The sequence below is a fragment of the Amblyomma maculatum genome, unplaced genomic scaffold, assembly GCF_055883805.1.
Source record: "Amblyomma maculatum isolate TAMU_Amacu unplaced genomic scaffold, ASM5588380v1 scaffold_43, whole genome shotgun sequence".
Lineage (NCBI taxonomy): Eukaryota > Metazoa > Arthropoda > Arachnida > Ixodida > Ixodidae > Amblyomma > Amblyomma maculatum.
In genome coordinates, this window is record NW_028146768.1 from 444,712 (window position 1) to 588,890 (window position 144,179).

Genomic DNA, 144,179 nt, shown 5'->3' on the forward strand with positions numbered 1-144,179 from the left:
ACGTCCCATCCATCCTTTCGTCCTTTCCCGTATTTCTTTCGCTTTTTCATTCCAGTAATTCGTATTTTCCCCGTATTTGTCCAATGGGACTCCCAAATAAACTCCGGGCTTTGTAGCCCATCTTACTCCACAGAAAATTTCCGGTTCCTCTTCCCATTCCCCGTGCCAGACTCCAAGACTTTTCTTTAAATTAACAGCACTACCAGTCTGCCTGCAATACCTTTGTGTTACTTTCAAAGCTTCCGAAACGCTTTCGCGGTTTTCACAAAAAAGCGCCACATCATCAGCGTATGCCAATATTTTCACTTCACATACTCCCAACTTAAAACCACGTTTAAAAGTGCATAAAAATAGGTCAATACGTGAAACAATTGAAGCCCAGTGGATTGTCCCTTTTGAAAGAAAATTATGCAAGCATTCCTTCGGTCGCACTGTTGTCAAGGAAACTTGCGTATCTCTCAGATACGCTTTGCTAGTGCATGCCTGATGGTCCACTGTGATATGAAGGTATAAAAACCTTTCTTTACTACCATAAACCTTTGTTGTACTGCGTGTCTCTCCTCTTTGTGTTCATGTCATTTTGCGCTATATATGTTGCCTTTGAGCTCACTGAACGGACACATTTTGTAGGACAGTTCCGTGCATAGTCTTGTAGTCCATGTGGAAAACCACTTTCAACGGCAGTTATAGCTGTGAAAAGGCACTACGGCTACGGCGTTGCACTGCATAAAGGTTTGCGAAGGCACTCAAATTTTTGGATCAATTCTTGAACATTTTCAAGAATGTGTGCAAAAGCAGAACACTAGATGAAACGGAAAAAAATGGTCCTTAGCTCATGGTTTTGAATAATATTCAGAGCATTCATTAGACAAAAGTACTGTGATGTATGTTCTTGGCAGCTCTTGCCAGTTACAGAGGATCATTCAAATATTCTACACATTTACCTTGTCTCTTTAATGATGAATTAACCAGGACTGTTGTATTCGCAAAGAAAGCAAGGCCATCTCAGCTCTGCGAACTTTACGCAGTGCAAGTTTTGGCAGTGGACGATATCTCAGAACAGTAAGAGCTTGCAGCCATTCGTATGCACTGAATTAACCAACTGATGGTTTTAGACTTGCTTTTATTAGGCTCCTGCCTTGTCTCATCACATTTTCGGTCCCCTTAAATAATAAATTATTGACTTTCCACTGCGTATATTATATAGTGGTTCGGCTATTTGCAGCAGCACCGCGGCGAATATGGAAGATTTGAAAAAGTGAGAACGTTGGTTCTATGACTACTGCTGTGGTTCCATGAAAATGTCCAAATAATTGATAGCCGGAAAACTCACAGGACAGATATTTCGCCTTTGACTGCTACATATTTGGTCGTTTTGCACATTGCCTGCTTCAAGTTTCGGCAACTACAGATAGTGAAATGTTTGGAGCTTCAAGAAATAATAATAGTAAAGGGTTCTTTGCAATTTACTTTAGCTACCACAGCAACTACCAGCTGCCACCAAATATTTTTTGCCTTATTCTCAGACGAATTTATAAGAAAAATAATTCTTTCTTAATTAACTACACAATTTGAAACTTAGCCTTTTATGTCTAATGTTGCATCAATCAAGGCACACTGAACATCACTTTCTTTAAAAAAGCTTTTATGTAGCAATGATGTTCCTTCATTTAAGAGGAGTGGAGGAAATCCAAATGCATTGTGTAGATGTACATTAACTCTAGCCACAGCAATAAGCTATCAGAGTAGCACAAGCCACATAACGGTGACAGTGATCATTTCAAAGGTGAACTCACTAGTGTAAAAACACCCGTAGCTGGCTCAACAACCTCTGTGAAATACCGCTGGCTGGCCCTTTTCCTCGGCCCTTGCAAGGATTTATTTGCCCAAAGTACCTGTAAAATATGAATAGTAAAATAAATTCGTATGATTTGGTGGGCGATGCTGCTAACAATGGTGCATTAGAAAGCAGGGGGAGGGGGGGAAGCAGAAAGTAAAGATATGCATGGAGTAGTTCCAGTATACACTCAATATATTATCCAAAAATGGCAAGGCTAGTAATGAAGATGTTTGAGGTAACAGGCTCTATTCTAATCAAACCTAATGCATGGTATAAATAAATCAAAATATTTTTGTTGATCAGCATAGTGTGTAATGTTTGGTTTCATCACAGATACAGGCTTCTAAAATGTCACCGTAAAGGTGAAAAAAAATATGGGAATTTGGCCCAGATTATAACAATATATGGAAGATGTGCCCATGAGATAACTGCAAAATAAGGGCAAGCTAGGTTTAACAAATATTGTAACGTAGTGGTGACAAGGACATTGACAGCAAAAGAAGACACAGGCTTGGTGGTACTGAAATGAACTCTTCATTGGGGTGACTTGCGCCCGCGAAAGAAATAAGCAACTCGGCGGCGGCGATAGCAACAAACGTGGTCGTCGATCATCGAACAAAGAATGCCCGTCGCACTCGTCAACGCTCAATTTAAAGGCTGCTCAGAACAATCTGGATAACGTCGCAAACTGCTAGTAGCACGAGCTGGAACATTGTAGAAAGACACACGAGTGGCCGGAATCTTCGAGACAGATCTCGGTGCATCTTGCGCTACAAGGAAACTGACAAAGGTGCGTCTCGCGACATCGAGCATTAACAAACAAAGAATACAGAACTGATACGCGATCCAGAATCAAAGTGATAAGGCCGCATGCTGCCGGCTGTTAAAAAACAACAAATACAGTTTTGAAGGTTTCGCCGCATTACTAATTCTACCATGGCATTACTCCCCCTTAAAAAAACATCGCCTCGATGTTCCAAAACAAAGCAACTTAAACATAAACACTACAAAATTTAAACACCACAGATTCCTTAACGCGCGTAATATGGCTTCAGTCGTACAACATGTACAATTTCTGAGCGTGCGCGTCGCCGTTGTGATGCTGACGTTCCGTCGGGAATGACTTCATAGTCGAGTGGTCCGACGCGGCGAATGATTTTGTACGGCCCAAAGTATACCGCAACAACTTTGCAATTATCCGCGACGGCGAATTAATTGGTGTCCAAACCCACATTTGGTCTCCTGGGTTGTACTCTGCGTGGCGTCATTGTAAGTTGTATCGTCGGCTTTCGGTGCGCTGTTGGTCTTTAATACGCAGCTCTGCGAGTCGTCGGGCTTCCTCTGCACGCTGCAAGTAGGCGGCGACGTCAAGGTTTTCCTCGTTGGTTACGTGCGGCAGCTTTGCGTCGAGCGTCGTCGTGGGCACCCTGCCGTACACAAGCTTGAACGGGGTCGCTCTGGTCGTCTCCTGGACTGCCGTGTTATACGCGAAGATCACGTACGGCAAGATGGCGTCCCAGGTCTTGTGTTCAGCGTTGACGTACATGGCGATCATGTCCGCGATCGTTTTGTTCAGGCGCTCCGTAAGGCCATTGGTGTGGGGATGGTACGCAGTTGTTCGTCGATGGCTTGTATGACTGTATTCCAGGATGGCTTGCGTCACCTCTGCCGTAAACGCTGTTACCCTCTCCGTGATGAGTACTTCTGCGGCGCAAGAGAATTTGTTCGACAAAAAATTTGACAACTTCTGCCGCAGTACCATGGGGAAGTGCTTTTGCTTCGGCGTAACGGGTAAGGTAGTCAGTGGCACGATGATCCAACTTTTACCCATAGACGAAGCTGAAAAGGGGCCCAGAAGATCCACCCCAATTTGTTGAAAAGGCAGGTCTGGGAGCGGACTACTAAACCCGATTCCGCCCCCAGACCTGCCGATAGGCGGCGTCTTGCGTCGTTGGCACTCACGACATGTCTTCACGTAGTGGGCAACTTCGGCAGGCAGTCGCGGCCTGTAGTACTTCTCCTGAATTCGACGCAACGGGCGCGTAAATCCGAGATGGCCTGCTGTGGGCTCATCGTGCAAAGCCTGCAGAATTTCCTGCCGGAGGTTTTTAGGCACTACAAGGAGTTGCGCAGTCCTGTTGGGTGCGAAGTTTTTCTTCACGAGGAGGGCATTGCTTAACGCGAATGAAGATAAATGTGGCCTGAACACACCAGGAGGGGAAGCAGTCTTTCCTTCCAAGTAATCGGCTAGCGCTTTCAGCTGAGCAGAACAACAGCTGATCGCTGTTGTTCTGCAAAACTGCGGGCGCTTACCGGCCCCAAAAAGGCGTCGTCGTCATCGTCCTTCGGGGAAGCGTCGACGGGAGCGCGTGATAAGCAGTTTTCGTCAGAATGCTTCCGGCCCGACTTATAGACTACAGTCAAGTCAAAATCTTGAAGTCGTAGGCTCCATCTGGCAAGGCGGCCGGAGGGATCTTTCAAACTACCCAGCCAGCAGAGCGCGTGATGGTCACTTACCACCTTGCATGGTCGACCGTATAGGTATGGACGAAACTTAGAAGTGGCCCAGATGATCACGAGGCAGCACTCCTTGTCGGTCGTCGAGTAATTGACTTCGGCTTTTGTGAGGGACCTCCTAGCGTAGGCGATTACTTTCTCCTGTCCGGCACTCTTCTGGACGAGAACAGCTCCTAGGCCCACACTGCTTGCGTCGGTGTGAATTTCGGTCACGGCGTTTTCATCAAAGTGGCCAAGTACACGCGGGAATTGCAGGCGGCGCTTAAGTTAGTCGAAGGCTTCTCCTTGCGGCGCTTCCCATTTAAAAGGTACGTCAGCCTTTCTAAGCTGCGTCAACGGTTCGGCGATCCGCGAAAAGTTTCTGACAAATCGTCGATAATAAGCGCACAGCCCAAGGAATCGGCGCACAGCTTTCTTGTCGGCAGGCGGTGGGAATGTGCGATTGCAGCTGTTTTCTCCCGGTCTGGGCGAATACCGTCCTTGCTAACGATGTGACCTAGGAACCGGAGTTCTTCGTAGGCGAAGTGACACTTCTCTGCATTTAGCGTTAGTCACGATGACTTGATGGCTTCCAGCACTGTCTGTAATCGTTTTAGGTGGTCTTCAAAGTTTGACGAGAAGACAACAAAGTCGTCCAAATATACCAAACAATTTCGCCACTTCAAGCCTACCAGACAACAACGTCGTCCAAATATACCAAACAATTTTGCCACTTCAAGCCTACCAGGACTGTGTCCATTACTCGTTGAAATGTGGCTGGTTCGGAGCAGAGGCCAAATGGCATCACCTTGAACAAGACCGTCCGATGTGATGAATGCGGTCTTCTCGCGATCTCTTTCGTCGACCTCAATTTGCCAATATCTGCTCTTCAGGTCCATCGATGAGAAGTACCTTGCATTGCAGAGCCGACCGAGAGTGTCGTCGATGCGGGGAAGCGGGTAGAGATCCTTCTTCGTTATGCTATTCAAGCGGTGGTAGTCAACGCAGAAGCGAAGTGTGCAGTCTTTCTTCTTCACCAAAACGACTGGCGCCGCCCAGGGGCTGTTCGATGGCTGGATTACGTCATCACGCAGCATTTCCTCAACTTGATCGCGAATGGCCTGGCGTTCTCTCGACGATACACGATAAGGGCTTTGGAGCAGAGGTCGGGCGTGTTCGTCCGTTATAATGCGGTGCTTGGCCAGTGGTGTTTGTCGTACCTTCGATGATGACGAGAAGCAGTCCCCGTAGCTTCGAAAAAGACTGAGAATCTGGTCTTTCCTGCTGTGGGTCAATTCCGGGTTGATGTCAAATTTGGGCTGACAGAATTGGTCCGGTGCGTCTTCCAGCGTTTGGTCGTGGAGGGCGAATTCATCTTTGAGGTCGGCTAATTCGTCGAGAAAAGCAATCGTCGTGCCCTTGTTGAGATGCCGGTGTTCTTTGGTGAAGTTTGTTACCAGCATCTGAACTTGACCTCTCCGGAATTTCGCGATGCCTCTAGCGATGCCGACCCCTCGTTCTAAGAGCAATTGGATATTTCCTTCGACGATACCTTCAGCGGTTTCGATGTTTGCGTTGCCTACGCAGACTGTGATGCTTGATGCACGGTCAATTCTTCATCGAGAACGTTTAGAGCGATGTACTGCATCGACGTCGGCGTAGCAGGAATGGCATTGTCTCCAGAGAGCTTCATGAGCTTGGATCGCAGGTAGATGATAGCCCTATGTTCATTTACGAAGTCCATGCCTAAAATCACGTCGCGGGAGCACTGCTGCAAGACCACAAAGCTAGTGGGGTAAGTATGCCCATTTACGGTTATTCTTGCAGTACATAGTCCCGCTGGAGTAATCAGGTTGCCACCTGCGGTGCGAATTAGCGGGCCATACCAAGCTCGCCAGGACGGGGTCGTGGAGCGTCGACAGCGAAACCACGGAGGCCGATCCGTCTGTACGGGCAGTGACGGAGGATGTGTCCTGCTTCACCACAATGGAAGCAGAGCGGTCGGTTGGTAGATGTCCTCCAGGCGTCGCATTTCCTGAGGCTTGGAAATTGTTGGTAGGCTAGACGGGCGGGGGCCAAGGGGCGCTTTCGGAAGCAGGATGGTAGCGACGAGGGCTTGGGAGGTCGCGTGGGTGTGCAGGACGACATATTGCAGCTGCATAGTTCATCACTGCTGATTCATGCTCTGGAGCCGTCGGAATCGTCGCTTTAGGAACGTCCAGCGCCTGCTGAACGTCTTCACGGACGACGTCCGCGAGCGTCGCCACTTGGGGTTGTTGCGATGATGACAGCATTCGGCGGAGCTCCTCTCGCACGATCTCCCGGATGAGGTCCTGAAGGTTCTCCGCTTGCAGATGCGCTGAGGTGGTGGCATTTGTAATCTGGTTGAAGTGGTCGCTCGTAGTGGCGCATCCGGGTGTCCAACGTCTTCTCGATGGTCGATGCTTCACTTTCAAATTCTTCCACAGTTCTCGGCGGGTTCCGGACAAGCCCCACAAGAAGCGACTCTTTAACGACTCGCATTAGGAATTTCACTCTCTCACCTTCGGTCATGTTAGGGTCGGCGCGGCCAAACAGGCGTTTCATCTTCTCTACGTAGGCGAGGACGGGCTCGTTTGGTAGTTGAATTCTTGATTGGAGGAGGGCCTGAGCTCTTTCTGTTCGGACAGAACTTGTAAAGGCCATCAAGAACTGTGCTTTGAATATCTCCCAATCCTTGAAAGAAGTCTCGTGATTTTCAAACCAAACTCGGGCATGTCCTTGAAGAACAAAGTGGACCTGCCTGAGTTTCGCAGCGTCGTTCCAACCGTTGAATTCTGCCACACGGTCGAAAAGGTCCATCCAGTCCCCCGCATCTTCATCCGGTCGTCCATGGAAGCAGGGGGGCTCACGGGGTTGAACGAAAACAACCAGTGCTGTAGGCTAGGCCATTCTCAGCGTCGATGCCTTCCGAGATCGAATGGTGTCAGGCAGCAGACCATGTTCGGGTTTTAGGCCTTGGAGTCGGCGGCTGGCTCAGTGACCTGTAGGCTGGTTTTCCAGGGCGACAGGAATAAGGCCGAGGTCTTCGCTTAAAGGATCAAGGACAGCACCCCTCACCAGATGTCACGTGGTGGTGACCAGGGTCGATGGCACAAATGAAGAGTCGGTGATTGCACTGAAGAAACTCTTTATTGGGCTGACTTGCGCCCGCAAAAGAACTAAGCAAATCGGCGGCGGCGATAGCAACAAACGTGCTCGTCGATCGTCGAACAAAGAATGCCCGTCACACTTGTCAACGCTCAATTTAAAGGCTGCTCAGAACAATCTGGATGACGTTGCAAACAGCTATCAGCACGGGCTGGAACATTGCGGAAAGGCACACGAGTGGCCGAAATCTTCGAGATAGATCTCGGTGCATATTGCGCTACAACGAAACTGATAAAGATGTGACTTTGGCCGCGTGCATTTGCGCTGAAAACTATGTCCTTTAATCTAGAATACCAACTAGCCCAGCAACTAACTCTACTGAAGTTCATACCATATTTGACTGTTTTGCTCAAGAGAACATGCCCCTTTGGCCGAAGAAAGACGAAATGTTGCTATAGAACACCTTTCTCTGCGCATGCGACCATGGTGGCGGGGCTGCCACGCAGACGGCTCTCTGCGGCTCACTGGGCAATACGCAGCAGTGGGCAACTCTAGTGTGATGTTGACTGGAGTCGTGTAACGCTTCCCATGCGGCTTTTTGCGCGTGTACATTCGCCTACTAAAGTACAGAGCAAAGCTGGCTGAGGCTTTCAGCGAACATCGTCCGAGCAAAAAAGCAAGAAAAGACAGAAAGTATTGTGTTACAACACCTTTCTCTGCGGTCTGCAGGCGACCATGGTCATAGGAGGCTATGTCATGGTAGACGAAAGACAAATGGGGCGACGTGGCCGCTCTGTGGCCCGCAGCGGCGGGTTATATGATAGCTCACAAGAGCAGCGCCGAAGGACGGCAGGTGATCAGGCGGGAGCTAGGCCCCGCCGCTTGAGCAATTCAACGCTATGAGCGTCAGCAAGACGCCATCTTCCAACCAAATTTTCCGCGCACGCCACATACCTTGCCCTGGCGCGGCTAGGCGTCAAAGAGAGATCGAACGATCTTCAAGCAGACGGCAGCTCCCCAGCCATCGGATGTTAATCCTTTCAATCTCTGCAGTCACCAACAGTAACAAAACACTCAACAGATGCTGCGGACCTTTTGATAGAAAGAAAACAGCACAGAAAAAAAGAACAGCCAGCGTTGTCCTGTGCTTTTAGTAGACAAATGCACACGTTGAAAATATGAGCCGTGGTACACCACTCCGGTTGTCACCCGTTAACAATTATAGGGGTATTATTAACGATGCGCCCTTAACGGTGCGCACACTCCCAGACACCCTTAGAGTGAGGGGGGGTAGTTGTTCCGGTCGCGAAGGAGATGCCCTCGACCTGCGTGGCAAGCTCAGCCGGAATTCAACTACCTTGTAGTGACAGAAGGGGGTGGTCGTTTGGTGCCCAGATGTCGCCGGTTCAAACCAGAGTAAGGATCGGAGTCAGAAGTAACGAACAAAACACAATTTATGCACAGCAAGAGACGATACAAAGGAATACACAAGATCACTTGAAGTACACAGACGAAAGGTTCACAGAATACAAACGCTAAGCCTGCAACTACAGAATGATCCAATAACATAGAGGCTTTACAACAAATCAAACACGAGGGAGTTACATAAACAAACACCAAATTGTTCACCGAGCACTGTTGCAGTCCGACGCCTCAAGAGTCACGATGTGGCCGCCATACGAGACGAGCGCCGCTCCGTTGCAGGTCCGTGGGCTTGCCAGGTGATCCCCGGGAGTCCAGCCGAAGCACAGGCTTGCACGTCGCAAAACACTTACGAACTGACTGACTGACTGACTCAACAAGCGGCGCGGTCGCTTTAAATAGGGCGCGCCGCGTCTGTTTGTTCATCATCATCATCATCATCATCAGCCTGATTATACCCACTGCAGGGCGAAGGCCTCTCCCATATTTCTCCACTTAACCCGGTTCTGTGCTAGCTGCATCCACTTGACCCCTGCGAACTTCTTAATCTCATCCGCCCACCTAACTTTCTGCCGCCCCCTGCTACGCTTTCCTTCCCTTGGAATCCAGTTTGTTACCCTCAGCGACCATCGGTTATCCTCTCTTCGCACTACATGTCCGGCCCATGTCCATTTCTTCTTCTTAATTTATACTAGAATGTCGGTAACTTGAGTTATTTCTCTGACCCACTCTGCACGCTTTCTATCTCTTAATGTTACCTCTACCATTTTTCGTTCCATAGCCCTCTGGGTTGTTTGTTAGCACGCGTCAAAGCTGGCACGCACACACACTTAGCTTCGCTGGTTATAGCTCTCTCTTCTCCTCCCGTCGAGCCGCGCGTCGTCATTGGCTAGGTCCCATAGAAGATTCTGGAATTTTCTGGCGTATTCCAGTCCGATGAACCACCGACCTCTCCGGGCAATGGGAAAGAGGGTGACGGCAACGCGTACAAAGCTACGCGCTGTCCCGCGCGGGGAAGGAGGCTTTCCTCTCCATGCTTCTGCACGCGACGCCACGCGGGCCTCGCGCCGTACCGGCTTGATGAAAATGTGCGCCGATTTCGTGACACCGGTCAACACAATATTTTAGCCTGCTGCTGGGTTTTGTGCTTTTGAACACGCGAGAGCCCTCTGACTGCTGCTCTTCAATCACAGAGAACAACGTACCATTTACCTTATGCGCCCGTATCGCTCAACGTACGGTCCATGTACGCGCTTCAAATATTACTTGAACAATGCGCCATGAGTACCTTGGCCGTGAGCCACGCCATTCGCACAATTATTGAGCAACCCCATCTCCACAGCAGCTCCTTCCTAATTGGGTCTAGAACCCCAATTTTGTCGAAAACAGCTCAGCAGGACGAAGTAATTATTTTGCAACCGCGAAAAAGAAATAATGACAATGAAATTATAGGGAGCGCAATGCACTCGATGCCAGAGGCGCAACAGCAAAGGCCACACTTCGATGGGGCCAAAGCGTGCAAGGGGCTTGTGTACTGTACAATGCCAGTGACTGCTTTATCAACAGCGGGTGGTCAATATTATTCCGAGAATTCTATACGTACAGCATCATCATCATCATAAGCCTAAATATACCCACTGCAGGGCGAAGGCCTCTTCCATATTTCTCAAATTAACCCGTTTCTGTGCCAGCTGCATCCACTTGCCCCCTGCGAACTTCTTAACCTCATCCGCCCACCTAACTTTCTGCTGCCCCCTGCTACGCTTTCCTTCCCTTGCAGTCCATACGTACGGCATCTCCTCAAGCATCACGACAAGCCACACAAACCAAACCAGAGAAACTTTGTGCAAACAGGCGCGAAAAATGCACGTTCTCTATACAAATACCTCGCGCCTACAACTTTCCCTTACAGAATGTTAGCGGACAGCCTTCTGCCGTCATGTGGAGCTCGATACGAGCGCACGCCGGCTGCCTTCAGATGCATGTTTCGGATAAGCTCGGCGCACGCGCTTGTATCCTGCACCACAAGCTACACAGTCTTCAAGTAAAGTCAGACTTGGTCGGAGACTGCAGCTTCGTGTGCGGGGCCGACTCCGAACCACGCCGTCCTTGTGCAAAGCTGAACACAAAATGGCGCAACACACAGAAAGAAACCCAGGTAGCCGAAGAAAACGGTGCAGGAGACGTCGACTTCGCGCTCAGCGGCAGGCTGGTTATCGCACAACGCCGAGCAAAACACAACTATAATTGCGATAGGCTAAGTGTGGATCACGGGTTGTGTGAGATGACCTAAACGGCGGTGAATGATCACACCATATCGTTGCGCGCATTGTGTTTTATTTTTAGGACTCCTCGTCTGTTCTCCCTCTCCTGCTACTTGACACCGCGGCCCCGTTTATTCTGTTGGCGTCGGCGCTCCATCAAAACTGAGCAGAGGGTGGCCGTTAAAATGACGAATATATTTTACAGTGCTGCTAAGTAACTCAGAAGATGAACTGCAAAGAATGATTGATGATCTAGACTCGAAAAGTAGAAATATAGGCTTGAAAATCAACATGCAGAAGACTACGCTGATGTCCAAGAGCCTCGGAAAGGAACAGCCGTTTACGTTAGGTAGCGAAGCACTGGAAGTAGCAGGCGAATATGTCTATTTAAAGGGGCGATGTCAGGGTCGGTCGATGTATTGCCGTTTCTTACTTCTGTGATTCTACACGCATAGTTTTAGTACCTAGCAAGCGGCCCATATTACAAACAAAAACGCGATAGAAGTCAGAATCCAGAAGCTCCTCCCACCGAGAGCGACCTCCATTTTGATATGCTTGTGTGACGTCGCAGATTATACGCGGCGGAGCGTCTGCAATGAAGGCTGCAATATCAAAGGACACGTCTCTTTTTATTTGACGATTGAAACGGTGGTCGTCCCTCATACAAAAGTGCTTGATGAAGATGTTACCGCACGAAAGCAATATAGAGTAAGATATGTTTTTTTTTTTTCAGCATAAGGCACTGTCAGTCAGTGCGCTGCACGCGATTAGGTTCCTTAGCTACTCATCGACGCACTGATCTGTCATATTACACTGGCAACGACGCCAGCACGACCAACGGTCACCTATCCCCGTATTGCGGGGTTTTCAGCCCCGCGACGCCAATGGAACTGACCAGCGGTAGGTCGCCTGATCTGTTTTGGTCGGATCGCGTTCGGAGGCCGAGTGAGAACTTGATCCCTGATGAGTGAACGACTTGAATGGCTACGCTCGTCTATAGCTTAACTGTGGTATAAAAACGCAAACAAGCGGCTATCCTTCATATGTTCTTCCCTCTAATCAGCAATGACCTTGGCCAGAGATGTTAGTCGGCGCCGAACTACCGGTCCGTTCCGCGACGAGTAGGTCTAGCGCGAGTTCGGGACTAGAGTTTAGGCGATTACGGAGTACGCATTCACAAGCTTTAGGGGTTGAATGTAGCTGACGAGTGTAGTTTTGGCAGTAGTGTTCCCAAATCGACGACTGATTATGTCACAAAGCGCGTGCGCAGTTAGCGGGGAGCGTTGGTATGACCTTGTCTGGCGAGCGCAGCCGGCAGCTGTTAGCGCCGCTTGTGGGTAAAAAAACGCTGGAGGCGCAGTCGCAATCCGCGAATCGGCGCATTCCTGAGGGAGTTTACGGCTCACACATTAAATTGTAAATGGTGTTTGCGTTGAAGCCCTCACGAGACATCATTTAGCTCTGGAGTCGGTCGCAGTTGCGGGCGCGTGGCTGCGGGGGAGGCGAGACGCAGAGACAGCGGCAGATGGGAGGCTCTTTCTCGGTGCGCGCAGTGAAGCGCATTCCAATCGCGATGGATTTTGCTATGGGGGGCTGAAGCGGCGGTGGCGGCGCATGCTTTCATGCGCTGGTCGTGGCCAGACTGAATATAGTCTGCCAAAAAAAAAAAGAACGCTTTACCAGCCGGAAATAATCAAGTTTGACTAACATGCGCATATAACAGCAAGTCTAGAGGTACGCTTCGCTTAAAAGTTTTGTCTGCTTCTCTAATATCGCAAGGTATGCTCGCGCGTGAACGTATGCTTGTATCGGATTTCCTCTTAGTTTAGGACCGAAACAGCGACGGGCAATAGCTCAGCAATCACCGACTCAACGCTAACCCCTCCTCCCTTTCGCCGAGCACACGGTGGAAGGAAACGTCGGACATGCGTCATTTTATATGCGGGAGCGTTTTGTTGGCAAGCTAACTCTCATAATGAAAAAGAATATACTTAGATTGTATGCTTAATAATACAGCATAAGGCCATTGATTTCGTCCTCCTCGACAATCTCTAGACGAAGCCCAAAATAACGCCGAGGATCAGTAAGGTCGCATATTATAGTGAAGGCTTGTCAAAGAAAAAAGAATATGCGAATAAAATATTTGTGCTGAAAAAAAAGCTCTCAGTGACCACCCTCCATGGCCTGCATGCAAGAGCGCAGGTGGCACCGCGAATAGCAGACGACATGGAGATGAGATCTTGTTGTAAAGTCAGCGGCTAATGGTTGCCAGACCAGAAAGCTGCTTTCAATATTATTAATAGAAATTCATTTTAAAACCATCCAATAAACCGAACGAGTTCGCATTTCGGGGATTTATAATTTAACGTGTGTGGAATGAAACACAATAAACAGTTTATGCTCAAATTTAGCTTTCATGGCCCCTTCAAGACAGCGAGTAACCGAAGATCCGGACCATGAAAGGAAAATTCTAAGGAGAATAAGATTGGGATGAAGCGCATTTGGCAAGCACTCGCAGATTATGACTAGAACTTAACCGGTATCGCTCAAGAAAAAAGTATACGACACTTGCATCTTACCTGTACTCACATATATGCCCAAAACGGTGACACTAACGAAAAGGGTTCTACTTAAGTTGAGGACAACGCAGAGGGCTTGACCAAAAAATGGTAGGGGTGACATTGAGAGATAGGAAGCGTGCAGTGGGTTAGAGAAATACCTCAATTGACTTACATTTTAGAGGCAATCAAGAAGAAATGGGCATGGGCAAGAGATGTAGTGCGAAGAGAGGATAACCGATGGTCGCTTAGGGTAACAAACTGGATTCCAAGGGAAGGAAATCGTAGCAGGGGGAGGCAGACAGGTGAACGGATGAGGTTAAGAAGTTCGCAAGGGTCAAGAGGATGCAGTCAGCACAGGACCGCGTTAATTGGAGGAATGTGGGAGAGACCATCGCTCTGCAGTGGATGTAGTCAGGCCGATGATGATCATGGCGACGATGTAAGTAAGACTGCAATCCATCGGCATCAGACTGAACCTACCTACGTATGTAGGTTCAGTCTGGGTCATAGTGGCGGCTTTTCGGTAGAGGTGAAAAGGAGGGTGCCCGTGTACTATGCGATGGCATTTTGCAAGGGAAAGAACCCAATGTGGTCTCAATTATCTGTAGCCCTCCATTAAACTATATACACGGAGCCTTCCAAACCGATGCCCTTGAAAGCTTTCACCAGAACACTAGTTAAGTTATACAACTAACAATAATCCCAATAATTCGGTCATCATCATCATCATCATAAGCTGGAATATACCCACGACAGGGCGGAGGCCTCTCCCATATTCCTCCAGCTACCCCGATCCTGTGCCGGCTGCATCCACTTCACCCCTGTGTGCTTCTTAACCTCATCCACCCACCTGACTTTTAGCCGCCGCTTGATACGCTTTCCTACCCCTGGAATCCAGTTTGTTACCTTAAGCGACCATCGGTTACCCTCTCTTCGTATTCCTTGCCCTGCCCATGCCCATTTCTTCTTGATTTCCACTATAGTAAGTCGGGTTTTCTCGAACCCACTCTGTACGCTTCCTATCTATTAACGTTACACCATCCATACTTCGTTCGATAGCCCCTGCGATTGATCTCAACAGAAGTAAAAGCGTGTGGGATTTCGGCTTCCTGCGGCTGCCCTTTGCGCGGCAGCCTCCCGCTTTCCTGTAGTTCTATTTCCTTTTCTCCCGCCTGAGGTGGCGGAGAGATGTCCGGACGACTTGTCACTGTCGCTCGGCCACAGCTCCGCCCTGGCGTCCCAGTGGCTGTTCTCATTGGCGCCTTTTGGCGGGAACACGGCACCGCTTCGACGGCCGCGCTCGCGCGACCCTTCGAGCGGCGCTCAGGAGAAACCCCTCCGAGACATTGCAAGGTGCGTACGCTACTGTTCTTGTCTGCCGCCCTTTGTCCGCGCAGACCAGTGTGTACTCGAGTTCGTCTGCTCCGGGTCGTACCTGAGAGCGCAGCTCGAGCCTGTCGATCGTGATCCAACGATCCGCGACAGGCGTACCTTGCGGTGGTTGCCCACTCTCTCTCAAAGGAACCCTTTGGTCACCGCGAGAGAGAGATCACAGCACGCCCTTGAGTGCTTGCGGCGCGCACTCCGTGTCACTTCGTGCGCGCAGGGGAGCCTTGCTCCTCGCGCATTCCCGGGACCCGGTGAATGAGTGTGTGTGTGCGCGTTTGTATATATGTGTATGTGTGTGCGTGTGTGTGTGTACCGCTGGAGGATGGCGTTTCAATAAACGTCTCCTTTGTGAACTTGGAGGCTTGTGTCCTTGCAGCGAAGTGTTCTCCTCCCTGTGGACGTTGAGTGCGCGCTGCGGGTTTTCAGTGTGCGCGTGATGACGGCTGATCGGGGCTTCGACTCGCGCGACGCTCGAACCCGCGGTGGTTGGTGGCCTATGCCACGTTGATACCACAAGCCTTTTCGTTAGCCTCCACGTTTTGGCAACATAGGTGAGATTCAACTGTTGTATGTTTTCCTCTGGAGCGATACCGGTAAGCCTGTAGTCGTAATATGTCACCAAATGCGCTTCGTCCTAATCATATTCTCCAAGGTATTTCGCTTTCATGGTCTGAGTCTGCGGTTACTGCCTGTCCTATATTGACATATTCCTCCTCCACTTCTAATGCTTAGCTACCTATAGTGAACTGCTGTTGCTTCCCAAGGATGTTGAGCTTTACCTTTCTCTTTTTCATATTCATTTCCAAGCCTAAAGTTCTGCTATACCTGTCTAAGCCATCAATCAGTCGTTGCAGTTTCTCCCATGAGTTATTCTGCTAGGCAACGCCATCAGCGAATAGCAGATTACTGAGGTATTCTCTATCAACCCTTATCCCTAAGTGTTCCCATTTACGTCTCTAAATACTTCCTCTAAGCATGCTGTGAAAGTACTGGGGAGAATGTGTCTCCTTGCCTAACACGTTTCTTTATGGGAATTTTATCCATTTCCTTATGCAGAACTATTGTTGCTGTACAGCACTATAAATATATCCTAATACTTTCACATACGACTAGTCAACTCCCCGATTTCGCAACGCCTGCACGACTGCCGGAGTTTCTACTGGGTCAAATTCTTTCTCCTAATCAATGAATGCTATTTGTAAGGCTGGTTATATTCCAAGCATTTTTCTCTCACTTGCTTGATGGTATGGATATAATTGATAGTGGAGTACCCTTTCCGAAAACCTGCTTTAGTTTTTGCTTTACTGAAGTCTAAGATTGTGCTCATACTGTTAGCGATGATCTGAGTAAACACCTTATACGTAGCACACAGTAAGCTCATTCGTCTGCAATTTTTCAAGTCCTTAGCGTCCCATTTCTAATGAATGAACATAATGTTAGCATTCTTTCATGATTCCTGTGCCATCGAAATCCTCAGGCATTCCCTCTACGGGGTGGCCAGTTTTCCCAGCTCAATATCTCCCTCGTACTTCAACAAATCTGCACTTACCTGATCCTCTCCAGTTGCCTTCCCCCTTTTCATAGTTTCTAAAGCTTTCTTAACCTCATGCTTCGTCACTGGCGGACCCTGTGACTCCTTTTGACTACTGCCAATCCTATGATTGCCCTGACTACTTCGGCTACTGTATAAATCACTATAGAACTCCTCGGCGACTTTGACTATCCTGTCCATATTCGTGATTACATTGGCCGCCTTGTCCCTTAAAGCATATACATTATTATTTTTTTCTATGCCTAATTTCTTCTTCACCGCTTTAATGCTGCCCCGTTCTTTAAAGCATACTCAATTTTCCCAACGTCATTTACTATGTCAGCTTCTTTATGCTTGTTGGTTAGCTTCGATATCTCTGCCAGTTCTATCCTCCTTAGATTGTTTACCGTTATCCTATCTAACTATCCTACCGCCTACTTCTACAGCACACTCACTAATGATATCTCTGAAATTATTGTTCATCGTTTCTAGCCAAGGGTGGTCACTCTGGGTTAAAGCTGAAAGTCTATTGGGTAGCGAGAGTTTGAATTCTTCTGCCCTCCCCATTATCGCTCATTAGTTGATGGAATTCTTTTTTACTGATCTGTCTCGCTCTCTCTTCAGATCTCAGCAAAGCATTAATTGGTGCTAGTTAGTGGTGCATACTGACATATGGGTGCGCCTAAACGAATACACAAACGATACAAAGCAACGAGCGTATTTTTTTAATGCATCTTAATTTACCCTTGTTATCTGTGCAATGCACGTTCAAAAGAAGTAGAACTGCTCAGAAGAAAGAAAAAAAAAGTGACTAAAACACAGCCGAAGAAAAATATCCCAGACAAAAAAATATATAGGAAAGGAGATTAGCCAGCATGGACGCGGCTAAGGGAGATATTTGAGGCGTTTTGTATTGATAGGCAGGGGATAAGTACGCGAGTACACCCTTTCATTCAAACAGCGCCCCGTTTGAAAGGTTAAGGGAGCATGAACGGTAATGAACACTGGAACGGGGTCCAATCTGCCGCTGCATTGTAAGGACTGTGATCGCCAGTGCAAACCCATTTTAGAAGGAACGGTGGTTTTGGACCAAAGCCGCGAACGTGTTGCCCGCGAACTAAAGGAAGCTTTTTGGATTTGAAAGAAAGGCCAAAATTGTGTTAGCGATGCCTCGGTTTCCCTGTATAAGAGTGAGGAATGTTTCTTGGAAAAATTTGGCTGAACAGAACAAGAATACGAGGTGTGATACTGTGTGTATCCAGAAAACGAAACCTTTGGTGAATGCTTACGCTGGTACATGTGTCCTTTCTGGTTTGTATGTTTTCGCGTGCTTTTTATGTCGTCTTCACTTATCAGCATTTCACTGGGTCCCATCTTCATAGAAGTTTTGTTTGCCTGTTTGTGGTAGCACAAGGTGCTTATACTGCTTAAAACATTGAAGAAGGTTTAGGATGTTACATGATTTCTCGGGGTTGGGTTTTTTAAGTTCGGCTCACTTCTTTTTCATTTCATCATGTTACTTTGGCCCTTTACACCACGTGTCATTTTGTTTTTAAAGTTATCTGTGTTTTTATCGGGTTTAGTCCACCCTATGGTAGACATGGAATTTATTGTTTATTGTTTTTTTTTTGTTCTTTGTCCTTTTACGTACCACGTGTTGATTTGTTGTTTTTAAAGAGTAATGTGTTTTTATCAGGTTTAGATCATCTAGGTTGAACATGGAATTTTATGTTCGATAATATTGCCTCCTGATGCGTAGGGAGCCGATAGGTGGTGTGACGATGTCCCTATATATTGTGTGTCGATCTCAACAAAAGATTCAGTTGCCAGTAGCGCGTTGTCTAGTCTCCTCTCTTGTGTTTGTCTCTTTGCGCTTACTTTCCCCGTACGATCATGAACCAACTAACCCAGCAACAAGTTCTACTTAAGTAAACGTGAGCCCTGGATGAATGCAATATAATGCTCCCAATTTTCTTTCGGCCAATTTGTCAAATACACATTCTGCATTTGCATACACAAGGAAATCATCAGCATACCTGAAGTATGCCTTGATACCAAAAATCCGCAACACCTCATCAAATGCCCTATCACTGTTTGGCAAGAAAATATTGCAAAGTACTGGAGCAATGTACGATCCAATGCATATGCCATCGGTCTGCGCAAACACTGCTTCATTAAGTTGTACATAAAGATACGTTAAATACTACTTCAACAAAGCCACAAAATCAGCAAAAGCAAGCCCGCTCAAGTTCATGAACCGTGTGTTGCCAAAAGTGTCCACCGCCTTTCTATCGCCTGAAGAACTCTTTCGCGTGGAACACAGTAAAACAAGTCCTGAGCGTCAATAGAAAAACAGGAAACTTTAGCTCCCGTTTTCAGGAAGCACAGCACATCTTCAGAGTTCAGTACCATAAAAGGGTCGTCCAGAGGAAGCTGGTTCAAAAGACCATGAAGAAAACTTGCGCTCGTTGCTTTGTGTAGTCGTTTGTATATTCGTTTAGGCGCACCCATTAGCCAGTATTTTCAGACCTAGACTAATTCGGAACCGTACCATTCTGTGGTCACTGCATCGCACCTTTCCGATTACCTCTACCTCATGCACAATGAGAATACACCATGAAACGATTTCATTTTTAGTCTCCCTTGTTAAGGATTTTCAATGTTGTCAAAGCAGAAAGCTAAGCTAGTTGGTGAGTCATCATAAATAAAAAGACTAGCGCAAATAACACAGACACAGACATAGGAGAAGACAGGACGAGCGCTAAACATCAACTGAGGATTTACTTGTAATAAAGGGAACATAAAAGCACTTGGTGGCACACGCGCACTCTAGTCAAAAGCAACAATCAAAAACTAATCAAAAGAGGGCAAACTGTTTCTTAGGTACACCTTTTCTTTTTCTGAAAGCGTGATTGAAGGCCCACTGACACACATGTCGCCTTCCCTGCTAATGTCATATGTTTCACATATCTCACGCCCTAACCTTGTGCCTCCCCTACCAAGCACACACGGGGCATCAAACGCCGGCACGCACCCGCAACGCTTACAATGATTGGCCAAATGGCCGCCCCCCGCCAATGAATCCACCAGCGAACAGTGCTCTCGTAATCGATCATTAAGGCAGTGACCAGACTGCCCCACGTGGCATCTACCGCAAGAGAGAGTTATGCGGTAAACGACGCCGGCAATGCAGGATACAAACTTGCGCTCGTGTTTTTTGGTCCACATCGGCTTCCTGTCCTCATTAACGGCTTTGCACATGAGCACCAGCTTTTCGGGGGCGGTGAACAAAACGTCCACACCGCACTTCTCTCCAACTTTTTTCAGTCGGTGCGATAACTGATGCACGTAAGGAATGGCTGCACGCCTCAGCGTTTTGAGTCCATCGATGAGAAGTACCTGGCATTGCAGAGCCGTTCGAGAGTGTCGTTGATGCGGGGAAGCGGGTAGACACCCTTTTTAGTTATGCTATTCAAGTGGCTGTAATCAACGCAGAAGCGAAGTGTGCCGTCTTTCTTCACCAAAACGACTGGTGCCGCCCATGGGCTGTTCGATGGCTGGATTACGTCATCACGGAGCATTTCCTCAACTTGATCGCGGATGGCGTGGCGTTCTCACGGCGATACACGATAAAGGCTTTGGCGCAGAGGTCGGGCCTGTTCGTACGTTATAATACGGTGCTTGGTCAGTGGTGTTTGTCGTACCTTTGATGCTGACGAAAAGCACTCCCTGTAGCTTCGAAGAAAACTGCGAATCTGGTTTTCCCTGCTGAAGGTCAAAGCCGGGTTGATGTCAAATGTGGGCTGACGGAATTGGTGCGGTGCGTCTTCCAGTGGTTGGTCGTGGAGGGTGAATACGTCTTTGAGGTCCGCTAATTCGTCGAGAAAAGCGATCGTCATGCCCTTGTTTAGATGCCGGTATTCTTCGGCGAAGTTTGTTACCAGCACCTGAGCTTGTCCTCTCCGGAATTTCGAATTTCGCGATGTCTCTTGCGATGCCGATACGTTGTTCCAGGAGCAATTGGATATTTCCTTCGACGATGCCTTCAGCGATTTCGATGTCTGCGCTACCTACGCTGACTGCGACGCTTGATCGGGGCGGCATGGTCAGTTCTCCGTCGAGGACGTTTAGAGCGACGTGTTGCGTCGAAGTCGTCGTAGCAGGTATGGCCTGTCTGCAGAGTCATTGATGAGCTTGGATCGGAGGTCGGTGATGGCCCTATGTTCATTTAGGAAGTCCATGCTTAAAATCCCGTCTCAGGAGCACTGCTGCAAGATTAAAAAGCTGGTGGGGTAAGTACGCCCATTTACGGTTATTCTTGCAGTGCCTCGTCCCGATGGAGTAGTCAGATTGCCACCTGCGGTGCAAATCAGCGGGCCATTCAAAGCAGTTTTAGATTTCCTGAGCTGAGAGGCTGACGGTCCACTGATGACTGAATAGTCAACTCCGGAGTCTACTAGGGCAGTGACTCTGCGACCATCGACATCAACTTCAAGGTCTCTTAATCGTGTCCTCGCAATGCACGTGGGCCTTGGTGTCCAATCTCGACTCCGTCGTTTCTTAAGATCATGACAGGGGCATGCCGTTGTTATTTCGCTGGGCGGCGGTGTCGGCTTGCACTCTGGTCGCGTTGTCTTCGATGTCGTCGTGTGGATCGGCAATGAAATGGCTGCGTCGTCGTTAGTGGTCGTTGGCGGCGGAGGATCTTCGTCTTTTCGCCGTTGAGCAACCTCACCTCCAGAGGTTGCTGCCTTTAGTTTCCCCTACTAGGGGACCGTCCTTGCGCGTAACCGCGGCCCGGCGACGCAAATCGGGTATTGTACGGTGATGGGGAACGTGACAGACGCCTTGGCGACGAGTGCTCTCCGCTACGCAGGAAGTCGTTGATTTCCTGTGGTCGCTCGCCATAGAGGGGGGTCGTGGGGCGTCGACAGCGAAACCACGGAGGCCGATCCGCCTGTACGGACAGTGATGGAGGATGTGTCCTGCCTCACCACAATGGAAGCAGAACGGTCGGTTGTTAGATGTCCTCCAGGCGTCGCATTTCCTGGGGCTTGGAGATCGTTGGTAGACTTGGAGGGCGGGGGCCAAGGGGCGGCTTTCGGGGGCAGGATGGTAGCGACGAGAGCTTGGGAGGTCGCGTCGGGGTGCAGGACGACATAATGGAGCTGCATAGTTCATCGCTGCTTACTCATGCACTGGAGCCGTCGGAGTCGTCGCTTTAGGAACGCCCAGCGCCTGCTGGACTTCTTTTCGGACGACGTTCGCGAGCGTCGCCACCTGGAGTTGTTGCGATGATGGCAGGAATCCGCAGAGCTCCTCTCGCACGATCTCCTGGATGAGGTCCCGAAGGTTCTCTCCGCTTGCAGATGCGCTGAGGTGGTGGCATGAGTAGTCTGGTTGAAGTGGTCGCTCGTAGTGGCGCATCCAGGTGTCCAACGTCTTCTCGATGGTCGATGCTTCACTTTCAAATTCTTCCACAGTTTTCGGCGGGTTCCGGACAAGCCCTGCAAAAAGCGACTCTTTAACGCCTCGCATTAAAAATTTCACTCGCCGACCCTAACATGACCGAAGGTCATGTTAGGGTCGGCGCAGCGAAACAGGCGTTTCATCTCTTCTACGTAGACCAGGACGGGCTCGTTTGGTAGTTGAATTCTTGATTGGAGGAGGGCCTGAGCTCTTTCCTTTCGGACAGAACTTGCAAAGGCAATCAAAAACTGTGCTTTGAATATCTCCCAATTCTTGAAAAAAGTCTCGTGATTTTCGAACCAAACTCGGGCATGTCCTTGAAGAACAAAGTAGACCTGCTTGAGTTTCACAGCGTCGTTCCAGCCCTTGAATTCTGCTACATGGTCGAAAAGGTCCATCCAGTCTTCCGCATCTTCATTCGGTCGTCCATGGAAGCAGCGGGGCTGCTTCCATGGACGACCTCAGGCTGCTCAGAACGGCTGCTCAGAAAAATCTAGATAACCTCGCAATTGCTACCAGCACAAGCTGGAACAATTAGAAAGACACACGAGTGGCCGGAATCTTCGGGACAGATCGCGGTGAATCTTGAGCTACAACGAAACTCATAAAGGTGCGTCTCGCGACATCGAGCATTAACAAACAAAGAATACAGAACTGATACGCGATCCAGAATCCGAGTGATAAGGCCGCATGCCGGCGGCTGTTAAAAAACAACAAATACAGTTTTGAAGGTTTCGTGGCAATATGATTTTGTAGCCGATTCCAACACCAGGGTTGCCAAGTCCTGTTCAGGTCAGGGAGTGCGTTTTCTGGAGGTGCTCACTGGAGAGGTCGCACCGCAAACCTTTTTATGCAATTCCATCGCCACGCAAAATTTCTTTTAATCATGTGGGGACAGGGATTGAAAACACGGTCCTCCTGCACGCGAGGCGGTTGCTCTACCTCTACGCCACCGCGGCCCATTAAGTCGACAGGCTCCTACAAATATGTGGGCATCTATATGAGAAAAGAAAGTTGAGAGGGAAAATAGGAAAGGCCATTTTTAATCGCCCATATCTCTGGTGTTGCAGAAGCTAGATCGAAAAGTTTTGCGGGAGAATGATGGGTGGTTCAATATCTATCAGTGTTATGGCGTTAATTACACTACTTGGTGACCCATTTCTGTGGACCTTTAAGTTATCGTCCCCTTTGCGCATTCTATTTCTTTGTCTAATAATATAGGAGCAATTGTCGAATGTGCTCCATCCCAATATTATTCTCTTTATTTCCCTTTCATCTCTCACTCGATCTATCTCTTTGTCGTAGTTTCTGTCTATCCCTTGTGAATTTTCAGCGCCCGTACCGCCGTCACCCTGTGACCGTTGTATCGCCTTCCGCCGGCGTCATTTGAATAGTCTGTGTTTTGGGACCTCCGCCAGCCCATTTGCCGTTGTTGTCTTCGGTACGCCAGCTTTCCGTCTCTAGTCGGGTTGCCGTGTTGTTCCTTCACGTGCTCGTATTTTCGTCATGTCAGTGCAACGACAGCTACGGAAGCGCTTGGTATTGTGCCCGTGACGTTTTTAACCTATCTCGTTTAACCGCCGCAGTTCGTTTTCACTTGTGCGACTTGAGCCGTGAATGCTTTGTATGCCGGCTCATCACAGTCGCCATGGTGACTACCAACTTTGCTCGCAACCTTTGTATGCGGTGGGGCTCGCTCGACACCGTTACGTTAGACAACGAAAGTGAGCGCCAACGAGCGTCTTTTAAGATTCCTAGGAGCCATTGAAGAGTAGCGTCCAGCCACAATTTTATGCGTCGTCTCTTCTGAAATTTGTTCGCATACAACTCGGATCGACACGCAGAAGTGCCGGTACATCGTGAGAGACAGTGAACGTACATAGCAAGTCTAGTGCACACAGGGATCTTTCGCTCGTGCGTGGCGTTTGTATGCATTTCATGTATGTTGCGTTTGCACGAATGTCGCGCCATTTTTCGAACAGATTCAGTGCACGTGCACTTTTTGAATAAAAGACGTACAAAATGTTGAGTCTTGTAATTTCGCACTCATCGCTTCGGTGAACGCTAGCTGTTCACGAGCGAGGTCACAAGCATTGCACGCGTATGCGTGAGAGCTGTCTCAAGCTCCATTTAGTGCACTTTTTTTGCCTAATTTGCCATTGTTACTGCGAGTAGATCGTGCTGGATGTTACGTTAGGTTGATGTGTGCTCTCCGGAGATCGCACGCCGTGCTCGCCTATGCGCGCGAGCGAGCTACCTGTAATGCACTTCGCCAATTTATCCATTGCTGTTCCGAGCTTATCGCGCTAGACAAGACACTGCAACCGGCTTCCAATAAAGTCGGCAAAAAGGTGCGTTACAGGCAGCTCGTTCAGGCGCATACGCGCGTAAGGCGTGCGATCTCTGGAGAGCACTCATCACATCCCCTTCTAGAACGTTGCTAAATGCCTGGCTGTGCAAACGACCCTTCCACCTCCCTCAAGCCAAAAATGGTTCCGTCAATAGCTGGGCCAGCACGGGCGTAACTGAAGGAGGAATTGGTGCTAGCGCTGTAATTCACGGCCGCTGGGAGCTGTAGGAAATTTCCGCCCCCTGCCAGAGGCCTCAAAGTTTTGAACGTGGCTATTTATTCCTTGCTTTGTAATCTAAAACGTCCATTACATTTCTTTCGAACCTCTTAACACCATAGCACCTCCGGTTTACTCCTGCCTCCGCAGAGTCCCAGCCGGTCCCAGATCAACTCGCGAACACATGGCCACATGTCCAGGACGCTGATGGCGCTCGTAGTGGCGGTCGTGATTATCGGTCTGATGTCTCTGGTGACGACACGGTATTTACGACGTCCCCAGGCACTCAGGAGCCAGCAATGCCGCAGTAAGACTTGTACTCGCTACGAAGAGCTGCTGGCCAACGCCATGGACCCTGACGCACATCCCTGCGACAACTTCTACGCACACGTTTGCGGCACATGGGTCAAGACTGGAAGGAAGGCCATATACGAGGTGACTCGCTTCCTGTGGCGCCCACGAGTCTGACACCTATTAAAGAGAAGTAGGATCGACGAGTTGGTAAAATTGCATATTGGGTGGTAAATTGCCAAGACACGAACCCTAAAGGCTCGCAATGAACTTTTCATTGAGAAGAAAGCGGATTCTTATACATATCATGTGAATACAAAGAATGGAACCCTTGGTTAGGCAAATTCAAGAAATTATTTTTTGCTTCATCAGCCACGTGGAAATTCCTATCAAACATAGACCGAACACAGAAGCCCTCCACTCAGCGGCCCGTTTTACCAAGCATAAATTATCACCAAAGATTATCCAGAAAGGAAACCTCTTTATTGATAAGCACCAAGGAAGGCTGGCTGATACATCGCGACTGCTTCTTGCTGATGTATTGAGGCTCAGTTATTTCTCTGGTCGTTTTGTCCCTGTGGAGAAACAAAATCTTTGTTTCAGAAACCAAGGGCCGGCAACTTTGGTTTTTCTTTTTGCCCTCTTCCCCACAAGCACTGCAATGATCTTTCAGGTGAGAATATTGTGTATCCGAGAACGGATTGAGGTGTTCACGCAGACGAATGTTTATACACCGACTCGTTTAACCTATGTATACCTTATTGCATGACAGGGGAATTTCGTACGCAACAGCGCAGGCGCAATCTACCGATCTCGACATTTGCGAAACCTGGCATTCAAACTGGTTACTGTTCTTTAGCTTTTCCTGGCGGTTTCAATAGCACAGCAGAGCCTGCCCAACTTATGTAGCGTCGAAAAAACAACACGAACTTCAAATCGTCCAACTTACCATCCTTCTTACCATCCGCAATAGCTTTTCACATGTTGCCGAGGTGACAATATCCGGGAATCCTGCAGTTTTTATCCTGCAAACCTGTTGCAATACACTATCATGAATGCAATGATGAAATGAGCTCAGTAAGCTTGAGCCAATGCAACTGCTGGCAATTCCATCTTTTTACAATTCTGGAGTGGCCAGAAGAAAAGCCTAACACCTGCTTCTGGAACCTTGAGGAGTACATGAAACATAGGTGGTCGCATTTGAAAACAGTTTTATGCTCAAAAACTGGAGAATATCGTTCGACAACACCTCAAACGTGAAAGACAAACCTTTTGCACACTCCCGTCGCAGCTGTAAGACGTCCATCAGTCCCCTGTTGAACTTGTCCGTTTCCATTAGCACTGGAAAATCATCTACATCCATCTACAAAAATCATCTACAAAAAGACAACTTCAACAGGATAATTGTGGCCTTAAAGCTGTTTCGGGAGTGTGCAAAAGGTTTGTGTTTCACGTTTGAAGTGCCGTCGAGCGATACTCTCCAGTTTTTGAGCATAAAACTGTTTTTCGAACGCGACCACTTATGTTTTATGTACTCCCCGAAGTCCAAGAAGCAGGTGTTAAACTATTCTTCTGGACACTCGAAAATTGTAAAAAAATTGAATTGCCAGTAGTTACATTTGCTCAAGCTTACTGAGCTCTTGTCATCATTGCATTCATGATAATGAAATTCTACAGGTTCGCAGGCTAAAAACCGCAGGATTCCCGGATTTGGTTATCTCGGCAACATGGGAAAGGCTATTGCGGACGGTAAGGAAGGATTTTCTGATTAGAAGAAGCGACAACGCACAGAAGGAAAAACTACCGGGGATTCCCTACATGCATCCAGATTACACATAATCTAAGAAAAGTAGCTGGGCAATTTGAAGTTACTGTTGTTTTATCGACGCCGCATAAGTTCGGTGGGCTCTGCTGTGTTATTAGGAACCACTAGGAAAAGCTAAAGAACAGTAACCCGTTTAAATGCTAGGTTTTGCACAGGTCGAGATCGGTAGATTGCGCCTGCGCTTTTGTGTACGAAATTCTCCTGTCATGCAATAAGGTGTGGGATGTCGTTTCTGTCAAAGGATGAATCCCAACATAAAAACGTAACGACTGCCTATTCGATTAACAGTGGTAGCGGACGAGCACACTAACGCTACACTCGTCTCTGAAGCGGAATGCAAAAGCCGTGCTTTCCAGCCGGGCAGCCTGTTTTTGTAGTCGTCGTCGGTGACGCATGCCACGAGTGATGCAGCGGTGGCGCTTTGTTTTATTTATTTATTTATTACAAATACCTACAGCACCCATTGGGCATTATCGTAGGGGGGGTAGTTGCAAACATTATGGAAACAGAAAAACTGACGCGAAAGCATAAAATCAGTTCTAGAAAAAAAGCAAAAAAAAAAACGTTTTAACAAAAAGAATGGAAGCACATTCAATGCCAAGTGTAAAAGACACACCCAACAAAAATTTGTGACTCAGTTTCACGATAAAGTACACTGCCTGTAATGTAACACAGATTATATAATGCTCTCGATGTCTAGAGAAAAATTGGGCGCGGATACGATCTCATCTGGGAGTAAATTCCAATCTGAAATTGAGCGCGGAAAGAATGAAAACTTAAACGCATTTATGCAACTTTGATATGGCCTGATTTTTTTGGAATTGTCTCCTCTCTGAGACTGATAATGAGGTTGTTTTGAATATGTGTTCCTATCAATTCCTGGGTTAATATTCTGAATGTTGTTCAAAACTTTTAACCGGAAGATTTTCCAGCGTGCGGAGAGCAGTTTCCAACCTAGACTTTCCCTGATTTGAGAACCTCTAATTCTGTAGTCGTAGATAGCAGTGATGAAGGACGAGGTTAAGAAAGCATTAGAAACTAAGAAAAGGGGGAAATCAGCTGGAGAGGATCAGATAACTACAGATTTGTTAAAAGACGGGGGGGGGGGGGGGATATCGTGCTAGAAAAACTGGCCACCCTGTATACGCAGTGCCTGGTGTCATCGACGGTACTGGAACCATGGAAGAATGCAAACATTATCCTCATTCACAAGAAAGGGGACTCTATGGACCGTAAAAATTACAGACCAAAAAGCTTACTGTCTGTTACGTATACGGTATTTACTAAGGTAATCGCTAATAGAATCAGGACAACCTAAGGTTGTCAAAGGATCAAGCAGGTTTTCGGAAACGGTACTCTACTATCGATTATATCCATACCATCAACCAGGTGATAGAAAAATGTTCGGAATATAACCAGCCCTTATACATAGGATTCATTGATTACGAAAAAGCATTTGACTCAGTTGAAACTTCGGCGGTGATGCAGGCATTGCGAAATCAGGAGGTGCTGGAAGGTATATATAGGGACTGCACAGCAGCCATAGTTCTGCATAAAGAAAGTAACAAATTCCCATAAAGAAAGGTGTTAGGCAAGGAGACACGATCTCCCCAGTACTATTCACAGCTTGCTTAGAGGAAGTATTCAGACTTGGAATGGGAGCAGTTAGGGATAAGGGTAGATGGAGAATACCTCAGTAATCTGCGATTTGCTGATGACATTGCCTTGCTAAGCAACTCGGGGGATGAACTGCAAATAATGATTGATGACCTAGACAGGAAAAGTAGAAAGGTAGGCTTAAAAATCAATATGCAGAAGACTAAGGTAATTTTCTACAGCCTCGGTAAGGAACTGCAGTTTACGTTAGGTAGCGAGGCACTGGAAGTAGTAGGCGAATATGTCTACTTAGGACAGGTAGTAACCGCTGATCCGGACCATGAAAAGGAAATAACAAGAAGAATAAGATTGGGATGGAGCGCATTTGGCAAGCACTCGCAGATTATGACTAGCAGCTTACCGGTATCACTCAAGAGGAAAGTATACAACAGTTGCATCTTGCCTGTACTCACCTATGGGGCTGAAACGTGGAGGCTAACCAAGAGAGTTCTACTTAAGTTGAGGACAACCCAGAGGTCTATGGAACGAAAAATGGTAGGGGTAACATTAAGAGATAGAAAGCGTGAAGAGTGGGTCAGAGAAATAACTCAAGTTACCGACATTCTAGTGGAAATTAAGAAGGCGAAATGGACATGGGCAGGACATGTAGTGCAAAGACAGGATAACCGATGGTCGCTTAGGGTAACAAACTGGATTCCAAGGGAAGGAACGCGTAGCAGGGGGAGGCAGAAAGTAAGGTGTGCGGATGAGGTTAAGAAGTTCGCAGGGGTCAAGTGGATGCAGCTAGCACAGAACAGGGCTAATTGGAGAAATATGGGAGAGCCCTTCGCCATGCAGTGGGCATAGTCAGGCTGATGATGATGATGAGATAGCCGTGACGAATCTTGCAGCCCTTTTTTGAACACGCTCAAACTTATCTTCAAGGGTTTTGGTGAAGGGGTCCTAAGCTACACACGCGTATTCTAACACCGGCCTGATATTAGAGAGGTTTAATGTTTCCTTCAGGGCTTTTGGTGCGCACTTGAAATTTCTTTGAAAAAGATATAAAAGGCGACATGCTTTAGCGCATGTAGTTTGAATGTGATTTGTACAGTCCAATGTCGCCGTTAATGTGACGCCCAGATATGTGACTTCATCAAGACATTGTACTAAATCATTATTTATGTAGTATGAGTTACAGAACTTTTCCTTTTTACTCGTGAACTGCACATGATAGCATTTTGGAACATTCAGGTCCATTTCCCATTTAACACATCAGGAACAGAGTTTTTCAAGATCAGACTGCAACACGCTCATATCTTCTGCACATGACACAGTATTATACACGACACAGTCATCAGCGTATAATCTAACATTCGAAACCACGCCTTCAGTTAAATCATTGATATACACGAACAGGAGCGGCCCCAGGACGGATCCTTGTGGCACGCCTGACGCGCTTCAACCATTTGCGACGTCACACCGTTTAGAGCCACTTTTTGCTGCATTTCGTACATGTAATCTTTCACCCAGCAGTAAAGTGAATCAGGGAGACCAATATAGGAAAGTTTGTGTAGAAGTAAGTTATGCGGGACTACATCAAACTCCTTTCTGAAATCAATAAAAATAGCATTTATCTGTCAATTATTGTTAAAACCATATGCAACGTCATGGATGAATTCTACAAGTTGTGTGCTACAGGATAATACTTAAAAAAGGGAAATTGCGCTAAAAAAAGACACGGACGAGAAGAGGACATGGACGGGCGCAACTGATTCTATTCAGAAAAAACACAAATATATATACCTTGAAGCTTATCCAATCAATGCCTAAGCGCACATGCCAGGAAGGTTGTCTCTTTCTTATACAACTTGATACTCGAATCGCTTACGCATTCATCACCTGACTTATCAATGAAAAAGGCCTCTGCGAGTTCACGTGCTACCTGGTTACGACTGCGCCTTAAGATTTTGGTTCTAGCCAGCAAAGGCTGGCATGCTTTATCAGGCGTAGCCAAAGGGCATGCGCCGCAATGCAAGGGCAAATTTGACCCTTTTCCGTTATTCATAGAGAGCTGATGTTCCCTTAGTCGTTCATTTATACAACGGCCCGTCTGGCCGATGTACAGCCCCGACAGAACACCTGACAAACTGGGTAGCGTGACGCTTTGTGCAGTCTCGCACGCATTCCTCACCGGAGACAATCCGGGGGCACTAAGAGGCCAACTTGCGCGGGGAGAAAATACCACCGGCGCACCGTAGCGATTGGCTACATTCTTCAGGTTGTGGGACACCCTATGGATATAGGGGACAACCGCCGGTCTGGTGTTCGGTTGACCGCCACCTTCTTGAGGTGTCCTAGTATTAAAACTTTGCAGAAGCTTCTCTGCCACAGCAGCCACGACTGAAACAGGGAAACCAGCTTTCTGTAACCTGCCAACCTGATTGGTGAGGCTGTCGTTTACCAGGTGAACACATGATTTCTGCAACGCTTCTTTCAGGCACAGCATAACAATGGCGCGTTTCACCGTCTTAGAATGAGCAGATTCAAACGGCAACAGGTCTTTCCGGGCTCGTGGTGAATACATCTAACACGTGTGATCTGGTGTTAAAGTGATGTTAATATCTAAAAACTGTAATCTATCTACTTCAGGTAATTCGTAGGTGAAGGTTAGACCCCTCCCGTGTCGTTTAAAGACAGATAACGTCTCTTGCACGGTGAACGTGTGTGTAAAACCGGGTTGCTTTTTAAGAAACACCAAATAATCGTCCACGTATCTAAAAACTATCTTGTCGTCCAAATAGCACTCCAGATCACGATCAATGCTGGCCAAGAAAATGTTAGCCAATACAGGTGCCACACAGGACCCTATGCAAATGCCCTGACGCTGAACATGAAAATGATTGTCAAAAGTTACAAAAGTGGACTCAAGATAAAACTCTAGTAGCTTCATGAAATTGTCCAGGGTTAGGCCACTGGTGTTCTGAAAATCTACGACACCATTATCGTCGATGCAAGACCTAACTGCACAAAATACGGCATCATGCGGTATAGAAAAGAACAGGTTCTCTGTCAAAAGAGACAGCGTAACCTAAAGATGAGGAACCCTGTAGGAAAGAGACCACATCACCTGAATTCTTTACAACAAAAGGGTCTTGTATAACTAAACTCTTTAAACACTTCTGGAGGAAAGAGCTAATCTCCCGTTGCCAGGTATCCTTTTCACTCACAATGCACCGGAACGGCTTGTCATATTTGTGCGTTTTCACGGTGAAAAACAGTTCTAGGCTATTGCGCTTACAGTTGTTAACGGCTCTTGACAGTCTATCTAAAGTCAAGTCCTTGCATATTCCTCTTGTCCTATTGTCCTCCTATTGTCCTGTTGTCCTATTCCTGTTGTCCTCTTCTCGTCCGTGTCTTTTTTTAGCGCAATTCCCCTTTTTTAAGTATGTATGACCGACTAGCCCAACAACGTGCTCTGTTAAACTACAGGATAATCCCAAGCGAAATCCATGCTGGGTCGGGATGAAAAAGCTATGGTCATCAAGGTGCTTAATAAGTCCCGAATACACAACATGTTCCAACGTTTTACAAGAAACAGGTGTCAAAGGGACCGGCCTATAATTGGTTACCAAAACACGAGAGCCACACTTGAAAATAGGAGTTACATTTTCGATTTTCCATTCACTAGGTAGTTGTTGAGAATTTAATGACTTGCTAAAAAATCAAACAAAAAGGTGCAATACTTCGGGCGCAGCGCTTCGAGACGTGATTTGGCACGCCATCTGGACCGTGAGCAGAATGCGGGTTTAGATTTTTCGAGAGCGCCAAAACTCCAGCTTCATTCACAACAATATCCTCCATTTGAGGTAATTGCTCATGTGTATGACGGTATGCTGCGAAAACAGAATGGAAATATTCATTGAAGTAATCAGCCTTTTCAGTATCATCTTAATCATTTCCCTTCGTGCCTGAGAGCAGGAACACCAACATTGTCTTTTTTGTTACTTTTGACTTATCGCCATAATTCCTTTGGGTTAGATCTTATTTTATCCGCTAGGGACGAGAAGTATGTTCTTTTCGCAGTTCTTAATTCCTGCTTCAAGTTTTCTGTTAGAGTTCTAAGCCTATCATACAAGTTCTTGTTTGGAGTTTTCTTGAAAGCCTTGTATACCCCTCGTTTCTTTCTTAATTTATAACCGCAGCAACTTGTTAATCCACGGTTTGTCCATTCTATGCCTAGATGACACGACCTTAGAAGGAATATAATTAGCGACCAAAGAGAGCTGTTTGTCTCTGAACATATCCCATAACGTTTCTACATTGCGCTGACTGCTATGTTCCAGAAATACAGGCAGGAATAATTCCAACTCCTCGTTTATGGCCTCATAATTTATCGATAAGGCATCCAGCATGTGGCCGTGTTATGCTGGGACGGATAAAAGAAGCGGAGGCTGCGCGGAAATATACGTAGTGTGTGTCACCACATCACCCCTTCCCCCCCCCCCCCTCCCGCCGCGGAGTGGAGAGCCCTAAGTGCTTGCAAAATTTTTGCGGCGTACCCGATGTCCATACGTAGTGACGACAGCAGGCTGCGATGTCGGGGGTCGTGAATGGACGCCTGGGGGTGCACAGGTATTTTCTGGTTCGGCGCAATCGATGTAGGCTGGCTTCAGCCGGTCGATAGAGACGCGGACGTCGTTACCTTTAGTGCGCAGGCTGAAGGTTTTGTCGTCGCGAGGGAGAATAGGATAGGGTCCGCTTTAAGGTGGTTGGATAGACTTGCGGACGGTGTTGTCATGGAGAAACGTGTGCGTCCACGTTGCCAGGTCCTTGAAGACAAATTGGGCAGTCTTAAAGTGGTGAGCTGCAGGTTACGGGTGGAGGGCCGCCATGGTGTGTCAGAGTCGGGTGACGGAATCGGTGGGATCTGACGTCGCGCTAGTGGACGGTGGTGCAGGAGGAAATTCGCCTAGGAGGCGGAGTGGTTCCCCGTAGACGCGCTCTGCGGGTGTAGCTTGAATGCACGGATTGAAAGTGGCGCGGAGACCCAGGGCGACGGTTGGAATGGCTTTGAGCCAGGTTGAGTCCGGGTTACCCATGATGGCTGCTTGAACTGTCGGTGGAAACGCTCGATCATCCCGTTGGCGCAGGGGGTAGCTGGTTGTCCATGAGCGCTCGAGACCGATGTTCAGCCCGAGCAGCCTGAAAAGGTGCGATTCAAACTGTCGTCTTGGTCGGCGGGGACGCGAGGGGGCCCGAACCGGCGAAGAAGGCCGAGGCGACGTCTTTTGCGGTGATTCTCTCTAGGGGCCATGTCTCAGGCCATCGAGTATACCTATCGATGGCGGTTAGGCAGTACCGATAGGTAGCAATAGGGTACAGCTGGAGAAAAGGGCCTTCAAGGCCCTTTTCAAAGTGGACATGTTGAAACCGACCTTACGGAAGTCCTATATTTGGTCCAGATAGGCTTTATATTGCCACCTGGTGTCCCCATGTTTTTGCTGCGCCTGGAAGAAGAGGACACTGAAGTTGACTCGCGTGATGTGCGCCGAACTTTGCCTGCTGGTACTGCTTCGTCCCGTCGTTTTAGTCACGTCTAGCCCTGTTGTCCGTGACATATTTTGTTGTCGGCGCAGGGTATCGATCCCAGTATATGTCCCGCACTCCTCCGCATACCCAGGATTTAGGTCCTGTGCCAATCGACACTCCTGTTCACCGCGCTAGCCGGAGGAACCTAGGCCTACCACCTGAGCACGGGCCGTTGGAATTCACCACCGCAGCCGTCCCTCGACCTGTCATGCAAACTCCAACATATTACACGCTACAGAACCCACGACTGCCTAAGGCTTTCCACGGCTGTCAGACGGAAGACGTCGAAGACTGGCTCGCCCAGTTTGAACGGGTCGCCGCATTTAATCAGTGGGACGACGCCGCGAAGCTCAGGAACGTCTTATTTAGCCTGGAAGATGGCGCTCGTACTTGGTACGAGAATTGCGAAGGCGCCCTAACATAGTGGCGCGAGTTCTGCCGCTGCACCCTGCACACCTACACCAGCCCGGAGCGCCGAGAACGAGCGGAAAGGGCTTTACGCTCTCGCATAAAGATGCCGAACGAGAGCATAACCATGTACGTGGAGGACATGACTAGGCTGTTCCGACGATCTGACCCGGCCATGCCCGAAGAGAAAAAGGTGCGCTGTCTCATGCACGGCGTTAAGGAACAACTGTTCGCTGGGCTCGTGCGCAATCCGCCGAGCAAAGTTGCCGAGTTTCTTTCGGAGGCAATCACGATGGAAAGAATGCTCCAGCAGCGGTCTACGACCTACGACAGGCCGGCACTCGCCGCTTCGCTCACGGAGCCGGTTTCGGCCTTCAGGGCTAGTCCGGATCTTCTTCGCGACATCATCCGCTCCATTTTGCGTGAAAAGCACCAGACGCTTATCGGTGCTCCCCAGCCGACGGTCGGCTCTATCGCTAGTATTGTCCGAGAAGAGCTCCAACAAGCATTTCGGCCTTCGGTACCATCTGCTAACCCGCCATCCTTTTCCACCGAGTCCTGTCGGCCAACGTATGCGGACATCTTGCGACGTCCCCCAACTGATTCCACACAATTACTGCCACCCGACCAAGGCTCACTGTATTCAGCCCACCCTGAGCCGTACATCGACAACCGCCGACCACCCCAGCGAAAAGCAGACCTGTGGCGTGCCCCAAATCGGCAGCGCCTGTGCTTCCACTGCGGAGAACCTGGTCACCACCTGTATCGACAGTGCCCATTTCGACAACTGGGACTGAAGGGTTTCCCCATCGACATGCGTAGCCCTCCTTAGGCCAACGACCCCGGGATATTGAGGACTAGGTAGCCCAGCAGCGCATGGCGCCAACTTCTAGATGACAGTCACGATTTCCGTCTCCACGCCGACCATCCTCGCCGCCCAGCTCCTCCTGGATGGCGCAGCGACGGCCGTCTAGTCCGAGCCGGGAAAACTAAAGACAGCGACCTCAGGGGGCGAGGCCGCTTCAAATCGACGCGACTAGACCCCCCGACAACGCGACCTGTGAGCGACCGCGACTTGACGGCCCCGACGACAGTTCGTACACGTGAAGATAGACTCTCGCTGGATATAGCCGTAGTCCTCGACTGCTATAAGGTTAGCGCATTGGTAGACACTGGTGTTGATTTTTCGATATTAAGCGGGAAGCTAGCGGCGCTTCTAAAAAAAGTGATGACGCCATGGTCTGGCACGCAGATTCGAACCGCTGGCGGGCATGTCGTAACTCCGAGCGGTCAGTGCACAGCGAGAGTCCAAATTCGCAACTCCACGTTTGTTGTCAGCTGCCTTGTAATACCTGACTGCTCCCGCGACTGTATACCCTTGGTGTCGATTTTCTTCGGGAGTATGGGGCCATTATCGAACTCCGGAAGCGTACCGTGACCTTTTCGACAGAGAAAGCTGATGATACTGACACCGCAGACCACCAAAGCCACGCCCCTCTTCAAATTTCTGCCGAGAGCATTTTTATTCCGCCACGTTCCAGTGTTTTTGTGGCTGTTAACTGCGATGAACTACGTGACGGAACGGCGGTCGCTGAGGGCAACCAATTCCTTTTGCTCACCCACGGCATCACCTCGGCGCTGAGTCTCATCCATCTCCGTAACGGCTGATCTGAGACGGCGCCGCTTCCATCACACGCGTCTCAAGAGCGAGCGCGCAAGGCCCTGCAATACAACACCCGTCGACCTGCCAAGGAGTGTAAGACAATGCGCTACGGCGCAGCAATCACTGATGAGGCACCCTGCGTCGGACTTTGCACTCACGAATCACGCGGTGAGCGCCGAGCAACGCAGCGTTCTGCGCGGCAACGAAACGTGCGTCTGAACAAGCGGAACGAACCAAAGAACTCGGTGTCTCGGAGGGAGAAAGCTGGGCAGCGACGCGCCATGAAGGCGGACGCGATCATGGGGCTGACGCCTTGATGGGATCGTCCTCTATCTCGCTTGGGAGCACCACGCAGAAGCATGATTCCTCGGAAGAAGCTCGGCACACATCGCAGGGAACGCTTTCCCAGCAGAAGCGCTACGGCGCAGCGATCACGTCAGAGGCGTCCGGCATCAGACGCTGCACCTAGCAATCGCGCTGTGAGCGGAAAGAGGAGCCGCGTCGCCTAAACACCACTGTTCGAGTGACGCACGCTGGATGTTGGAAGGGGAGAGAGCGAGAAAACTTATTAAACGCAAGGGTATTGGGGCATCCTCGCACCGGTACCCGCGCGGCCCGAAGGGGAGAAGCGGGTGAGCGAAGATAGTAATCTAAAGAAAGGAAAGACGCTTGATTCTACAACCAAGGGGGAAGTGATGCATATAGGGCTGGTGTTTTGTCGTTACGCTGTTCATCCCAGGCCAGCAGGCGACGCCCCTGGACAGTGTTCTCTAGACGTATTCGATGACGCGTCTGTGACTCGGTAACGATGGTAGTGAGCGGTGGAAGAGCGGCCAAACGCTCAAGTTCGGCTATAGGAGTGTGCTTAGGTAGACCGGTAATAGTGCGCAGTGTAGCGCGATGAAGGCGTTCGACCTTAGCGAAGTCAGTCTTCGACAGTTGGAGGACCGGTGTACCATAGAGGATTTTTCCGACCGCCGCTGCTCTGGCCATCGCACGGCAGGCATGCTGCCGCGCACCGCCATGCCGGTTGGACAGGCGACGAATAGTATGTAGCAGTGCTGGCCAAAGGCGTTGTAACTGACGAACCCATTTCTGGGGGCTGTTGCAGCTTGATATGGGCAGGCCAAGAATGCGGATTTGCCCATTTGAGGAGGTGATGGTGTTGCCTCCGATGTGAAGATGGATCTGCATACTGGGGTTGGTTTTATGTTTTCCGTCGATACTAATCAATTCTGTTTTATGTGGTGCGAGTTCGAGGCCAATTTTGGTTAGTGTATCTTCAAGACAAAGAAGGGCCGCCTGAAGTTCAGTCTCCATAGAATATTTGTCTACGTAATCCGCTGCCTCAGTCCAGACGGTAATATCATCGGCATATATAGCGAATCTTGCGCTTGTGCTGATTTCCAGATTCTCGGCGACGCGTGTCATGGCCAAGTTGAACAATATGGGTCCGATAATGGAGCCCTGAGGTACACCCCTATCCAAGTAATAGGTTTTGGGCACCCATCCCGGAGCTTTGCCATGTAGCTGAATGGGTCTAGATGTCAAAAAATTGCGGATCCAGATTTGGGCACGATTACTAGGAAAGCGTTTGGCGAGTTCCTCCAGGATAACCTCATGGCGAACATTGTCAAAAGCTTTGTGTATATCGACAGCCAGGAGATAGTCAGGTAGCGTTTTACGATGAGCTCTATTCAGAACTCTTCGCAAAAGCCAAAGGCAGTCATGCGTTCCAAGGTTAGGGCGGAAGCCGGCTTGAGCTGGATGAAATCATCACTTCCCCCTTGGGAGATGCCAGTAGTCACACGCGTCCATCGCCGACCTATAAACCGCGATTTTGTCATTCCCCGGGAGCTCCTAGCTGCCCATCACCGACAAGAGCGAATCCCCGATACGACTGACATATACACCGACGCATCCATTACAAGCGAATTCGCATCTATGGCCTGGGTATGCGATGACAACCCTTCCCTTTCAGGCGCTTATGCCTGCCATCTACCTCAGGGTACCCCTCTTCACGCTGAACTCCTCGCGATTTGGGGAGCCTTGTCAGGAGTGCCTTGCACCGGAACTGGGTCACTACGTATTCTTACTGATTCCTTTGAAGCTTACAAGGAAATCGCTACTCCGGGTTCACAAGATGCAACAGCTACGGCTATACAGCGCCTCCTTAAACGCCACCAACTCGCGACCAGAACTGTCGCTATTCACTGGACCCCAGGTCACTCGGACGAATCAGGGGGCAATGCGGCGGCACACGCCGCGGCTGCCTTGGCAGGTGGGATGTCCACATTTACTTCCCCACCCCCCTTGCTTCATCCTTATTCGACCTTGGGCGGGCAACTCACCCCTTCTCTTGCCCTTATGCACTATACTCGGACCAGTCTTCGTAGCCTCAGTCAGCATCGCATGCAGGTGGCCACACCAGACCCACCTTTTACGAGAAGAACCCACCTCACCCGAAGTCAAGAAGTCTTTTTGAATAAGCTCATCGCCCATGCGGCTTACACGCCACATATTATGGCCCACTGGCGTCAGTATAAAGAGAAAATGATTACGTGCCCCCACTGTACGACTCTAACCTGCGGCGGCATATCTCATTTACTTTGGGAATGCCCTGCTTTTTCTACTGGACGCCCCGAGATCGAACCCTACCGCCTGAACTACCGTTCCCTTCTAGAAACTGATGCAAACACACAGATGATATTTGCCAAGTATGGCTCGCTTAGTGGCCTGGTTAGAGCAATGTGATTCGAGTGACGACCTAAATAAACAATGAAGATTATGTCTACTCCCCTTTATCCCCATCCATGGCCATGAGCCTTCCCATTCAATAAAGGACATTCAATCAATCAATTCTACAACCCGTGAGGGTGCACGGCGAAACGTCAGAGGCGAGTGGCGCGCCACGTGTCGGGGCAGCGCCGCACATTGCGAGGAGGGGTTCTGTGTTTGCCGCAAGATGGCTCTTCATGTGCGCAGAGCGCAGAAGAAATGTAGCGGAAACGTACTTCGCTACTCGTGTAACTGCGACTTCTGTAAGTAACATGCTCATAATTACCGATATACACCGCAGTATAACGTTCTACGGCACGTTTCTAAGGCAACGCCGCATTCACTAGAAGCGCTTTTGTACCGCTTTCAAGCATCGAACTCGTGGCTGAGTGGGCACTTCCGGCTTCGCTAGCAAGCTGACGTGTATTCATGGGCTCCCACAGAGCGGTGTCAGCGGCCCAGCAGGGCCGCGGTAACAGGTTTTTGTCCTCTGACAGTGATTACCAGGTTGTTTTGCCCAGTCTTCCCACACGTCGGTTCGTTTTAAATACCGTATTTTTGCACGCTGACATAACTGCTCGGCCGTATAGGGTTGAGGATTTTCGAGGCGCCCTCGCTCAGCTTTCGGTGCTCCCCGACGTTATCGCTTTGGGGTCGTATCGAATGAGCCATGTGTGGGCCGTTACACTCAAGGATGCCGAAGCAGTCAAGAAGGTGGTCAGCATTGGCGAACTGCAAGTGAAGAAGAAGCGATGCCTCGTCATTGACCCGGCCAACAGGGATATACGCATGAAGGTACACTGGCTCCTGCACAGTGTACCAGACGAGGGTGTGCGTCTCGCCTTCGCTCCTTACGGCAAGGTCAGTGACATCTCTCGAGAGCGGTGGCGTGCTCAAGGAGTGACAGACAAAGGCTCTACCACAAGAAACGTGACTTTGAAGCTGAACGTCGGTGTGAAGGTTGACGATCTACCTCATCAGCTGAGCGTGTCCGGTGAGCTAGCTCTTGTTGTGCCGGGCAGGGCTCCACTCTGCCTTCGCTGCCGAGCCACAGGCCATATTCGCCGTGAGTGCCGTATTCCGCGGTGCGGTGTCTGTCGTCGCTTCGGCCACGACGAGAGCCAATGTTCGCGGACCTATGCCAGTGTAACCGGACCCGCGGGCAGTGAGGATGTGTCTGACCTGCTCATGGACGAGGCAGGCGCGGAGGAAGCATCAGCTGCAGCAAGTGCGCGAGCCACTGTGGCGACGTCGAATAAACCTAAACCACAAGTGGGGGACAGCACTGTACAAGAAGCAGTGGTTGAAGAACCGCTACAAATGCCTTCACGAGACATCGTGGAGACGCCGAAGGGCACGGACGAAAAGCCTGCAGACACCGCCGTGGCCGTCAGCCAAGCAGACGCCGACAGCATGGACACTGCGTTCGGAGCGGCTAACCTCCCGGCAGGGAAACGGCCGCACGATGACACCGACAGCAAGCAATTGCATCAGGAAGGAATTGGTGGAGACGAACCACCAGCGAAAACGCCAGGACCAGGTATGCGGCGATAATCCTTCAAGCCGCGTCCGAGCAATCCCGCCGATGCTTGGCAGGCGGGCAAGCCGCCACCGTAGTTTTTTGCTGTCAGGGTCGTAAAAGGGTTGGGGGGGATAGTGGTGACAACAATGGCTGAAACACTGTATAAATTAGTATTTGAACGGATGCCGGAAAAAGACGTTTACGTTCTTTTTAAATCCAAGGCAGAATTTTGGTTGGGAAGCATGCGGTTCCCATGGTATCGAAATGTATCAAACGTGAAGCATGTTTCATTGTGATGGGCACCATTCGTTCGTGTAGCCATGGCAAGCATTCTTGAAACAGCGTTACGGGTAGCCACTCTAAACGTAAGAGGGCTTTGTGCAAGGAAACGGCAGTGCCAACTTAGTCGCGTTCTTCTTGACAATGACCTACATGTAGTTGCGGTCCAGGAGACAAAAATTGAAAATGAAGAACCGACTGATCGAATGGTGTCCAATTTCCGTATGCAGTTTCATGTATGTGTATATGTCATGAAGATGGTAGATCAGGTGGTTGTGCCCTATTCATACGCAATAACATTGGGATTTCTGTGGAATCAGTGCTTTCTTGCAAAGTCGGCGCCTTTTGGTCGTTGATTTCACCTATTCTGGTCTGTCTTTCGTGTCATTTGTGCCTATGCCCCGAATGTTGAAACAGAGCGCCGATACTTCTTTGAGCGTTTTGATGCTTACATACACTGTGACAGAGTGATAGTACTGTTGGGAGATTTCAACTGCGTGTGCTCAGCTTGGGAACGCGCTAAGCGTGCACGTGTCCGAGACAAAAGTGCAGAGGTGCTAAATGCAATGGTACATGAATGCAATCTCGAATACATAAGAAGCGTGCTGACCGGTGAAAATCGTCCGCAGTACACTCATTTCCAACGTGAAAGTCACGCGAGACTCGACAGAATATATGTATCACATGAGTTGGTATCCTTATGTACTGCCTACGAAGTCAAGCCCGTCCAGTGTAGTGATCATTGCTTGGTGATGGCAACGTTTGGGGAAAGACAGAGGAATATTCGATTCAACTGGGACCTATGGAAATTAAATGTGAGGCTGTTGGAGGATGAGGTCTTCGTTAACGCAGTAACGGAAGAATTCGAAAAGTTACTTGAAATGCAGCCCCCCTGTTTTGCAGTCGAATGGGAGGAATTTAAACAGCGAGTTAAAATGAAAGCCATCGAAAGAAGCAGCCTCTAGCATACCAGCAAAGAGAGAACGAAACAAAACTCCAGCAAGAACTGGAGTTCTTGATAAGCATGGAAAACATTCAGCCAGGTAATTACACGAAAGAAATAAGGGAAGTTAAAAGCCAGCTGGAAGGTGTGGATGCAAAAAAATACAAAGCGGCGATTGTACGCGCTAGATCAGAGAAGCTCTGGGCAGGAGAAACGCCGACTAAGCGAGCGCTATCTGACGAAAAAAGATATGCATGTCAGAAAGAAATACGCCAGTTATCAACCGGGAACGCAATCACATCGGATAACACCGTTATCAAGAAAGTGGTTGCCGATCATTTTAAAGATCTGTTTAGTTGCTCACGCGAGGCAAAAGACGGATTCCAGAGATTCCTTTCGCTTATGCCACGTCTCGATGAAACAGTCAAGAAGCAACTGGAGCAGCCAATTACTGAGGGCGAAATAGAATGCGCAATCGACGCCCTCGCCCTAGGTAAAACACCCGGGCCTGACGGTCTAGGAGCGGCTTTTTACAAAGTTTTCAGAACGAAGGCAGCCCGCATGTTGCATAAGGTTCTGGATGAAGCTTACGAAATAGAGTGCCCTTGTCTTTTACAACTTCGCACATTGTGCTCATACCGAAGAGTGATGATGCGGATAAACGTTTGTTGGTAGGGTCCTATCGTCCGATCACTCTTACCAACGTAGACTACAAGATTTTTATGAAAGCTCTGGCCAAACGCTTGCAGTCAGTGATAACAACTTTAGTTGGACCGCACCAGACTTGTGGCATAAAAGGCAGAAGTATAGCAACTAATGTTCATGTTGCTCCGAGTATTCTTGAGTGTTGCGATGCATTTGGTGACCGCGTGGCTATGATGCAGCTCGACCTGGCAAAGGCGTTCGACCGTGTATCGCACGAGGTTCTGCTATGCGTTTTAGAGCATTCGAAGGTCGGTACTGTTATAACCGAGGGAGTGAGAATGGCCTACACGAACTGCTCAATGCGAGTCATAGTAAACAGAGAACTCACTGGCAGGCTGCCAGTTTTGTCATCCGTGAGGCAAGGATGTCCGCTGTCACCCTTGCTGTTCGCTGTTTACCTCGAGCCACTCTGTTTGGCCATTGCAAATAGCGAACTTATAACAGGTTATAGACTGCAGGCGGCCCATGTTAAAATCTTGGCTTGCGCCGATGATATCGCCATTTTTTGCACCGACAGAGACAGTATTCAGCATGCCACAACTGTTGTACAACAATTTTGTGAGTGCACCGGGGCCCAGATAAACTGGGAAAAGAGTCATGGCTTTTGGCATGGAGACTGGGAAGCCACGTCGGACAATTTTTGTCGGCTCAATTGGGCATGTGTCCCAAAACGTTATCTTGGTGTACCGCTTGATGCCTATCGCGACCCAGAGCCATATTGGGCTAACCAAGCGTTGTCTGCAAAAGAAAAGGCTGACGCGTGGCAAGGAAGGTAATTATCGATGTTTTCCCGAGACACAATCTGCAATCTCTTCCTTGTATCTAAGATCTGGTATGTAATGAATGTGTTGGGTGCCATGAGGATCAGTGTACAAAAAATTCATCGTGTTTTTGCTGTGTTTATTTGGGCTTCGACATGAGAGAGAACAAGTCGAACCAATCTTTTCCTTCCTGCCAAGAAGGGAGGACTAGGGCTTTTGCATTTATTTATGCGCCAGGTTGTATCGCGCTTTATTTATCTACGCGACCAAAACAATCAATTTCTCCGGACAGTGATTAAAGTCAGGCACAGCAGACTCCTTCCAGGGTTCGTGGTGTCGTCATGTCAAAATATGTGCGTTGCCGTGACTGGATATCTGCGTGAAGTTATGCTTGCATATAGGTTGTTAAATGTGCGTTTCTCTCATGAATATCTGTGCAATGTCACCAAGAAGAAACTCTATAGAGACCTCACTGACATCATGCTTCCCCAACCATTGTACCGTTTGCCATACCGTGGAGGCCCCGGACAAGACGTCCTTAAAAGAGTTAAAAGAATGCCGGTAATATCTTCAGTCAAAACTTTTTTCTTTAAATTGCACACTAACACGCTACCCGTTAAGACATGGCTTCATAGCAAAGGCATCTTCGTACCCTGGACTACCAATTGTTTTTTATGCAAAAAAACTGAAACAATAAAGCATGATTTTCTTGACTGCTGGGACCCAAGCTTGACAAATTTCAGTGGGTGGATAAAGTCTTTCGTTGTTTGTTATTATTTTCACTACCTAAGTAGCTTCATGTTTGATTTGGGTTTGGGGCGGAGCTGTCGCGGTCATGACAAATGCCATCGGACACTTTCAAAAAACCCGCAATAGCCTTGTATTGTTTTTTCTTCCTTTTCTCTCTTAACTTCAAAAGCAACCCGAGTTAGGCACATTCGCTCATTTTACACTGCAGTCTCTGCTCAAATTTGTAACACCGGTACTTCCTGACGGCCTATATGTACTTTGCTAAGGATTAGGTATTTGTAGCAGTCCGAGAGTGGTGGTTTATCACCCTACGGTTTAGCGGTGCCTTTTCTGGGTGTCTATAAACCTTTGAATTCGATATCAATAGCCGTTCTGTATTTTTTTTTCTTCGCAAGTAAACCAGCTCATACTAAAGCCGTTTACTGGTTAAAGCTCTGTGTGTAAAAGAGTAGGTTAAAATGTAATATCGAATTTATTTGGTTAATGCCTTTCTCTTTAGCTTCTCGTGTAAATAGGTAGGTCCATTATTTTGTTCAGATAACTTATTAGTTTGTTATGGCTACGCGCGTAAATGAGTAGGATATCAATATTTACTAACGGATACGCATGTGTGTGGCCCTCAGTACCCCCGTAATTCAGGCCCGTCCTTGAGCGATAGGCAGGGAAAAGAAAACCTGTGGTTCCAAAGCTTGGAAATCAAACTAGCCCGTTCTTCCACCCTTGCAAGTTCCAAAGCTGTCTTCCTGTAAGGTATGAAATGGGAGAAATTCAGGTTTCCCTTGGCAAACTTGATTGAGCGTACGGCACGTTTAGCTGGAATACTGAAATTTTCCTTGTGTCATCATCATCATCATCAGCCTGATTATACCCATTGCAGGGCGAAGACCTCTCCCATATTTCTCCACTTAACCCGGTTCTGTGCTAGCTGCATCCACTTGACCACCGCGAACTTCTTAATCTCATCCGCCCACCTAACTTTCTGCCGCCCCCTGCTACGCTTTCCTTCGCTTGGAATACAGTTTGTTACCCTCAGCGACCATCGGTTATCCTCTCTTCGCACTACATGTCCTGCCCATGTCCATTTCTTCTTCTTAATTTCTACTAGAATGTCGGTAACTTGAGTTATTTCTCTGACCCACTCTGCATGCTTTCTATCTCTTAATGTTACCCCTACACTTTTCGTTCCATAGCCCTCTGGGTCGTCCCCAACTTAAGTAGAACTCTCTTGGTTAACCTCCACGTTTCAGCCCCATAGGTGAGTACAGTCAAGATGCAACTGTTGTATACTTTCCTCTTGATCGATACCGGTAAGCTGCTAGTCATTATCTGCGAGTGCTTGCCAAATATGCTCCATCCCAATCGTATTCCTCTTGTTATTTCCTTTTCGTGGTCCGGATCTGCGGTTACTACCTGTCCTAAGTAGACATATTCGCCTACTACTTCCAGTATTTCGCTACCTAATGTAAACTGTTGTTCCTTCCCGAGGCTGTTGAACATTACCTTAGTCTTCTGCATATTTATTTTCAAGCCTACCTTTCTACTTTTCCTGTCTAGGTCATCAATCATTATTTGCAGTTCATCCCCCGAGTTGCTTAGCAAGGCAATGTCATCAGCAAATCGCAGATTACTGATGTATTCTCCATCTACCCTTATCCATAACTGCTCCCATTCCAAGTCTCTGAATACTTCCTCTAAACAAGCTGTAAATAGTACTGGGGAGATTGTGTCTCCTTGCCTAACACCTTTCTTTATGGGAATTTTGTTACTTTCTTTATGCAGAACTATGGTTGCTGTGCAGCCACTATATATATCTTCCAGCACTTTCACTTACGGCTCGTCTATCCCCTGATTTCGCAATGCCTGCATCACCGCCGAGGTTTCAACTGAGTCAAATGCTTTTTCGTAATCAATGAATGCTTTTTCTATCACCTGATTGATGGTATGGATATGATCGATAGTAGAGTACCGTTTCCGAAACCCTGCTTGATCCTTTGCTTGATTGCAGTCTAAGGTTGTCCTGATTCTATTAGCGATTACCTTAGTAAATACCTTATACGTAACAGCCAGTAAGCTGATTGGTCTGTAATTTTTAAGGTCCTTAGAGTCCCCTTTCTTGTGAGTGAGGATAATGTTTGCATTCTTCCATGGTTCCGGTACCGTCGATGACACCAGGCACTGCGTATACAGGGTGGCCAGTTTTTCTAGCACGATATCCCCCCCGTCCTTCAGCAAATCTGTAGTTATCTGATCCTCTCCAGCTGATTTCCCCCTTTTCATAGTTTCTAGTGCTTTCTTGACCTCGTCCTTCGTCACTGGTGGAACGTCTGACTGTTTTTCCCTAACGCCAATCTCATTACGGTCCTGACTACTTTGGCTACTGTAGAGATCTGTATAGAACTCCTCGGCTACTTTGACTATCTTTTCCATATTAGTGATGACGTTGCCCGCCTTGTCCCTTATCGCATACATCTGGTTTTTGCCTATGCCCAATTTCTTCTTTACCGCTTTAAGGCTTCCCCCGTTCTTTACAGCATGCTCAATTTTCTCCATGTTATACTTCCTTATACCGGCCACCTTGCGCTAGCTTATTGATTAGCTTTGATATCTCGGCCAATTGGATCTGGTCTGCTGGATTGGAAGCTTTCATACTCTGGCGTTTCTTAATCAAATCTTTCGTCTCCTTAGACAGCTTGCCAGTTTCTTTGTGTGTGTTGTAATAAATTGGTATGTTGATATGCAGATCAGAGGTGATATAGCTTCCCCATGCATGCGCTTCTGTGAATTAAGAAATGTGAAAAGAAGAAAAAATATAGGTGCGATACATGTCACTCAATAATAATGGTTAATGGTCTCTAGACGGTTGTGGTTCAGGGTGATTCCTTCACCCCCCTCCTTTCCTCATTGTTCACCCTAGTGAAAAATCCCGTATCGCGACAAACGGGTTTGAACCGGTCCTGTATTATCCCAAATAAATTTGATACCGGTGTGACCAGTCCTGTATGAAGCTTAAACGGGTTTATATCCGACAGGTCATGTCTGGTATGAATCTCAATCCGGACGGTCCAGTCCGGTATAAAGTTAATACAGGGCAGACCATTTCCAGTATGCATCTTATACAAGACATCCCAGTCCGGTATGGATATGAAACATGCGGACCAATCCTGTATGAAGCTTAAAATGGGTTTATATCGGACAGGTCATGTTCGGTATGAATCTCAATCCAGACGATCCAGTCCGGTGATCGAGTTAATGCAGGGCAGACCATTTCCAGTATGCACCTTATACATGACATCCCAGTCCGGAATGGATATGAAACAGGGCGGACCAGTCCTGTATTGAGCTCATATACAGGACAGGTCATGTTCGGTTTAACAGAAACCGGACAAATCCGATATGAATGAAACTAATACGGGACAGAGTATTTCCGCTTCTCAGTACAATTCGGGCGGATCGGGAAGCTCAGCCAGGATGACCACGTCGGAACATGGGCCGGACCAACAGGTCTCCCGTCGCTCTAACCAGCGACACCGAATTCCCACCCCTCACCCCCTCCCAACCCCTTAACTCACAAGCGAATCCGCAAAAGGACAGTAGCGAAGTGATAGAGCTTAAGAGGATCATAGAGCGCCAAAACGCTCAGATCCAGGAACAGAACGCCCAAATACAGGCGCTTATGAATAAGATCGAAACGCGAGTAACGGCAGCTTGGCAAATTCAGGACCCCAAGACAACACGGCGACAAGCAACGCCGCAGGCTTGCGCAAGGTGCCGCGGAGGGCCCCCCCCTCGCCCCGCCAAGGGCGGCCAGCTGGAGAGGCTGAGGCCATGCAACGTGCAGCAAATAACCTAGAGGCGATGGACGCCGAAGAGAGCCCCGCGAGCGGAGAGGAAACTGCGAACGCAGAGACCGCGACCACGGTAACGACACAGATCCCGCGAGAAGGAGAGCTTATGGCCATTTTGGCCGCAATTTCCCAAATTAACGAAAGGCTCAGCAAAATAGACGACCGACTTAAAGCTGTCGAGAGTCAGCCTCAGACGCCATCGGCGAAGCACAAACGTCAAGCGCTAAAAGTAGCCTCAACATCGGTGAGGAACCACTTCGCGTCCCTGAAAAAGGAGCGGGCCGAAAAAATAAAAAACGCGATCGCGAAAAGGCGCAATCGACTCGAGACAGCCGGAAAGGATGATGCAGAAGCCAAGTAAGAAGCACAAGAAGACCGGGGGGGGGGAAACCACCGTGATTTACCAATGGAACTGCCGTGGGATTCGCAACAAAGAAGCGGAACTAATGTTATACATTAACGGGCAAGACAACAAGCCTGATGTAATTGCTCTACAGGAGACGAACGGGAAACCAAGACTTCCGGGGTACGTCACTTACACGGACCCCACGGAGAACGGAACGGCGGTGCTCGTTCGCAGCAACGTGGCGGCAACTCAACATGTTACGGCGCAGGGCGGGTGCGAGCACACGCTGGTCGAAATTCATGCAAGAGAAATTGGCAGCGCGGGCAATTTATTTGTAATGAGCGCGTACTGTCGGCCGTCACAACGGCAGTACGAATTTGACCGCATCGTGAGTCAGGCGAAAGGGTTGGCGGGGACCAGGCCGCTCCTGATCCTCGGCGACTTTAACGCCCCTCACACAACATGGGGCTATAAGTTCCAGTCAAAAAGAGGAAAAGCATTGGCCAAAGTAATGGAGGATCACGAGATTGCCCTCCTGAACGAGCCTGACGTAACTACCAGAAGAGGCAACAGTGCCGCGAGGGACACTACGCCAGACCTTTCGTGGTTATCGGGAACGCTAGACGTCTCCTGGAGAAGCGAAGAAGTGGACCTGGGTTCTGACAACAGCGTGATCGGCATCACGATCCGAGGTTCCCGATATCGGGCTGTGTTGGGGACAGCGCGGATCACGGATTGGGATAAGATGAGAAAGTTCACACAGGAACAAGAAGAGGCGTCTGAGGAAGAATCGGGACGAGCTGAAACACAACAGACCTACACCGAATGGTCGAGGGACCAGAAGAAGACCCTCCAAAAATTTACCCAAGAAATCGCAACGACTTCGCAGACACCGTACGTGGACGCCAGACTGACCCACATGTGGGCGGCCCGGCACTCGTTAACGCGGCGATGGAAACGTCAGCGGCACAACAGAAAGCTGGCCAAGCGCATAGCAGCCTTGAACAAGCAGATCGCCGAGCACGCGGCCAAACTATGCAGGGAGAATTGGCTGAAGACCTGCGACGGCCTGCAGGGCAAGCTCTCGACGTGGAAGACGTGGTGCCTCTTGAGGCATCTGATCGACCCGCTGAGTAGCAAAACTGCGACCAATCGCAACCTTACCAAAGTATTGAACATGTACAAGGGAGACGGCCGCAGGCTCCTGGAAGACCTGAAGGCGAAGTACCTAAAGACAGAGAAGGGACAGTACCCGGAGCCAGAGAGGTACGAAGGACCCGACAACGAAGACCTGGACCGGCCGTTTTCCATGACGGAATTGTGGACAGCGATAGATCAAAGTAAGTAACAAGAAAAGTGCACCCGGCAGGGATGCCATAACATACAAACTACTCAGTAACATGAGCAGTAAAGCGGCCCGCGGCCTCCTAGGGCACATCAACGAAGCCTGGGAGAGCTCGCGGTTGCCGAAGGAATGGAAGGACGCCGAGGTCTGCTTCATTCCAAAGCCCGGCAAGGCCCTCACGATAGACAACATGCGGCCCATCTCCCTCACGTCCTGCGCGGGGAAGGTGATGGAGCGTATGGTCCTTCGCCGGCTGCAGAAGCACCTCGAAAAAGCAGATCAGATGCCGGAGACGATGTACGGCTTCAGGCAACATCTCAGCACCCAAGACGTGATGATCCAACTTCACGAACTGGTCGTCAAGCCGGCAACGAGGCACACGCCGCGCGGGATACTCGCCCTCGACCTGAAGGGAGCGTTTGATAACGTGTCCCACGCGAGCGTGTTGCGGAATCTGAATATGACCAGGTGTGGCCGAAAGACATTCGACTACATCAAAGAATTTCTGTCAAACCGAACAGCGACCATCAGAATAGGGGAGGAGAAGTCAGACCCTGTCAAGCTGGGTGATAGGGGCACACCACAGGGATCGGTCTTGTCGCCCCTGCTCTTCAATCTGGCCCTCCTGCCCCTGCCCGGTCTACTCAAGCAAATCGAAGGCGTGGACCATGCGTTCTACGCCGACGATATTACGGTGTGGACAGCTCGAGCCGGTTCTGATGCCTGGATGGAGGAAGCCTTGCAGAAGGCGGCAACAACCGTGCACGAGTACGCAAAGTCATGCGGACTGAGCTGCGCTCCCCAGAAATCAGAGTTGCTTATTATCCAACCGGGAAAATCCAAGAAAGAGCTGCCGCCGAACGTGATCGTCACCATCGACGGAACGGCTATCAAGCCAACACAGCAGATTAGGATCCTCGGCCTACTACTTCAGGCCGACGGGAAGGCACACGCCGTCGTCACAAAGATCAAAACTACAGCCGAACAGATACTCAGTATGATCAGAAGGGTATCTAATAGAAACCGAGGCCTCAAAGAGGACGATGTCATGCGCCTGATACGCGCATTCGTCGTGTCACGGGTTACCTACTCCGCCCCCTATCTCCAGCTGACGAAGGCGAATAGGGACACCCTAAACACGATGCTTCGTAAGGCAACGAAGCAAGCACTGGGCATTCCCATATACTCGTCCGCACAAAGACTTCTGGACATGGGCGCCCACAACACGGTGGAGGAGCTCATTGAAGCCCACCTCTCTAATCAGAGAATCCGGCTCAGTCATACGAAACACGGACGAGCCGTCTTACGCAAGATAGGATGGCAGATTTAGCCAGTACCCCTCAAGGAAGCCCTTCCGGAAGACTGGAAGACGGCCATTCAGACCAAACCCCTTCCCCGGAACATGACGCCGGGCAAGGACGACGAGAGGCGCACCGCGCGGGCCAAAGCCATAGCCCGGAAGCTGGAAGAGAACCCCAGGGTCATCTACACGGACGCCTCGCTCCGAAAACACAGTGACCGTGCAGCAGTGGTGGTTACGTCAAAAGACAGGCTGATCGTCAGCGCGTCCATAAAGACAACAGACGCCGCAGTTGCAGAAGAAGCGGCCATGGCCCTCGCACTCGCACAGCCGAGCGTGGACACCGTGGTCACTGACTCAAAGACAGCCTACAGAAGCTTCCGCAGAGGGGTAATATCCTCCGCGGCCCGAGCCATTCTATCCAAGTGCAAGCCTCCGGGAAGAGCTATAGAGCTCGTGTGGGTCCCGGCTCACTCGCAGGTAGCAGGCAACATCATCGCAGACTACCATGCCCGAGAAATGTCAATCCGGGGCGAGAACGAGCCAGAAGAGCTACCGCATCTGGTTACCAGCTTTCGGGAAATTACAAGTATGTACCGAGAGGAAAGGTGCAGACTGCCAGAACCGCACCCCAAGCTCACCAGGCAACAACAGACGACCCTGCGCCGAGCGCAGGCGGGATCGCTTGCGCATCCCGTATTGATGAGCCGCATGTACCCTGCGGAACACGACATGCTCTGTCCTTTTTGTAAAAAAGAAAAGGGCACCCTGCCGCACGTTTTGGCAGAATGCAAACAACTCAAAACCCCCCCTCCTCCCCTTCCCGCCAACACCCCCAATCCCCAACCCCTTGAGCGATGGGAGACCTTGTTGTCCAGCCCCGCCCTATCGATCCAGCTCGCACTGACAGACAGGGGCCAGGAGCTGCTGGAAACATATGGGTCCCGCAACTAGGGAACCACCCCGTCTGGTGCAAGCATGCACCACCGAATTATTTCGGGCTTAATAAATGTTGATTCCTCCTCCTCGGAACATGCCTTCACGCTAAATAAGCATGAAACCATACATAATATACTTTAAAACTTTTCTGTATATGTGGAGTACGCGTTGTTTCGTACATACCTAGAAGATATGAAGTCGTGGATGTGTGCGCTAGCAAGTACATACTTGCATCGCGTTTTGTTTTTGCGTGTGCAACAGTCGCTGCAGCTTGTACGATCTTGCGGTGCATCTTCACAATCTGCGACTGAAGATCTGCCACCTACAACGCGAAAGTGCAAGCAAGAACGTAGCGTTTCGTTAGCGCGGATAAAATACGCTCGAGAATAAATGAAACATCGCTGACCATGGAAATATGCACAGGTCAGCCGGACATCAGGAGTCGCTTCCTCGAGTGTTTACGCATGCAAAACACTTAGTCAGAAGTAAATTCATTGACGTCGCGGCTCCGCTGGCAGCAGGTGAAGCTAAAACAAGCAGTATTACAAGTATTGGTGGACCGCATATATCTATATGTAGGAAAAATTGCATGCGTTCGAAGACTGACAAAACACGTCAGCACTAGTAAGCTAAAACAAGCAGTATTACGAGTGTTGGTGCACCGCATATATCTATATGTAGCAAAAATTGCATGCGTTCGAAGACTACGACAAAACACATCAGCACTAGTAAATTGTGACATTCGGAGGTTTGCCTGCAAGAAAGCGATACATTGTAAAGATGCGGGACACGGATAACCCTTCGTGATAGCCAGGAAAAAGATGCAGCGTGTTTAAAGGGCGATCGTTCAATTACGACCACAGATTCTACACCCTACAAAAATACAAACTACAAAAGAGCAATCTCGATTACATAAGCAGATACATAACCATGATCACCGTGTTCTGCCGAGGTGTAGTGGTTATGTGCGTGCTTGCTAGCTGAAAAGACTGAAGTTCGAATTATATGTAAATATTTTTTCTATTTTATTTTTGTTTCTTTTTCTTTTTTTTCTTTTCTTTTTTTTTCTTTTTCAAATGTAGTGATGTTATGTAGTGTTCAGCCTGTATCAATTAACCAGAAACCGGACGAACGCGTCATTTCTGGAACTGATACCGGGCAGAGTATTCCGCTTCTGAACAGAAGCTGGGCCGATCGCCGAAGCTCAACCAGAATGACCATGCCGGACACGCCAGCGCACTAAATAAGAATGGCACCAAACATATTAAACAACTGTTCTGTATATAAAGGGCACGCTTCGTTTCCCAAATACCTCGAAAATGCGAAGTCGTCGAAGTGCGCGCTAGCAAGCATATACGCGCGGCGCGTCGCTTTTGCGCGTACAACATGCGCTGCAGCTCGTACGATCTTACGGTGCGTCTTCATATCTGCGACTGAAGATCTGCCGCCTGCAACACGAAAGTAGAAGCAGGAACGTATCGTTTCGCTAGCGATGACAAAAAACTGTTCAAGAAAAAATAAACAAACATCGCTGACCATCGAAAGATGCGCAGATAGCCGCACACCGGGCGACGCGTTCTCGAATGTTTACATATTGAAACTGCTCAGTCGGACGTGTATTCATTGACATCCATGCTCCGCTGGTAGCACGTGAAGCTAAAACGGCCATTATTACAAGTATTAGTGCACCGGATATCTCTGTATGTAGGAAAACTTACAAGCGTTCATAGACAATGAAAAACACATCAGCACTAGTAAATTATGATATCTTGAGGTTTGCCTTCAATAAAGCGATGCATTATAAAGATACGGCACGTTTGTGAACCCTCGTGATAGCCTGCAAATATATTTAGCGTGTTTAAAGGGCGATCGGTGAATTACGGCCACAAATTCTACTGCCAAAGAAAATATACAAGTACGAAAGAGCAAAAGTAGCTACATATACTAAATAATAACCACTGTAACCAGAGGCCAACGAAGAGAGGCCGGGAGAATTTTCTGATGACATTCGGAAAGTCAAAGAGGAACTTCGATCAGAACTGGAACGGCTTTATTGGGGCGCACTCATTCGCTGTCGGGAGCAGAGAGTGCAGTACGAGGCGCAGCCATCAAAGCTCTTTTGTGCCTTCGAACGGGAGCAGGCTGCACGGGTTACTATAAGGGAGGTTATTAACAGCGGCACCGCTGCGCGAGGGCATGGCGAGGTGGCGCAGGCCTTCGATGAATACTATCGCAAGCTTTTCCAGGCAGGAAAACCGCTGGATCCCGTGCCATCCGAAGTCCTGAGCGAACTACCCAAAGTTCCTCAGGAGATTAGGGAGGCTGACGAGATAGAGCGCGTAATTGCAAAACTCCCTAAGAATAAATCACCCGGACCGGACGGCAAAACAGCCGAATTTTACCAATGCTTTAGAAGTGAACTCAGCCCAATACTAGCGGAGGTGTTCGAGGATATAAGGAAACGAAAACTTCTCCCGCCTTCTATGCGGCGCAGTAATTTAGTCCTGATTCCTAAGAAACCTTCCCCCGAATCTACCCCCGACATAGCCGATTTCAGGCCAATCAGTCTACTTTCCACGGACTATAAGATTCTGGCTAGAGCTCTCGCTCGTCGACTCGGACCATCCTCACACCGTGGTGGGAGAGCATCAAACATGCGGCTTCAAAGGGCGCTCCATAAATACCAACTTACACCGCATGAGGACGGTCCGCGAGGCGGCGGATGTAGGGCTCCTTCCTTTGGCCATTCTCCAGATCGATTTGAGGAAGGCGTTTGATCAGGTTGACCGGGCTTTCCTCTTTTCTCTCCTTCATCAGTGCGAAGTAGGTGACGACATAATAGATTGGCTCAAAATTTGTTACACTGAAATTAGTACTGCAATCGTCCTTAACGGTATACCAGGCGCGCCGATACAGGTGAATAGATCAGTACGACAAGGGTGTCCGATGTCGCCTGTTCTCTTCACCTTGTATCTGGAACCTCTATGTCGCATGGTACTTGCGTCTAAAGATATTCAGCTTGTTTAAAGGGCGATCGGTGAATTACGGCCACAAATGCTACTGCCAAGGAAAATATAAAAGTACGAAAGAGCAAAAGTAGCGCCATATCCTGAATAATAACCGCGGTAATCATAATCCGCTGTAGAGTAGTGGTTAAGGATATACGGAAAACAAAGCAAAAACTAGAATTGATAGACGAAGATCGTTATCGAGGTGCGTTAGTGAGGGCAAGGGCAGAAGACACAGCTGCAGGGGAGGCGCCATCAAAACGAGCGCTGGGGTTCGAAAAAGCAAACGCTCAACGGAACCACATCGACCAAATAGATTGGGGCGGTATCTTGGCGGCGGACAACGACCACATCAAAGCAGCGTTCAACGCCCATTACCAAACCCTCTTCGCATCCCACACGGTAGACGCTATCACTTTTAAGAATAAGTTTCTGGCGACGATACCGCGTCTGGACGATGAAGTGAAAGAGAGATTAGAACTAAAGATAACTGAAACAGAAGTGGAGCACGCTATTGACAGTTTAAATGCCGGTAAATCGCCGGGACCGGATGGGTTCAGCGCGGGTTTTTACAAAGAATTTAAGTACGAAATCACACCTATTTTGAACGCAATTTATAACGATGCCTACACAGTAAATGCCCTGCCTCCGCCATATGGGTCATCCCACACCGTACTCATTCCTAAAACTGATGAAATAGACAAATTACGCCTGGTAACATCTTACAGACCCATAGCACTTACAAACGTTGAATATAAAATTTTTATGAAGGTTTTGGCCCGAAGGTTGCAAACGGTTATTAAGGATATAGTAGGACCACACCAAACGTGTGGGATAAAAGGGAGGTCAATAGTGACCAACATTCAAAAGGCGCGAAGTGTCCTTGAGTGTTGTGATGACTGGGATGGTCGGGTCGCCATGCTTCAGATCGACCTCGAAAAAGCATTCGACTGCGTCGATCACGAAATTTTGTTTTCCCTTTTAGAACATGTGAATGTTGGTTCAGTTATATGTAAGGGTGTGGCCCTGGCGTACCGTAACTGCACGACGAGAGTGATTATTAATAAGAGTCTGGGAGCCCCCATTCGACTGCAGCGTTCGGTGCGACAGGGCTGTCCCCTCAGCCCTCTTTTGTTTTGCATTTATATTGAAACATTGTGCATGAAACTTATGAATAATGTCAACATTAGTGCGTTTAGGTTACAAGCAGCCGAAGTGAAGCTGCTCGCGTATGCAGACGACATCGTTATTTTTACGGTTGACCAGGAGAGTATCACCGAGGCTGTCAAATGTATCCGTGAGTTCTCTCAAGTTACCGGTAGCGGGGTGAACTGGGCCAAGTGCCTTGGGCTCTGGCATGGACAGTGGCCGTCGAAACCAGATCGCTTTGCCAATGTTACGTGGACAGACACACCGACCAAGTACTTGGGCGTCGAGCTGGATGCCTACCGCGAAAGCGAGCATTATTGGAAAGGGCAAATGACCGAACTACGGGAGAGAGCAGAGAAGTGGAAAGGCGCCAACATGTCGATTTTTGCCAGAGCTACTGTATGCAATCTTTTTTTTTTATCAGCAAACTTTGGTTCGCAATGCAAGTTTTGAGTTGTTCGCGCGTAAACGTACAGAAGTTACACAGGATTTTCGCCGTTTTTGTTTGGTCAGGTAAATGGGAAAGCTGCAGCAGGACGAATTTGTTCCGTCGGGTAAAAGACGGCGGTTTGGGACTCGGCCATCTGTTTTTACGGCAGGTGGCCAACCGGTTTTTGTTTTTTCGGGATGCTTCGGACCCTTTCTTACGCACCGTCTGCCAAGTTAGGCTACGGCGCCTACTGCCGGAGTTTGTTGTCTCCACCGAAGAAGCTACGGGTGGGATTTTTGGTTATTACAGGGAGGTCGTCGCTAGTGTAAGACTTCTTTCAGTGCGTTTTTTTAATGAATATTTGTCCACTGTAAAATGAAAAAAGCTGTATCGCGATTTATGTGACATTGTTTTGCCATAACCCTTGTACAGAACCTTATACAGTGGAGGTCCGGGCAGAGATGTCTTGAAGAGAGTAAAGAAAATGCAGGTGTCGCCAGGAGCTAAGACATTTTTCTTTAAATTACACACCGGAACATTATCAGTAAAGAAGTTTTTGGAGGAAAGGGATTTTTTTTTACCGTGGGGGGCGCACTGTTTAAAGGGCAACTCCGGGGGTTTTTTGACGTTCGAATATTCTAATAAAAATTTTACTGTAGATTCTCCTCTCCGTCCTGACGCATTCTACAAAATTTGGGTGCCGTACGATAATCCGTTCGCGCGCGACACGACTTTAAAATATGCTGTTTTCATGGCTTAAGTTGAGACTATTTCAGCCGGCAACACTGAGTTTCTGACGTCACAATCAGTATACCGGCGTTACTGTCCACTTCCCGCATGATTATGAAATTGTGAGGTTAATATTGAACTACCTCAGACATTTTATGCAATGCTTCATGATTTCCATACTTTATTTTCACCATCCAACGCACGTACGAGTGTTTCTCTAATACTGAGTGTGACGTCACCATTTCGTCACCTGGGACGTCGTTTCTGGTCGTGAAAGCAGTTTCGGTTTCGATTTGCTGTTTTTTCTTTTTAAAAATACTTCTAATTGGAATTTCGAAAAACGGTTTTTTGTGTTCGAGTCAGGACGTGCCGAGGAATGTAATTCAACCAAAAACACAGAATGATGGAAAAACCACCGGAGTTGACCTTTAATCTGCAAGCAGCCGGAAACAATAGACCATGTTTTTTTGCATTGTTGGGAAGGGGTTTATTTCTGGGATGTTTTGCAACGTACGATAAAGAAAGAATTTCCACTAGACTCCCACGGCATCCGGTATTTAAGCATTGATAATGAAGATGGCGCTCCGTATGATTTAATCATGCTCATGGGCCTCCACTCTATATGGCGCTCCAGAATGGCGGGCTATCACTGCGACAGGGATGCTCGACCCGCTAGAATATACTTTCGAGAAAGTGTGGATTGGTTTATTGCCATACAGAAAGTGGCTGCTGAACCTCCCGAATGGCTCTCAAGGGTAGAGCCTTTGCTGTCGTTGCGGGAGTTTTAATGTACTGAGACGAAGCCAGCCTGACATTGGCTGATGATGACCTTCCAATATGTACTTTGTTTTGTGCTATTCGTGTTGTGTTCTTGTGAAATGGTATGAACCAAAGCCAGGAAATAAAGAAAAAAAAAAGTAGTGGTTACGGTGCCCGTCTGAAAACCAAAAGGACCGAGGTTCGATTCCACATTCGGTAGTACATTTTTTATTTTTAAATTTTATCTATTATTTTAAATGTAGTCGTTTTATTTTATATTGTCGCATGCTTTTTCCACCCTGGCGACGCGTTTCGTTCCGGAAACGAGGGCCATCAACCATACAGGCCATTCCGGTATCAGAGCTCCGCGCGGTTTCATTCCGGACTTTCCAGGGTTGTACAGGAATTTGCTGAAGTAGCCCCCAATCCTGTATCCCAGATCCTATACAGTAAACCTGTATACGATTGCCTGTACGAATTTTATACAGGATTTTTCAGTAGGGCATACAGTGAGTATTTGCACCCGCATACGAATTGGTCCAGCTCAGCGCACCAGGCTTGAAATAGCTACATCATGGTAAATGTGGCTTCCATTCACTCTTACGAAATCCTATTATTGTTAATTGTCACAAGCTGTAAATAGCTGGACGGCGTCAGCTGTCTGTTATTCATGCCTGAATTAAAGAATGTTTAAAGTTTGCGGTTTTGCACTCGAGCTTCACGTCCTACAACATAGATGGCGTTAACAGTTATTTATCCCTGTTTCGTGAGTAAATCGCCTCAACTTCCTCGTTATTGTAATTGTTTTCTCCCATCGAGCATCGGTTGTGCTCTCAGCATATTTATGGGCAATATCAGGTGCCATTTCAGGTACTACAAATCAGGAATTGGGCAGATAAAGTATACCTCACCAGATATGTCATATCTGATGCTGCGAATCAGGAATTGGGCAGATATGCCATATCTTGCCTTGATTAGTCTTTATATTCCATATTTGCCCAATTCCTGATATGCTTTTTATATAAGTCAAGATATGGCATTTCCGTAAGGGAGGGCTCCGAGTGGTGAAGTGACATGTCTGGTGACTATAGCGCGCTGGCATTGAATGCTGGAGCGCGCCCAGGTGCAGCAATCCCGCTGCATACAGGGCCAGACATAGGGGTCGGCCACGAGGCGTGTAGAGGCGAGTATGCCGGGATGGCTGAGATTATGCAGCTAGAAAGAGATCAGGGCAATGAGGAAAGGGCACGTAAGGCCTGCTACGTGCTGTTGACATATCGCAGTAGATAGTCGTTGTCGGTCCAGGTATGGCGACTTGTTGCAGCTGTAGTGAGGACCTGCCCTAAGAAGTTCTTGCAGTTCGACTTCTGTAGTCTCAGCCTCGGCGAGGACGTCTGCTGTTATTTGCGAAGAGCTGATAGCTGCTACTATATAAGAGAAATGCGCAACAACTTAGACAGGACACAGGAAGAAACACATACAGCGGTTCACGAGCGCAACTACTAACTGTTTAATGGGGTGAAGCAACAACAGCATATATACAGAAAAGCAGAGCATGCGTAAAGGTAGAGCAGGCACACACATCACAAACACCGCAATTTTACACAAACCAATCAAGATATGAAACTTCAGCATCATAGATCTGCAGCGAAGCATCACTTACGCAGCGATCATAGTTTTTTGACATGGAAGGCCTCTAAGACAAGCCGGGCTTTCACATTGGTACTCCTGCCTAGAATCTTTGTCATCTCAAATCTTGCCCTACACGTGCTAATGCAGGAAGAAATGTGCTTTACAAGGTTTGAATTTTTATCATTATTGTCTACATTTTTTGCATGCTCCCGTAGCCGGTCATTAACGCAATGGCCAGTTTGGCCTACATAGGAAGAGCCACAAGAAAGGGGCAAGCTGTATACCACTTGTTAAGTGGTCATCCGTGTTTTAAGTGTATTCTCGTGTATTTGTTTATTTATCACACTATCCACAGCGCCTTTTGGGCTTGCTTACTGGCAGAAAAACTTGCTGATGATTACGTTACTTCGTAATGCGAAATTTGAGCGCAGCTCATCAGCTTTCTAGAGTGAGGCAAATGTTTCGAGCAAGACATTTACAGGTATGTAAAATTACAGAGAACAATTTTATTTTTCACACATATTCCTTCAAGAAACTCTCCACTAACAGTTCTTCGCTGTCATGAAGGAAGCTTTGTGGTCGGAGAAATGAAGAGAGCAATTAAGTTATCGGGAGGTTGCGGGAGGCAGCGCTGCTTTTTTCTGCGTGTGAATTCTCGGTTACACATGAAGTGCAGTTCGGTGTGGGCGCTCGCAGTTTTCATGAATTATTATTTTTCCAGTATGTACCATGTGTGGTCACGTCTTCCACTTGAGCTCTGAAGCGTGCCTTTCATATTTGGTTCACGGGAATGGAAAGGCGCAGTATCTGTCACGCTTGTTTCTATGGGCACCTGAATCGCGCCGTAAGGGAAGTAAGGAAGGTGGACGTGAAAGTGGAGCGGAGGAGGGGTGGCTGGTTCTGGCGCTGATGGGGTGGGATAGGTAGATCAACGCCGCTTGCGGTGAAGGGCTAGCCTGCCACCGAAGTTTTATCTGTTGTAGGCCGTCATTACACCCACCACCGCCTCGGTGTTGGACGTCGGCTGTTGCGGCGCGCGTCTTTCTCTCCCTCTTCTTTTTCTTTTTTCTCTACTTTCTCTTCTGTCTGCACGAGGCAGCGAAGGTGGCTCAGCTACAGAGCCAGTAGCAGGCCCGTACATTTTTTTCCCTTCTTCCTACAGCCACAACAACAACAACAAGTGGGGCTGCTTTCTGAGGGACAAAGCCGACGGCGGCGACGGCGCGAAACTCAGGAACGGGCGCCAAAGAGCTGCACTCTAAAATGAAACAGAAGGAACGTATAGTCCACAATAACACAAACAACAGTGCCCATAACACAGCAGTGCGACAGTTGTTACTTAACTTTATATTAAAATAACTTCCTGGTGCTCTGTACGTGAGACATATGCAGCACAGTTTTACCATAAAATATTTTCGGTGCACAATAAAACCTTTTTCTGCGCAATGCAAATTGCTTACGAACTGAATCTTCATCACCAAAAAAGAAGCTGCATTCTGTAAGCATCTGTAAAGGCTTCCTACGAGCGATGCCACTGGCGCCTTTGCGCACTCTCGAAAGAAACTTTAGCCATATCGACTTTGCCCGACAACGGATGCAGTGTCATTTGTTGTGCTCTGATTAGAGCTCCAGGACATGCCACATGGAAGGCTGCATTTAATTGAAATAGGAATACTGCGCCAGGTTTCGGCCCGTCGCGTCGTCCCGAGAAGGGCCAAGTTCGACCTTCCACAGCCGTGAAGAAGATGAAGACAAAGGAGAAGAAGAACGCTTATTCACTGGCAGCTAATAATGCTTTCGCTCTACATTCGGTTAGCAGCACTGAACCCTTCTCACTTATATGTGGGCTGGTAGCTTACGCTCTCGCGTCATACTCTTAAAGGATGAGCGTAAGTGTCCCCAATAATGTAGCACCTTACACTGATAGGGCGTGATAGGGGAACAATGTAGTAGGCAAAAGAAGCTTCCGCCGCTGCTATCGCAATTCAACTAGGGCTAACCAGAATTAAACCACAACTAATATTTTAGCTGGACCAGCAGTTTTTGAGGATTTCTACTAATAATGCTGGTTTTCCTCTTCAGTCGACATCATGCCTCAGTAAGTCGTGTGAAAAAGCTATGAAAAGAATCCTGAAAATGTTTATGGTGATACTATAATTCGGAATTACGTGCTCTTTGTGAGTATTGGAGTCGAGTTTATAAGCTCTGCGTGCACCTTGTAAATTATAAAAAAAATTCGAAAATTGTTCCTCTCGACCGCTCGTGCGCGTTCCTAGCCGCGCCTTCTCACCGTTGACATCACATCCAAGTGCATCCCCTCGTTCGACGCGCGAAATTGACACTCGCGGCGGGAGGTGGGGGCGCGCGACCTGTTTATTTTTTTAGTGCTGTGCATTTGCATCGAAAGCTGCCGAAACGCAGCAAAATAAATGTCCCAATGATGGGTGTTTTCGGGTTAGTGTGAAACATTATTATATTCTTTGAGGCACTTCATTGGAAACTACAACCAACTGCTATAATATAATCCTGCCTCTATGACTACGTTGTTAGTTCGGATTGATCAACATGAAACAAAATCCCCTATTCCTTAGTGTATGTGGCTATCGGCTCACTTTGCATCTTTCTCATAACGATCGAGCACCTCATTTTTCTTTTGTTTATTAGCTGATGCCTAGATATCATAGGTATCATAGGAAAGTTATCACCTGCCACCATCCCTGATAGATCACGTTCAATGTGGCATATATCAATTAAAAAAATACAGAACTGTGTCAACAATACAATTCTGTAGTTCTCTCGTAAACATCAGAATTTTCTTCATTTCTGTAGTCTCTTGTGTTGCACTTTTCTATAGTCCTAAGTTCTGCAGCGCATCTCTGTTGTAGCAACACAAATTTCTGACGTTACTACAGAAATGTCTGTTGTCACAACATGTTCAGTGTCAAAACCCGCTCAGTTCTGTTGTGACTAAAGAACATCTTTAGTTTTTTTGCGACTGGGATTCGCGGTAACTTAGGAGCTCCCACGCACTTACATATGGACGAGGGTGGCGCGGGTGATCAGTTTCAAGACAGGCCACGCATAAACCATAGGCCACGCATAAATCATAAGAAAGTAGAACATCGCACAGATTTGCCGCATCTCGGTATGTAGCGAAATTCGGAGGTCAAAGGTTCGGATCGTACCGGCGGCACGTGGTTGCCTCTTTTACTTAATAATAAATGGTCTCTATTATCACGTTATTATGCTGAGTGACTGTTGCTTCCCTTTGCATCTTTGGGCGCGAATGATATCATAAAGGCAGCGCCTATTCCGGTCATTCGCAGGTCAACTGGGATCACTTCCTCGTGGAAATTGCAAAGCGCATGGCGGGATTGAATCCGCGTATCGGTGCTAAGCAGGAGCCCGTGGACAAGGCGCTCGCCTATATCAAGGCCTGCCTGTCGCCGCTGGAACGGGACAATATGGCCGAGGTGCGTGAAGCCCTGGCCGCCGCGGGACTTCACTGGCCCAAGCAGGACCAGAAGCCGGACTTCCTCTCCGCCGTGTTCCACATGTCGCTCCGCGTCTATCAGCCCGTCTTCTTCGACGTCGACGTTGCCGTCATGGAAGGGCCGCTGACACTCATCATACAGTTTGGCGGACAGGTAATCTTTACACAGAGTAAATGCACTATCACGTGGTGCATGATGCCAGTGCATGTTAAACAAACGCTTGTCGTCGAAATCAGTCTGGAGCCCTCTATTACTGTGCATGCCGCATTTCGCATAAATTACAGACTGCGCGCTCTTAGCACCACTTGAGAACAACACTATGGCTATCCGCAGCGTTTTCAGACCCTGTACTTCGAATGAGGGCTTTAAAAAGCCAACGTCACGATAAATAATCCTGTTCCACCTAGGTTCTCTCGATCATCGAATAACTTTTACGTACAAAGAAAATAACAAATAATGAGGTCTTAAAGTGCTTTAAGCCTTTCCGATAAATCGACTTCCCTTCACGCATTTTTCTTGCGCCCTTTTAATCGTGATTAAAATCAGACAAGATTAACTTGCTCGAATTAACGTATAATATCTCTTGAATGAAAACTTTATAACATACTAACTGGCTGACATTTGATTACACCTTTCGTTTTCTCTCGATCGCCTTCCCAATATACATAGTGTCATGGGTCAGTAATCAAGATAGTGTTAACGTTTTTGTTGCTAAGGGCTTCACACCACGCTAATCTCCACGGTTCATTATCGATTTCCGAAAAATTTATACTATCCCGGAAAGAGCCTCAACAGCAAGGGGTTGCGTCAGCCAACTGTTGTTCCAGGACATATTGATTGGGTTGACAGCCTCACTAGACGTCTCTAAATAGTGCTGATGAAAACAAGCGTGCGTTAGCACAACGTATTCAAGACGTCCTGGCGGCTATTGCATACATTTGGAGGATTAGGGAGTACTAGTTTCCTTCGGACTCCATTGCACGCTCAGCCATGCTGACATGTCCCTTTTGCAGTTTGTTTCGACGTATCAAAAGATTTCCCAGCACGTGACCACCATTCACGCCAAGGATCACTTCCGCACCTCTTACGAGAGCCTCGAGCCCATAAACGAGACCCACTGCGACGAGCTCTTCACCCAGTTGATCGAGATGAAGCGCTACCTGGACGTCCGCACACCTGCGGCAGATGACGGAAACAGCAGCTCGGACCCGACGTCCTTCGTGCGCTGGACTCCGTCTGTGCCAAAGGGCCGCTGGGAAGCACTGTCGCAGGGGTTCCTCAATAAGTCTCTACTCGAGCTCACGGGGATGTTCGTCGACCGCGTCGGTACGTTCAAGGCACTGTTCGCACTTCACGCCGCGTTCGGCGAGGACAAGATGGCCAGCTTCGTGGGCTTCTTCGCGGTACAGGCCCTGGTGGGCTTCAGCAGTGTTAGCCTCCTGGAGAGCTTCCACGGCGGCTCGGACCTGGCTGTTGAAGAGCAGCGAAAGGAGTGTGTCACGACGGCTTACCAGAGTTATGCGTACGCAATCGACAGCTTCCTGCTCGAAGGCACCGAGCGGGCCATGAAGGACGTGACAAAGTTGGCGGGCTGGGTTTCCGAGGCGTTCGGGCGTCTGCTGAACGACACGAACGCCGAGTGGTCACCGATAAGAGGGAGCGCCAGACCAGACCCACTGCCCGCGAACCTCAACAGAGCGTTCGCCATCCTCAATGCTTCCAGGCGCCAAGTGGCCGACAGCGTCTACGCCGGATTCCCACACATGTCCACAGACGTGCGTATATACACCTGGATTTCTATTTAGTTTTGGTGCCAGTACCGAGACCATCATTGGCGCCTCATTTTATGATTGCTTTGCCCCACATGCACGTTTGACGACGAAAGTGAACTGCTAAAAGCGTGATCTGGAGAACCAGTTCACTACCTTCCTTGCATGGTCTGGTTCTAATAAAAGCTCCGTAGATTAGTCGTCATCGAGGACTAAGAAAGGTTGAATAACTCTGTTCAGTACCCTCGTTCACTAAATTGACGGCTCCTGCGGGGAATTCCACACAGATCGCAGGACACTTGACCAGAACACCCTTTATGACATGGCACAGTTTAAAGAAAGCCCACTCTTGATCAGCTCAAGCTAAATACTAACTGGCGGGCATATGAATCTGATAATAATCTTTCGTGGCTGCTTTTATTCAGGAGGAAAAGCATACCCATGTCTATCTGGAAATCTATTAAGCTATTAAGTGTGCAACACCAGCTAGCTTATACAGGTGTGCGTGAAGAGGGGGGGGGGGAGGCGGCATTGTCCAAAATTTTAAGATGAACAAAAAAACTGGCTTCATATTTATTGTTTTTTTTTGCCCTGGAGCAGTATTGGGGACTACGGTGGACAACGGACAAAAGGTACAACGCATCAATCAATTAATTCGCTTATTGACTAAATAAATTAATTACTGAAGCGAAAGCTTTACTAGCCTTGTCGAGCCAAAGTCATCGGATGCGTGGTAGATCACTTCAAGTGGAGGAGGGAAGCTCTGTCAGCCGCGTGATATACCACGTGACGCCGCCGCAGCTGCGGCGAGCTGAGCAAGCGGCGCTTGCTCGTATCGCATGTACCCGGAAACACGTGTTTCGACGGTCGCCTAAATACAAGCATGAGACGATTTCTCGACGTTCACAAACAGCCAGAAGGACGCCAAATCCGGGAACCAGGGCTCTGACTGGGTATCGTAGAGGCCGGGCTGAATCTAATGATCCTTAGGATGCACAACGTAATATATGACAGCGTGCACACACATTATCCCTGTCATTCACACACTGGCTGATGTGTGAATAATCGGGCTGCAGTGTACAAGTGTTCTCTGACAAACAGTCCTAATTTGCATCTACCTACCTACGCACTGTCAATCGTAGGTTTTCAAGCCAAAGTGGGATCTATAAAGCTCACATAAATTAGGATTTTAAGCAGGGACACTGTCGCCCATGAGTTGCTCGAAGCCTTTTATATAAAAAGGATGGGATCGGATTGCATCAGTGACACCTCAGTATCACTATTAGTGGCGAAAGTCGTCTTCTGAATTTTATTTAGATAGGGAAGGCCTAACGTTACATACATATCTTGACGGTGTGGGAGCATTTGGCTTTTTACATTTGAAATCTTGTTTAGATAGGGAAGGCAAAACGTGACATACATACCTTGACGGTGTTGAAGCATTTGTTTTTTGTCATTTGAAGAAGAATTTTCATTTTGTAGTTTTGAAGAAGAAGTTTGGGTCAGCGCCTGTCCTATATGTGTCTATTTGCGAGTTTTTTAGCGCTGTGGGTTCGTTCCTTTTCTGTGTACTGTCCCTCGCACTTTCTCGCTATGGATGAAGCGAGTCGGCCGGGTCGGGGCTGTCTGATTGTCCTGCTGACATTACCAATCATGCTAAGTATTTAGCTAGATGTAGACAAGTTAAGAGTACAAAGACTGGTATAGAATTTGTGTAATGCGGCACCGGGTTACTTCTAAATTAAAATTACTTCCACAGGGCAAATTACTTTCCTGACCATCGACTAGTGTTTGCAGCCGTGAAACCAGACCGGCAGCAATTTCCATCTTTTACAAACTGAATTAGTTTTGGTTCTGTAGCAGCACACAGAAAAAAGAATGTCATTGTACTGAACAAATAACATTCGGCGGGAATGACAATAAAGTTCCTGTGTGGAATAGGTATAGACAATCACATATTTTGCATCGTTTATATATATATATATATATATATATATATATATATATATATATATATATATATATATATATATATATATATATATATATATATACGTTCCACGTCCGCCGCTATGGTTGAGGGTGGCGCTGTTGAACACTCTCAAGGTTCGTATACAGACAACATAAATACCCAAGAAAAGTAGTAGGGGGGACAGCGGCCGATGTAGCTCAGCTGGAGAGCACCGGACGCAAAATTCGGAGGTCGTGGGTTCGGTTCCCACCATCGGCATGTTGTTGTTTTTATATTTTGTGTTTAATTGTCTTTCCCCTAAACAGAATACATTACTAATTTCTGTGATTATCCAAGTAAGCATTAAAAAAAGATATAAAGTACCATCCCCAACGCTTTCCTTGGCCTCGCCGACTGTTGGCTTCTTTCCTTCACATATACATATATATATATATATATATATATATATATATATATATAGAAAAATGACAACGAAGTTCCTGTGTGGAATGGGTATAGATGCAAAACATGTGTTTGTCTATACCCATTCGACACAGGAACTTTATTGTCATACCCACCGAATGTCATTTGTTCAGTACAAAGACATTCTTTTTTCTACGCGCTGCTACAGAACCAAAACTAATTCAGTTTGTAAAAGATGGCAATTGCGATGGATACACAACTGTTAATTTGCATTCAATATATGCTGCGAAAATGACTGCGTTATGAGCGAGAGCAGCCATTAAATTCATATTCATGTCTTGCATGCCTCGTAACCGACCTCTTGATTACGACCACACATAAAGAAGTTAGGGGCTACATGGGCGGTGTCTATTTACGAAAAGATACGGAAGATGCGCGCGTCCAAAGCGTGCACTTTGGACCACTAAAGTGCAATGAGGCCTTAGATATAGACAGTTGGAAAACTGTGTTGGAGCGCCGCGCTGCGATGTGGGCCCAAAGAATCACCGCTCCGGTGTGAGTTGATCGCAAAGCGACCGCAGCACCCCTCTCCCCCACGCGGTGGACGGGTGAGGCCATTGAGCATTAGCACAGGCGGAAATTTCAAGACTATTAACCCTCCTCTTTCAGCAACGCTACAAAAATGAAATTGCATTTGCGTTTTTAAGACACAGCTGGAAAACTGCGCGGTGCGAAGTGAGCAAAACGATCGCCGGTTCGGCGTGAGTTGATCGCAAAGCGACCGCAGCGCCCCTCTTCCCTGACGCGGTAGATGGGTGAGGCGGTGAGGCCATTGAGCTAATAATGAGGTGGAAATTTTAAAATACTATCAACCTCTTCTTTCAGCAATGCAACAGAAGATAAAAATGTGTCTGCGTTTTTAAGACACCTCTTTGTACGCATGAAACGCCACCGCGTTTGCAGACGTATCTCAAGCAGGCGTAGCAGACGGCATGCTTGAGCCGCGTCTGCAATCTCCTTGCTTCAGATGCATCGGTAGACGTGGTGGCTTTCATATGCGAGCAAAAGGGTCTTAAAAACGCAAACGCAATTTTATTTTTGTAGCGTTGCTGAAAGAAGAGGGTCAGTAGTTCTGAAATTTCCGCCTGTGCATTAGCTTAATGGCCTCACCCATCACTGCAGTGGGGGAGAGGGGTGCTGCTGTCGCTTTGCAATGAACTCACACCGCTCCACCATATACCTTGGCTCCACTTCGAACCGCGCAGTTTTCCAACCGTTGTTATAGCGTGGTGGGATCTCGCTCCGCAGCAGGGCTTCCCAAGCCTCTCGACAATTTATATTTGTTTTAGCCCCTGGGGAGCTAGCACATTCCCAGATTATATGGTCGAGGGTCCACCTCTCCCCACACCCAGTCGAAAAAGACGACAGAAATTTCTGTTGTACTACAGAAATGTTTGATGCTACTACAGATATATACAACAGAACTTTTGTTGTTACGTCAGAACATTGTGTCGTTACGACAACACATTGCGTTGTAACAACAGAACGTTGTGTTGTTACGTCGGAACATTTTATTGTTGCGACAGAACATTGTGTTGTCTGCGGCGACATCACAAAGTTTTGTTGTCGCAACAGACAGAACGTCGTGTCGTTACGTCAAAATTTCGCGTTGTCTGTTGCGACAACACAAAGTTTTGACTTAACAACACAACGTTCTGTCGCAACAACAAAATGTTCTAACGTAACACAACCTTCTGACGTAATTGTCGCGACAACCCAAGGTATGTAGGTATGTAGCGACGTCAGGTAGCGAGGTCACAAGAAAAAAAAACTATAATGTGTTCTGCAGTGGCAAGAAATTCTTTTTTTCGCGCATGTAGAACCGCCCATATTTTTCTTGTCCCAAATAAAACATTAGGTTTTTCTTTGTTGCGTATAAACATGTTTATTGCAGTTCAAAATACAAACTTCGTAAAAAGACACTGAACAGTGTTAAAGAGTTCCATGTAGAGGCTAATGTTTTACCAGCCGTATTTTGTTTCCTGCGCGACTACCTCTCTGCCCTCACTTGCCTTCGAACAACCTTAAAATCAACTCATTGTGCCACAACAGAGCGCGCCTTGAGTGTCTATCTGCTTCCGTGCATGCATACCGCTAATTGCGCCATTCGCGCGCACATCAAGTAGCATCACGGTCGATTGCCGACGCAGGCGCGACCGCAACACTCATGTTTCGTTCCATGTAGGGATTAGCTTCTCGATGAGTGCGAATGAGTTTCACAGGAACAATCGCAAAGCTACTTCTGTTTTATCTCAATCCTTAAGACAACCGGATGAATAAATCATTCTCACCTGTGAACTCTGCTTCCAAATTTGTGCGATCTCTTCAAATGATCTATCCTTGTTCTCATGTCGATGATACATTCCATCCTTTATTCACTACAAAAGATTTGACTCTGGTGAAGCAACCTGATATCACACGTTCTTGGCCAAAAACGAGGACGGCATATGCTTGCACAAGCAACTTCCCCGCCCGTCTCCAGCACTCGCGCACAGTCCTTGCTGGCTCGCGCCCAGCTCGGCGGGACAGACGCTACAGACATGGCAGATGCACGGGCAATATCAGGGGAAAAAGAGTCTTTCTGTAAATTTTAGTGCGGTAGAAGGACACGCTTATTTGAGTACGATAATGGTGCGGCGTTTGAAGGGAATTGATTTTCCACTGTGACCTGCCCACCTACACGCATTAGCTCGCTACAAGACACTCATTCCTCCGCGGTGGACAACGGGCCTATAGTGCTCTAGAATATTGGGCAGTGTGACGACCGGCGCCGGAGAGCGGGCCGCTTTTGCGATGACAAGAACCGACTCCCGCGAGAGGGCGCGACGTGCAACAGGGGTGCCACGTTCGCCGCTCGGCGCGTAGTGGCCGCGGGATATCGGGGGTACAGAGGAGGGGTGCGGTTCTCTTTGGAGCGATTTTCAGACGCTACACAATTAGTGTGATAATTAAGAAAGATGCGACTTATTCCAGGTGCTTAAACTGATCCCTGCCGTTCTTTTACGTCTATCTGGAGACATCGTGCACGCTTGGGTTGTCCTTCGGAGCAGCGCGCGATGTTTGAATCGTTAACTGAAACTCTCAACATTTCTTCCTGCGGACAGTTACAAATCGTCCAGATGAGCAATTTGTACTTAATGTTTGCAACAAAGCGTGGTGTTTTGCATTCGTTTTTCCCGTAAGGGAATAAAGGCTACTGCCCAGGAGCGCTATTAACACGCGCAGAAAAACAGTGTACATATGCGAATCAAAGCTTGTGCTTCGTAAGGCCTCTTTAGGAACACCTATTTTTTACAAACCTCATTTACGAACACCTGCTTACATTTTGCAGCTTGCGCTTATTAATACATAACAACGTTTATCTTAAATCGCCAGTAATCTGTAATATATCTCTTTAATAGGCGTTCTGTATGTGCCCTAATCACCGCTTATATTAAATTACAAATACAGTGTACGAGCAAAACACATTTATTCACTACCGTACTAATTTAAAGCACTGTGGTATTTACCGGCAAAAAAAAACAACAATAAACAAGGTATACGCGACTCAAGCATTTATTCTTTGTTCGTGATGAACATATACGTATATCACGGACATTTGTTTGCGTGCCACTAACCAAAGGGTGAACCAGCTGTTTAGATGAAAATAAACAAACAAACAAACAAAAAGTCAAGTACAGTTACGGCATTACTTAAAATAAAATGTGAAAAATTAAACCTGTCACATACGTAATACGTTCATAGTGGGCACTTGAGTGCGGACGCTTTACTGGCATCAAATGGTACAGAGCAAAAAAAAAAAATAAAAGCACTGATAATTGCACGTCGAATTGGCAGGTATGATGCAGTTCTTGGCGCGCACCGAGAGAAAGCGGAAAAATGCAAAAAAGATGACGAGCACCTAATACGCAAGCAATTAATATAATGCCGAAATCAAATGCGGACATAATGCGTGTTTATTCTTTGAGTGTGTGGTATGAAATATGAGTAATCGACTGGATATACTTGCAACTACTGCTTACCGGACTATATATAATCGGGCTACTTGCCGCGGGGGCTCTTTGCAATACTAACCAGACTATAATTGTTAACAAGTGTTAATTGTTATAATTGTTAATTGTTAACACGTGTTATAATTGTTAACACGTGAAATACTTCCAAGGGATTTTAATTATTTTCCCTTTGGGAACTCTTGTCGTGATTCGCTTACTTCGCGAAGCCGCAAAAACACATTAAATTTCATTGCTTCAAGAGGGAGCTTTTCTGGTGCTCCAAGTAGGTAAACTTTTGAACCTTCACATTTTACAGGAAGTTCGCAAAATCTGAAGTGCAAAGCAGTCGAAAGGGACCGTGCATCCGAGCCAAATTTTTGAGTAAATTGCGACCTAGCTTCGAACCTATAGCGCTATTTTTATTCGTGGTGAGAAACCGTGCCGGCCTTACAACCTCTAATTCGCAGAAGGATGATCTAGCGGAAGCGAATAAGCGTACCCTATAGCCTCTGCGTCCTCTATTTTCCGTCGTTATTTCTTTTTCAAAGGTATTCATTTTTTTTTATTTTGTATGTACATAAAACAGGACTAGAGCTATCTCCTGGAGGCAATGACTTGCATATTACCGGTGGCTTGCGCACCCTAGAATGGAAACATTTTCTTGCAGAATTAGGTCATCTCTACCTCCATGCGGCGTAGCCTACATTTAATTCATTCCAACTGAATGCCGACTTCTCTTGTGGCTTCAGTGACGTACTATAGTCGTCATAGTTGGCGTGGGAAACAACGGAATATACCATTTTGGACTGTTTTGATAATGGGGTTAGATGTGACCAGTTTTAGTCAGTGCTCGAACGCACGTGTTGTATGTTTCACTTCTTCATACATCCTGCCTTCACACTGCCCTCTTTTCAAAACGACTACATTTCTGGACGTGAAATAGGTGCTTTAGGAATGCTAAAGCAAGCTGTACGGCGAGTGAAGCATGCTGTGCGAGTCGTACGCCGGCCCTCTCCAAGCTGTTTTCTTCGGAGCCAACTCCTGTCATGTTACTTCCCCGAGGTGTTGCCGACGGCCAAAATGGAAAATAAATTAGGTGATTGCTAACAGTACTGAGCACCGTTAACCGGCATATTAGTAAAATCTTGTCGCGAACAGCTCGAGACGACGCACAAGCAAACAAGAACGTACAGTCCGCGCGGTATCCGCCCCGCCGCAAAGCGCGCATACGCGGGCGCCCGGACGGCTGACACACCAGTTGCTGGTGGCGCCCTCTGCGCTGCGGCGCCTCCGTCATCGCAAAAGCGGCCCCTCGCTCCCATGCATTTCGCGGCGCGGTCGACACACTGCCTCTCTGGAGGATCGGATTCGGGAACTGGCCAGCAACCGGTTTCCGCCCCTCTCAAGCGCACGCCTCCCCCCACTTCCCCTTCCGACCAGATGGCTGGATAGGGCTCTTCGCTGCTAGGAGAGAGGGTGCGTCTTCGCTCCGGCATCCTGTGTCCGGCAGCCTGTGTGGCGTTCGTGGAGGTGCTGTGCTGCCATATGATACCTATCCGTATTGGCAAACTTTGATAAGTTGAGACAATGGGCGGCGGGCATCATGCTATTGTACACTTTCCATGTGACTGACTGATTTTATACCATTATAGCCTGCCGCGTCCTTTCTTTTGTATGTCCCTTCTTTTCTTTCCAATCCCTGTCTTCTCGCTGTCCTTTCTATTCCGTGCCGCAGCTCGGGCGCCGCTGCATTCGATGGCAGATACCGCAGCTGGCAAAAGTCGTTTTGTTTTTGTACTATTTAACAGTTAACTACGGCCTCGCGACAGGCAGTGCGTGTGATGGTTACATGCGGCGCTGTGGAAACGTTGAACCGCTTGCTCCTTCACCTTACCGTGTTCGTCGAACCACGCTGATGTTAAAATCTGACATTTTCGCTCGAATTTACTGCCTGGACCCTTCTCTGTGTGTTTTGACTTAAAATGATTCGATATTGCATCTTTATATTGGTTCAGAGCCTCAGATTTGATTGGACTTCGCGACTGCGTTGTCACTTTCTTTCTGGCCAAATAATAAAACGATGTATTGATAATGTCACCAACACACGTAGCAAGCAGCACAACAACCGAGCTGGCCCTTTTTAATTAAGCGAAAACTCGAGAGAGAGACGAGGATGACGCTTAGCCACGTGCCAAGACATTCGGCCACTTGGTGGCGCCAGAAGATGGTCAGCGGTGTGGCATTGCCCCCCTTCCAAGTGGCATCGACCCGATGCCGCAAGCGTAGGGGAATAGTCGAAAAGCGGGGCAAGTTATACGGGAAAGTCTCTGGCGCTGGTTTGGATCCTGAATTGGTTTACCGATTGTAATAGGGCTTCATTCGGGCAACGTGAACTATTTCAGATTTCGGCTGCCGAGAGTAGCGTACAGTGCCTTGTGGTAGCACCTCGTAGTTCACCGCGCTGAGGCGGCGGAGCACCTCGTAAGGTCCAAAGTATCGCCGCAGAAGCTTTTCAGAGCGCCCTCGCAACCGTATTGGGCTCCATACCCAGACTTGGTCGCCGGGCGTGTAAGTCACCTCTCGGTGTCGCAGGTTGTAGCGCTGGGCGTCGTGTACTTGGTACGGAATTCGCTGTCGGGCAAGCTGGCGTGCAGCTTCTGCGTCACGAATAAATTGGTCAGCCCCCACGGCAGTGGAGGGAGCAGAATCTGGAAGAAGCATGGCATCCAGCATAGTCAAGGGTTCGCGTCCATGAACCAAATGAAATGGAGTGAAGCGTGTTGTTTCCTGGAGTGCAGTGTTGTATGCGAACGTGATGTACGGCAGAATTCGGTCCCAGTTCCCATGATCATCGTCTACATACATAGAAATCATATCGGCAATTGTCTTGTTAAGCCGCTCAGTCAGTCCATTAGTTTGAGGATGATAGGCTGTTGTCTTGCGGTGGGTGGTGCCACTGAGTCGAAGTACCTCACTAGTGAGTGCCGACGTAAACGAGGTTCCTCTGTCAGTTAAGACGACTGTTGGCGCACCATGACGGAGTACAATGCTGTGAATGAAGAAATGCGCAACTTCATCTGCGGTACCACGTGGAATGGCCTTGGTCTCACAGTAGCGGCTAAGGTAGTCAGTGGCAACCGCTATATACCTGTTACCCATGGAGGACTTCGGAAATGGGCCCAGTAAGTCCATGCCGACCTGTTGAAATGGGAATTTCGGGGGATCGATAGGCTGTAAGAGCCCAGCTGGTTTAATGGGTGGTGTTTTCCGCCGCTGGCACTCACGGCAGGTACGGACGTAGCGGTGCACAATGGCAGCTAGCCTGGGCCAGTAGTACTTTCGGCGTATCCGTGCCAATGTGCGAGAAAACCCGAGATGGCCGGAAGAAAGGTCATCGTGGCACGCACGAAGAACTTCGTCATGTAGCGTTGTGGGTACTACAAGCAGATAAGCAGTTTCTGTTGGACCGTAGTTCTTCTTGTAGAGCACACCATCACGCAGGCAAAATGACGACACTCCGCGCCTGAAGAGCTGAGGAGGAGATGACACGGTTCCTTCGAGGTATTCAATGAGGGGCAAAAGTTCAGAGTCAGCCCGCTGCTTTTGGGATAAGGTGGACGTCGCGATAACGCCAAGGAAAACGGAATCGTCGTCGGAGCCGTCCGCGTGGCAGGGAGTAGGGGCGCGGGACAGACAGTCAGCATCACTGTGTTTCTTGCCGGACTTGTGCACGATTGTAACGTCAAATTCTTGCAACCGGAGGCTCCATCGAGCAAGCCGACCCGATGGATCTTTCAGGTTTGCCAGCCAACACAGAGAGTGATGGTCGCTCACGACACGAAACGGACGACCGTACAAATACGGGCGAAATTTCATGACTGCCCACACAACAGCGAGACACTCCTTTTCGGTAGTTGAATAATTAACTTCGGAACGGGACAAAGTGCGACTGGCGTAAGCAATGACACGTTCTGCACCGTCCTGCCACTGAACAAGGACCGCACCGAGGCCAACGTTACTGGCATCCGTGTGCAGTTCCGTGTCGGCCTCTTCGTCGAAGTGGCCAAGTATTGGCGTACTTTGGAGACGGGACTTGAGTTCCGTGAAAGCGTTTTCCTGGTCGGGGCCCCAAAAGAACGGCTCGGCGTCTTTTGTCAGGCGGGTCAGGGGCTCAGCGATCTTGGAGAAATTGTTAACAAAGCGACGATAATACGCGCAGAGGCCGAGAAATCGACGCAAGCTTCGTTTATCCGCTGGTTTGGGGAATGAAGAGACAGCGGCCGTCTTCTCTGGGTCTGGGCTAACACCACGAGCGCTGACAATGTGGCCGAGAAATTTCAGCTCGTTAAAAGCAAAGTGGCATTTTTCAGGTTTTAGAGAGAGACCGGCAGATCGGATGGCCTCGAAGACAGCGCGCAAACGTTTCAGGTGCTCGTCGAACGTGTCCGAGAAAATCACAACGTCGTCGAGATATACGAGGCATGACTGCCCCTTCAGACCAGAGAGTACAGTGTCCATCATTCGCTGAAATGTGGCAGGGGCCGAACACAGGCCAAACGGGAGCACTTTAAATTCATACAAACCGTCTGGAGTAATAAAAGCGGTCTTCTCACGGTCTCGCTCGTCAACTTCTATTTGCCAATATCCACTGCGGAGGTCAAGGGACGAAAAGTAAGTGGCATGGCGAAGGCGATCGGGGGAATCGTCTATGCGTGGCAGGGGGTACACATCCTTTTTCGTGACGTTGTTGAGGCGTCTGTAATCCACGCAAAACCTCAAGGTTCCATCCTTCTTTGCGACGAGGACAACCGGCGAAGACCAGGGGCTCGTCGACGGTTGGATAACGTCGTCCTGGAGCATTTCTGTTACTTGGCGGCGGATGGCATCACGTTCTTTTGAAGACACCCGGTAAGGACGCTGACATAGTGGACGTTGGTCATCGGCAACTATAATTCGGTGCTTCGTTAGTGGCGTCTGTCGGACCTTGGAGGTTGATTCAAAACAATCTCGGAACGAATTGACAAGATTATCTATGCAGCGTTTCTCACTGGGCGAGAGGTGCGGGTTCACATCAGTCTGAATGGCTGTAGGCGTCGCATTGTCGGGGTCTGACGTGTTGGTTAAAGCGTACTGGCCTGTACATTCTCCAAGTTCTTCAAAATAAGCGACCGCCGTGTTCGCCGTCAAATGTTGGGGTTCACATGTGAAGTTTGTCACTAGCACGTTGGCTTGGCCACGGACAAGTTCGACAAGGCCCCGAGCTACACAAACTTGTCGAGTTAGAAGCAGTGACATGTTAGCTTCAGCAATGCCACTCGTGCCGGTGCTATGATCACATTCGACTGTGACGAACTTGCTCGCACGCGGAGGGATCGTTATGTGGTCATCACAGACGCGCAACATCGTTTTCCGGAAGTCCGTGTTGCTATCAACGGCTCGCTTGGTTGAAAACGATACCATGAGCTGCTCCCGAAGGTCTATAACCGCACCATACTCTTGAAGAAAATCCATGCCGAGAATCAGATCTTTGCAGCACTCTTGTAATACGGCAAATGTGCCAGTGAAAGTAAAACCGCAGATCTCTATGCGGCAAGTGCACATGCCAATCGGCGTCATTACATGACCACCGGCGGTACGCATCATTGGCCCAGACCAAGGCGTCAGAACCTTACGGAGTGCCGTGGCAAGCTGGCTGCTCATGACGGAGAAATCGGCGCCGGTATCCACAAGTGCGGTCACATCACAACTGTCGGCGGTTACAAAAATTTCCCCGGAAACAATGCGTTCGCAGCACGTCGGTAAGTTTACCGGATCGGGTCGTCGCCGCTCGGGCCGTCGCGTCAAATCGTCGGGTGGAGGCTGTTTAATCTGAAACGTAGCGGCGGCCCCACCCCCGGAGGTCGCCGTGTTTAGTTTTCCCGGTGAGGGGACGTGCCTCTGAATTGCCCAGAGGAAGAGTACCGAGTGGGCGAAGCAAAACGCTTCGGAGATGTCGATCGCGACCGCCGTTGTGGTGACGTTGGCTGCATCTCGTTAGCAGCCAGGTACTCCTCAATCTCCTGTGGTCTTTCGCCATAGCGGGGTCGAGGCGCGTTTGGTGGAAATCCTCTCAGGCCTATTCTCCGGTATGGGCAATTGCGAAGAATGTGACCAGGTTCGCCGCAGTGATAATAGAGCGGCCGTCTGTTGGGCGTGCGCCACAAGTGCGCCTTGCTGATAGCAGGACGCTGGTATTGCTGTGGCTCGACGGGGCGCAGATCTTGTTGCTGCTCGACGGGGCGCATGTAGCGAGGCGGTGGTCCGACAACGGGACGGAATGGATTTGGCTCGGGAGCAGGTCGACGTAAGACATCACTATAAGTCATGATGCATGGCTCCGGTTGTGGTGCTGGTGGTGGTGGTGGCTGCACCGCTCGCCGAATTTCATCACGGATGACGTCCACGGTAGAATAATTATTTGCAGAGGGAGCATTCAAGTGGAGGTTTTGCAGCTCTTCGCGGACAATGCTCCTCACAAGCTCCCGCAATGCCTCGCCGCTGGCTGCTGGCACGGACGAGCAGCAGGGTGTGGCCGCTACGCTTGCCTGGCGGCCGTATTGGGTACTCCGTTCCAGCAGGGAACGTTCCATGCTGGTAGCTTCTCTCGCGAAATCTGCGACAGTTCTTGGGGGGTCGCGAATGAGGCCAGCGAACAACTGCTCCTTCACCCCGCGCATGAGGTGCCGTACCTTCGTTGCCTCAGGCATGGTAGGGTCGGCCCGATTGAAAAGCTGCATCATGTCCTCGACAAACATGGCCACACTCTCATTTGACTGTTGAGACCTTGAACGGATTGCAATCTCTGCATTTTCTATGCGTGCACTTGAGCTGAATGTTGTAACTCACGGCGAAAGGCTGCCCAGTTGACAAAGGACGCCTCGTGGTTCTCGAACCACGTCTTGGCCGAGTCTTGCAGCGCGAAGTACACATTCATTAGCTTCCGCTCGTCGTCCCATTGGTTAAATGCAGCCACACGGTCAAAACTGGCCAACCAGTCTTCCACATCCTCTAACCGGTCACCATGAAATGATGGCGGTGATCGCGGTGCGAGAAGGACGAACGGTGGGGCGTTGCTGGAAGGCTGGCTTGTCTGGCTGCTCGTCGTGGATGTCATGGTTCGTAGCGGGGTGGACAGCGGTTCAAACTCAGGTTGTAGGCCTCGCAGGCGACGGCTGGCTTTATGGACAGGAGTCGCGTCCACGCGTTGATGAGCAGCGTCACTGACGTCTTCGGGGGCAACGTACATGGGATCTTATCCTGCACAATCCACCAAATGTCACCAACACACGTAGCAAGCAGCACAACAACCGAGCTGGCCCTTTTTAATTAAGCGAAAACTCGAGAGAGAGACGAGGATGACGCTTAGCCACGTGCCAAGACATTCGGCCACTTGGTGGCGCCAGAAGATGGTCAGCGGTGTGGCAATATGAAGAACTAAATTAGGATTAAGGTGTAATGAATGATCGTCGCAGATTTGAGCACTTGGTGAAAGCCAACCATGATCGATAGGGCAGCAGAAACGGCACTAAATTTGACTATCATCATCATCCGTCATGCAACGAGACGCTGCCGGTTGAGGCAGCAGACCTCGGCATTCTAAAAGAAAAAATTAAACTACTCGCTACGAGAAACGACCAGCATGCAAGAGAAAAGACAGCATGCAAGGAAGATAGACCACTCATAGGCAGCACCTAGCACCACATACCTCGTAAAGAAATTACATCCCTAAACAGCACGAAGCACAAATTACACTATGGATTCGTATTAAATTAACGTTAAGTGGATGTACGTCGATGCATTTCACCCTTACCCACACGGCGTGAAAATGAAACACTCAGTCGAGCAGGGAGGGCGTCTTAAATGCTTTATCTCTATCTGCGAGTCATTCCTAACTCTCATACGCGCTCACGTCCAAAGGCCATTTGCGACATTTGCGAGCAATGCTAGGCGAACTCATAGAAGAACGCGTTTAGCCTCTGGTGTCAGAAACCGTTCGGAGGCACAGCTCAATGGATCCATGAACCATCAATCTCAAGGACCACAACTGCATGCAGTACACGTGGGGCGGTGGCTGTGTGCGCATCCATCGCTGCACCCCTCGCGCGTTGACAATATTTACTTAGAAGAGGCAGCTCAAATAGGAAAAAAAAAGAATAAGCCACCGGCATTCCAAGCCACGTTTACTGCACACAGGGAGGTACGGGACAGGACTGCAAGACAACAAGGCGACACGGTTGTCTGCGGGGCACTCTGAAAAAAAAAAAAGGACATTTTCAGCGGTGCATCAAAATAAAAAAAAAATAAAAGAAGTCAGCTTGTTCAAACGAAGCAATCAGGAGAAGACCCAAAATGCACTGACTAAAACATGATCGCTTATTCCGCATAGAGCAAAATTTGAAGGATAAAGGTGGCTGAAAAGAGCAAAAAGGAGAAAAACTTTAAAAGGAGCCAAATGGCCAAAAACCTGTACAGACACGGCGATCAATGGCACAAGATACCCGCCGACCCGACACTCTGGGCCTGCTCAAAACGAGCGTCGACGGCGGCACTATGCAAAAGACGCTGCCGGCCGAGTGAAGGCTGGGGAACGTGACAAACGAGGTAGGGACATGGAAGGGGACTGATGGCCCCAGAAAGGAAAGGAAAAGGATAGTTGCGGGGCGGCAGACAAAGCTGTTTTCTGCTGTGCATTTTCTTTACCTAGGCGCCCCCACAAAGGCGAGTGGAGCTAAACGACAAGAAGCGTTACTGGTAAAGTGGGCAGTAGAAAAACTGGCCGGAGCTCGAGCGAACTAGGCTGAGGATAAAAAAAAACCGAAATAAAGATGGAAGAAGAGAAAACGAGAGTTATAACTAAGGCATGGAAGAAATCAAATCTCCAGATATATAAAGTCGCTGTGAGCAAGGTTGATGAAATGGTCGCTACACTATGTAGAAGTTCTTCTGTGCCTTCATCATGGTCGCCCAGAGAATGAATCTTGGGACACGCGTAGCCCATGCAAAAATAATTGTTGTTGAACAAACGATCGTCCAACAAGGTCAAGGCAACGTGTGATGATAATTCAGCCTCAGGCTGACTTAACTTATTGCTTTTCTCGGGTACACTTAGGCGAAATAGATCGCTCACGTGCCTCCTAATAAAGCTCCCCCATTATAAGATTGCCATAGCTTACAGTTATCCTGTTGTTCACATTCTGGCCACAGTTAGTCAAAGGGCTCTTATGTGTCGGGGGCAGTGGTCTAGTGGAATTTGATATAAATTTACCTTTCTAAAGACCTTTGTGACAGTCCTTCCCCAGGAAGAGAATTATCACTCCGGTTTGTTGTTTGATTGAGTCATTGGCATAGCCCGGCATTGGCATAGTTCCCGCCTAGCTGCTGCTAGGCGGGAACTAGCGCCGAACTTAAATAAGACGGACGCTAACTCATAGCCTTAACGAATATTTTTTCGGTCTCAGTAGAAATAATTAACGCGATAGCATTTGTATTCCACATTCCCAGTCTTCAATTAAACTTCGGGGGATTTAGGGGGACCTCCTAAGCACACCAATACTGAGACCCTTTTTGGCAATTTAAGAGTTAGCAAAGAAAGAAAGAAAGAAAGAAAGAAAGAAAGAAAGAAAGAAAGAAAGAAAGAAAGAAAGAAAGAAAGAAAGAAAGAAAGAAAGAAAGAAAGAAAGAAAGAAAGAAAGAGCCTCTTCCTTTTCGATTTCAGTTAGGTATAAGAGCTTATAATATTGCATACCAGCATATTGGAGGTACTGCGGAGGCAGGATAAAGTAGACGGTAAAAATCGATTTCCGCGAATTTACAGATGAAACGATTCGCTTCCTTAAGATTAGCAAGTAAAAATCAGTACGCCGGAAATCACTAACAGTCCTGGCAGGCTGTGGTGGTTAATGACCTCCTGTCGTTAAAGGTCAGCACTAAATCACTGCTGACTTGATCGATACAGAAGCCGATGCATACTCCTTCGCTTCTATATGCACACTCCCCTAGGCTAATTCCCTCACTGTAGACCATAGGTAAATAACGCAAAGATATTTGTATCCGTTGAGACTGTTTTCATCCCAGAGTTGTGTAGACTTAACTTCGTCCATGTTGTTGAATGACATTCTTGTGCACTGCGATGAGTTTCGGTGACATGGTGACGGAAATAAATAGATAGCTAAATGTCAACCACGACTCAAAGTCTAAAGCTTTGTGCGCCAGTGCAAAATCTGATTCTTCTTGCAGCCTTCCGCTTAATATTTTGCTAGTTAACTGCCGAAGTTTGAAAAATAAGGTAGACGAATTTGCTGCATTGCTTTCCTCTGTTCGACCACATGTTATTATCGGGACTGAATCTTGGCTTCATGAATCCGTTGCAGATATCGAAGTCTTTCCTTGTGGCTATGAAGTTTACCGGTGTGATAGAAACACACATGGTGGTGGTGTTTTTGTCCTTATTGATGGCTTTAATTGAGCAACACATCCCTTCAAAAATTATTACACGTAGACGCCGGGATGATAAGCCATGGGTGGATAAGAAAATTCGGGCATTAATTAATAAGAAACGCCGTCTGTATGCCACATATATAAGAAATCACAAGCAGTCTGTTTTCCAGGAAGTGCGCCAGATAAGCTACAAAATTAAGCAAGAAATAAAGGTAAATAAACATATTTATATTTCATCGCTTGATAGAGAAAATCCAAAAGAATTTTGGAAATTTGTTAAAATCAATAGTAAAGAGGTGACCTCTGTCCCTACTTTGTTAGTTGACGAGAAAACAGTGTCCGACGATTATGAGAAGGCCTGCTGTTTCAATTCTTATTTTCAATCCGTCTTTACTGCCGCATTCTCTGGTGAATTGCCTGAAACACAAGAAAAAGCCTACGAGGACATGCCCGCGGTTACTGTCACATATAACGGTGTCCTCAAGTTACTTTCTAGCCTAAAAAACAAATCAGCTAGTGGGCCTGATGCCATCCCGTCGCATGTATTGAAATCGTGCTCACAAGAAATTGCGCATTTCTTAGTAGCCTTGTTTAATAAATCACTATACAGCATTTCTTTACCTGCAGACTGGAAGGCAGCAAATGTCATCCCAGTCCACAAAAGTGGTCCCAAAAAGGCATTGCAAAACTACAGACCAATCTCTCTTACATGCATATGCTGCAAAACTATAGAACACATTATTTACAGCTCTGTGATGAAACATCTCCAAAACAATAATTTCTTCTCAAATGCTCAACACGGCTTCAGGCCTGGCTTATCGTGCACGACTCAACTGGTAGAATTTTCTCATGATCTCTTTTATTATTTTGATCTTGGTTTTCAGGTAGACTGCATCTCTTTGGATTTCCGCAAAGCCTTTGATACCGTTCCTCATGCTTTATTGTTATATAAATTATATTCTCTCTGTATACACCCTGAAGTAGTAGACTGGATTAGAGATTACTTATCTGGGCGAACTCAAAATGTTGTAATCAATGGTACTACAACGAATGTCACCGTAACCTCTGGCGTGCCCCAAGGGTCTGTCTTGGGGCCTTTGCTATTTCTAGTCTTTATAAATGATATTGTTGAAGGGCTTGAATGTAAAGTGAGATTATATGCTGACTATTGTGCCATTTACAGGAATATACGAAATGATCTTGATGTAAGTAGTATACAGAGGGATCTGAACAAAATTCATTGTTGGTGCACTAAATGGGGCATGTCTTTGAACACTGCTAAATGCCAGTATGTGTGATTTTTCCGTAAACGTCTTCCCGTGAGATCAGTCTATAATTTGGACGGGCTATCACTTGAAAAGGTCCAACATTACAAATATCTAGGGGTCTATTTTTCAGAAAATTTGACATGGAACCAACACATAGAATATTTAACCTTAAAGTCATCTAGAACGCTAAATCTCATTAGACGAAATTTTTATAAAGCCCCCACAAAAGTAAAAGAACAGCTATACGTAACTAACGTCCGTCCAATACTCGAGTATGCTTGTGCGGCATGGGACCCTCAAAGCTCTTACCTTGTGGAAAAACTTGAATGCATCCAAAACCGCGCTGCCAGGTTTGTTTCCGGCGACTATAACCTCCGTAGTAGCATCACATTAATTAAAGAAAACCTTAGATGGAAAACTTTGGCTCACCGGAGACTAACCGCAAAATTAGAACTTTTTTACCAAATATACTCTGATCTTACGGGAATAAACAAGAGCTTGTACATTCTACCTCCACATTTTATCTCTGAACGCCGCGACCATAAGCTGAAAGTTCTTGTAACGCGATGTCGAACTGATGTGTTCCGTAATTCCTTTTTTCCTCACACTTCTTCATTTTAGAATAGTCTTCCTAAGAGCATAGAACAATGTAAAACAGGTAAACATTTTCATTCTTTCCTGGCGTCCAATTTGTCATAGTAGCTTTCCACCCTTTTAAACCTGTTTTTCGCGCTCACATTTTCAGTGTTGTTCTTTTTATTGTTAAACAAATGTGCTTTACTGTATACTTTCAGTATTGTAACATGCTCATTTTAGGTATTTTTTACCGTTATTTCCCCCCCCCCTGCTATAATGCCCCTGGGCGCTGCAGGTACTTGTATAAATAAAATAAAAAATAAATGTTGAATTCTGTTGTGACTCTTTTTGGGAATCGTACTGAGCTCCCGTGAATATAGGTTCCAATCACTTTGAATCATAACCGGGTACTTTCTCCGGTTCATCTTGCCGTCTCGTCGAAATTTGTTTGCCTCTACATCACGGTGTTATACGCTGAATTCGGATTGTTTGATATTGTTAAAAAAGCACACTGCGAAGTTTTACCTCAAAATCTTTGTCAAAGAAAACGACCCGGCCCCTTTTACAAAAATGTTAAATTGAGGAAACTTCCCGCATAACAATATCGATTGAAGCGTCGGTACGTTGCAAGTAAGAGTCTATATAGAATGGCGCAGCTTTCGGCAGTTATGAGATGAAAGTATACATCACGAACGTTGAGAAAAATGTTGAAGACGAATGTGCGCTAGCACTACAGGCGATAACATAACGTTTGCGCGCAAGTGCTGCAATGGCGTGGCTCAATTTTATTTATATCGGAGCTGTGCACCTGTCATTCCGAAGGTTTAGTGACGCCCCTTCACCGCAGTACCAGCGGCAGAATTTACAAGCTCCTGATAGTAGATACGTGTTGCCCAAAAAGTGAAACTGGCCTCCGAAAACTTAATCGTGTGACGGAGGCCAGTACTTAACACGAGAAAAAACGTGACAGTGCAGCATCTAATTATCTGTGGTGCTTCGCGTACATAAGGACGCAGCATCGAGTTCGATCTTTACAATTGCATTATGCCCCTGCTCTTCAGCGGCTGTGTGTATGCGGATGTTATGCGAACAAAAATAAACCTCGTCTGGAAAAGGCAGAATTCCCTCAAATGTACGCTCAGTAATATGGACAGTATTTAGAAAAATCACGTGATTAAATACAGGTATCGAGTGAGCCAAGCGAAATGACCGCAGGAATTCGTGCTTTATAAAAAGATGTCTGAGCATGCACGGTTCAATGATTTAAGGCAGCACAGGTGTATGTTACCGACAAAAATCAATTTTTGCTTTCTAATTTTGCTTGCATAACTATTGTCAACTGCCTAAAATATGTTGATTTGTTTACTTGGCGATGTATTATTATTGCAATATTATAAAGAAGCTCAATTAAGACCTTCCAAATAGGGCTCGTTCACGACGTAATATTTCAAGACCCCGATAAAAGTGCATTGCGTATTCAAAAGCGAAGCTTGGCCTTTTCCATAATTCTTTCGTGCTCCGTACGATAATTATTGTACAAAAATTTTACCTCCGTTCGCGCCTGAAGGAAATATTCTCGAATAGCCGCCGCTCTCGAATCCGACCATGATTGAGCCTGTTGCGCCCGTGCCCTGCTCCCATTAGCCTCGTATACATGAGCCCGACGCGACGCAAGCGGGTCGGGTGGGGGGAGCCGGTTGTCGAGCTTAGCCAGCTCGACCCGTCCGGGTTTACATGAGCCCCATTCTGTCGGGCAAAGATCGCTGCTACGCCGTTCGTCGAGCAAGTGAACCAGGCGCAGGTGGGAGAGGAGGAAGAGGAGGAATGCTCAGACGAACAGCTCACGGTCCCGTCCCCGACCAGCAAGGAGGCAAGAGAGGATGCGCCTGCCCGACGCGTCAGTGTATACATGCCCCTCGCCCATCAGGTAGGGTCGAGCCAACCCACCCCCTGCAGTCGGGCTGGCGGTACCCGGCCCGACGGTCGTTTTGCTCCACCCCCTAGCGTATTCATGAGCCCGATAGCAGGTTTTTAGCTCGACAGGCCTCCCTGACACGACTTTGTCGGTCTCATGTAAACCCCCTGATTGTCACAAGTTCGGGGGACGCTTCCCTGTCACCGGGAATGCAAAGCGGCCATTTCCCCTTCGCCCTTCATAGCTCTCTCTCCCACTCCACAAAAACCATTTAGCCAAGATGGATGCCGCTTGGCGGCAGAGGGACGCGAGCGACCATCTGCATTCTCTTCTTTCCTCCCCTCTTCCTTCTCCCATTAACCGCACGCTGACAGTGTCGGTGTCGTTTCCGCCGGCAGTCCACAGCCCCCTCTTTTTGTTTCTTTCTCCACTTCATCCTTGTCCACTCAAGTAAGCAAGATGCCGCGTTGTTCGTCTCGCGGATCACGGAAGTGCTGCCCGTGCAGTCGTCTTTCTCCTTCGGTCACTTTATGCTGATCTGCGACGTTTCTGTTCGTGCTCATTTAGCACGAGAAAGAGCACAAGTGCTATATCATCTGAGAAGACACACTGCGAAAGTCCTCACCGCGGGGCATTGGTAACTTCGACAGAACGATGTTGAAGATTTTGGGAAGGCGAAGAAAATTCGCGTGGGCCCACCACATTGCACCTATATTTCAATTACAGGTAAGCGTCTCTTTGCTACGATGTGTTTTGAATTGTATTCTGAAGAGAGAAATGAATCGTAACGCTGACACTTAACCGCAGACGAAGAAATGGAGGGATGGAGCAGAGAGCTTAGCAGGCTGAACCGGAAACGCCATGAAGATCCTGATGCGCGGAAGAAGGTACGTGATTTGATGTTTGTCTTTGTTTTCTACTTTTAGTAGCTACGACGACGGGTGCAAGCAACCACCTTGATCTTGAGCACTGCCTCTAGCCTCCTAGCATGAAAAGCATAAAGGCGCCAGACTACAGGAGGAGGAAGATGAGGAGGAAAGGCAGAGAAGTTAACCAGTAAAAGCAACCGGTTTGCTACCCTGCACTGTGGGAAGGGGACGAGTGGATATAAAAGTTGTGAGAGAGGGATAGTTGAAGTTAGTACCCTGCACTGTGGGAAGGGGACGAGTGGATATAAAAGTTGTGAGAGAGGGATAGTTGAAGTTAGTACAGTCACACAACAGACATGTCACATCACATCACGTCACCTTCATATCATAGCAAACTCATAGTCTTTCGATTAGGCCTGTGCTTCTCATAAAGCGGAGCAGTGCCTGGGAGGCCTTCACCGCAGACGATCGCCGTGGCCAGGGACCTAAAGTCTTAATTTCAGTCAATGGGCGTCCATCTAGATGCTCCAGCGTACGGCACAGACACTGCCTTCGCGAGCAGCCAAGTACGGACGTTATTAATCTTGCCTGGAGAACTCGAGCTGTGCTGTGTGTCACAAAATATGGCCGCCAACCTTTCGGATCTTCAATGATAACGCCATGTAGAGCACGGATCGATTCTGCATTTTTGTTCATGCTTATCGCGGAACGCGCTTCTTTGACTGAGCTACATGTACGCGAAAACTTACGCGAACGCGATGGCGGCACACATCGCGCGAAGCCTTCGCGCGAACAGAAATGCATGTGTCGATTGGATAGTCACTCCGACCTGCCGAAATAGAAAATTTCGCTCGTTCCTCGGAATCGCATGCACGATCAGCCAACAGCATGAACGCGTAGCGTACGTCACTGCCGCTCATTTCGTACGCGCGCTCTCTCTCATTTTTTTTCTTTTTGCAGTGTTGCATTGTGTTTGTGCATTTCCGCGTAAATTTCTCGCTTTGTACGAACAATGGTGAATGGCCAAGGATTCTACTAGGGGTGTGCGAATAGTACTTCTTCCAAACCGAATCGAACACGAATAGTGCGCTCTTGCTATCGAATCGAATACGAATAATGTAGCTAAAAAGCGAATCGAATACGAATCGAATAGTGAAAACTGTGAATCGAATACGAATCGAATAGTGAAAGCAGCAAATCGAATACGAATAGAATACTCTGCAAGTTATGTTCACATCATTTGTATGTTGATTACAAAACATTAAAAAGTGTCTGAAATTCAATTTTATTCAAAATGCTGTTTGATATATAGTTCACAACAATGTACAGCTGCGTCAACCTTGACTGCAGGCGAGATAAAGTCTAAATATTTAAAAGAAAAAAGATTGCACAGAGCCATAAGGAAAAGAAAATAGCACTCAGTAAAGTCAAGTGGAGTTGGCAGGAGTTAATAAAATTACTAGATGCAACTTGGCTAAAAGTACAGCCTGGCACTACTAGAATGCACAACTAGAAATTGTGTACTGTCAACATGGCATCAGTCAAACAACATCCCATCAACTAAGACAAGACTTTCTCAGACTAGTCATCAAACATTTTAAAAATGTTTGACTAGATTAAGGCTCTAACACTGCGGGGAAGTCACACAGAAAATGCAGATACATGTCTAGAATAACCTGCAGTTTTTATTTGAGCCTTTAATGACTAGGACTGAAACTTGTTGCAACAGTTATGAGAAACGACCATTCACAAAGATAAAATTTGGTATCCCAAAAGGTGGAACATTAGAAGTAGTGCAGATGCAGTGAAACAAAGCGCATTTCACAAAGATTTAAATGAGTATATGAAACACTGGGCATGTTGAAATGGCAGCACTATACGTAAAAAAAGTGTTTTAACTATGAGAACAAAATAAAGGCAGTCTTGTGCATCATAATTTAACTAGGGATATTCATCAACAAATGGTTCTGGACTGTAAAATTGCACAGCAGGTCTGTTGGGAAATGTGATGGAAGCTTGGACCGCACTGAGTTGCTGTGCAAGGTGCTCCACACTGTCCGATGAAAGTTATTCCCGCCGACAAGTTACTGTGTTGGAGCAAGTTGAGAAGAATCACTCGCTTGCCACCTGAGTAGCCGGAATGGCAAGGTACTTTCTGGCCATGGTTGCAAGAGCTCCATAGTTGATTTTTCCTTCTGTTGGCCACCACTGAAATGGACTGCTATCACGAGGCAACACAGGGGCCTGAAGATAGTTGGACATTTCTTGCATCAAAGAGCAAGGGTTTTCATTGTGTTTTGATAATACCAAAGTATTAAACACTCCCCAAACGGATGACTGCTCTCCTCTCCAATCCACCTGCTCCTGTGCAGAAGTTTCTTGCTAGCCCAACTGTGACAGCCTCGACTCTTCTTGTTCCTGAAGTACTGAATACAAGAGGGACCGCATGTGCCCCTTTTCTTGCTGGTCGCTGCAGACATCCTTGAAGCGAGGGTCAAGCAGAGGGGCAACAGCATGGGGCATCTGTGTGCTTATAACAGACCTCAGGAGGTTCTTTGAAAACTCTAGCTCCTCAGCTCCACTTGCCTCTTTAGAAAGCAGCACCTGAATGCAGTGAACAAGGGGAATAACAAGAGAGAATGTTGGGTGGGACTCGGAACAAGCAGCGGTAGTGGCTTCTTCAATCGGTTGCAGCACTGACACGAACGCTGCTACTTGACGCCATTCAAGAGAGGTCATGTTGTGAACAGAATCTATTTCTGCCAAGTCTACTGTCACAGCTGACTTCAGCTTATGCAAGCGCGCTAGCATGGCGTATTCACTATTCCATTTTGTAGGAACATCTTGTATCACCTCCAGTGGCTCCTCTATGCCCATTCTCCTTTGTATTTCTTGCAGTCTTGTTCTCGCGCTGCTGCTTCGTTTGTACAGCCCAACGATAGCCCGTGCTTTTCCACACACGCTTGCGAATCCGTTGCTTTCTTTCTTCGCGTCCTGAACACAAAGTTGCACAGTGTGCGCGAAACAAGCAACGTGCACCCAGGGAGTTGGCCCAATCGCGGACACAAAGTTCCGAGCATTGTCAGTCACTACATAGCAAGGAAGGTTCTCAGGTACGTCCCACTCTTTCAAAACGTCCATGAGTAAAGAACGGAGGTTCTCTGCAGTACGGTTTGCACACAAATGACGGCACGCAAGAACAAAACTGTGAGGCACGAAGTCGTCACTCAACACGTGGCACGTATGAGCATGAGCTGACAACATTCATGCAACTCTCATGTGATGCGCCACTCGCATAATAAACTTAACCTCAACTATTGATGATGAAAGTGAATGAAATTTTCAGGGAATAAACATGTAGCGTTACTTCTCGGCATAGTCGTGTCATAGACGTGTGATCTATGACACGACTACGAGAAGTTGCCTCCGCGATTCGTGATATGGCCAATTTTTAAGAATGTTTCCATGCGAATGGACCGTGTCGCGGCCACGCTGAAGCATGTAGGCTCCCTAAAACGGTGATCTCTGCTTCTCGCGTAGGTTTATTGCGGCAGCAAGCTGTGCCTGCTCGGAGCTGACGCTGCCTTCGCGAGAATGGTCGGAGGTAACCGAGGCGTTAATTCGTGCCAGTTATTCGAAAAGTATTCAAAAATTATTCGAGAATTTGCGAAGATATTCGAAAAGTTTCGAATAATTTTCAATTTCCACTATTTGATTCGTTTAACGAATCGAATATTATGATATTCGATTCGATATACGAAAATTTCGAATATTTGCACACCCCTAGATTCTACGAATGTATAATCGCAACAAAAAAAAATAAATGAAAGATCAAGTCCATTTGATTGCATGTTATCGCAAAACGCTTCAATTCTTGCAATTGTTGTGACTTGCGTATGCAAATAGTTTGCGGTGTAGTATACCAGCAACACAGAGCGTCGTCGCCGTTTCGCGTTGCCGTCGATTCGCGAGCATGTATCTTCCCCAGTAAGCGACGAAGCGATCCATGATCGCTTTCGCCGCGCCGACTCTTGCGTTGCTCTTGCTCTCTTTTTCGCTCACATGTAGCTCAGTCTTTATAATTTTCTTTGTCGCGCAAGATGTACCGAGATGTGTCTCAAAGGATTCCAGCCACTCGTCTATGTTTCTACAATACACAGGTTTAACCGTTTGCTGCTTTATCTATATGTTTCTTCGCCGCCTTTAAATTTAGCTTGACGGGTGTGACCGTAATTAGTCATTCGACGACCAGCGAGCACGTTTGCTGCTATCGCCGCCGCCGAGATGTTCACTTATTTTCAGGGAGCAAGTCAGACCAGTAAAGACTTAATTTCAGTACTGCTAAGCCTGTGTTCTTTTGTGCTTAAGGCATTGTCACCGCCAAGTGACAATGTGCAATGTTCATAGTGAACTGTAATCCTCGCGTTACAGTGGCATCACATAATGAGGAAGACGGAATGACCATCGCGTCCTCAACGAAACAAATGCGCTATATTTCTCCTTATTTCGTCGCGTACGACTCCAGCCATAGCCTGTTTTTACTAAAGCAGTCTATGCTCCAAACCTGCCGCTCGTCTTTGTACATGCAGTCACGAGCCCGTTTGTCTAAAGCGCTCGATATTTGCGATCGAAGAGAAAAAAATATTTGGGATATGCGACTTTCTGTGGTTTAGAAGGCTCAAGAATAGTCATGGGCAGGGGAATAATAGTGGCAGGCCTAAGATGATTGACGTCAATAGGCGAGGGTGTTCCTGAGCTTACATCGCACAGTTAGCACATTAGCGTAGTGAATTTCACTTTGAGATATGGCTCCTTCGGTCAAGTGAAGGTGATGCGTCACAGATCGGATTACGCGGAGCACTGAGGCGCATCTTTCCGATATGCAGGCCGCAACCCTCCCCTTACCGGCATAATCGGATAATATACCAGAACTAAGCATAAACTGCCTCCACCTCGCTCCCAATCTCCATTGGGTGCTTATTCTCATTTTCTTTTTTAAAATAAGCTTTTGTAAGCATTTTTTTTTCGCTTTTGTCCTGTGCCAACCCAAGAGCTTTCCTTTTCGAGTGTAGGTGTCTTTTATCTATTTCTTGATATTTTTTAATGCTACAATCTTTTTTACTCATTCAAGCCAAATATAAATTAAGCACTTTGCTTCTGTTCTTCCCCCTAAAAAATGACTGAAGTTCTGCTTGCATCAGAAACACACTTGCAATCCTCTTCCTCTCTGTTTGGTCATCCTCAAACAAAAATATGAATACTTTGCCTCTTCCCTCCCCTGCTCATGTTATTTTCCGTTATTTCTTTTTTATTATTTTTATTTTCGCCCATTGGTCCTTTTGCTGCCATTCTTTTCCTTTTTTTTTGATAATCCATTTCTTTGAGCTGTCCCGGCGCTTGTGTTTTTGATCACACCCTCATAATTTTCTAGGAATTGTGAAGAGGAAGAAGTGCACAAGGAACATGCCAGTCAGTGGCATCGTGATCGCTGCGCGTGCTGGATCTGACTGTGTTCGCTGCCGCTGTGTTCGCCGCTGGTCTGCTCAGTCCTGCTGATCAAATCCTGTTGGTCTACTGAATAAACCCCCATTCTTACATTTGGTGGAGGTGCCGGTCAAGATCTATCATCTCGCCCTGGAACTCCGCAGCCGTACATTACCACCTCCTGCGATGCCTGAGGACGTCAACCACCAAGCCGTACAAGTTGGATCGGCCATCATCTGTCCTGGCTCCCTCCGCCAGCGAGACCCCGCCATCTTCAGCGGCACTGACGACCACGATGTCGAGGACTGGCTCACATCCTATGAACGAGTGAGCGTTTACAACAAATGGGACGCGGAAACAAAGTTAAGCAACGTCACGGCAAAGACACGATGAATTTTTTGAATGCTAACATGCGTCGCCGAAAGCGCATTCATTACGTACCATATCTTTGCCACAAGGAAAACATTGCACACATTAATAACGTTTCTTGGGCCAGTTGGTTCATATTTGTACTGTGAAAAACTGCGCCGAAATAAACACACCACAAGACAGAAGACGGGACAAAGGCGCTACTCACAACTGAATTTATTGAAACCCACGAGTGATCTTATATAGGCGAAATTTCCAAAGGGAAAGAAGGATGGGGAGAAAGATAGGGGAAATCATCAAACGACCATCGAGAACGCAAGGAAAAAAAAACTCGTTTAATGGATAGCAGAATCTAAAAACCTAATTTCGGAGGCCAGAAGAGATAATGAGGGGATGCTGATACACCTGCTGTCAAACTTCTTAATGTAGAAAGCCTCCAAACTAACACGTGCCGTTTTATCCTTACTCTTTCCAAGAATCTTCGTCTCATTCAACCTGGCCCCGCATCCGTTGCAGTTGATTACGTGCGCAACCAAATGTGCGTACTTGTCTTTTAAATCTCACAAATTTCGCGCATGTTCCCCCAAACGCTCGTTGATGCATCGGCCAGTTTGGCCTACGTACAACTTTCCACACATCAAGGGAATAGCATAGACCACTCCAACAGAACACTTTGTGAACGGAGAGTCGTGCTTTATCTGGCAACCCCCTTTTCTTGGGTTGCAAATTCGGGGGCACAGCTTCCCTAACTTGTTAGGAGCCGAAAAAGCGACACTCACGCCATGCCTGTTGGCCACTTTCCTCAGGTTGTGCGAGGTTTTGTGCATGTAAGGCACAACAAGCGGTTTCTGCGTCCTCCGTCTATCCTCTCCAGTACATCTTCGCGTTCCGCTCTTGATCTTTTGAAGGAGGGTCTCGCAAACTGCAACCAACACAGAGCAGGGGAACCCAGCCGCCGAAAGCCGGCTCATCTGATTATGGAAGCTGGTTTATGGATGCTGTCAGTGAGCTCTCCATTCACAATTATCCGTGTCGTGCAGTTCGCATACACCATTCGAACACCTTCCTCAATCACGCGCCCTATGTTTGAGTGTGCCAATACTTCGAACAAGGCCACGTGCGAAACGCGATCGAATGCTTTGGCGAGATCCAGCTGTATCATTGCCACTCGAGATCCAATCGCGTCACAACACTCCAAAACAGTTCGTACCATGTGCACATTAGTTGCGATGCTTCGACCTTTATAGCCGCACGTCTGGTGTGACCCAACCAGACTTTGAAGCCTTTTCGCCAGCACTTTCATATATATTTTGTAATCCACGTTGGTGAGGCTTATCGGCCGATAAGAACCCACTAACGGGCTTTTTCCTGGCTGCTCATACTTCGGAATCAAAAAAATGTGCGAGGTAGAAAACGAAGGTGGAACCTGCTTACGCTCGTATGACTCGTCTAGCACTTTAAGCAAAATCTGGGCTGTGTAATCTTTAAATGCTTTGTAGAAAGCAGCGCCAAGCCCGTCAGGTCCTGGCGACATTCCCATTGGAAGCTCGTCTATCGCACTTTCTATTTCTGTCAAACTTATGGGTCTTTCTAGACGCGTTTTAACATCATCATCGAGTTTTGGCATTTGGCGCAAAATTTTCCTTGGCAGTAGCATTTGTGGCCGTAATTCACCGATCACCCTTTAATCAAGCTGAATATCTTTGCAGGCTATCACGAGGGTTCACAAATGTGCCGTATCTTTATAATGCGTCGCTTTATTGAAGGCAAACCTCGAGATATCATAATTTACTAGTGCTGATGTGTTTTTCATCGTCTACGAACGCTTGTAAGTTTTCCTACATACAGAGATATCCGGTGCACTAATACTTGTAATACTGGGCGTTTTAGCTTCACGTGCTACCAGCGGAGCATCGATGTCAATGAACACTTCCGACTGAGCGGTTTCAATATGTAAACATTCGAGAACGCGTCGCCCGGTGTGCAGCTATCTGCGCATCTTTCGATGGTTAGCGATGTTTATTTTTTCTCGAACAGTTTTTTGTCATCGCTAGCGAAACGATACGATCGTGCTTCTACTTTCGTGTTGTAGGCGGCAGATCTTCAGTCGCAGATATGAAGACGCACCGCAAGATCGTACGAGCTGCAGCGACTGTTGTACGCGCAAAAGCGACGCGACGCACGTATATGCTTGCTAGCGCACACTTCGACGGCTTCGAATTTTCGAGGTATTTGGGAAACGAAGCGTGCCCTTTATATACAGAACAGTTGTATAACATGTTTGGTATCATGCTTATTTAGTGCGCTGGCGTGTCCGGCATGGTCATTCTGGTTGAGCTTCGTCGATCGGCCCGGCTTCTGTTCAGAAGCGGAATACTCTGCCCGGTATCAGTTCCAGAAATGACGCGTTCGTCCGGTTTCTGGTTAATTGATACAGGCTGAACAATACCTAACACCATTACATTTGAAAAAGAAAAAAAAAGAAAAGAAAAAAAAAAGAAAAAGAAACAAAAAGAAAATAGAAAGGAAAAAAAATTACATGTGATTCGAACTTCGACCTTCTCAGCCAGCAAGCACGCACTTGAACCACTACACCACGGCAGAACACGGTGCTGGTGGTTATATATCCGCTTATGTAGTCGAGATTGATCTTTTGTAGTTTGTGTATTATTGTAGGGTGTAGATTTTGTGGACGATCACCCTTTAAACACGCTGCATCTTTTTCCTGGCTATCACGAAGGGTTATCCGTCTCCCGCATCTTTACAATGTATCGCTTTCTTGCAGACACACCTCCGAATGTCACAATTTACTAGTGCTGATGTGTTTTGTCATCGTCTTCGAACGCATGCAATTTTTGCTACATAGAGATATATGCGGTGCAACAACACTTGTAATACTAGTTAACGTAGAAAGACGGGCTAGTTGGTCTTGATAAGTAGAGTGTTCGATAATCTGTTCGATAATGCAGAGGCGAAGGTTTGGGAGCATGCGCTCAAGTGATGGCGTTGAAAAACTTTTTGTATATATTGATGTTACGTCCAATAAACTATCAGTTGAAGTTCAGCGTTTGTCCCTTGTCTTTCTCCTTTAGTCCTGTCTTTAATTTTACGCTGCCAAAAAAGCACTCTACTTGTAATACTGCTTGTTTTAGCTTCACCTGCTGCCAGCGGAGCCGCGACGTCAATGAATTTACTTCTGACCAAGTGTTTTGCATGCGTAAACACTCGAGGAAGCGACTCACGATGTTCGGCTGACCTGTCCATATTTCAATGGTCAGCGATGTTTCATTTATTCTCGAGCGTATTTTATCCGCGCTAACGAAACGCTACGTTGTTGCTTGCACTTTCGCGTTGAAGGTGGCAGATCTTCAGTCGCAGATTATGAAGATGCACCGCAAGATCGTACAAGCTGCAGCGACTGTTGCACACGCAAAAACAAAACGCGATGCATGTATGTACTTGCTAGCGCACACATCCACGGCTTCATATTAATGTTATCGCACTGGCGCCGCCATGTGGCGAGCTCGGGAGACTGGCACGCGCTCGTCTTCGCTCTCGGTGCTCGCCCGCCAGTCGGTTCCGTGCCTGATCTTGCCGGTGCTTTTACTTAGTCCTAGTAAACCTGCTGAACCAGTTTCACTGGGTTCTGTGACAATTTTGGTGGAGCTTCTGGGTAGATCCCATGTACGAAGAGCCTCTGGCTGCCCCCTACGCCCATCTACACACCGTGGACACGACACCTGTGCACAAGGCGAGCCGTCGCTTGAGAGGCTTAGCACCCGAGTGTGGTCATCTTGTTTCCCCACCGCGAACCACGATGACTACAGTTGCAATTCAGACCACCACTCAGCTTCCCGTGAGTGCCCAGCAGCTGATCTGCCATACTCCACGTATGCTCACGCCGTTTCATGGCGACAAGTTCGAAGACGTTGAGGACTGGCTGACCAGCTACGACCGGGTCGCTGTGTTTAATGCGTGGGACGAGGAGCGAAAATTGCGCAATGTTTATTTTGCGCTAGAAGACGCCGCCAAGGTGTGGTTCGAAAACCATGAGGCTACCATTTCCACCTGGCAGGATTTCCGGCGGCAGCTGCTCGCAACATTCGGCAACGATACAAGAAAAGAGATGGCCGAACTCGCTCTACAGTCCCGAGCACAGCGGCCTAATGAAAGCGTCGCCATGTTTGTGGAAGAAATGACTCGCCTTTTCAACTGGGCGGATCCGTCCGTGTCGGAGGTAAAGAAGGTACGCTACCTTATGCAAGGCGTCAAGGAGCAGCTGTTCGTTGGCCTTGTACGTGACCCTCCATGTACTGTTGCTGATTTTACGAAAGAAGCAACAAGCATCGAGCGTGTCTTGAATCAGCGATTTGTACATTTTGATCGCTCTGCGAACATCGCTGCCGTAGACTTCCGCTTTCCAATGGTCGGAAACGACAGGGAAGCGCTTCGCGAACTTATCCGAAGCATCGTGCGCGAAGAGCTGCAAAAGCTGCCCTCTCTCGAACAACATCCACGTGTTGGGGGTATCGCGGATATTGTGCGCGAAGACCTCCGCCAAGCAGTACCATCAGTACCGTCGCCCCAGCCGCCTGCGCCACAGATCATGACGTACAGCGACGTGTTGCGTACCCCTGCGCCTGAACCATTGGCACCCTGCAACCCTGCTCCTCCCGCTCGTCCTCTACCCCAATATCCAGTTTCGACTTGTGTGCCTGAAGCTCGACCACCCGTTCGCAAAGCACACGCGTGGCGCACGCCGAACAATCTGCCTTTGTGCTTTCACTGCGGCGAAGCCGGTCACGTTCTGCGCCACTGCCCGTACCGTCGGATGGGCTTGCGCGGATTTTCCCCGAATGCCCCTCGGCCGCGCTATGGCGAACGACCTCGGGACATCGACCAATACCTCAGCGACCACGTCCCACCTGCGTCCCTCCAGCGACGCCAGTCCAGGTCACCACCGCCGAGACAGTTTTCCACCAGCCGTCGTTCTTTCCTCAGGCAGTCCCCAAGTCCGCACCGGGAAAACTGAAGACGGCGACCCTCGGGGGTAGGGCCGCCGTCGATGGACACTACGACCAACATCCTCCGCTCACCGATTCGATCACACAGACCGACCTCCAACCCTTCGCTCCGACGAACAATCCGACCACTTTCCGACGATCGCCGAAGCTTTCCTCCGACGCCCCCAATCGACGCACCGCACCACCGAGTCCGACGACCTCCCGACGATCACAGAAGCTTACCTTCGACGCCGTAATTCGACGCAACGAACGACCCGTCAGCCCGACGATCCCTGACACGCCGCACTTTGTCGACGGTGAGCTGCATTCCGCCGACATACCGATCGTCGTTGATAACCACAACACGACTGCCCTTGTAGATACCGGCGCTGATTTTTGCGTTATGAGTCATGGCCTTGCTACCATTCTGCGAAAAGTCCTGACTCCTTGGCACGGAGCCCCGATAAGGACAGCCGGAGGGCATGTGGTAACGCCGCTCGGAGTGTGCACCGCTCGCGTCGAGATTCACCACGTAACTTTCTCGTGTTGCTTTGTTGTGCTAGCAGAGTGCTCCAAGGACCTGATTCTCGGCCTTGCTTTTCTTAGAGAAAACGACGCAGTCATCGACCTCCGTGACTTCATGGTGACTTTCTCCACTCACCGCGCAATTTCCGACGAGTACAGACAGCACAGCGACGACTACACAGACAGGCCAATTTTCCGAGTGTGCGACGACCATGTCACTCTACCTCCACGCGCCAGCTTGTGTGTTACAGTGCAGTGCGACAACCCCCCCGCCTTGCAAGGCCTCGCGGAAACGAACGTGAATTTATTGTTGAGCCTACAAGTCTCCGTCGCTCGGGGGATCTTTGCCTTGAGAAATAAACGAACTGAACTACTTTTAACGAACTTTAGTGCCGAATACCACAAGGTACAGCTATCGCTTATTTTGACGAAGTCAGTGCGCCATCCGCCCATTGCGCCCTTTCGCTGGGCAACGAGAACCCTCCCGAGAGCACTGACATACTGTTCAAACTGACGTGAACCCAGCTTTATCTCTTACCCAGAAACGCTGCCTTCAAGCAATTCTGGACACTTACCGTGACTGCTTTGCCGTCACTTCCAAAGTGAAACAGACGTCAGTAACCAAACATCGAATTATAGTTGATCCCACCGAGCGCCCTATCCGCCAACACCCCTACCGAGTATCGCCGAAAGAACGAGAGGCTATTCGGGCGCAAGTTAATGAAATGCTCCGCGATGATGTGATCCAGCCGTCCATGGGCTGGATCACATCATCGCGGAGCATTTCATCAACTTGCGCCCGAATAGCCTCTCGTTCTTTCGGCGATACTCGGTAGGGGTGGATCCATGGGCCTCACCAGTTGTGCTGGTCGCTAAAAAGGACGGAGCACTCAGATTCTGCGTCGACTATAGGAGGCTTAACAAAATTACGAAAAAGGACGTCTATCCATTGCCTCGAATCGATGACTCGTTCGATCGACTTCGCCACGCCCGATACTTTTCATCGCCCGATCTACGCAGTGGGTACTGTCAGATCGAAGTCGATGAACGTGATCGAGAGAAAACCGCATTCATTACTCCTGACGGACTGTACGAATTTAAGGTGCTTCCCTTCGGTTTGTGTTCCGCTCCCGCAACCTTTCAAAGCATGATGGACACTGTCCTAGCCGGCCTGAAATGGCAGACGTGCCTCGTCTACCTTGACGACGTTGTCATTTTCTCTGCGACCTACGAAGAGCACCTCAAACGATTGACGGCCGTGCTAAATGCCATCCGCGGGGCCGGACTCTCACTAAAACCAGAAAAATGCCACTTTGCATTCCAACAGCTCAAGTTCCTGGGTCACGTCGTGAGTGCTGAGGGAATTAGCCCTGATCCAGAGAAGACGGCTGCCGTAGCTGCTTTCCCGACCCCCAGTGATAAAAGTTCCGTGCGTCGGTTTTTGGGCCTCTGTGCATATTACAGGAGATTTGTGCACGACTTCTCCCGAATAGCGGAACCATTGACTCGTCTAACAAAGGACGACCAGCCTTTCATCTGGGCCGACGAGCAGCAAAGGGCTTTCGAGGAGCTTCGCAAGCGCCTTCAAACAACGCCCGTACTTGGCCACTTCGACGAGGAGGCCGACACAGAATTGCATACCGACGCCAGCAACGTTGGCCTCGGTGCAGTTCTCGTTCAGTGGCAAGAAGGCGTTGAGCGGGTGATTGCTTACGCCAGCCGCACCCTGTCTCGTTCCGAAGCGAATTATTCTACGACTGAAAAGGAGTGCCTTGCAGTTGTGCGGGCGGTAACAAAATTTCGGCCGTATTTGTATGGTCGGCCGTTTAGAGTGGTCGGCGACCACCACTCACTCTGTTGGTTAGCGAACATTAAAGATCCTTCAGGCAGGTTAGCCCGCTGGAGTCTCCGCTTACAGGAGTTCGACGTCACTATTGTGTACAAGTCCGGCAAGAAACACAGTGACGCTGACTGCCTATCCCGAGACCCTATCCCGTGTTCTTCAAGTGAAGCAGATGACTCCGTCTTTCTCGGCGCTCTCTCGACGCCAGATCTCGCTCAACAGCAGCGAGACGACACCGAACTGCGGCCCCTCATCGATTACCTCGAAGGAACCGCCTCATTGCCGCCTCGCCTTTTCACGCGTGGCCTGTCGTCGTTCTGCTTGCGTGACGGCGTCCTCTACAAGAAAAACTACGCTTCCACAGACATTCAGTATCTGCTGGTTGTCCCAACACCGCTCCGTACCGACGTTTTGCAGGCATTCCACGACGAGCTTTCTGCCGGACATCTCGGTTTTTCGCGCACCTTGGCACGAGTACGACAAAAGTACTACTGGCCCAAGCTTGCCGCTATGGTTCAGCGCTATGTTAGGACGTGCCGTGATTGCCAACGTCGGAAGGTACCACCTGTCAAGCCGGCTGGCCTGCTGCAGCCTATTGTTCCTCCGTGAGTACCTTTTCACCAAGTCGGTATGGACTTGCTCGGGCCATTTCCTATGTCATCATTGGGCAACAGGTACATTATAGTTGCCACAGATTATCTGACCCGCTATTGTGAGACGAAAGCTCTTCCCAGCGGCACGTCTACTGATATTGCGAACTTTTTCATCTTTAATCTGGTCCTTCGTCACGGTGCCCCTGCGATCGTTTTAACTGACAGAGGCACGGCATTTACTTCAGCTCTAACCCAGGAAGTGATGCGGCTCAGTGGCACTTGTCATCGCAGAACAACAGCTTACCACCCTCAGACGAATGGCCTTACTGAGCGACTCAACAAGACGATCGCCGATATGCTTTCTATGTACGTCGACGAAGATCATAAGAACTGGGACCAGATACTACCGTATGCAGCATTTGCGTATAACACCGCAGTCCAGGAAACGACCCGCTTTACACCGTTTCGTTTGGTGTCGCGAAGCTGTCACCATGCTGGATGCAATGCTACTGCCAGATGTTGCCCACCCATCGATTGCCGGTGCCGACCAATTCGTCCAGTATGCCGAGGCCTCTCGCCAGCTGGCTAGACTGAGAGTCCGGACACAGCAAGTTAAAGATGCTCGACGGTATAACCTTCGTCACAGGGAGGTAATTTACAACCCTGGCGATCAGGTTTGGGTGTGGACACCTGTTCGCCAGCGGGGTCGCTCCGAGAAGCTTCTGCGCCGCTACTTCGGCCCGTACGAAGTACAACGCAAGCTCAGCGACGTCACCTACGAAGTGACCCCGCAAGGAACTGTTCGCTCATCCCGACGGCAAGCACAAGCGGAAGTCGTACATGTCGCCAGGATGAAGCCCTTCTACTCCCGCTAGGTCAAGCTATATGTGTTTTTTTTCTTTGCTTCCTTTAACTACTTGATGTGAACGCGCATCATCGCCTACTACGGTTATCCTCGACCTCACCACTCGGCATCGGGACGATGCCTTTTCCACCGGGAGGGGCAATGCCGCAATGTTATCGTACTGGCGCCGCCATGTGGCGAGCTCGGGAGACTGGCACGCGCTCGCCTTCGCTCTCGGTGCTCGCCCGCCAGTCGGTTCCGTGCCTGATCTTGCCGGTGCTTTTACTTAGTCCTAGTAAACCTGCTGAACCAGTTTCACTGGCTTCTGTGACAATATCTTCTAGGTATGTACGAAACAACGCGTACTCCACATATACAGAAAAGCTTTAACATATATTATGTATGGTTTCATGCTTATTTAGCGTGAAGGCATGTTCCGACGTGGTCATCCTGGCTGAGCTTCACGATCCGCCCGAGTTGTACTGAGAAGCGGAAATACTGTGTGCCGTATCAGTTTCATTCATATCGGATTTTTCTGTTAAACCGGACATGACCTGTCCTGTATATGAGCTCAATACAGGACTGTTCCGCCCTGTTTCATATCCATACCGGACTGGGATGTCATGTATAAGATGCATACTGGAAATGGTCTGCATTGTATTAACTCGATACCGGACTGGATCGTCCGGATTGAGATTCATATCGTACATGACCTGTCCGATATAAACCCGTTTAAGATTTATACAGGACTGGTCCGCCCTGTTTCATATCCATATCGGACTGGGATGTCATGTATAAGATGCATACTGGAAATGGTCTGCCCTGTACTAACTCTATACCGGACTGGACAGTCCGGATTGAGATTCATATCGGACATGACCTGTCCGATATATACCCGTTTAAGCTTCATACATGACTGGTCACACCGGTATCAAATTTATACGGAATAATACAGGACCGGTTCAAACCCGTTTGTCGAGATACGGGATTTTTCACTAGGGAAGCAATTCATTGTAGTGTTCTATAAAGGTATTTTTGATAGTAGCAGGGTCACTAGTTACAGCACCTCGGTTGTCAATTTGCCGTATTTCCTTTTGATACGCGTGCCGTTTCTCATCTGACAGCGCTCGCTTAGTTGGCGTCTCCCCCGCCCAAAACTTTTTCAGACCTTGCTCTTATTACTGCTGCCTTATACTTTTCAGTGTCAATGTTTTCTAGTTGTCGTTACAAGGCTTTTATTGTGCATATCTTGCCGGGTGGGTGCTATCCATGCTAAGCAAAAACACAAGCTCCTCGTGAATTTCTTTTTCTTTTCTTTTTTTGTCATATCGAATTGCGCTTGCAGTTTTGATAGCCAAAAGCTTTACTCTCTGCTTTAGCTCCTCCCACTCAACTATTTGACTCAGTTGAAACCTCGGCGGTGATGCAGGCATTTGCGAAATCAGGGGGTAGACGAGCCGTACGTGAAAGTGCTAGAAGATATATATATATAGTGGCTGCACAGCAACCATAGTTCTGCATAAAGAAAGTAACAAAATTCCCATAAAGAAAGGTGTTAGGCAAGGAGACACAATCTCCCCAGTACTATTCACAGCTTGTTTAGAGGAAGTATTCAGAGACTTGGAATGGGAGCAGTGAGGGATAAGGGTAGATGGAGAATACCTCAGTAATCTGCGATTTGCTGATGACATTGCCTTGCTAAGCAACTCGGGGGATGAACTGCAAATAATGATTGATGACCTAGACAAAAAAAGTAGAAAGGTAGGCTTGAAAATCAATGTGCAGAAGACTAAGGTATTGTTCAACAGCCTCGGGAAGGAACAGCAGTTTACATTAGGTAGCGAAGTACTGGAAGTAGTAGGCGAATATGTCTACTTAGGAAAGGTAGTAACCGCTGATCCGGACCATGAAAAGGAAATAACAAGAAGAATAAGATTGGGATGGAGTGCATTTGGCAAGCACTCGCAGATTATGACTAGCAGCTTACCGGTATCGATCAAGAGGAAAGTATACAACAGTTGCATCTTGACTGTACTCACCTATGGGGCTGAAACGTGGAGGTTAACCAAGAGAGTTCTACTTAAGTTGGGGACGACCCAGAGGGCTATGGAACGAAAAATGGTAGGGGTAACATTAAGAGATAGAAAGCGTGCAGAGTGGGTAAGAGAAATAGCTCAAGTTACCGACATTCTAGTGGAAATTAAGAAGAAGAAATGGACATGGGCAGGACATGTAGTGCGAAGAGAGGATAACCGATGGTCGCTGAGGGTAACAAACTGGATTCCATGGGAAGGAAAGCGTAGCAGGGGGCGGCAGAAAGTTAGGTGGGCGGATGAGATTAAGAAGTTCGCAGGGGTCAAGTGGATGCAGCTAGCACAGAACCGGGTTAAGTGGAGAAATATGGGAGAGGCCTTCGCCCTGCAGTGGGTATAATCAGGCTGCTGCTGCTGATGATGATGATGATGACTCAACTATATAGCTTTCGGCCTGCGTCGAAAGTAAATTATCGAGTTCTTTCGTTGTCTCTCTTACAAAACAGTCATCCTCTAAAACCTTCACGTTAAATTTCCACAGGTGCCAGTTAAATCGTGACCTCCGCTGTTTGCTGCCAAATGTTCCAATTACTAAGCAATGGTCACTGAAGCTTACGGGCTTAACGTCATACTCTGTGCACAATGAAGCCAGTTCAACAGAGACATAAATTCGATCTAATCTGGCTTGGCTATCCCTTTGAAAATGCATGTATTTAGGGTGTGCGTCGTAAGAGAACAAATAGCCAACGTCTTCGAGATTACATTAATTAATTAAAGAGTGAAGCAGCTGAGCACTATTATCCCTCACTGGCAAGTTTTTTGCGCGGTCCTGAGCGAAACAAACAGAGTTGAAGTCTCCTATCAATATTACTACCTTGTCGCACCTAAGATGCATTTCGAGACTTTCGAAAAATGTTTTGCGCTCGCTCACCGCGTTCGGAGCATAAACACAGACAACACGATAACTATAATTCTGAAACGAAAAGTCAACAATAAGAAGGCAACTGCATTGGGAAGCCACAACGGAAGCAACGTTGGTGCCTAAACTTTTACGAATAAATAAAACGCAGCCACCCGACGCGCCGACGGAATGGCAGACGCATACGTCATACAAAGAAGAAAAAGACGACGCCATACGATCAGTTTGCTCTTCGCTTTCAATCTTAGTTTCTTGGATAGCAATTAGGTCAAGGTTATTTTCAAGAATTAGGCATCGCAGCTGACTTTGTCGTCTTCTTGCTCCCAAACCCCGGGCATTTAAAGATGCTAGACGAAGTGTTACATCGAGATTAACCGCCATGTTTAGCAACAAAAGCCCCGCTAATATGAGTTCGTAGCGGGTAACAAAACACTAAACTCACAGTGCATAAAGCCTCCATGCAGCGTTCCCCAATCCAGTCTTTCGCAGGCGCCGTACAGATCACAGCCAGCATCGTCTTTACTGAGTCCACCTGGCCACACAGGCCAAAGGATTATAGAGGCGGTTTCACCGCCTGCCTTGGCTCGGACGGGACGTTCGGGTTCAGCCGCGGTTTGACGGGGCGGCCGTCTCCTCCCGGTTGTTTTTAGTGGCGGCTCCCCGCTACCACTGCCGTCCAGTTGCTCACTCTCGGTATCTTTCTGGTCACGCGGCCGCTTTCCGGGAAGTATACCGGCACCGACTCCAGCTGCTCCCTGAGTAGCGTCCATTGCGGTTGCTTCGGCGCTCTCGATGTTCGATTCGTCGTCGTTCGTCACGTTATCCAACGCAGATTCCTCTTGGTCGGTAACTATTGGTTTGCTCGGTGGGCTAGCATGAACACTAGGCTTCTGCGGCACAAAGACTAAGATTAGGCTGCAATACTTCCTTGACCGCTGGTCCTTTTCCTGCTTTCGAAGTCCCCTCAGCGTCCGCCTCATCCATGTACATCTCGGACACTTCATCGCTTTTGCCAGGACCGGTGACGCTTGCGTATGTGCGAGTGCACTGACTCTCTTCGTGTCCGAACCGACGGCAAGAGCTGCATCGCGGAATGCGGCACTCACGCCGTATGTGACCTGTACCTTGGCAGCGCAGGCAAAGCGGGGCCCTGCCAGGCACTACCACTACAGCCAATTCGCCACTGACGCTCACCTGATGCGGAAGGTCGTCTAGCTTGACACCTGGATTCAACTTGAGTGTCACAATTCTTATTGTTGAACCCTTATCCGACACGCCCTGTGCTCTCCACTTCTTCTTTGCAACATCTGTCACCTTCCCGAAAGCAGCAAAGGCGAGCCGCAAGTCTTCGTCTGGTACAATGTGCAGGGACCAGTGTACCTTCATTCGGACGTCTCGGTTAACAGGATCGATGACGAGACACCGAGCACCTTTAACCTGCAGGTCTGCAAAGCGAAGTATCCTCTTCATCGAGTCAGCGTCCTTGAAGGTCACGGCCCAGACGTGGTTCATGCGGTACGCCCCCAGGGCGATAACATCCGCCATGAGCGAAAGCGGAGCAAGGGCATCACGAAAGTCTTCCACCCGGTATGGGCGGGCCCTGATGTCACCGTGCAAAACTCGTGGCTGACTCCACTCAGCCACGAGTTCGATGCTTGAAAGTGGTAAAAAAGCGCTTTTAGTGAATGCGGTGTTGCCTTAGAAACGTGCCGTAGAACGTTATACTGCGGTGTATATCGGTAATTATGAGCGTGTTACTTACAGAAGTCGCAGTTACACGAGTAGCGAAGTACGTTTCCGCTACACTTCTTCTGCGCTCTGCGTACATGCAGAGCCATCTTGCGGCAAACACAGAACCCCTCCTCGCAATGTGCGGCGCTGCCCCGACACGTGGCGCGCCACTCGCCCGTGACGTTTCGCCGTGCACCCTCACGGGTTGTAGAATCAAGCGTCTTTCCTTTCTTTAGATCACTATCTTCGCTCATGTAGATTGTGAGAAGCACTTGTTTGAACAAATAATTAGAAAAAGGTTGTACAGTGCAATTAGAAGTGTTGAGTATGAAAACTATGTCTTTGTGTGACTCAAGAGCATACCGAGCGAATGAGTGGGTGGTGCGACCGAGGTGCAATAACGCTATCGCGTTCCACTCTTGAAGGCGAAGCTTAAGCGTCCTCCAAATTTTTCTTTTCCTTCTTCCCACAGCCACAACAACAACAATCTCCGCCGCCTCTTGCGGACAGAAAAGAAAATAGAGAATGAAGAAAAAGAGAGGGAAAGAAAGATGTGCGCAGCAACAGCCGTCGTCCACCACCACGCGACAGGAGCGATGGTGTACCATATCCAAACTCACACTTGCTGGAGAAAGTGTGATAGATAATGCGCCTTTCCTTTCTTGTAAACCAATTATATGTAGCACTGCAACGAATGCCGACAAGAGCCTAACTATGGGAGGCAAATTATAGGGTGGGAAGGGTGGGCCATCGCCATTTTTCTCTAGAGACATATAAGAGACGCTCTAATTTTCTGTCAAACTTTCTCCGACAAGTGTGCGTTTGGATGGTACGCCATCGCTCCTGTCACGTGGCGTTTATTGGCGTGCGTTAAAGTGTGGAATTGCAGATGGCAGGAACGCTAGACAAGATGAGACACCTCTGGCGTTTGCCTTTCACTACTTTAGTAGCCAAAGTCCCTCAAAATTTTTATCTGTTGTAGGCCATCAATGCACCCGCCACCGCTTAGGTGGTGGACGACGGCAGTTGTTGCGCACCCTTTCTCTCCATCTTTTTTCCTTTCTTCTCTACTTTTTCTCTTCTGTCAGCAGCGGAGGGGCTCAGCCCCGCCGGGTTGGTGCAGTGGTAAGACGCCCGACTACTGTGCCGGAGTACCCGGGTTCGAACCCGACCTCGGCGGCTGCGTTTCGATGGAGGCGAAACGAAGAGGCGTCGTGTGCTGTGCGATGTCAGCGCACGTTAAAGATCCCCAGGTGGTCGAAATTACTTCGTAGCCCTCCACTACGGCTCCTCTTTCTCCCTTTCCACTTTCACTCCCATCTTCCTCCCTTCCCTTACGGCGCGGTTGCGGTGTCCACAGAAATCAAGCGAGACAGTTACCGCGCCTTTCCCTTCCTATAAATAAATCAGTTTTTAATCAGAGGGGCTCAGGTTATTTTTCCCCTGATGGGGCTGGAGCAGGTAGGCCACCGCCGCTTGCGTCAGGGGCTAGCCTGTCACCGAGTTTTTATCTGTTGTAGGCCGTCATTGCACCCGCCACCGCTTCGGTGATGACGACGGCTGTTGTTGCGGCGCGCGTCTTTCTTTCCTCTTCCTTTTCTTTCTTCTCTATTTTCTCTTCTGTCTGCACGAGGCAGCGGAGGTGGCTCAGCTTTTCAAGTCTGCTCTAGTGGAGGCACTATAGTGGAGATAAGTGGTCTGCTCTCATTGTCGACGCACTGAGCACTGCTGTTCAGAGTCCCGTACTCGCACTCTCTCGCGCCAAAACATGAACGCTGTATTTGCTGCGCTCTAGGCCCATTAAAAAAACATAAACACCACAATCAAACCAAGGTACACACGGACGGGTGCCGACCCGTCACAAGCCAGTAGCAGGCTCGTGCATTTTCTTTTCCTTCTTCCTACAGCCACAGCAACAACAACAGCTACAAAGCCAATAGCAGGCCCGTGCACTTTCTTTTCCTTCATCAATCAAGATCTCGGATAGACTCGTCAAAATACCAGGAGTACAGCACGCGGACAATATTACGGTGCGGGCAACCAAGGGCTCTCATGGTGAAATCGAGGCCGCCCTTCAAAAAGCTGCGACGTCATCGATGAAGAGGCCAGGAGAGCAGGCCTAGAATGCTCCCCTGAAAAACCGGAGCTCATAATGTTTCATAAAGGCAAAGTAAATGCGCCCTTGACGACAGTCATTATGCAGGGTGTGGAAGTAACAGAGGTTCAAGAGATCAAGATCCTTGGGCTCAGGCTACAAACAAACTCTGGAAACGCGCCAGCAATCAACAAACTGAAATGGGCGGTTCACCAAACAGCCAGTACAAAGAATCCCTAATGGAAAACGAGGCATGAAAGAACACGACTTCTTCAAACTCATAGACGCCTTCATCGTAAGCAGGATTACATACTCCCTCCCGTACTTCAAACTCTGAAGAAACGAAGTTGAGAGAATCGACGCCATCATTAGAATGGCTTACAAAACAGCAATTGGCCTGGTTCGCTCGACTCCCAACGAAGAGCTTCTCAAACTCGAGGTCCAGAATACCTACGAGGATCTGAAAGAAGCACAACGAACTGCCCAAATAAGGCGCTTATCCAGCACACCCGCTGGTAGGACAATACCTGAAAGATTAGGTATTGAGGGAGAACACCTACAAGACCTCCCTCAAACTATTCCACGCGATATCCGAAAGAGAAGCACCATCAAAACTCTTCCTCGGAACATAAACCCCCCCGCCCATCAAGGCCGAAGAAAAGCACGAGCTAAGAGCCTGCACAAAACCCTGGGCCGGCTACAGGATGTCATCTACGTCGACACCGCAGAAGACGCGGAAGACCCTAACGAATATTCGATATTTGGAGTCACATAGCCTAGCACTAACTCAGCGAGACTCGTTATGGCGGAGGCTGTTGCCACATCCAGACCCTTAGTGGCGGAGGAGGCCGACATCGACGCGGCCATCGCTTTTACTAATGCAACAACCATAGTAAGCGACCCAAACTGGCAATTAGTAACTTTGCTAGAGGTAGAGTCTCCAAACCCGCCTCACAAATACTCAGTGAAATGAGAGAATCTCCTCTCGAGAGAGATATCGAATTAACATGGACCCCAGCTCATTTGGGGAATCCGGGAAATGAGGCTGCCCACCAATACGCTCGAGAGTTAGCCGGCCGAGCGGTGGCGCATTATCAGGAACCGGAACCCTTCGGTTAGCCAGCCGTATCATACCACGAACTCACTGCACAATAAAAAGCAATGAGAAGAACACTCCCACCACCCCCTAAAACACTGACCAGACAACAAGTAATATGGAGACAGCTACAGACCCTCCCCAATCCAAACTACATATCAAAATTCATAAATAAGGATATGAATCTCTTCTGCCGGCTTTGCGGGGAGAAAGCCAACTTCCAGCATATGATCTGGGCATGCAAAGCCCATAAGCCTCCCTCAGAACTTTTTGCCTAATCCCTCTAAAGAAGCTTGGGACAAGCTAAGGTCCAGCTATTGTCCAGCCATAGCCTCCTCAGGCTATGGTCCAGCGATGACCCTGTCATTCAGTTCAAGGCCGTCGAATGGGCCGGCGTTGCCAAAAGTCTCCACAGCCTGCGGCACGCTAGCTGACTTCCCTTATTCCTCCCACTTATTGTGAATAATGTGTTATCAGCCTCAGCCTCTTTTCCTTCTTCTTACAGCCACAACAACAGAGGCAGAGGAGGTGGCTCAGCTACAGAGCCAGTAGCAGGCCCGTGTATTTTCCTTCTTCCCACAGCCGCAGCCACCGCCACAGCGACGACAACAGCAACAACTACAACAACAACAACAAAGTTCACCGGCGTTCTATCATTCGTTTACAGGAAAGGCGCAGTATTTGTCACTCGCGGAATCCCGCTATCATCTTCGCGGTAGACAAGGGAAATAATGAAGAGCATCATTTTTTAAAAAATACACAGCGCAACAAACATAGGACCCGCGATTAGATGGGAACAGTGCTGGTTGTTTCTTTTTTTACTTCACGATCCGGGGCGTGGCGAAGTTGGTAAGGCGCTAGGCTGGGGATCCAAGAGATGGGGGTAGGGATGGAGGAACGATTCCCGGTGCAGACAGGATTTATTAGTTTATTTTTAACTCTCGTGACACCCTTGTTGACAACCTTCGGTTGTCAACGATGAGACATTAAAGGCCTTCGCCTTATGAAACAGTGTCTAGAGTACGGTCCGACAGCGCTTTTACAGAACCTTCGAGTATCGAGCGACAATGCAACATACTACAACCCCTACAGTCCCGTCTTCACAGGGTTGTTTGCTGGTCCTAAATTTCGCAGAAAAATGCCCGACCCCAGCCTCGCCAAGAAAGCAGACTACAAATTCGCAACGCTTGTCACACTACATGCCGTAAGCTTACCGCAATGGCGCTGGGGCCTGGTGCTACATTTTTAGAAAAAAAGGTAGTAAAAAGGTAGTAATGGCTGTAGTTACTACCTTTTTAACCGTTACTACATTTGTACTACCTTCTTACGACCTTGTTACTGCCTTAAAGGAAAATTAGGTAGTAACTCCTGCTGTTACTACCTTTCTACGACCTCATGATTACCTCATTGGAAGCAGGGGTAGTAAATGTACCTTAACTGTTACTACCATGATCAGAAGATATGTGATAGCATACGCAATAGGAATATTCAAGTATTTAACACTCCTGATTACACTGCTACTCTATTTCGTTTTTATATTTATTTATTTTCCATACCCTCAATTGCCTATGCATTATAGAGGGGAGTGGGGTTACATAAATAATAACAAACAAAAAGTGCCAGTTTTTGAAAACAAACGCAATACAAAATTTTCGACAAGTGAACTGTAACTACATACAGCAAGATCTAAAAACATGCCTGTGCCGATCTTATTGTTTGAGATAACAGTGCATACGCGGCCCCTACGGATTCCATTGTTTGTCTTCATGCGTCGATTCCGAACTTTTATTTTTTGCGCAGAGCGATTCAAGCAGACGTTTAAAAGCTCCATTGAAAGCCATATAACGAGGACAGCTGAAGTTTTTGCGTCGAGTTGAGCCCATCGCAGCGCCAGTTACATAAGTACATCCCCGTAACAATATATATATATATATATATATATATATATATATATATATATATATATATATATATATATATATATATATATATATATATATATATATATATTATATATAATATATATATATATATATATATATATATATATATATATATATATATATATATATATATATACAGGGACTTGAATATTTGGGGGCTGGGATTTAAAACTTTCCTATGCAAAATCTACTACCCCCTTCGAGCTGAAATAACGTTCACAAAGTATCAAAATATCGTCTACGTTATCTGATAAGTGATTCAACATCGTTACTTGCCTAGATCACGGCCGGTCTCGAGGGAGAGCGCGTTTCTCTCTTCTCTTACGGCCTCTCCAATGGGGTCTGTTTCCACCGCCCGCCGCGCCTCGGTGGGGTCGCCACCGCCCCACTGCTGCTCCTCCGCTACAGCCGTTCACGCCCAAGGGAAACGCGCGCTCGCTCTTCGCTCCGCCCGCATCGGTTGCAACCGGCAGGTCCTGATATTTCACCCCTTATGGCTTATAGGAAGAAGCCGTAATCAGCGTCTGATTTATCGTGTATGAGCAATAAAATAGTCAATAATGCGCGTGCGCGCGAGAGCGCGCGCGCCTTCGTCAGTGCTGTCGCCCACGATCGAATGAAGTTTCGGGTGCACTTACATCAACACTTTTTGCCCCTAAATTTTTCACAAAACTAAATGTACCATTTTATGCAATGTGCCTTTGAAAGCTGTAAGCAGGTATAACGCGACCTGACGCTAGTCTGCATGGCAAACTGTTCGGTGGATATTCAAAGTATTCTGTCAACCGCTGCCGTTTTCGTTTAGAGCAAAACAGGCACTGACGAAAATTCATAGCACGTCTCAGATTCAGAGCAAGGAACAAAAATTTACGCATACAGTTAAAATTTCAGTTGTCTAGTGGAGTGAGCTGTTCTAGCTTCGCTTAAAATAAATCAGTAGGTTGAAAGACAGCAGATGTATACGTAGTCTGGCGACTGACGCACGTAGACAGTCGTAGTCAGTTTAATACCAGTAATAAAAAAAACATTTAATCAAGGAAATATGGGCATAAACAGATATGCATAATTGAAAAGAGCAGCAAGCAATAAAAAAACTATCCTTCAAAGTTAACACATTGCACTCATTCATCAAAACGGTGCATGCGGCTAGAAAATTAAAGACTCAAAATCTTTTTGGACGGTTTGTGCACATAAAGAGCTGGCCTTTCGTTCCTGTCTGTCACCTTCTTAGCATAATTGACAAGAAGGAGTCTGAGAAATTTCTCACATATTAAAGAAGCGGACCTTGGCTATTGTCAATGCCTTCCGGGCAACTCAGCAAAGGTGAGTTCTCAAGTGCTGGCTGGATTAAGATTTGAAGGACTTCAAGGACATTTGTGTGTGGTAGGTGCACGACAGCTTTTTCAAAAAAAGACACAACCTTGTCCAAGAGGGCTACAAACTCTGGTTTTGGATAATGCAGTCCGTTAGAATCTTGTCCTCGCAGAATAGTGTACATGGGGCTGCTTCTTTCGCTGGTTTCAAGAAGGATAGCACGTCACACCCGAAGTCACTGATTAACTTCACAATGTATCCAGCGACGTAAGCTAAACCAGAATACGTGACAGTGGGTAATGGGATGACAGGAGATACCATCACTTCTTTCAGTTCCTCGGTTACTGATTGCGGTAGAGCTGAAATGATTTCGTCGGTGTCGACACTAGGTGCCTAGGCGCACAATACAGCGCGACATACAACTCCTATAGTCACCTCTGAATAAATAGCACAGAGAAAAACTTTTATATCCGTTATTGAGGAGTGTCCCTTGAGTAACAGTGGCGAATGTGTAATAAGCAACGCATTCTACCAAAATAATGGGGCAGCGATTGCTCTCTAAGGCAGGCATTACTGCACAGATAGTTACAAGGAACTATTAGTTCAAAAACATACTTGAAAAAGAAAATATTGCTAGGAATTAGTGCTTGAAATAGATTTCCTGTTTTTTTCATGAAATAATCATGATATCATGTAAACATTTCATTAAACCAACGTTTATTTGCAAAATTAAAATAATGTTTATAATACAACATAAAACATTTGCTGGTCTATAAATTATAGCAAAATTGAAAACACAACTTAAAATCGTTTACTCTGACGTTATACTACTAACACTTTATGCCATGTAAGCATTGTGCAACTTACATTACAATTTTATAAAATTATTTTCATCTTCGGTGTTACATTGATGGTTTCTCATCTAGCGCTGAAAGACGGTTTTGCCATTGTTGCTGTTATGTTTGCCTTGAAGCTTCAATGTGATCACTGCTCATTCACTTTTTTTATTCATCTTATTGTACAGGCTTGGGCAAAAATTCAGATTAAAATGAACAAAAGTAGATACAATGCCGCAATACATGTCATATGCTTGTCGAGCGTTTGCTGAGCGACAGTGTTTTTTAATATAAAGACTCCATTCACGTGTGTAGCACGCTGACAGGATGCCGCTGCAGCATCTACCTTCTGTAATCTTTCATTTAGGGGCTGCACTCACCACGAAACCCGCGGGCGACAGCGCGAAACCAGGCAAAAGCCACCCGCCGCCACTGAAGCAGATGCGGAGCGAACAGTGAGCAGGCCGCGCCCCTTGCGGTGGCGGAGAGCGTGACTCAAGGAGAAAAGTTCCCATTGTTCACGCGGCGATTGAGAAGGCCCTAAGAAAGAGCGCGCGCTCTCTCCCTTGAGACCGGCCGTGCCTAGGTTTTCCGAAATCGAGGAAAAAGTGATCTCGGTGGCGTGCACAATTTTCGCAGAAGAGAGTCGAAACGCTGCTTTGAAATGGTGCGTCATCTGTCGAGCAACGAGGCAAGCTCCATCCCGGCGCGCTTGCCTCGCTGCCCGACAGATGACGCACCATGTCAAAATAGCTTTTCGACTCTCTTCTGCGAAAATTGTGCACGCCACCGAGAGCACTTTTTCCTCGATTTCGAAAAATCTAGGCAAGTAACGATGTTGAATCACTTATCATATAACGTAGACGATAATTCGATACTTTGTGAACGTTATTTCAGCTCGAATGGGGTAGTAGTTTTTGCATAGGATTGTTTTAAATCACAGCCCCCAAATATTCAAGTCTCTGTATATATATATATATATATATATATATATATATATATATATATATATATATATATATATATATATATATATATATATATATATATATATATATGTATGTATAAGTATATATATAGGGAAAGGGTTGAAGCGCGAATGGTCCGGTAGGGCATAAACGTAAAGATGACACACGGTAGAAAAAACAGTATATACTGTTTGCTGTTTTCTGTTTAAGGTAGAAAAACAGTACACAGTTTTCCTACCGTGTGTCATGTCTACGTTTATTTATATATATATATATATATATATATTGTTACGGCGATGTACTTAAAGTAACTGGCGCTGCGATGGGCTCAACTCGACGCAAAAACTTCAGTAGCCGTGCAGCATCCACTCTGTCAGCGTCGTCGTTTTTCTCAACGCTTTGTCGTGCACGCGTCCCTTGGTCGTCGTCTTTGTAGTTCAGGAGTGCGAACAGCTGGGCTAGTTGGTTCATATTGCATAGAAAGGGAACCAGAGAATACAGACGCAAGACAAAAACAAAGAAGGCATACACCACAACGCGGCACTTGCTCATTGCTCATTAGCTCATTGCTCATTTAAAGATAGCTTCCTGTCTGCGCACAAACCCTATAGACTTCGCGCAATACAATGATAAAAATTTGCACTCCTTTTCGGTGATAATCAGAGACCGATCACTGACGCATTTCTGCTTATTCTTTTTGGTCAGGAATGCTTCCAATAGCTGTGAGCACATAACTTTGGTCACGCGTTTCCCGGTAACAGTATCCCCTTCGTATTAGGCGTGAGGTGTGGAGGGGGAGAAATATGGCATGATGCGGGCGACATGCACGACTTCGGAAGTGAGTGTAGCAGTCGGTAACTTTGGGCGGAGAGGTGAAATCTCATAGGTCCCGTCGGTCACTGGGCGTAGTACACGGTAAGGACTTTTGTAGTGGGGCAGAAGTTTTTCACATAACTCCACACGACGGCACGGAAGCCAGAGCAACACCAGATATCCGGGAGGATAGTGAACATCGCACTGGTGAGCGTCGTAGCGGGGATTTCGAGCTTCCTTGGCGAGCATGTCGGTAAGTGTGCGGTTAAGACGTTTCGTAAGGCCGTTCGTCTGAGGATGATACGCAATGGTGAACCCCTGCCGAATGGAGCAAGAACGAAGTATTTCCTCAACAACTCGGGAAGTGAAACAGCGGCCACGGTTGGTAAGTAGTTGACGGGGAGCACCATTATGAAGTAGGACGTTGTACTAAAGGAAGTCAGCAACGTCTGTGGCGCAGCTAGTTGGAATGACGCGAGTGATCACGTACCGCGTGGCATAAACAGTGGCCACAGCGATCCATTTGTTTTCTGACAAGGACTCTGGGAAGGGCCCTAGGAGGTCAAGGCAAGCACGAGAAAACGGCTAAGTCGGGATAGAAATCGGCTGCAGGTGTCCAGGTGGTAGCACAGGGGGTTTCTTCTGGCGTTGACAGAGGTCGCAAGCCGCTACAAAACGTTGGACGGAGCGGTAGAGTCCAGGCCAGAAGAAACGCCGGCGCACGCGGTCGTACGTGCGTGAGGGGCCAAGATGACCAGCTGTAGGGGCGTCATGAATTAGTTCGAGAATGGCAGAGCGTAGGTGTTGGGGAACGACCAGCAAGTGCTCAGCGCCATCAGATCGCATTTTGCGGCGGTACAGCGTATTCGCATGAAGGAAGAACAGAGCGAGGGAATAGGCAAAGCTGTGTGTGCGGAGGTGGTCGATAAGGGAACTGAGGGTAGGGTCCAAGCGGTGTTCGTCGGCTATGTGGGAAAAGTCGGATATAGAGAAGACACAGGGGTCCGACTCATAGTAGCGGAAGGGGGATCGACAGGATAACGGGACAGACAGTCTGCATCCTGGTGGAGCTGACCGGATTTGTATACAACGGAAAAGGTATGCTCCTGCAAGCGTAGTGCCTAGCGGCCCAGGCGGCCAGCAGGATCCTTGAGGGAAGAGAGCCAACATAAGGCGTGGTGATCGGTTATAACAGTGAAGGGTCGGCCAAACAAGTAGGGTCGGAATTTTCCACTGGCCCAAACGAGAGCCAGGCACTCCCATTCCGTAATAGAATATAGTTCTGTTCCGCTGATGACAGGAGACGACTGGCGTAGGCAATCACGCAGTGTTGGCCGCATTGTCGCTGCGCAAGAATGGCACCAATCCCGTCGCCACTGGCGTCGGTGCTAAGTTCCGTCGGTGCAGATGGGTTGAAATGGGCCAACGCAGGAGGATTGGTGAGAACAGCGATGATGGTGCAGAATGCGTCAGCCTGCTCTGGTCCCCATGAGAAAGGAACGCATTTCTTCAGCAGATTGGTGAGACGACGAGCAACGGCGGTAAAGTTTGGGACGAACCGGCGAAAATAAAGCTGCGGATATCACGGGGTGAACGAGGAGATGGAAAAGCACTGACAGTGCGGACGTTTTCGGGATCGGGTTTGCTGCCGGTGGCATTCACCAAATGGCCGAGCACTTTAATTTCGCGGTGACCAAAACTGCACTTCTTTGAGTTCAGTTGAAGTCCGGCACAGCGGAAAAGTGCGAAGATGGAAGAAAGGCAACGAAGGTGGCTTTCGAACGAGGGTGAGAAGACAATCACATCATCCAAGTAACATAGACAAGTCGTCCATTTGAAGTCGCGGAGTAAGGAGTCCATCATCCGTTCAAACATGGCAGGGGAGGGCATAACGGGCATAAGCTTAAATTGGTAAAACATTTTCCAGTAGCTGCTACGAAGATCGATGGACGAAAATTAGCGGACTCCATGTAAACAATCCATGGTATCGTCTATTCGCGGAAGCGGGTGAACATCTTTCCTTGTAATCTTGTTCAGATGTCGATAGTCGACACAAAAGCGCCAAGTGTGTTTCTAACGAGCACGACAATGCCCAGGGACTGTTCGAAGGTTCGATGATATTGTTGGCCAACATCTTGTCAACCTCCTGCTGGATGACTTGGCGCTCAGAAAGAGACACACGATAAGGCCTCCGATGTACAGGTTTTGCATCGCCGGTGTCAATGCGGTGAGTCGCAACTGATGTTCGGCCCAGAGAACTGGCAGCAAAGTAAAAAAATGTCGGTGAAGGACATCAAAAGGTTGTGCAGGCCCTGAGCATGTTCGGGGCTGAGGTCTGAGACAATCATCGCAGAAATAGGGTCAGTAATTGTGGTGGGAAAAACGGGTGTTTGAAAAACGCTTGAAAGTGGGCCAGGAGTGAGTGCACAAATGGTGCAGTCTGTGAGAGGGGACAAGGTAGCAGGGGAAATTCCTTCGGTGTGAACTTGGGGTGAGAGACTGAAGTTCAGGATAGGAAGGTAGGTGCTGTTTTGGGTAACGCGTACGATGAGATGAGGAAGAGCGACGTTGCGGTCAAGAAAGACCTCGGTGATAGGGCAAGCAACATAGTCACCATCAGGCACAGGCGGGAAAGGCGACAGAGGCAGGTAAACAGCAGTCAAGGGGCAGGCGAGCGAACTTGATAGAGCGAAGGCGGGGTGTAGATTGAGGATGTTCTGAGCAGACAGGTATAGTGCAAACGAGGAAGGCCGCTGGAGCAGTCGATAAGGGCAGAGTGGGCCGTTAAAAAGTCAAGGTGGAGGATCACATTGTGAGTGCACTGGTTGAGGACGGTGAACAAACCAGGAATGTGATGACCGGTAAGGGTGACTCGGGCAGTGCACAGGCCAGTGACGGCAGCAGTACTGCCATCGGCAACGCGAACGGTGGGCGAAGCGGCGGGGTTCCGTACTTTCTTGAGGCGGCGGCAAAACGATGAGCTCATGATCGAGACTTGGGCACCAGTGGCAATGAGGGCAGACACGGGAGCACAATCCACGAACAGGGAGAGGAGGTTACAGGGCGAAGAGGTGGGCAATAGAAGATTTCCAGGTCGGGGAACCAATGCAGCGTCACCGCCGGGAGCTGCATTGGCTAGTTTCCCATGAAGCGGCTGGCAGATGACGGCGAGAAACTGCAGCGAGGTAGAGGTGAACGGGAACGGTGGGCTGGCGGGGAAGGAGAGCGACTGGACATAGGAGGAGGTGGAGTGGTATCGGTGCGGGGCGGCTCATATGGAAACCCCTGCACATATGTTTCTATAAACTCCACCCCTTATATAACACCCCTGCGGGGGTCTTTAAGGTATTACGCTGAACCTAACGGAATCAGTGCTCGCATGAAGGTGAGTGACAGAAAAACGCAAGCACCACTCAGAACGAGACGCAAAGATGGCGTCGGCTGCGCACTGATGTCTGATTTGACATCATGCGAGTACTCCCTTTTGCTTGTATTGTAGTTATCGCTCCTACCAAACATTCGTTACACGTCAACAACCCCGTGTGGATTATTTGAAGACAACAAAATTAGTGCCCCAAGGCAAGGACAGAGAATGACCGCGTCTCTGTCCTTGTCTTGTGCACTACATTTTGGTCTCTTCAATCATGTATCAACAAGACCAAGCCTCTACCCTGCAGATTATTTGTTGGCATTCTTTTATTCAAGCGTTGCGTCCGGTGGCAACGGGTTGGCCGGCATCGCTACCAGCCAAACCGTTAGGTTGGCTGGTAGCGATACCAACCTAACCAGGGTGACAGTTTTGTTCTCTTTTGCGGTGCTATTGGTAATTTTTCTTATAATTTAATGGCTAGCTAAAAAATTATAGGCGCACGGTTTTGGGCGTATATCCTTACCGAGTCTCGGGTTTCGAGATAACACATTTCCTCGTGAGTTCCTCCAACTCATTCGATACCTATTGTTATTTTCACGAAATGCCATTACAAATGTCCTTTCGAACTAATGTCATTCGATAGAAATTATATTAAATTTGCGATTTGACTGGGGTATAACCTACCAATACAGCCTAAGCAAGCATAACAAAGCTTTCGCTTAGCAGAACGTAGCCAGTTTTAGTGTTCATTTTAGGCAGTGTTTGCAAGACTGAAGCTCGTCGTCCAAATAGATAAAGAATCTAAAAATTGTAGCGTCGTTAAAAAACCCACAAATGTCACCCTGCTTCACACAGCCCTTGTAGGCTGTGCGAAGCAGGCAACACTTGTGTGAAGCAGGCATCGCTGTAGGCAACACTGAAGAGCCACACGTGCGTCGTCAATTTCGTTTCGAACCTCCTCGCTGATATTGTTGGTGTCTAATACAAGCTAGCAATGCGGCCTGAAAGCGCGCATTGGCCGAGTGACCTACGGCGGGCAAATGTCAATCCAGTTAAGCTGTTGTGACGAGCGCTGCACATTATTTGGTTATATTTTTTCTTGTGTATATAATTTGAACCAACCGGCTCCACTTCTGCAAATACACAATCACCTTCAATAAAAACGTTGAAACGTATTGAGTTAATTGCCGAGCTAATTGAAGCATTGTGCCTCTTACGCTGTAGGCCTCAATATAACCCAATCTAAATTCTGTCCCCACCTTTTAAAAGTTTCAAACCTTTTCAAAATACACATGATATATGTTACTCAGGCAGGCGCCAGAGCGCATCCCTACCTTGGCGGCAATTTCCATTGAACATTAGCTAAACTACATGGCCGGAAATTCCAGCACTGCATTTATTCATGTGCCCAACAAGTTTCGAAATGTGCAAAACTTAAGAAATGCAGGGCATTTTAGAAGCATCTCTTCTTGAAGCACAATGTTTCGCGCGACTCACTAAAAGTTGCTTTGAGCTGCGTTTAATATTAACACCTTGGAGAGCATAAGCGAAAAGCAAACCAATTTCAATATTGAATTTCTTTCGGGTGGTTGGCAGGGGCTGAAATATCTTGTCTCAACATATAGAAATAGTCAACGTAAGTACATATATATATGCCTCCATCTGCGCACTTTAATCAGGGTTTTTGGGAGCGAAACCTGCTTAATTCTGGTATATGATCTGCTTAGAAGAACTTTTTGGGCGAGTTGGTGCATACTATTGTAGAAACAAGTTGCGCACAGAAGGATACACACAGGAAAAATAAACACAGGCGGGCAGAACTGTGTTTATTTTTCCTGTGCGTGTCCTGTGCGCAACTTGTTTCTACAATGATCTGCTTCGGCCTTTATATTTGTGGACAAATTCCTCTTAAGATGAGCCGTTTCGCTTCCAACCCAGGCGCCCCTGGCTAACAGGATTGGTGTGCTGTCCTACTTGGAAGGCAAGGAAAACCAGGCCACAGTATCGGGACCGGCACTGTACGCCAGTTACCGGGCCATGGATGCCACTGTCTTCAACAGCTTCCGCGTCAACCCACAGCTCCTTGATTTTCCCTGGTACGAGCCTGACGCACACATCGGCGTCCTGCTCGGCGGCCTGGGCATGAGGTTCGCGGCTCTATCCTTCTACGACTACGTGGAACGCAAGGACGCCGTACGCCTGTACGCCGAGAATCAGGAGTGCCTGTTGCCTAACGCCACCAGTGATGTCGATATCGACGCCGATCTGCTGGGAGCGGTCGCCGCGACTGCCGTAGTCTGGGACATCTTCGAGGACATCAGCAAGCACGCCGATGCTCTAAAGTGGGAGGCTCCGCCGCCTTGGACCAACGAGAACATGCCGTTCGTGTTCTCCTGCTGGCTCAATTGCGGAGACGCCGAACGTGGGCCTCTCATGTGCAATATGCCCGCGATGCATAGCCGAGACTTTGGCCGCGTATTCAGGTGCCCCGTCGGCTCGCGCATGAACCCGGTTCACAAGTGCCGGATGAAGGTTAGCCTAATCAACTAAATCCACGCCGTGAATTCACGGTCAGCCGTTTTTTTTTTATTGGGCTGCACCGGCTAGCTACGTCAGGCTTATTCCCGCAATGTATGTGATTGCCTCCTTTTTCACTGCCTGTACAAACGGCATGTTGAATTGCCGAATCTGTAAAGCTGCCCTTACATTTACCGCATAGATTTGGCTACTGATTAATCAGGCGCTTGTTTCACTTATCTTCGTGATTCAAGTGTATTGAATCACAATGTTGATGAAATGCTCGCGAGTGCATCTCTTTTCGCGGAATTTTGGAAGTGATATCCAGACATATCAAGATAAAATATAGCTTAATAACATTTCAGTTTTATGTTTGCAAGCGTCCATAGTAAGCAGTTGTCATACATCGTTGTTGGAAGTCTGCAAGCACAAACCTAAGGATATTCGCCATGTAAGTATTTTATTGTCTGATACTGCAATAAACGCATAAAATTTGGCTTTGCATCTAACATTCAGCATAAGTTATATGAGGTCATCCGACCGGTATAATTGACCTTCGACCTATCAAACCCTCGGGTAGAGAAAAGCTTTCCACTCTTCTGCAAAAATGCGAAATCCCTCGGAACTACCAAAGTTGCTGACACTTCCGAACCTAACCAAAGGCTATTAGCCTTTTTCAGCTGTTTTCAGCCATGCGTTTGGCGCACGGCAGCCCCCAGGCCCCTTCGTGGTCTACGCGTAGCCTGTCCTAGTAATCGAAGGGATCAATGTTTCCAAATTTACTTTTCAGCTCAGATACATTATTTTTTACATACAAAGACTCGAAGGCGTTTGCGATCCACTCAGAACTATAGCGCTGTTTCTTTGTGATCAGTTTTCTTTTTTTTTTTTAGTTTTCGATACAAAATGGCAAGAACGGAAATAAGCTGACGCTGGTTTTCGGCGAAATGTCTTACGCTATTACGATTCAGAACGTGGTAGCGCTCACGTCTCAAGTCATTTCAGCCTGCCTCTCAATTGCTGCTCGCCACAATAGCTAAGTCTGTGCAGCCACCGGTGCAGCGACATACTTCCCGCCCGCTCCCCTTGTGGCGATATTCCAGACACAGGCGGCGCTGATGATGGCTTTATCATCCCGACCTGATAAATCGAGCTGTTGTGAACACGTCTACACAAGAATAAGAAACTCTTGCGAAAATAACTCCACGTATTCAAAGCAGCATTCACAATGGTTAGACGCCGCGGCAAACAACGGCAGGGCACAACACAATGGAACTGTCGTGGGCTGTCGGATAAGGTCGGGGAAATTAGAACAAAGTTGTTATATGGCAAGTTGCATTCCTGGGCCTTCATGCTACAAGGACATAACCGGTTGTGTATATCATCACTAGATATACTGACTTGCCATTCCCTTATATTCCTGATAAACGAGTAAGTACAGACGAAGACGCTGATCGATCTAGTCAAGTGTTGCAACGACTGTTCGAGACTAGGAAGTGACAAACAAGACCGACGCAGGACGAGCGACGGTTGCACCACTTGGCTCCCTGCTGACCAGCAGGAAGTCGTTGCTGTGCAAACTCGTCCAAATAAATCACAAGTAATACTAGTTTCTGTATAGGCACGACCAGGAAATAAACTAATCAACTTCGAATGACTAAAAAATCATCATCATCCTCCTCAGCCGGACAATACCCACTGCAGGGCGAAGGCCTCTCCAATTTTCTTTCAATTAACCCGGTACCGTGCTAGCTGCATCTACGTGACCCCTGCGAACTTCTTAACCTCATCCGCTCACCTAATTGGAGTTGGGGCGCTGAGGCGCAGGAGGCAGAGAGCAGGCGCTTGACCAGGCAAAGACCCAGAACCACGTGCACACCGCACGATCATTGTCTTCTTCCCCTTTCATCGTCGTCTTCCACAACTGACACGGATAGCATGGGTGACAATATCAGCAACTTGAGTTATTTCTGAAAAGGGATTCCTTTGGCGCGAAACAAGTAGGAAACTGACGAGGACAGATCACAAGACACGAAAGAGCGCTACTCTCAACTGAATATATTTGCAGAAGAAACAGTTTTTATACACTGATCCCATGTGCAGAAACCTGCGTACAAGAAAAAAAAACTGTTTCTTCTGCTAATAAAATCAGTTGATAGTAGCGCTCTTTCATGTCTTGTGTTTTGTTCTCGTCCGTTTCCTATACTTCTTTCGCGCTAAAAGAATCTATTTTCAAAGATGAACTCGCCTAGCAGAACGTTTTATTGAGTTATTTCCCTAACACACTCTTTACCCTCTGCATCGTCCTCAACTTAAGTAGAACCCTTTTCGTTAACCTCCATGTTTGAGGTCAGTACCGGTAGGATGCAACTGTTATACATTTTCCTCTTGAGTGATACCGGTAAGCATCTTGTCATAACGTTTAGGTACCTTTTAAATGCGCTCCATCCCAATCGTGTTCTCATAGTTATTTCCCTTTCGCGGTCCGGGTCTGCGGTCACTACTTGTCATTTTCTGAAGAACAGCGCGACTTGAACAAGGACGGAAGGAAGACAACACGGACAGGCGCTGACTTGCAACTGAAGTTTATTGCTCGGAACGTGGTAATATATATATCAGGCTCCAAACAACAAGAGAAAACACAGAAGCGATACACATTTGATTAAACACTTGAAAACTCGTGTGATGCCACCACGTCACTTCCCTGTAGCTAGATATCTAAGCTCCTTTGCTGACAAAGTCAAGGACGGGCTGCTGACACAGGCGTCATTTGACCATGCGATTTGTGCAGCCTCAATAATTTCACGGGTTATCTTGTCCCGATGCCTATTTAACACTTTTCTTTTTTGGAAATAAGGTTGGCAGTCGTTACTTTCGCAATCTCTGCAATGGATGCCGAGATGCCCTTTAACGGAGTTGAAAACATTATTATTGTGTTCTCTTAGGCGCTTATTAAGGCATCTGCCCGTCTGGCCGACGTACTGCTTGCCGCAAGATAGTGGGATGGAGTAGATAACACCATCTTTGCATGCAACAAATTGATTCTCATGTTTTATAGTGCACTTTTCTCGTATAGATTCAGCGTTAACAAACTTGCACAATTTCCCAAGCTTTTCGGGAGCCGAGAAGACAACTCTGACATTAGCTCGGTGGCCTATCTTCTTTAGCCTGTGGGAAAATTTGTGGATGTAGGGAACGACTGTCGTCTTTTGTTTTTCTTTGGCGGAATCGGCCGTTTCCTTCTTTTTGGTTTTGCTTTTTGATTTCTGGTTGAAGAAGGATCAACAAATCTGTAGTTACCTGATCCTCCCCAGCTGCTTTCCCCCTTTTCATAGATTCCAATGCTTTTTTAACCTCGTCCTTCGTTACTGGCGGAACATCTGATTGCTCTTCATTGCAGCCAATTTCATTCTTGTACTGACTTATGGCTGCTGCAGAGGTCCGTATAGAATTCCCCGACTACCTTGATTATCTTGTGCATGTTAGAGATAACATTGCTCGCCTTGTCTCTCAGCGCATACATCTGATTTTTGCCTACGCCTAATTTCCCCTTAACCGCTTTCAAACTACTAACGTTGTTTAGAGCATGCTCAATTTTCCCCATGTTATACTTCCTTGTGTCGGCGACGTTGCGCCTATTGATCTGCTTTGATATCTACCAGTTCTATTTGGTCTGTTGGGTTGGAAGCTTTCATACATTGGCGCGCTTCTTAATCAAATCTTCCGTCCCCTTCGACAGTTTACCGGTATCCTCTTTAAAAGTTCTACCGGCTACTTCTACCGCGCACTCAGTAATGATATCGCTGAAATTATTGTTCATTGCTTCGAGGCTAAGGCCAGCTTCCTCGGTTAGCAGTGAGTATCTATTTTGAAGGGAGAGCCTGAATTCTTCTATTTTTCACCTTACCGCTAATTCGTTGATTGACTTCTTCCTCACTAATGCGGGCCGCTCCCTCTTCAAATCTAGATTAATTCGAGACCTTACCATCCTGTGGTCACTGCATCGCACCTTTGCGATTATAGACATACAGACAGACAGAAAAACGAGCGAGCGGACGGGCAAACAGGCGGGCAGGCAGGCAGGCAGGCAGGCAGGCAGGCAGGCAGGCAGGCAGGCAGGCAGGCAGGCAGGCAGGCAGGCAGGCAGGCAGGCAGGCAGGCAGGCAGGCAGGCAGGCAGGCAGGCAGGCAGGCAGGCAGGCAGGCAGGCAGGCAGGCAGGCAGGCAGGCAGGCAGGCAGGCAGGCAGGCAGGCAGGGAGGTAGGTAGGTAGGGAGGCAGGCAGGCAGGTAGACAGGTAGGCAGGTAGGCAGGTAGGCAGGTAGGCAGGTAGGCAGGTAGGCAGGTAGGTAGGCAGGCAGGCAGGCAGGCAGGCAGGTTAGGTTAGGTTAGGTTAGGTTAGGTTAGGTTAGGTTAGGTAGGTATAGATATGCAGGCAGACAGACCGGTCGGTCGGTCGGTCTATTCGGGCTGCCTGTATTCTCACCAACAAGCCCAAATTAGTTCATTGAAAAGCCCTTTGAAGAGAAGTGTCTTCCTGCTAAGGCAGCTTCATCGCTCCTCTGAAAATGTTTGCCCTCCTTGTGAAAACCTGTCCTGTCTCCAGTGAAGTGCATCCTCTACTTCCGAGGAAGCTCCAGACGTCCTCTCGGCGTCAGGTTGCGAGACCTCCAGCGCATGGTACCCATGCATGATTGCAGCTCTTGTCGCCACGGAGGCTAGGCCTAGTGCTGCCGCTGCCACGCTGGCGGAGGTAGCTTCGCCGGAGTTGCTCGCTGCAACTCCTGTCCGGTCGTCGACACCTCAACCTGAATATCGGCCCCAGGACCAGCTTGGTGCTCCCGGTTCATCAGCACCAGCGCCCATTCAGCCTTCCCAAAATGCAAAACAGCCCGTAAGTGAACTGTTCTCTGGGCGGAGCACGGCAATGGCCACCCAGTCAACACGCCGAGATGGACATCCAACAGTGCGACGTGAGGAGATATGCTCTCCAAGGAACTTATCAGGACCACCATCCGTGTCAGCGAGCACCCGTACCCCTCATAAGCGTCCTTCGGAAGATAATCAACCGAATTCGTCTTCCGCAAGTGATGACTATAAAGGAAAGCGCTCCTGTTTAAATATCAAAAAGCAGGTTGCGCCTACACCGGGATCTACATCTTATAAAGTGGCGAATAAATCTTTAGCCAACAAAAGCTTGACCAATATACTAAACAGGATCACTCAGGCCAACTTGGATGCGTGCCTCGGAACCAGAGGTTTTCGGGGCTTCATAGTAAGGCAGAAGTCAAACACTATAGCTGTGTGGCTCCCGACACTCACTGCGGTGAACGTATCCAAACGCTTAGTTGTATTACAGTCACAAGTGAGATCTCAGTGACTGTGCAAGAGTATCTAGTTGAAGGCTCCGACTTGCAGCATGCGTCGTTTACAACGTCGACATAAACAACGATCAAACAACCCTGCAACGTGAGCTGTACGACCCCACGCACCGAGTCATAGAGGCCCGACAAATAGGAAAGGGGCGTTCCTGCAGATCACCTTGCTAGGCCCTCCGATACTTACAGCTTGTCTGTACTATTACGGCTGCATATTAAGGCCGCGGCCGTATAAACCGAGTACGGTTTGCTGTTACAACTGTTTCCGGGCAGGGCAGATGGTCAACTCTTGCCCTCTTGCTACTGCCAATGAAGGTGCGTATGCAGAAAAAGTTACGTACCGATGCGGCCTCTGCAAATCATACGACTACGAGATAACATCTCCAAGTTGTCGGACAAAGCAAAAGGCAACGCAGACGGCTCGTCTGCGGAACGCTAAGCATTGGCGAATAGAAGACATGACACTAGTGCAGACATCCAATCGCTTTGCAGTTCTCCAGTGGGATGACGACGAGTGGCAAGAGCTTCCTGAGCCGGCTTCGAATGCACCTCCAGCTAAGACGAAGTCTAACGATACAGTGCTAATAAACGCCATTGACAACAGCCAATGCAGCAGCGTAGCGGTAGCGTAGCGGTAGAACATCTGCCTCGCATGCAAGAGGACCGGGGCTCAAATCCCGGTGCCGCGCAATTCTCCACCGGATAAAAGAAAAAAAATCCGCGTGTCGACGGAATTGCATACACAGGTTTGGGGTGCGACCTGATGCCGGTGAACACCTCCGGCAACGCACTCCCTCACCAGAAAAGGAGTTGGCCACCCTGGTGCAGTAATTGGCCACAACCTCCTATGATAAGCTCCATAAAACCCCGGCCCTCAGTCACCAGCGGCTGCGGAACAACTGACCACGGCGGCGGTCAGACCTGTGACGCAGCAGGGGGTGCTAAGAAAGCCTGGCTCCGCTGGGCAGGCCGCCATTGGAAACTGACCCTGGCAACGTTTAATGCTAGAACCCTAGCTAGTGAAGCTAGTTTAGCAGTGCTGTTAGAGGAATTAGAGGGCATGAAATGGGATGGCTTAGTGAGGTTAGGAGGCCGAATGAGGCATATCCTGTACTGAAGGATGGGCATGTACTGTGTTATCGACGTTTACCAGAGAGGCGACAACTAGGTGTAGGTTTCCTTGTCAATAAGTATATAGCGGGTAATATAGATGAATTCTATAGTATTAATGAGAGGGTTGCAGGGATCGCAATTAGGCCTAATAAGCGGTATAAACTGAAGGTTGTACAGGCCTATGCACCTACATTTAGTTATGATGACCAGGCAGCTGAAAGCTTCTATGAAGATGTAGAATCGGCAATGCGAAAAGTAAAGACGCAGTATACTGTACTAATGGGCGACTTCAATGCCAAGGTAGGGAAAAAACAGGCAGGAGACAAGGCAGTAGGTGACTAGGGCATAGGTGACTAGGGCAGGGGGGAGTTACTAGATGAGTTTGCAGAGCGCAGTAACTTACGAATCATGAATACCTTCTTCAGCAAACGGAAGAACCGGAAATGGACATGGAAAAGTCCTAACGGAGAGACAAAAAATGAAATCGACTTCATAATGTGTTCAACCCCCGCCATTGTGCAGGATGTAGAGGTAATCGGGAAAGTGCGATGCAGTGACCACAGGATGGTTAGGTCCCGAATTAGCCTAAATCTGAAGAAGGAACGCAATAGATTAGTAAGAAAGAAATTCAACAATGAATTAGTGGTGAGGGGGAGGGCAGAAGAGTTCAGGATCCCTATACAGAATAGGTATTCAGCTCTAACTGAGGATGGCGACATTACCCTAAAGGCAAGGAACAATTTCAGAGATATCATTACTGAGTGTGCGGTAGAAGTAGGCGGTAGGATAGTTAGAAAGGATACCGGTAAGCTGTCTAAAGAGACAAAAGATTTGATTAAGCAACGCCAGAGTATGAAAGCTTCCAATCCAACAGACCAGATCGAATTGGCCGAGATATCAAAGCTAATCAATAAGCGCAAGGTGGCCGATATAAGGAAGAAAAACATGGAGAAAATTGAGCATGCTGTAAAGAACGGGGGAAGCCTTAAAGCGGCAAAGAAGAAATTGGGCATAGGCAAAAACCAGATGTATGCGATAAGGGACAAGGCTGGCAACGTCATCACTAATATGGACAAGATAGTCAAAGTAGCCGAGGAGTTCTATACAGATCTCTACAGTAGCCAAAGTAGTCAAGACCGTAATGAGATCGGCGGTAGGGAAAAACCGTCAGACGTTCCACCAGTGACGAAGGACGAGGTCAAGAAAGCATTGGAAACTATGAAAAGGGGGAACTCAGCTGGAGAGGATCAGATAACTACAAATCTGCTGAAGGACGGGGGGGATATCATGCTAGAAAAACTGGCCACCCTGTATACGCAGTGCATGGTGTCATCGACGGCACCGCAACCATGGAAGAATACAAACATTGTCCTCATTCACAAGAAAAGGGATTCTAAGGACCTTAAAAATTACAGACCAATCAGCTTACTGTCTGTTACGTACAAGGTATTTACTAAGGTAATCGCTAATAGAATCAAGACAACCTTAGACTGCAATCAAACAAAGGATCAAGCAGGGTTTCGGAAACGGTACTCTACTATCGATCATATCCATACCATCAATCAGGTGATAGAAAAATGCTCGGAATATAACCAGCCCTTATACATAGCATTCATTGATTACGAAAAAGCATTTGACTCAGTTGAAACCTCGGCGGTGATGCAGGCATTGCGAAATCAGGGGGTAGAAGAGCCGTACGTGAAAGTGCTGGAAGATATTTAGTGGCTGCACAGCAACCATAGTTCTGCATAAAGAAAGTAACAAAATTCCCATAAAGAAAGGTGTTAGGCAAGGAGACACAATCTCCCCAGTACTATTCACAGCTTGTTTAGAGGAAGTATTCAGAGACTTGGAATGGGAGCAGTTAGGGATAAGGGTAGATGGAGAATACCTCAGTAATCTGCGATTTGCTGATGACATTGCCTTGCTAAGCAACTCGGGGGATGAACTGCAAATAATGATTGATGACCTAGACAGAAAAAGTAGAAAGGTAGGCTTGAAAATCAATGTGCAGAAGACTAAGGTATTGTTCAACAGCGTCGGGAAGGAACAGCAGTTTTCATTAGATAGCGAAATACTGGAAGTAGTAGGCGAATATGTCTACTTAGGAAAGGTAGTAACCGCTGATCCGGACCATGAAAAGGAAATAACAAGAAGAATAAGATTGGGATGGAGTGCATTTGGCAAGCACTCGCAGATTATGACTAGCAGCTTACCGGTATCGCTCAAGAGGAAAGTATACAACAGTTGCATCTTGCCTGTACTCACCTATGGGGCTGAAACGTGGAGGCTAACCAAGAGAGTTCTACTTAAGCTGAGGACAACCCAGAGGGCTATGGAACGAAAAATGGTAGGGGTAACATTAAGAGATAGAAAGCGTGCAGAGTGGGTCAGAGAAATAACTCAAGTTACCGACATTCTAGTGGAAATTAAGAAGAAGAAATGGACATGGGCAGGACATGTAGTGCGAAGAGAGGATAACCGATGGTCGCTGAGGGTAACAAACTGGATTCCAAGGGAAGGAAAGCGTAGCAGGGGGCGGCAGAAAGTTAGGTGGGCGGATGAGATTACGAAGTTCGCAGGGGTCAAGTGGATGCAGATAGCACAGAACCGGGTTAAGTGGGAGAGGCCTTCGCCCTGCAGTGGGTATAATCAGGCTGATGATGATGATGAATACAGCAGCGCCAGACGACGATATGGCTATAGTGGATGAGCAAATCGATCGTCTCTTAGCAGAGGTCTCTAAGCTCCGACAACACCGCGAAATGCTTGCTCGACATCATCGAGCTGCAGAAGTAACCGCCAAGTCTAGCAATTGCCCAGCACCGCCGCCTTCATCCCGCGCAACAGTGCCATTTGCTGCCTCTTCCCAGTGTACCACAACGCCCAATGATAACTCTGCAACATCGCTGCTCCGCTATATGGTCAACCAGTTGTCCAACCTGACATCTGTGATACTGCAGCGCTTGGACTAGTACCTGAAAATGGCGAATTCCGGTCGTCCTGGTGTACTACAGTGGAACTGTAGAGGCAGTTCCACGAAGTTGGGCGAGCTCAAGACCCGACTGCGATTTAACAAGCTGCGGGTGGGGGCTCTGTTACTACAGGAATGCCTTGCCATCAATTCCGGGCTTCAGCGGCTACGTGTCTCCTTCAATGACCGACCGTCGCCTGCAGACTGCTTCTCCCCCGGGAAAGGCGGCGGTATATGTTGAAATGCGTATTCCTCATGTGCGCCTTTCTCTCGAAAACTGGTGCACATCATATGAAGAGGTTGTAGTAGTGGCTGCGAAATTTCTAAAACAAACGTTGTGCTTGTTTCATATTGCGTTAGACCAGCTGGAGGCACCCCTTCCTATAATAATATTGACTGGTTATTAAGTGTCCGTCGGCAATACCCGGGGTTTCCAATTTTAGTCGGAGGCGACTTTAACGCCCCTCACCCGGATTGGGGGTATCCGACTGCAAGCCCTCGTGGTAGGCATGTATGCGATGCCTTCATTGATGCTCTGTTTTTTCTGCTTAATCACCCTGGGACAGCAACACGGCCTGTGCGTCACATACGTAGTGCTGCCTATGCTTCAGACCTGACGTGGTGGTTGGGCGCGGGAACTCCCTCATGGCACATGGAGCCAGACGGCTGGGGAAGTGCTCATCACCCTATCATCATCGGTTTCCATCCTTCCTGTCTCCGCCTTTTGCGTCGCAAATGATCTATGATGAATTGGGACAGCTTTCGCTCATGTCTCTACAGTATGTCTTCAGATTCGTCGTCACTCCTTGTTGACTGTATACAAGGAACACTAAACAGCGCTACGACTACCAACTGGCCAGCACCAGATCTCGGCCTGCTTAACTTGTGGGCAGCCCGCCATCAAGCTGAGCTGGCTGCTACGCGAGACCCTACTTCGGGGCAGGCACGTACACGACTGAATTATCTTACTGCGAAGGCTAGGAGATATGAACGCGATCTCTCGCGACGTCATTGGCATGCATGGTGTGAACAATTTTCTGATAAATCCTCAAATGCCTCACTCCGGCGAACGTTTCGTGCAATGGAACACTGTCGCCGTTCTACTGACGCAGCAGCAACAGCATGCTTTGCGGCTACTCTGTTGCCAGGCGATTTCGCCAAAGAAGCTGCTCAAAAAGGTTTCCCAAAATTCGATATATTGCCTCCTTCAGCTGCAAATTTTAATTTGGCAGGTATCCCTGCAGACGCATGGAAACTACCATCTGCTACCGACGCAGATGGAATTGCGAGTCCCTTTTCGATGTCTGAGCTGCTGGGTGCAATTGACGATGCGAAACGGAAAACAGCGCCCGTCCTGGACAAACTTCAGTATGAGGTTTACAAGAACCTCAGTACTGCTGCGCTCCCTCAACTACTAGACACCATAAACAAAGTGGGGCTTGATGGTGTCGTACCCGAGAGCTGGAAAACCGCCGTCGTGATCCCATTCCCAAACCTGGGAAGCCTTCAACAGACCTCGCCAACTTACGACCAATCTCCTTAACATCAACACTTTGCAAGCTTTCAGAATGCTAGCCGCACGATGTTTTTGGTGGCTTGAAAAGCATGGGTTTTATCACCTTGCTCAAATTGGATTTCGTCCATACATAGGTACAGAGGACGAGTTGGCGGTCTTGGCATCAGCAGCTCTATCATCTACCCGCAGCCGAAATGGTCGTACCATATTAGGAATGGATGTTGAAAAGGCATATGACAACATCAGTCAAGCTGCAATCCTGAATGCTATTGACATGCTTCATCTCCCTCCGAGAGTACGCACTTCTGTCGCATCATTTTTGGACGGAAGAAATTTTGCAATACGCCTCAGTGGTGACACAGCTGGTTCATTCGTTTCACCAGCTGGCGTGCCCCAGGGATCAGTATTGTCTCCGACGTTGTTCAATATTACTTTCATCCCATTGGCGTGGCGCTTACGTGACATCCCTGAAATGAAGTTTTTGCAATACGCAGATGATATCACGGAATGAAGCACTCACCATGATCTTCTCACTCAAGAGGCCGCCCTTCAGTCGTAATTAGATGTAACCTCTGATTACGCATCCTTCATTGGCCTTCAACTTTCTGTGTGTAAAACTACATACACGTCAGTCGCCAACCGCTGGGGACGCCGTAAACGTACCGCAACTCCAATTCATCTCTCTGTCAGGCACCCCACTACAAGAAAGTTCGAGCCTGAAAATTCTCGGTTTAACAATTGTTAAGCCACCAATCAGAATCAGCGACTGCTTGGCTTTCTCAGGCAAAAAAGCAAGCACTCCAAACTATGAGTTTAATCGGAAGAATTGCACCTAAAATGGGTTGCGCTGGCTCGTCTGTTGCACGCCAGTTAGCGAGGACGGTTCTGCAGCCTCGTATATTGTTTATCAGGCCCAGTTCCAGCATCTTACAAGAGCACAATGGGATCTCCTTGAAGCCGTAAATTGAGAAGCTATGGGGACCATAACATGCCTTCAACGACTCACACCGGTCGTAGCTTTACAGGAGAATGCGCAGCTCAACACCATCGATGAACTGGTGCAGCAGCGCCGTAATGCTCGCAGACTCAAGACAATTTTGTCATAGCGTATGCAAGCTCACACATTATTCTTCAGCCACCATTCTTCTCCCACCCTGGAAATTTGTACAGTTGGAAGACAACAAGCCAACTGATATCTGTAGACCAACGTCTGCCAACTCGGCATCGTTGCTTCGCCAGAAATTTGAAGAGCAAGATACTCACCTGCCTCAAGATTCCATTGTAGTGTACGTAGATGGAAGCCTGCAAGGCTGTGAAGCCAAAACAGCAATCTACTGTCCACGGAGACCTAGCCTGAATCAGACCACTATGTTTCAGCTTTCGGAACCGCTTACATCTTTCTGCGCTGAGTTCGTAGCAGTTCAAGACGCACTCTGCTCCGTGGCTTCCATAACCATGCTCCCTGCCATCCACGTTGTCATCCGCACTGACGCACTTCAAGCAGTATACGTTTGCTCCGACGTGTCAGCCGCTGCCCTAAAGTTTGCCAAGACATCTGCCAGATTGATGCACGCATCCCACAGTCAGTACGCATTGAGTGGGTCCCACGGGACCAGCTGCCGTCCCAAAGTGGCGACGCGCCTCGTGAACCAAGACGCATCAATACCACGGCTCCTTGAAGTGAATGACGGTACCCTCCTTTTATCAAGAAAGGAACACCTCCACGGCTCCTTGAAGTGGAGGACATTACCTTCCTTTTATCAAGAAAGGAACACCTCCGGCGCCGCAGACGTGCACTTATCCCTCCGTGTGCGGTATCCGTACCCCACGGTCTCACCCGTGCAGAGGAGGTTGCGCTTAGGAGGATCCGGGTCGGAGTTGCCCTCACACCAGCTGTCACTACGACGTGGTCATACTTCTGATACTTATATCCCCGCCCAGGGTGCCCGATCTGTAAAATCGAAGATATTGAGGCCGACATTCACCACTTGCTGTGGGACTGCCCAGCACTGAAACCAATACGAATCCGGCACCTGAGGATAGCTGGCCTTTCAGCAACCAATCCTGCCTCATATGTCGCTTGGACGCAGGGACCTCATCATCGCTTACTCCTGGACTTCATAAAATCAGCCAATTCATTCATTTAATGATTTTTTCATCCTTCATCTCATATCCTACTGATGCCCTGAAGCAATAAATATCGATTAAAAAAAGCCCTATGATGCTCGTTTATGCGTTCTTTCATGCTTTGCCACAGGCAAACGGAATTTTTACATGACTCCTGTTCTACATGTCACAAATTTAGTTCGGCGTTTTTTTCTGCAACATAGCTTCTTCGTTTCCGTGAGTGAGGAACATAGTCGCACCAGTCGCAGAAGCGAAGAAGCATTGCTCCAGTACGCAGCCACGTTGACCTAGCGAAGCGGCCGGCGTAGTGCAGCTCTCGCTACAAAGCAACGCCAGGAGATCACGAGATCCCATACGAAGTGTTTAAAAACTTAGACGGAGAAGCTCTTGCTGCCGTTTTCGCTTTGATAAATGGTGTATCGAGAAAAAGAGAAATTCCGAAAGACTGGAAACATTCGGCCTATTCCAACCCGGAAAACCTCAAACCTGCATACAGCCATTGTGTCCCATTACCTTACGCCGAAAATTCCTAATATCGGAAGAATAGTTGTGTCTTGAAAGAGAATATTCACGACAAATTAGATTTAGAACAAGCCTTGACAGATCAAACAAGATTGGCAGTACAGGCTGAAGAAGTTCTACAGGTATCACCCCATAGTCAACTTCTGCGCAGGGTGATGGCTACAGACGTAAAATTTATATGACAATAAGATAATTCAGAACACGGAAGATTTGAGAATTCCTTTGCAGATTGCAAAAGTTGTATATATCTTGCTTGTGGGCGATTCCTCTGCCCGAGGGATGCGCACGACAAACACACAGTGGACCGTATAACAAACATATTTAATCTCACAGGGATCTCATCGTCCGGGTGGCTGCGGGTCGTTTCCGTGGAGAGCGCCAGGAGCAAAGCAGGAACGAGGAGGCAGGGACCAAGAACCAAGAGAGCGCGAGACGGCGGCGCGTGCCTTCTTTTATAGCCCCCTCGCGCGGGACCGGTTATCCCCGTGCGAGCGGGGAGAGGGAAACGGGCGCCGCGCAGGGAGCATTGGGAAGTGGCGCGGCCTTCGAATGCGCGGCGCGCCACGAGCCCTACATCTTCCCTCCCCTCAGCGTCTGACCCGGGCTCCGCCAACAGCCGGTCCATGTCCATGTTCGAGCCCGGGTCGGCGTAAAATATGAAGGCTTGTCGCCTGGCTCTGGCGGGATGCCATCTCAGCTGGTTCATGGGACGGGAGAAGCAGCAGGCATGGCGGGACTGTTCCGGCTGGTCCCTCTCCGGCAGCGGCCACATCCACGGGGTCACAGCGCAGCTGGGCTCGGCCACGGATACGACTGGCAGCGGCCCTGAGCTGCTGCTCTACATCGTTGACTCCTTTCCACGTGGCGCCGTGCTGGATGCACATTGCACCAGGCGTTTCCGCCACGGGCACACCTGGCTTCCTGAGGCCCGTACTCCAGGCCTGGGCAGCGGGCTCCAATCCAACTCGTTGAAGACAGCCGGCATGGCCGCGCTGGTCACGATGATGGGTCACTAACCACTACAAACTAGGCGGTACCCCCTGTTTAAGTGGCCCCTCCTTGAACCATGCGCTGGGTGCGGTTTCCCGCCCCAGCGACGGTAGTTCATCTGGCTGCTGCAAAATCTTATCAGAATGCATTCTGAAAGAAGCAAAGACGTTAGACAAAGTAGTGAACTACCTTGGCCTTAGGTTATAGCGTCGGTTGCGAACCGGGTTGCTACCTGTACGCCTTACTTTGGGGGAGATCGCTGCATCGCTTTGAGCTTCCCCCGCTTCGCAGTTATCGTCCTTGCGAAGGTGGTAAGCTTTCAAATCTGCGACGTGCACCGGACCAGCGGTTTCACCGCTCGCCAACAACCGCAGCTGGTAGGTGAGTGGCGTAGTCCGTGCCGTAACTTCGAACGGTTCAACCCACTTGTGCGCTAGCGACGCGGCGAAACCACGCGCTGCGTTACTAAGCGGGTGCGTTCTTTTCAGTAACAAGTCGCCCGTTTTGAAAACGACGTGACGACGACCTTTGTTGTACTGATCCGCTTGCTCCATGCGCGCGACATCGAGGTTTTCACGAGCCGCGCGCTGCGCTGCCTCAAGGCGCTCGCGGAGCTTTGCCGCGTACTGCGTAAGCGGAGGGGGCGCGGGCCCCGCCGCGTCAAGTAGGGCGTTCTCTAGCGGAAAAGCGATCTCTTTTCCAAAATTCAAGTAAGCAGGTGTCATACCCACCGACCTGTTCACGGTTGTTCTAGTGGCTAAAGCCAGTTCGGACAGCCGTGCGTCCCAATCTCTGTGCTGCTCGGTCGTCGCGACCAGCATACTCTTAACATTCCGATTCACTCTCTCGGTTATGTTGCTCTGAGCGTGGTAGGGACTCGTTTTCCTCTGGCGGATTCGAAGCGCCCGACAGGAATCAACAAAGCCTTTGCTTGTGAAATACGAAGCATTGTCTGTAATCAAGTCGGAAGGGAAACCGAAACGAGTGAATGTCTCCAACAGTTTCTCCCAAATCCGTTCTGACACAAGCTTCCTAAGGGGGAAAACCTCAACCCACTTGGAATAGTGGTCCGTTTGTCCAACCAATATATCCTGGTAATAACCAGGATATATTGGTGTCCGCGCGCTGAGCGAGGGAGGGGTCCCATGATATCGCACGCGACCACTTGCAACGGATAGTTGCTAACTACCGGCTTCATCATGCCAGCGGGTTTCCCCGCCCGAGGCTTGGCTACCTGGCAAACAGGACATGTACGGGCGTAACCCAGCACATCCTTTCTCATACCTGGCCAGGTCGCGACACGGCATAACTTATCGTAAGTCTTACTGCCGCTGCCATGGCCTGCCAGCGCTGAGTCATGGAAGTACTGGAGGAATCGTTTCCGCAACTTCCTCGGGACCACGACTCGGAAGGGGGATGCAATCGCCTCTTCCTCGTCAAGTTGGGGGATGTAGCGGAGCAGTAAGCCATCATCGCCCAGCAGATACGCGTCGTACTTGCCCTCAGCGTTCCCGGTGCAAGCTGCACTACTCGCAAGCTCTGTCAGCACCCGCTGGCAAAGACCGTCTGCTTTCTGGGCCTCAATTAGCTCTTCCCGACTGACCGCTACGCCCCATGACAGATTTCTCTCTGCCTCGCTTCTTGGCAGGCGAGTAGTCGCCGCCACCAGCTGCTGCGCCTTCTCTCTCTCGCAGCACCGCGCGGCAACTCTGTCCGCCTCCTTTCTCTCTTTAACTACGCAGGGCGCGACACTCGCGTCCGCCCTCTCCTCCTCTCCACTAGCGGCGACGCCGCTTTCAGCAAAGCTGGTCTGCGCCTCTTCTGCGCTTCTGCCAGCCTTCAACGGTGCGCGCGATAACGCATCGGCCACCTTATTTATGCTGCCCCGGCGGTACTCAATGGCGTACGCGTAACGTTGCAACGTCAGCGCCCATCTCGCGAGTCTGCCTGCGGGGTTTTTCAGCCTCTTTAACCACGAAAGTGCCTGGTGATCTGTCTGCACGGTGAAAACTGCTCCGTCTAGGTACATGTCGAACTTTGACAATGCGAACATTATCGCCAGGCATTCCTTTTCGGTCACGGAGTAATTCCGCTCCGCCGATGTGAGCGTGCGGCTAGCGAACGCGACAGGGCGCAGCTTGCCCTCGTGTTCCTGCAACAAAACAGCTCCTACACCGGCATCACTAGCATCTGTCTGCAAGACAAACGGCTTGTTCAGGTCAGGGAGGCGCGAACTAGCGGTGTTCGCTATCGCGCGAGCCAAGGCAACAAAAGCGCCGTTCTGTTCCTTGCCCCAGACCCACTTCGAGCCTTTTCGCAAAAGCTGGTTCAACGGCCTAGCGAGCTCTGAACAACTAGGGATGAATTGTCTGTAGAAGGCAACCATTCCCAAAAACCTCTGCAAGCTTTTCACGTCCGTCGGGCAGGGGTAGTTCAGAATTGCCTGCAGTTTGTCATCGTTCGGTCTCAAAGTGCCATCATCAACAACAAATCCCAAGAGGTTCACTCTCTTTGATGCCAACTGCACTTTCTTTGGGTTGATCGTTATACCCGCACGTCTCATTCTATCAAGAGCGGAATTCAGGTGAATGAGATGCTCTTCGAACGACCGTGAGAATATCACGACGTCGTCGAGGTACGCCATCGCGTAGTTGAACCTTGCATCGCCCAGCACGATGTCCATCAATCGCGTGAACGTGCTCGGTGCATTAGACAAACCAAACGGGAGTCGAGTAAATTCGAAGAGCCCGCGGTGACAGGTGAATGCGGTTTTCTGAATGTCACCTTCCGCCACCTCAATCTGCAGGTACCCTCTGCTTGCATCCAGGACTGTGAAGAACCTTGCGTTCCCTAACGCGTACACCACAGCCTCGATCGACTGGAAAGGGTACGCAACCGTAGGCGTCAGTGAGCTGAGCTTTCGATAATCAACACACAGCCTGACCGAACCATCTTTCTTTGGCGCTAGAACCACTGGGGACGCCCAGGGACTTTGTGAGGGTTTCACCGCGCCGGTATTATCATCTCGTCAAGGGCGCTGTCGAGAAGCTGTCTCTTATGCGCGCTTAACGGCCGCGGGTTACATCTGAAAGGACGCGCATCACCCGTTTCGATCTCGTGCTGAATCAAGTCGGTTCTGCCTGGTTTCTCTGTGAAGCAATCCGAAAACGGGAGTAAAGTTTCCACGAGCCTTCGGCGCTGACTACCGGTTCCTGAGAAAGACGCGATAATTGCTTCTAATGGGCTACCATTCAGTGCCGCGGGGGAGCCGTCCGCCACAAAAGCGTAGACGCTCGCTCGCTGAGCGACGCATTCCTGTTTGGGCGCGCTAACAAAGGGAATGAGAGGGGTGAAGGGGCTGTAGCGATAGCCGTTCTCCCCCATGTCAAGCACAATGCCTTCGCTCGAAAGAAAATCTCTTCCCAGAATAACTGGTATGGCTAAGCCAAGCAGATAGACGAAGCGATGCCTCCGCTTCCTGCCGTCAAAACGCAGGACCAGACGTACCGCTCCCTCAGCTTTTGTCGTCCCTGCTGCTAAGCTCAAAGGGGTTTCGGCTGGCCTGACACGGATGTTACATCTACGGCAGGCCTCGAAAACATCATCACCGACCAGTGACAGAGTTGAGCCCGTGTCAACGAGTGCCGAGTAGCTTTGACCAACTAACCGCACTAGCATAAAAGGGCTCGAGCGCGACAACATTCCTTGCGCTCTACAGGCGAGGGGGACAAAAGCCTCTGCGCCCCCGGGGCGGTCGCCCGGTGACGCGGCGTGGGAGTACATTTCCCATTTTCCGCCGTGGCTACCACGAAATTCTCCCGCCGACGGCGACAGGCTGGTGTTACCAATTATGGCCGCCGGCGGTCCGCGGTTCCCTGCATATGCCTTGCTTGACACTCTCGTGCCACGTGGCCCGGCTGGTTGCAATTCCAGCAAAGCCGATCGTTCACCTGCCGCGCGGTCGGGCGATGCCGCGTTCCACGAAGCGGCTGGGGACGTCTTTCCCCTCTCTCCGCGCCTGTGCGGACGTCGCTGGCGAGCCCAGCTCGACGCCGCTGCTCGAACGCGTACGGGTCAAGAGCGCGAGGAAGACCGCTGGCCTTTCCTGCCCTACCGTCATTACGTCTGCGCCTCTGGCGCGCGGCACGGAGTCTTGGCCTCCGGCCCAGGCGCATCGCGGCTCTAGCGATTCGTCTGGCCTGGGGGGTGGCTGGTAGCGCAATTCAGCGAGTAAATCCGCCTGTACTACCTTCGCTTCCTGTGCTAGGGTCTCGAGGTTTGCAAAACCACGTCCCCGCAAATACGGCTTGAAGCGCGGATGGCATTGCCTCATCACGCGCGTGACCTGTTCTAGATCGGTTGCCGTGGGATCTGCCCTCTTGTAGAGCTCCTGCATTGCGCGTACATACTCGAGGAGACTCTCCTCTGGGTGCTGTGTGCGCAACGCTAGCTCCTCAAGCATCCGGCGTTCGTAATCGGGCGGCAAGAACTCGGTGCGGAAGCGATCTGTGAAGTCTGCCATCGACTGGAAGGCCGGCTGGCAGCGTCTCCATCGCGCCGCGCTCTCAACAAGTGCCACGGGGATTACCTGCGCTAGCACCACGTCGTCTGGGGAACCCAGTGCCGTCTGATAATCCTCGAGTTCTTGCAAGAACTCGTGGACTGACTTCATGTCCGTGTAGCGGGAAAAGGAGGAAACCTCTACATTTATCCGCGGACGCGAGACTGTGTCGCCTTAGCTGTGGCTTGGTTGGCGCTAGCCACCGAACCGAGCTGACGGGTGAACACCGACAACACTTCGTTCATCTGCCTCACCAGGGCGGCCGCATCGGTAACCTGCGCAGACTCTACCGCGTCCCTCACATCACTTCCGGACGCACTGGCGTCCGAAGCAGCGGCCCTATCTGGCACGTCTTTTCTCGGAGGCATTGCACTCAACAACTAAGGCCGGCCGGGAGCGGCAGAACTGCTGCACGCTACGACTACCACCTAACCCGCGTCAGGAGGCTAGTCACAAAGGCTAAACGCTTCATAAAACTAACATATGCACAAAAAAAATTAGAACACGAACCGCCCGACACTAGAAAACACACACATTACCCAAAACAAAATTAAAACACTGTACAAACACTACTATACTACACTCCGCGTCATCTGCACACAATAGCCCTAAACTCAAAATGGCGTCGCGCCTAACATACAAAGGACCGGCCCGTCGTGTTGCCGTGCGCTGCCACGTTGGCAGAAAAATCGTCCACATGGGTGCTAATTCAGCCCCACGTGGGGCGCCAGTTGTGGGCAATTCCTCTGCCCGAGGGATGCGCACGACAAACACACAATGGGCCGTATAACAAACATAGTTAATCTCACAGGGGTCTCGTCATCCGGGTGGCTGCGGGTCGTTTCCGTGGAGAGCGCCAGGAGCAAAGCAGGAATGAGGAGGCAGGGACCAAGGACCAAGAGAGCGCGAGACGGCGGCGCGTGCCTTCTTTTATAGCCCCCTCGCGCGGGACCGGTTATCCCCGTGCGAGCGGGGAGAGGGAAACGGGCGCCGCGCAGGGAGCATTGGGAAGTGGCGCGGCCTTCAAATGCGCGGCGCGCCACGAGCCCTACATGCTTCAAGACCGGAGATTCTCTATTAGGCTGGGTGGAGAACAAATTGGTAATTACTCATCAAATGGTAGATTCTACAAGGTTCGGCTAAGCTCCTTTACTATTTTATACAGCCTTCACACCACTGGCTTGGAAACAAGGTGAAATACTAAATATAGAGTTGCTGATTTATGCCGATGACGATGACGTCACAAAATGGTCAACTGATAAACAACTAGACGTTGCAGCTTCATTTACATGAATGCTTAAACACTTTGGACGGCTACGCACAAAAAGCAGGCCTTGAAACGTCGCTTCAAAAGTCAAGTACATTCATGTGAGAAATAACAACGGAAGAAATTGCAAGGTAATACCTTCCCTTTGAAGATTGGTAACAACATATTAAGATTGGTAAGACTGGTACAACAGTTGCATCTTACCTATGGGGCTGAAACGTGGAGGCTAACCAAGGGGCTAACCAAGTTGATGACAACCCAGAGGGCTATTGAATGAAAAATGGTAGGGGTAACATTAAGAGATAGGAAGCGTGCAGATTTAGTCAGAGAAATAGCTCAAGTTACTGATATTCTAGTGGAAATCAAGAAGAAGAAATAGGCATGGGTAGGGCATGTAGTGCGAAGAGAGGATAATCGATGGTCGCTAAGGGTAACAAACTGGATTCCAAGGGAAGGAAAGCGTAGCAGGGGGCGGCAGAAAGTTAGGTAGGTGGATGAGGTTAAGACGTTCGCAGGGGTACAGTGGACGCAGCTTACAGAGAACCGGGTTAATTGGAGAAATATGGGAGAGGCCTTCGCCCTGCATTGGGAGGCTGATAATGATTAACGACATATTACAGGAAGTGGACAAGAAGAGGGTCCGTGGGCTACACATATATAAGTCATGCAAAGGAACTCAATGGCTCCATAGTGCAGAAAAAGGTAGCAGCGACAATGCTACATTTAATCAAACGAATCTTATCTAGAGGAAAATGGGTCCGAACAGATATAGAAACTTCTTGTACGTTCAGTACTTCACTAATTTCTATTGACTGATGAAACGACAGTGGGTGGAGCTAGAAACAATAAATAGAAATATGATGCGCACGACCACAGGCTTTCCAAAACTTACACCCGTTTCTATACGTTAGGAATATGCACAGTTGAATAATCTGACGCAAATTATTCAACATAGAGAATAAACAAGAAATTTGAAGAGAAAAGCAGAAAATATGTTGCATCTTTTGCAGCCGTATACAATGAATGAGAGCACAGACACCAAAAATAATAGACCTGCCTCCCTGGGCCTACACAATGACTAACAAGACTACTAAGCTGCATCGCAGCCAACAGCACATCCAGTGGTTGATATAAGTACCGTAATATGTAGAGCTTGTACAATGTGCGCTTACACAGACACATCCGTCATTCAAAGTGGTGGAAGAACTGCAACTACAAGCGCCACATAATTAGAGTTTCAGGTAACGGACTACCCGGACTTATAAAGATATCCACCGTCATCATCATCATCAGCCTGACTATACCCACTGCAGGGCAAAGGCCTCTGACATATTTCTCCAATTAACCCTGTTCTGTGCAAGCTGCATCCACTTGACCCGTGCACTCACTTCTGATGGAGCTGTATGTTATCCGCGATGCGATGAGGCTATCAATATCATATAGGGTATACTGCTGGGCTAGTTGGTTGTGGTTGTCGAACATTATGGTGTCGCAGCTCTGGCAGACAAGGACAAAAGGACTATGGACACACACAGCAGCGATGTTGTGTGTGTCCATAGTCCTTTTGTCCTTGTCTGTCAGCGCTGCGACACCATAATGTTTGATAAATGTCATACCGTCTATATGCGAAAGTCACATTTACACTGACTCTCTAGCGGCTATTAAACAACTCAAAAGGGTAACAGAAATCCTATGCATTACTCAGGAGATACGTGCTCTAAATAATCAAATAACAGAACGCACACAGATACATTCATCATAAAAAAAACACTTTTAAACACCAAGCCCCTAACGCAAGTGCCTCACACACTAGACACCTATTTAATCCATGGCTATCCAGGGCAGATGACCACCTGTGCTGGTGGTACCAGCCGAGAGGGGGCAAGTCCTTGTTGCCCTACAGTTCAGCCCATTCTAAGATTGTTAAGAGGGACATTGTGAACCTTTGTTTCACAAATGCCCTAATGAAGTCCTGTGTACACTCTATGGGCCGGAGCATCGATGAGCAAACTCAGCGGCTGATCAATGCTGGCTACCCTGAGCATTTGCTGACCTCAGTAGCAGGCTCCCTCTTGCAGAAGCTTAAAAGGGGTCAAGTGAGAGCTGCTCCTGAGCATCAACACAAGGTTGCTGTGGTGCCTTACTTTCATACTATTTCCCACAGGCTCAAACGGATTCGGCAAAAGGCAGGCGTTCGTGTTGTGTTCTCGGCGCCTGACAAGCTTTCCAAGCTTTGCCGCAGAGTCAATGCCCCGGCTGTGCGAAAGCCAGCCTGCCCTGTTAGGCACCAGGCACCTTTCGTTCCCCGCCAAGCTGGTGTCGTCTATAAGATTGCCCTGAGCTGTGGCAAGGCCTACGTGGGGCAAACCGGGCGTTGCCTAAACGAACGACTTATGGAACACTCAAACAGTGTTTACAATACTACAAAAAGAAACCTAGGTGTTCACTGCCTAAAATGTCCTTCTCAGCCCTGTGAGCCATCCCTTCACAAATGCACTGTCATTGCGAGAAATTGCACATCAGTTCACACGCGAAATCATAGAAGCTGCTCACATTCTAAAGCTAGGTCAAAATTGTGTTAGCACACCCTCAATAGCCGTGACTAAACGCGAGTTAGAATATTTGAACCAGACGCACAGTAGTTTTAATGTTTAGGTTCCGGGTACACTCCTCAGCCTCTAGGCGCCTGGCCTTGGTTGTTTTAGGTATTCTGTTTTTAATGCCCTTTTGGTCTTGTAATGCTCCTAATTGTCCCTTTTGATTCTTTTATCGCTCTTAATGCCCCTTTTGTGTTTTTATCGCTCTTAATGCCACCTTTGGCTTTTATCGCTCTTAATGCCGCTTTTGGCCTTTTTTCGATTTTAGTTTATGTATCTTCGGATCGTGCCATCTTTAATTGTTTTTGCCTACACGCCTCCCCGTTTTTCGCTTCTTTATTTTTCATAGCCCTGCCGTTCTGCCTTGCTTTGACCTATATTGTTATCGTGCGCCTTTTAACTTTGCGTTCGGTGTTTTACGCCACGTGCAAACTCAGCAGTTATCAATTCTTTCACGCCCACTTTTCGTAGATATATATTGTGTCACTCTCTGACAAAAACCAGTTGAAGTCAGCGCTGTGTTGTCGTTCTCTTCCTGTGTCTGTTTTGAAGTGCGCTAGTTTGATTTCCAAGACCTATTTAATCCCTGCTCCGCTCTCCCAATCTTAGCATCTGTTGTAAGAAAAAGGGCACGTGCCCCGATTCCTCCGTGCACTTATCCCTCCCTGAAACCTAACGAGAATGTAGAAAGTGTCCCTTAAGAGGATTACAGCTTTCACCTGTAAGTCACTTTTCTTCTACAAAAGCCCCGATAAAGAAAACGTTCTCATACCTTCAGTTCAGT

General features: G+C 48.4%; 1 protein-coding gene, 1 non-coding gene and 1 pseudogene across 2 annotated transcripts; all 3 read left to right on the top strand.

Moving 5' to 3' along the window:
• Nucleotides 1-24,860: 24,860 nt before the first annotated feature.
• LOC146170799 (uncharacterized) lies at nucleotides 24,861-120,367 on the top strand (the record flags this gene model as incomplete). Its single annotated transcript, XM_084586777.1, has 4 exons — nucleotides 24,861-25,103; nucleotides 62,590-62,910; nucleotides 63,771-64,532; nucleotides 119,774-120,367. Coding segments are annotated over exons 1-4 (1,920 nt in total), but the record flags the coding sequence as incomplete, so codon positions are not given.
• Nucleotides 39,251-40,438, top strand: LOC146170800 (uncharacterized; annotated as a pseudogene).
• On the top strand, nucleotides 66,685-66,756 carry TRNAL-CAA (transfer RNA leucine (anticodon CAA)). Its single transcript has one exon. It is a non-coding gene; the product is annotated as a tRNA-Leu (tRNA).
• Nucleotides 120,368-144,179: the final 23,812 nt, after the last annotated feature.